A 127,683-nucleotide genomic window follows, 5' to 3' on the forward strand; every position below is an offset into this window, starting at 1 on the left:
GTGTCATACACTGTTAATCAGCCACAGTTCAGGAGATCCAAAGTGATGGTGGCTTTAATTAGATGGGTCCTTCTTTAATCTCCTACATGCACAGTGCTAATGGGAGTGTAAGAGGGAGGGTGTCTCTGGAACACCATCCCCTGCTCCTGCCTCACACCCAGCTGAAGTCTGCAGGTTGCCATTAATATTCATACCCACGATGGCTCCGCTGTCACCACCCCTTGTACCTCCTGCACCAGCAGCAAGAGCTCATCAGAACCATTCTGAACATGTAAAACCAAGGCTACTGGAGTAAAGACCTTGAGCTGAACATGCTGGAGCAGAAGCAGTGTGGTTGGAATGCAGCTGGGTGAGAGGAGGAGTGCTCCTGTGCAAGGAAATGAGTGCTGAAAGGGAATGAGGCATCGAGAATATGCAATGGGCCATCCTCTAATGTTCTCAACATAAAAAGGACATGGAACTGTTGGAATAGGCCCAGAAGAGGCCACGAGAATGATCAGGGGACTGGAGCACCTCCCGTATGAACATAGGCTGAGAAAGTTGGGGCTGTTCAGCCTGGAGAAGAGAAGGCTGTGTGGGGACCCCATAGAAGTCTTCCAGTACCTGATGGGGGGCTATAAGGATGCTGGGGAGGGACTCTTCATTAGAGACTGGAGTGATAGGACAAGGGGTAATGGGTTAAAACTGAAACAGGGGAAGTTTGGACTGGATATAAGGAGGAAATTCTTTCCTGTTAGGGTGGTGAGGCACTGGAATGGGTTGCCCAGGGAGGTTGTGAATGCTCCATCCCTGGCAGTGTTCAAGGCCAGTTGGACAGAGCCTTGGGTGCCATGGTTTAGAGTGAGGTGTCCCTGCCCATGGCAGGGGGCTTGGAACTTGATGATCTTTAGGTCCTTTCCAACCCTAACTGTTCTTTGATTCTATCTCCATTGCAGGGGGAAGGAGGAGGAGTGCTGCCTTGGTCCTTGTCCAACTGGGGATGAGGGGACTGGGGCTGTCTCACACAGATCCGCATGAGGGTGGTCATATAGAGCAAGACCGTGCAAGTGGAGGCAGCCAGGGAAGCACCATATGTTACATTACTATCTCCTTCCCCATGTAAGAACCCAGCACAAGGGTTTTAAAAGCCTGCCATGCTGGCTTCTTAAGGAGAATCCCAGCCTGGTTTGGGCTGGAAGGGCCCCTAAAGCTCCTCCAGCCCCAACCCCTGCCACAGGCAGGGACCCCTTCCACTGGAGCAGCTTGCTCCAAGCCCCTGTGTCCAACCTGGCCTTGAGCATTGCCAGGGATGGGGCAGCCACAGCTTCTCTGGGCACCCTGCGCCAGTGCCTCACTGTGCTTTAAGCAGACACAAGCCGTTCATTCCCTGCCCTAGTGCCAGGAGCACACTTGGGCCCAGCGCATGCTGACAGGGAGCAGCGCAAGAACCCCAGTGCGGTCCTGGGAAGGGGGGCTCTTCAGTAAATAGCAGCATCAGTAACTCAGAGCCTGCCCATGGATGATTTATCAGCTACCTCGCACCAGAGGTCACATCGGGTGACGATGGAAGTCATCGTCTGTGCTGAGATGAATGGCTCGAGGAATTAGCCGGGAAGCAAATAACATCATAGTGAAGATTCCTCAGGCCTGTGCTGCAAAACCCCTCCCTGCCAGTGGCAATTGCACACAAGCCACATGCTCACACCCCGGGTGCGTGACCCTCGGCCTGGGACACACTCGTGTTGCACAAAGGTTTTCCTTTCCCTCCTTGACACATAAATGCCAGCACAGAGATTTCCTACCATCGCTACCTTTGTGCCAGTGTCTTTCCCCACTCCCAGGGCTGCTGAGCTGAATCTTGACCCCAGAAACATCTTAAAACACTGAAAAAATAAACTCCTTATTGCAAAAGCAGCTGAAAATTGATGTACCTGAGCCAATGAAAGAACTCAAATCAGAATCCTCTCTCCCTTTTCTCCATTCCCCATATGTGCATGCCTCTATATACACATTTCCTTAGAGAACTTCGAACAATTCTCCTTCAGCTGATCTTTCAAGTCATTTCTCAGCACCTTTTAAAATGGAAAGCCATTGAACGCCTCCTCCTGCAAACACCAAGAGCCAGTTCCCGTGCCAGCCATTTCCAACCATTTATCCACTCAGCAGTTCCCGGCTGGAGGAGTCACTGGAGCTGCACACGCAACATCAGGCACCTGTGATTTCAAATTGAGAAAGCTTAACAGAGGGCTTGGGATGGGGGGGCTGATGGGGTGTCATCTCCTGTCTCCTCCTGCAGCCTTCCCACTCCCAAACCTCCCAGTCAAGCAACCTGCACATTTCAGCACATCACATCCACGGCTCTGACGCCCCTGGCCTGTCGTTGTCCTGATTTAATCCCTTTGGAGAGAGACGGGAATTGCCTTTTCAGCCCCAGATTTACAGACCCTCTGCTCAGTGCTCTGCTGTACAGCACCGCAGCCCCAATCCCCTGCGGGTGGCTCCCAAGCCTGCCCAGGTTCCCAGCAAGTCCTGGCTGTGTGATAGGTCTATAATATATACTATATAATATAAAGCAGATTACAGGGAACCCAAACTGTCCCCCTGAGCCTATCCTAAGCTCTTCACACAGGAATGAGATGAGCAGTGTCGGCTGCTTGCCTTAGGGACTCTGCACTGCCTGGCAGATCACTCGTGAAGCCTTGGACAGATCCCTTTAGGGTCCTCCTGCAGCACCCTCAATCCTGTTCAGTCCCTGCTGGACTTGCTGAAAAGCTCCTCCTGCAGCAGCAGCACAGCAATGCATGCAGCACAGCGATGCATGCAGCACAGCAATGCATGCAGCACAGCCCATGCGCCCATCCCAGCCGCAGCCTCTGCTCAGCCAGCACCTGCTGTGACAGGGGACTCCTACACGGGTGTTTGTTTCATCCTTATCAAAGGAGGGATAACAAAGCGGGTTTGTTTGCTCCTGCAGCAGCCCCACCGGCGCTGTGTGCAGACCTGCGGCACAAGGAGCCACCCCCTCTGCCATGAGCTCCCCATGGACACAGTGAATAAAACAACACACCCAAAGGGAATGAGGGAGCTGCTGCCAGTGATCCCACTGCACTGGCGAGCAGGGCTTGGATGGATTGAACCGCTCTGCCTGCTTCAGATGACACTGCACTGGGGCAGTGTATTCAAACCCAACAAGCACAGATCAGGAAGTACTGCTGCTGCCCAGATGCAATTAGGAGACATTCTTTCTGCATGAGCCACAGCTGTAAGTTCCTTCATTAAGCCAGGCAGGTTCTGGGAACGTTCAGGCCATGTTTTCATCTCCCATGGCAAGGGTTTGTGTTTAAGAGCAGTTTTCTTCCCTATTTCCCAGGCTTCCGAAGGCCCTGGCACAGCCACAGCACAGGCACAGTCATGGGCTTGCAGACCTGAGCAGCACCCCCAGGCAGGCTCCCCACACAATGAGATCTGGTCTGGAACAGACTCCCGGAGCAGAGGCTTGACTCTGGTGAGCATGCCTGGGCCTGGGCACATCAGCTTTGAGCTCAGGTTCTCTGTTGGATCCCACCTCGGAGCTCTGGGACAGGGATGGAGCAGAAGGGACACATTGAGGGGGAGGCAGTGGTGTCCCAAGAAGAGGCAGCACCCCCACAGCTGCATTTAGATCAGCCAAAGCTGGCTGATTGCTGTTGAGATCCTTCATGCATCCTTACTTTGGCCAGGAAGCAGAGACCTTTCCCTCTTTAAAGAGCGGCCCTTCAAACCTGCACCCGTTCCAGCATCACCCAGTCCCACATCCCTGAGGAGCACTGCAGGAGCATGCCAAGGAGACAGGGGCTCAGCCGGAGGGACCAGCCTGGCAGTAAGGTGACAGCTGTGGTGAGTAATGGCTCCATTGCTGATCCGTTATTGGAAGTAATGGGATAATAATGGAACAGCAGCTGCCGTGATACTGAGGGTGCGAAGTGCCTAAAAACTCTCTGGTATAAATACCACAGAGCCCTGCAGGTGGAGGCTGAGAGGATACGAGGAGGCGAGAGCCTTCCTGTGATGGTTCACAGCTTTCCTCATAGGAAAACTTTCCTCAATGAAGGAAGCTCCAGCCAAGGAGACGGGCTTGGGAAATTCAGCATGTGGCCAGTTCCCAGAGGGGACATCTCGGGGTGAAAAGTGCTTTGAGCAAGAAAACATTGAAGATGAATGTCCAGAAACATGGTGCCATGGGGAGGGCCTGAAAGGACTGATTGTTCCCAACAGAGGGGAGATGGATGGGAAACGTCTGGAGAAGAGCCTGTGAATGCACACGTCGCATGGCAGAGACAGACGAGGACTTTACATCCTCTGACACAAGGCAAACAAAATGCTCATTGCCTTTATAGCTGGCCAGCCCTGCTCCCTCCAACACTGCTTCATCCCCAGCCCTGCTCCCTCCAACACTGCTTCATCCCCAGCCCTGCTCCCTCCAACACTGCTTCATCCCCAGCCCTGCTCCCTCCAACACTGCTTCATCCCCAGCCCTGCTCCCTCCAACACTGCTTCATCCCCAGCCCTCCTGCCCCATAAACAGCATCTCGGGGCTTGTCACTCCTTATGCCTTGGCACTTGCTCTGAAGCTTGTGCTGTGGCTGCTCTCCTTAGAGATGCTTGTGTTCATCCAGAGATAAACAAGTAAGACACCATCAGAAACTGCCATGGAACTGGCCTGGAACTGGCACTCAGGTAGGTGTCATCTCCTAACTGCAGTACCCCTGGTAGATTCTCTTTGCCTTGTGTGCCTGATAGGAACTGAAGAGACTACAAAACGCTGTTCAGCAGCATTTGTTAGATCCCTCAAAACACGTCTGCTTGACACCAAAACCACGTCATGGGGCAAGACTTAAACAATCCAGCATCCTGAAATAAAGGCAGCAGGTCCCTAGAGGCCACCTTATTTCAGGAAAACACTGGGTACCAGCTCTCTGATGGGATCACTTAAAAAGAAATAGGATGGGGGATAAACGTGGAGTTGCACTATCACCTGAAATGAAATGCAAAGGAAATCGTACCCGTTGCCATGCAGATACAGACAATAGCAAAGCCAACAACAGTAAGAGTCAGGAGCTGTCAAGAAGTACTGCTCATTTCAATGTCAATGCCACTTTGAGGCAAGAGATGGAAAAGAACAGAAATAAAGGTCTGAAAAGCAAAGAAAAATCAGCATCACCAAAGCAAGGCCAAATCCAGAGTCGCTCAGTGCAAACACCCAACCCAGGGACCTGTGAGATGCATTGTCTGGAACAGCCCAGGCTTTGCCCCCTCTCTTGTCCAAGCTGATGCCTGCTGTGTTTTGGTGGTTGGAAGCTCCCCCATCCGTGGTGTTCCCAGCTCTCTCCACCGATGCTGACATCTCCCCTGGACACGCTTCCTCCCTGGTGGTTTTCCAGCTTCTTGAGCAGTCAGAGCCTGTCTGGGCCAGGTGCATTTTCTAGAACAGGGAGTTATGGGCTCTTCCCACCCAGCCCATGTCAGCACAAGCCAGGACAGATGGATGGATGGATGGACGACACAAGCTGATCAGGCCAAGGAGAGTGAGAAGAAACTCATCCCCATGGCCTGAGAGGGCACCCAGAGGTGCACGTGCCACCCTACAAGGGAGACCCTGCTCCAGCAACTCCTGCCCTTATGAAATCCCAGTCCCGGTCAGCCCCAGCTGCAGCCAGCCCAGCTTCTCTTTAGCCTCATTTTCTGCCTGACTGGTAAAGTCCCATCCACGCAGTATTTTGCAGTGATTTTCTCTCTGAAACGATTTCCCTCTGACACCGAGGTACATGATTTCCAGATCCATTTTCCTCCCACGAGCCTTTCTCCTGGCATTTCTTTCTCTTTCTGGTTACCATGCAATTTGTGCTCATGGAAAGAAACAAAACCTCTTTAAGCACCATGCCTTTTCCCAGACAGGATCTCATTTATGAGCACTGTTGACTCCAGCCTCTCCCTCCTGCCCCGGGGCTGCAGCCGTGGTGAGGTGGGTGGAGGAATGCAAGTGGGTTGATCTGGGGTGATGGATGGGGCAGATCCACATCCCACAGAGGGGGCTTTTATACCAGGGCTCAGGATAAGGCCATTAAGGTGCCCCCACCCTCTGCTGCAGACCGGCTGTGAGACAGCAGAGCCCTGCTGGCTCTTCTGGGCCATCTGAGCCTCACTTTCCCCTTTCAGCATTGTCAATGCTCATGTGCACCACGAAAAGCGAGTCTGGTCCTTTTATTGCTTCGTAAAGAGTTCCCAGAGACTTTACCCTTCCCATGGAAAACTGCCCTTTGCTTTGCAGCCTGCTCAGCCCCCATCAGAGAGCAGCAACCCCTGGCTGTGGGTCTCCAGTGATGCATGGTGCCCTCGATGTGAAGTGATGGTGCTGAGACAGGCTGGAGGCAGCTCCTGCTCTCCCAGCAGGGAAAAGCAAAGCCAGGAAGGCCTTTCCATGGGAAGAGCTTTCCTTGGGCTCTGCTCCTCATCCCTACGAGGCACTTGATGCACCAGGACTGGAAGGGGGCCAAGTAGCAGCTCACTCTTCCCATGCTCTGCTGAACCATGCTCACTGCCCACACAGCCTCAGGGAGGGAACAACGGGGCAACCCAAGCACAAGGATATCCTTTCACCATGGAAATCGTCCTACAGGAGACTGACCCATCTCTCTGCCATACTCTGCATTCTTCCTTCCTTCCCTGCTCCAGCCTCCATGAGCCCCATGTACCACTCTTTCCATGCGGAAACAAGCTTTAGGCCCAGGTAGCAGTTCTGCAGCAAACCTAGCCTGAAAACACAGCAGGAGCCTTAAAACCACCCCAAATGCACCCAGGGACCCCCCCATGCTGCCCACCCCACTGCCCGTGCCCCATGTGTTCCAGCAGCACGCACCCTGCCCCTGGAGCACAAACTCTTCCATGGGGCTCCCAACGCCTTTGCACTTTCTGCATGGGTGCTCCCAGGAAACTCGTGCCTGTGGCAACAAGCTGGGGAGGTCAGGATCCGAGGGACCAGTTCTCTCCTTCCAAAGGGCCCCCAAAGGGCCAGAGCTTCACAGCCCACAGCAGGGCCTCCAGGCAGCTCCTCAGACCAGGAACTCTTCCAGAAGAGGACACAAAGGGACCCCAGCACCAGATCCAGCCCAGAGGTGCTGGCTCCTCTATGGGACTGCCAGGGAGCTGCTTGTGCTGCTCTGCACTGCTGGGTAAGGCTCCACCAGCTTCACTTCACCTGACCTGTGCCAGGCAGCCAAAGGGAAGCTCCATTCCTTGAGGCAGGACTGGAATTCCTGATGTTTCAGGCTCCAGCGCTCCTTTAAGCACCACTGCCAGGGGTTTCTTACTCTCCTGCCTCTCCTCCCAGCTGAAGAGGCTCTTTACGATCCTGCCTCTATGGACAAACAGTAAATCTCAGCAAGATCTCCTCAGTTACCTCTCTCCTCCTTGCATTCAGTACAGACTTCACTGCTCCAGCCTCCAGCCCTGCACAGCTCTGCAGAGCATCATCACCTGCACATTGAGGATGCAGGTCCTGCCAGTGCTTTGGTGATTCTCTGCACCATATCCAAAACAGTCACCTCCTGCCAGAGCAGCTCCAGAGCATGGGTATCCCGGATTCCAGGTCAGCTGCAGTTAAACACCATGTTTCACCCCCTACCAGGCCCCCAGCTCCTTCTCTTCATCCTGCTCCAGGCTCAGAATGAGTTCTGGATCCTCCTTGTTGTTTTACCTCTTCCCATCAGTGAGGGTTGCTCCAGGCCCCACGCAGCTGCAACCCCTGAAATAACAGTTATTTACCTTCCTGGGTTTATATTGCTCTCACAGTCACTAACTGCAGCTTCCCAGACCCTCACCAAACCCCTGCTTAAAAGCAGCACAGGAGCAGCCAGCCCATCCACCAGCAGGCTCAGGAGGGACTGAGGGCTGCTGCCTGCCAGGGAAGATGCGAGCAGCAGCCCACTTCATCCACCCATCACCCAGACACATCCCCACCAGCACTGGGACACCCTGACCAGGCAGGCAGGTAAAATGAAGCTGGAAAGCTCCAGCTGAGCAGCTTCCTGCACCCTCCAGATCACAACTCACACCCACTGTTGGTCACTGCAGACCCATGCAGAGCAAGCCCTGCCCTGCTGAGCACAGCACAGCTCCCATGCAGCCACTGAGAATCTCAAGTGCATCAGGTCGCCTCAGCTACCTGTGCCTTGCATCCTGTGCCTGGTCAGTGAGAGCTCACACAGGGTCCCAGCCAAACCCTTCTTTAGAGCAGTGCTGCTGCTGCTGACAGCGCCTCTGATCTCCAGGTCCCTGCTAAGCAGAGGCACTTCCCCTCTCATGCAGTTAATGAGCAGCACAAGCTCGTGCTGTTTGGGTTTTTTCCCCACTATCATGTATAATAAATGTGGTTTTGATTAATTTTTTACACGTTGCTCAATGCATCAAACAGGGATGTGAGATTCCAGCGGCAGCACTGCGCTCTCCCTCCCTGGGAAATGCTCATTTCCCAAACTGTCTCTGAAGCAAGTGTCACTTCCCCAGGAAGGGGAGACGGTTGTGACAGCTTCCTGGGGGATGCTGAGGCAACATCTGCTCTACGGCTCTCAATCAAATGCCTCCATTTTCACAGCTCCAGTGCAAACATGTTTATGGTAAATACCCGTCTCGGATGGAGCGAAAGCAACCTTTCCCATCTGTGCAAACATACATTTGCTCCTGGCAGAAACTGAGAACCTTCCTCATTCTTAGCACTGTGTAACAAAGTAAACCGAACATTCTGTTCAAATCACCTTTGCTCACACTCAAGTCGCATTAAAGCACATCTCAGCCCCAACCAGGTGCCTGTCTTCTAGGGAATGAGGTCTCTTTCCTAAAGGCCACATGTGCTCAGCAGTATCCCTGGAGTACTTACATCCGCAGCGTCCAGGGTGAGGAGTGGGGACCTCTCTGTCCCTGCCACATCCTGCTGCCTGTGCTGGAGCTTGGGAAGATCCAACACGTTCCAGACCTGGAGGCACCCCAGGGCAGGAGGTCCTGTGCTACTGCTGCTGCTGCCGGGCTCTGGGCTTGCCTGCATGGCCTCATCAGCCTCCTGCTCAACCGCGGGGCTCCTCTGTGCCATGAGCGCCCCATGGAAGGGATCAGTCCCAGCAGGGTCCTGTTGTCCACAAGCAGCACAGGAAGAATTTAAGCCCACAGGCACCGGTGAGTCCATGGCAGAGCCCCAGACTAACTCTCACTGCCTTTGACCAGCGCCAACCCAACAGGACACCAGCCACAGCATCCAGCCTTGCTGCCAAGGCAGTGTTTGCACCTATTCCCAATTCCCATCAAATTTCAAGCTACAGAGGTACACAGAGCTCCTCGATGCTGGAGCAGGGCAGTTAAAAGGGAGTGAGGGAAAGACCAGTGAGGAGCATCAGGAAGAAATGCAGCATTGCTTTAGATGCTCTCAGCTGGTTCCTGAGGCACCCAGAGCCTTTGCTCAGGGTTCCCCTTGTGCAGCACAGGACTCCCCTTGCTTGATTGGCCGAGGGGCTTTTAGTTGCTGGCAAACAGCTTGTGGGTGCAGGAGCCAAGTATTGGGGCTCTCCAGGAAGCCCCCATAGGGCTGGCTGAGCATTTGGACACCTGTGAGCATTCTAAGCCCCTGCAACCACACAGAGAGGGCTTAAGAGCCTCCAGGTCTCGCTGAGGAAGTACCTGGCAGCTGAGGACTGTGTGAAGTGCCCCATCAAAGGCACATCTCCTTTATGAAGCACGCCCAGCTTTGTGTGTGAGAGGGACAAAGAGACACAGATTTCCTGTCACTGCAAAGCCTTGTGATGAGCACGCCCCGTGTCATGGCTCTCACCACACTGCAGGGACACCCCAGCTCTGCCTGAGCTCCCCGACCCCACTGGGTTCATCCCCATTGCCTGGCCAGGGGTTTTCCCTCTCCCAGCTCTCCCAGCCTGTGGGATGTCTCCGGGCTGTAACAGTGCTTCCTGGGTTGGAGTCAGGGAACTGGGAGAAGCAATGCCATGGAGATTGCAGCTCACACCACATGGGGAGCAGGGGAGGGATCCCCACCAGTGAAGCACTTGGCTGTCTTTCACTTCATTGAGTGTTTTATTAGGGATCTCCGTAGTGGCTGTGGTTAATCTGGATAATGCCCCCAGCAACAAGCACCAGGGCAGTAAATTACAGAGCGTTAACCAGCCCCTGCCCCTGCCTGCTGCTACACAGCATTTCCATGAGCCTGTAGAGCCCTGGGACCCCCCTGCCCACTGTGTAACTGGTGACGAACCAGAGTGTGAGGGATCAGGGTAGCTTGGTCCATCGTGCAGCATCCAGCAGCGAGAATGGGGTTCTGGGGCTCGGGGTCCCCAGCTGCCTGCACGAACAGCAGAGCCCCCTCGGTAGAGTCACCCAGCTCTGTAAACACCTTGGGTTTTGTCCTGTTGCACCCCAAAAGTTATCTCCATCTACATCAGAGGAAAGCGCCTCAGTGTTGTGGGCCTGGGGTTGTATGCTCTGCTGGGAAGATGAGGAGCCTGTGTCCAGCTGAGGTGACCTGGTCCATTTATTGCTGTCTCACACAGGAGAATGTTATACTGCATTGAGGCAGGAGCAGCCATCAGCAGCCTCAGGTTTCGATGTGCCCATGGAGCCTGCCTGTGAGGACAGGCCCTTCGGAGAGCTTGGGAAATGAGTGGGAAGTGAAAAGAGCCCGCAGAGAGAGTGTGGCACGTGCACCCAGAGGCTCCGTCCTACCCAGTCTGACCTCACTGCCTGGAGCCATTCCCTGGCACTCAGCCTGTGCTGGGGTTTATAGGATCATATAATAGTTAGGGTTGGAAAGGACCTTAAGATCACCAAGTTCCAACCCCCTGCCATGGGCAGGGACACCTCACTCTAAACCATCTCACCCAAGGCCTCGTCCAACCTGGCCTTGAACACTGCCAGGGATGGAGCATTCACAACCTCCCTGGGCAACCCATTCCAGTGCCTCACCACCCTAACAGGAAAGAATATCCTCCTTATATCCAATCTAAACTTCCCCTGTTTAAGTTTTAACCCATTACCCCTTGTCCTGTCACTACAGTCCCTAATGAAGAGTCCATCCCCAGCATCCCTATAGGCCCCCTTCAGATACTGGAAGGCTGCTATGAGGTCTCCCTGCAGCCTTCTCTTCTCCAGGCTGAACAGCCCCAACTTTCTCAGCCTGTCTTCATACGGGAGGTGCTGCTGGTGTCATTTTGTACAGTGTCAAACCCTGTCTCCCAGAGCCCCTGAGGTCCCCAGCAATCCCCTCACACCTTTTGCCTCTCCCTGCCTGAGCTAACCTGGAAAACACCAATCCCAAAGCCCCAAGGCTTGGCCAGGTAGGCTGGCTTTGTGCAAGAGAGACAGGAGCTCCTGTCCCAGCCCAGGTGCCTTCAAAGCCAGGAGCACACGTTCCCCTCTGCTCCATCTGCATGTCCCACAATGCTCTATCCGGCTGCTTCTGGAGCTCAGTGCGTTGTGCTCAGCCCTGGACTGAACCATGGACACATGGAAGCTTTGCCTGTGTCTGGCTCAGCAGATGCTGCTTCCCCTGTCTGCCAGCGCTGGTGTTCTGCCAAAAGACAGGCTACTCTGAGCTGGAGGAACCAGCAGATGGGGAGCAGCTCCTGCTCACAGCTCCGGCTCCTCCACACAAGCACTTTGGGCTCCTGCAGAGCAGGGGTGCCCGGGAGCCTCTCTGGGGCTGTCACAGAGAGGACGGGGTGTCCAGGCTTGAGGTTGTGCAGGACCTGGAGGGTCCCATGGGGCAGCACTGGTGGGATGCTGGTGTGAGACAAGGATGAGCTGCCCCCTCTGTGCTGGGCATGAATGGATCAGACCCGTGCAAGGGGCATCACGGGTGCAGGAAAGTCTCTGGAGCACTCACTCCAGTATCTCAGAGGCCTTTCCCAGGCCCCTGAGGCAGCTGTGAGAGATCAGGAAGGGGACCAATCCCACCGCCTTACACTGCCTTCTTGTGCATCCCTTAGGTTGCTGCCAGGGACCAGTTCAGCAGCACATTGCAGAGGTGAGCTGGGGCAGCACCAAAGAAGCCTTGGGGGTGGATTTCCTCTCCAGAGAGTGGCTAGGACAGGAATGCTGCCTGCTTAGCAACCAGCTTGAGGGTGAAACCTAGCCCTGGTCCCCAGGTCCCCACCCCTCACCTTACCTGGGTAACAGGGAGGCAGCAGGGATGAGGATGATGGTGCTAAGGACTCTGCTCCTTCTCCCTGCAGCATCAGCTCACAGTGGAGGGGGATCTGTGTCATTGCCAGCCTTTGCTCCCTGAGTTATTCCTGCTTCTGAAGCAGAGGTTCCTGGCTTCCTGCAGCGTGAGGAGGGGAGTGCTGGGTGTGCAGGGGAGTGCTGGCAGTGGGAGCTGTGGTGCACGAGGTGCAGCAGCAGCACTGTAGGTGTGGGCTGTGGGTGCGGGTTGGGGACTCCAACACCCTTGTCTGCCCATGTTCATCCTTACTCCTCCCCAGAGCCCTGCTCTTTGCCAGGAGCTTTCCCCCTTAGTGCCTTCTTTCTGTTGGCAGGATGAAGGCTCTCTCTCAACAACAGCACATGATGTGGTCCTGGTGTGCTCCGCAGTGCCTCGTGGTCCAGCCGGTCCTGCCATCAGCTATCGGTACCTTTCCTTCCAGATACCTTCTCTAGTGCTGCTCCTGGTGCTTCTATACACCCACATTTCCATTGCCACTTTGTAATGTTCTCAATGGCTCTGCTGCAAATCCCTTCTGTGCTCCCTTCCCTCTTCCAAGCTTCGCTTTTCTCCTAACAATGTGTGTCTTTACACTGAAGGTTAGAGATGTGCTTTTGGCTGCAGGAGATTGCACTGTCCCATCTCCCCTCCACAGGACCTATTCCCAACATGCTGTTCCTCCCACACGTAGTATGCAATTTCTTTATTTAAGAAAACAAGGGTAAATGTTTGCTGGTAAACATTCCGGGGAAGCATGCCAGTGAGCATTCCCTCCCCTTCCTTACGGGAATGTAACCACCAGCGTGCTGCCAACCACCAGGATTGTCATGTTTTTCTCCTCATGCATTAAACTGTCTCACTGATTACCCAGCCTCTCGCAGCAGCCAAAGCCCAGGCAGCGCTGCCATATGCTGGCACACGGTGGGGCTTCGGGATCTGTGAAGTATCTAATGCTAATCAGACGTAGAGAATATTGCTCCCTGTCTGCATCAGCAACCGTGCGCCACTGCCTCCGAGGGACAGATCCGGAGCGGCCTCTCCGTCCATCTGTTCCCAGTGGGGTCTCCACCAGCATGGCCCTGCCTGTGCTGCCGGGCACTGCCTCGTGTAGGGCAGGAGCCACCACAGTCACCAAGAGCAGAAATACCAGGTGAGCTGATGGGAGCGACAGAAACACACTGCTTCCCAGCCTTCCCAGCACAGGGGGATGAGGGGACAGGGACATCTCCAGGGACCCAGAGACCCCTTCCTGCAGGCTTAACTCACAGACCAAGCTTGTCTCCAGCATAACGCACAGATTCCTGCTGATCCCGCCAAGAGGCTTGTGTCACAGCCCCTCCCAGAGTAACTCCTCAGAGTAAGCTCAAAATGTGCCTCGAAATACATTTAGAACATTACAAAGTGGTTAAAACAGGGTCAAAAACAACTTTAGTGCTATGAGAAACCATTTCTTTTTTCGGAGTCTCAGTCTGCCAAGAAGCAGCTTTCTGAAGCCTCTTCTGGCCTTTTGTTTCCTTCAAGATAGAGAAATGGTGCTGTTGCTCCTGGATATGACACATCATCTGCTTCCAAAGGGATGTGACAAGGGGCCCTCTGGAGATGCCTTGAGGAGGTACCAAGCAGCTCCAAGCATCGTCCTGCGCGATGGCCTCAGGTGGCCCTGCATAGAGCAGAGTGCCAGCCCCATCCCACATGAGACAGGCAAAGGGGGTGCAGCCCTTCATCATCCCAGGCCTCAGGAGCCAGCTTCTAATGAAGACAGTGTCATTAGGAGACTGCATCATCACTGCCCTATGGGAGTCCTCACCTTGGCTGCAAGAAGCTGTGGAAATAGGCTTAAGTCGTCCCCCTGGACTCGGTCCCCTGTGGCCGGTCACACACCGCAAGCTCAGAGCTGGGGGATGTTGTCCCAGACTTTAAGCTCACTGAACATGAATGTCCCCCTTGGACACAGGGTGGTGACCTGCCCTGGACACCAGCGTGGGCTGGTGGGTGCCACAGGCACAAGGGGCTGCTGGGGATGGAGCGCACCTGCTGAAATCCAGCTTGGCACCTTCCTGCTCTGTGGCTGCCATTTCTGGGTCCCAGAGGTCAGCACAGCTGCAGCCACAGGGTTTAAAAATATGTGTGCACTGGTGCACTTGTGTCATGGTTTAACCCACAGCCAGACAGCTCGTTCACTCACTCCCCCCCTTTTTGCCCTCCCCCTACTCCTGGAGGGACAGAGAGGAGAATCAAAAGAATGCAACTCCCACGGGTTGAGATAAGAACAGTTTAGTAACTAAGGTATAACACAAATCACTGCTGCTGCCACCAATAATAGTAATGATAAAGGAAATAACAAGGGAAGAGAATACAACACCCCATCACCAGGCGACATCCAGGGCATGACGTGCTGTGGTATGGAATACCTCTTGGGTCAGTTTGGGTCAGGTGTCCTGTCTCTGCTTCCTCGCAGCTTCCCTCCTCCCTGGCAGAGCAGGAGGCTCACAAAGTCCTTGGGCACACCAAAACATCTTTGTTATCAGCTCTGTTCCCAGCCCGAAAGTCAAAACACAGCCCTGCACCAGCTAACAAGAAAGAGAAAAATGACTGCTACTGCTGAAGCCAGGACAACTTGTCACCTCTAGCAGGGACTCCTGCTGTGCTGATGTCTCTAAGGGCAGCAAGAAGTCAGGCAAGCTCCAGGTCCAGCAGCAGGAGAGGGGAACCCTGTAATACCTGAAGTAGGCTTTAAGTGTAAGAAACAGGGTCCCTGTCACCCACCGCAGCCTGCACCACCCCAGAGCCTCAGGTGCTCCCCATGCTTCTCCCTCCCATGCACCCCTGGAGGAGCAGCGAGCCCCCAGCAATGCTCCAAGTGCTGCTGCACACCCAGGACCTGGCACAACCGCCTGCAGCACTTGGACACTCGGCTCCAGGGGCTCTGTGAGTCTCTCAGCTGGAGGAAGATGAGGGAAGATGCTGCACTCCTCACCCATGGTGCCCTCAACTGCGTCACCAAGCGTCTCCCGTTGTAACCCCCACTTGCTGCTCACCCAGCAGCATGCCTGGAGATCACATCCCACTCCAGCAACCTGATGCAGGAGCCCATAGCAGTGAATGTGACATTTAGCACACAGTGTGGCTCACACACCCTGGGATTCAGCTCCTGGTGGGTGTTATTTGTGAATAAACACCTTAAAGTGTGCTCTCTTTCATTACATTCCTAAAGAACAGAAGTTCATCAATCACTTCCCTTCCATTACAGCTACAAAGAGCATCATAAACAGATCATCAACACACATAAAAATGGCAGGCAATTGATTTTAGTATTTGCATAATAGTAAAACGACTTTATCACCAGCCCAGCCTTCAGGAGGGGACATCAACAACATTAATTCAATAACACCTTCCAGATCAGTTGTTGTTGGTGGGTAAGTGACGTTCTTCAGAAGCTTGAGGCTAAACTGAGAGGCAACCACTGCTGCCAAAAACAGCTCATAGACAGAGGTGCTTCATGTGGCCTTGGTTGGCGGGGCCATCACTGCTCTGGGGTGATGCTGGTGGGTTCCCTGCAGCAGGGAGTGGGTCTGGCACCCTGGAGATGCTACCCCAGGAAATCCCCTCCTGCACTCTGGACCAGAGGCACAGGGTGCCCAGAGAAGCTGTGTCTGCCCCATCCCTGGCAGTGCTCAAGGCCAGGTTGGACACAGGGGCTTGGAGCAAGCTGCTCTAGTGGAAGGGGTCCCTGCCCGTGGTGGGAGGTTGGAACTTGATGAGCTTTAAGGTCACTTCCAATCGAAACTGTTCTATGATTCTGTGACTTCAAATCCCCCTGGGTAAACTGCCCAAACCCACGGCTGGTGGAGGAGAACGGAGCTCATTTTGATGACCTGGAATCTCCTTCTCTTGGGGAGATGGGACCCACCAGGACCATGCACAGAGGCACTGGAGCACCCGGAGCCGCTGGGCAGGGAGCTGTCTGCTCTGTGCTGGGGGACGGGAAGCACCAGCTCTGGTCCTGCCCAGCATGGGGACGGGGCTGCCTCTGTCGGCGCGGCTGGGGGATGCTCACCGCTGGAGCTACCCCTTCCTGAAGGGAAAATTGCGCCTATTTGGTTAATTGAGTGGACACCAGTGAAAAACCAGACCAAGTCCCCCCACACAGAACCCTTTCAGAGTGGGATAGCGAGCAGCAGTCCATTGTGCGTGGCAATTAACTCTGCAGATAAGGTGCTAGGGCAGGCACCGAGGGCAGGAGGAGACTCTACACCAGCATGAAGACACGGATAATTACTTCCCCGGCACTGGGGAGGCACACAGACTAATGAGGAGAGGGACAAAGGGCCTTTTATTTGCTTTTTGGCTTTGTGTTAACGGTGGTGAGTGGTTTCTCTGTGCCTCTTGCTGCTTGCTGAGCCTCTCCAGGCTTCCTTGCGGAGGAGTGTGTGTCCCCACACGCCCCGGCTGGAGCCGGAGCTGGGACACACTGCAGCTCACCGGTGCCACCAGGTACCACCTAACCAAGGGCATCCGGGGCAGGACACTCACGACCTCCTGCCTCACTGGTGGGCTGGATGCCTACCTCTAGGGGAGCCTGGTGGTCCTGCTGCTCTCCAGGATGCTGCTGCACCGCTGGGGGTTGCTGGCATCGCAGCACGATGCTGTTCTCTGGTTTGTTCTTTGTAACACCGTCTCCCCACGGCTGCTGTGGGGCATGGAGCTGAAGTGCTGTTACTCTGGGTCCATGTGTTGCTGTGGGTCTTGCTCCACAGCAGCTCCCACAGCACAGACCTGCAGGGCTGCACCCCGTTCTCTGCTCATGGTGACTCTGGCTGCTGACCAATACCCACAGGTATGCAGTGGTTTGTTCCACCCCACACATGGCTTTGCTTTTGATCACCTCCAGACCTGCAGAGAACCATGGTGAACATGGGCTTGCATCCATAAGCATTCTCCTGCTCCTCCTGCAGCTTCGCAGATGTCTGCTCCATCCTCCTCCTCCTCCCAGCACCATCCCATCAGCATCCCTAGCCCCTCTCTTGCTTGGTCAGCTCATTAGCATCCCATCAGCATCCCTAGCCCCATCAGCCCCGTGTCACTTCAGCCACCTCACACCAGGGTCAAGCCCCTCAGCAGCATGCAGAGGAGCAAACCCAAACTCTTCATGTGTCCCCATCCAGGCAGGAATCCTGCCTGGTGCATGGAGTGCTACAGAGGATCGATTAATGAATTACGAGCCTGCTCCCATGCTCGAGCCGAGGGATGCGAGCTCTCTCCATCTCCTGCCACAGCTCCAGATGTGTGCACACACCTTGGTCTGTGTTCACCTCCTGAATGAACGTTGTGCTCGCTCCCTCCTGAGCTAATGCAAATAAATGAGAGGAGCAATGGTGTGTGGGTGAGAGGCAAAGGGAATGATCCAAGAGCAGCTAAGAGGCAGGAGAACAGAAAGCCGTACTTGTGGAGGCCTGAGCTGGCATAAATCACTCTGTGAGTGAGTGACCTGTCATGAATGCTGACAGAAGCTCAGTCCCAAAGCAGTTATCCCCTGCTCACGTATCAATTACAATTGCTAATTTTGAAACCAAAGCCAGCTAATGCCAACTGGGGACCAAGGATCAAACCATCAGGAGTTAAACCATCATACGGGTTTTCTAGCTGTTTTCACCAGGATTCTTTAGTCTGAAATGGCCAGAAAATGCTGGGCCATAAAAGACACAAAACTGCTGTGAGATGAAAGAGGAAATCACAGACATCAGCTTTCATCTCAGGTGGTTCTGCTTGCAAAAGGAAGTAGGAGGTGTTTCCTCCCTCCCCTCCACCCCCCCTGCACCACCGGTGACTGGGTTACACTGGTGGGCTGCTGCCTCCCACTGCCACCCCAGGGGAGGTGAAGCAGCAGGGAGTGGAAGGCACGAGGTGCGGTGAGGGGCTCCAGCCATGGGACCCTGCCCGTCTGGGGGAGCCATGGCCCGGCCGGGCTCAGAAGCTCACGCTTCCCAAGCTCCAGAGGGGCCTCCCGTGGGCCAGGGGCTGGTGGGAGCCTGCACAGGGAAAGCCAAGCACCAGCCCCGCTCTGCCCAGAGTGCAGCACCTCCTCCCTTCCATGCACACAAACAGCCCCACAGGGTCGGAGTAGGTGTAAGGCCGGTGTCCAGGCTGTTGTCACTGCACCGCTGGGAATGAGGATGGCTGTGAGCTCAGGGCAGGACACCCCACTGCTGTCTGTAAGTGCTTCCTGGCTCCTGAGCTGTGGCACGGTCTCACTGCAGAGCCACCAGCCCAGCTCTGGGGGGATTCCTAAGTGGGATGTGATGACAGAGGGACTGTGAGACCCCTTGATTTATTGATTTCCCAACAAAGAGGAGTCGCAGCTCCAGCTGTTCCAGGCCACAGCTTCCTTCCCTTGCCAGCCTCCACTGCTCGCTTCCCACAGGAGCTGCTGCCAACAGCCCTGGGCTCAGTGGGAGCATCTCCTGCCCATCCTCACCTGCTGTCTGCCAGGTCCACTCCCCACTGTCCTGTGCTGACTCGTCACCCCCCGCGTGATGAGCCTTGAGTGGAGAGGGGGCAGCAGGAAGATGCTGGGATGCAGCACAGTTGTGAGTGGCCTGGGTGTCAAGTGCCTGCAGCCTGCTGCGGCTGGGGGTGCTGTGTCTGTCTACAGCAGTGCTGTATGTGAACAGCCAGAGGTCTCAGGTGGATTTGTCTGGATGTTTCCTATTTAAAGAGCTCCTCCAAAATGAGCTTTTAAACTCAGAAGTTTCACCTGAAGAGAAACTGGAAGGAGCTGCTTTGGAAGCATGGGAGCCTCAGGAGCAGCCAAGAGCATTGGAACGAAAACGAGACGGGATCACAAATAAACCTGCCCCTGCCCCATGTCCTCCCGGTGGGTCCCTTCCTCTGGCCCCTGCTCTGTCACCTTCAGGAGACACAGCAGCTCTCCCTAGCCCCTGACAGACACCCTCACTGCTGGAGGGGACCCTGGGCTGGGTCTCCCATGAGGCCAGCATCCCAGGGATGCTCTGGCTCAGGCTCTGTCTCCTCCTGGGATTGTGGCAGGACGAGGCGAGTGCTGCAGCTGGGGAACAGGCAGGAACAGTGGGATAAAGGGGGATAGAGCCCAGAGCACGCCAAGCTCAGCCATCAGCAGCTCTGGGTTGTGAAACATGATGAGAAGCACTTTGGGCCACATCCCTTCCCGAGGAGGGATGCTCGGCATTTCTAGTGTGATTGCACAGTGACACCCAGAGGACAGGCCCCGAAAACTGTCACCATCACGCCCAGTCACTGCACCAGCACAGGGTGATGGGGACACTGGTCCACAGGAGCTCTGTAGGTACAGCTGTGATGCTGGACACATCTCACATGAGAATAAACGATTCCTTTCTGTTGTGGAAATGTGTTTTCCTGTTGGAAAGCAGCGCTATTTATTCCAGGAGAGGCTGTCACCCCAGGCATTGAACTACAGCCAGGCAAAAACACACTGGTAATTTAGTATGCCTCTGAAATATACATTGCCCATAAACCAGCCCATATTTAATTAAACATATTGCTGCAGTGTTGCTCCTGCTCAGCCATTTACAGTCCCACTGACATATGAGAGGCTCAGCTTAGGAGAGAACCAACACCACTGAATGTAGACATGAAGCCAGGCTCTGGCAGAGGGGGCCCTGCTCTGTCCCTGCCCCTGCTGGCTGGGAGCTGTTGGGAGGTGCCACCAGCTCTTGCACAAGCAGCAGAGCAGCCTTCACCCCAACGAACCCTCCTTGGCAGGCGGGACACAGCGCCATGAGCATGCACACAGGCTCCTGTGAGCATCTGCAGGCTCAGCACCAGGAGCTGGCGTTAGCAGGGGAATATCCCCAGCCCCCTGCTCAGGAGAACCAGTTACATGGCAATAGGGATTCCATAATGTGTGATGATGGGATAAAGAGGGGAGATGTTAGTTAATTGTTGATCTGCTATCCAAAATAGACACCCTTTAGTGCAGCTCCTGCTCCAGTGGGCAGAGCATCCTGGACCTGGACCTGAACTGTGGCTGGGGGCTGGAGGAGCTTGCATGTGTTCCTGGAAAATGGCTTTCAGTTCGAGTAAAACTAGAGCAAGGGAGCACAGCTGGGATGACATGGATTCCATAAAGGAAAATGCGTCAGTGTCTCCAAAGCATCCAACACTGCTCCTGCTTCCAACAGAAGGCTTCGCTTATTGGCTTGGCCGAAGGTCTGAGCAAGGTGTTGCACCAAAGGCAGGCAGGAGGCCAGGAGAGCACTGCTGTGGAAAAACCAACTCAGAGAGGGGGACTCGCTCCTCAGCTCCTCATGATCACCACCAGAACAGACCCCACTGCTGCCTCTGTTAGTGCTTTCCGCAGCGATTCTGGAAGGAGGAGCTGGAAAGCAGAGCCCCGTGCGCGGGTGGCACGAGGGGAAGGTGGCTGAATCCAGAGAACCCCACCCCTGAGCACCCCAGAGGAGCCAGCACCAGGAACCGGGTGAGGAGTTGGTGGCTGAGTCTTTCCTTCAGCAAACAACAACTGCAGCACAAGTTTCCAGAGCCCGCAGGGTCCCTGCCAGGGGAGAGGTGAGCTCATTTAGAGAGAAAAGGAGCCTCTGTAATGATTAGGCCATGTGAGCTCACAACAGGGAATGCTGCATCCTGTTTTGGCAATGAGTGGCATCAGTGAGGAGACCTGGATGTAGGAGTCACTCCTGGAGTGTATGTTCTGCCAGGGAATGTTCAGTGGGAGAACAGGGACAGGGAGGAGGTGGCAGCTCTGGGAGAGGAGATTTCACACTCGTCAGATGAGGTTCTGGACATGTGGCATTTAATGAAGGGGACTGCATGGAAGAGAAGGCAGGCCTCAGGTGCTGTTTGCTGCCCTCAGTGTCCTGGGCTATGGGACCGTGTCCAACCAGCCTCATGGCCCCTGGGAGCTCCTTGATGGCATTAGAAGGGCAGATGGGTGAATGGGGAGTCTGCAGGAATGGACTGGTTTTGGAGCAGGAGTGGGAAAGGTACTTCCTGCAGGGACCATACCGATGGTTTGGGAGCCGCAGCCCCCCAGGCTCCAAGGCAGCGTGACCTGAGGCCACGGTGGGCGGCTCGGCCACGCAGCCCAGGCTGGAGTGGGGTGTTCATGCCCAAGCTCCAGCTCATGGAGCAGCCGTGATCCCATGTGGAGCTGCGGCACCACCACACAGGCCTGGGACCGGTGCTGGGGGGACAGGAATGGCTCCGGGGACCCTGAGCTGCGCCGGGTGGGGGCTTTGTCTGCCGAGCCCAGCAGAAGGGCTCCAAGCGCTGCTTGAGCTGATGCTCTCAGCGGCTGCTGCTCCCAGAGCTGCTCCGAAGCATCTGCAGCACAATCCTTGGCAGAGAGCACCCTCCAGTGGGACTGCGGGGACGGGGAGTCCCACGCCTGCAGCTCCTGGGGCACGGGAGGGAACCGGGAGTCCGGGCAGCGTTAACAGAGCCCTTGGTGGGGGTCCGGGAGTCCCAGGGCCTGGCCCATCCCGTCTGAGGCAGTCCTACACAAAGCACAGGCTCGGCTGTTGGACGCTGGACCCCGCTGGCGTTGGTCCCAGCCGGTGTCACGGCTCCAGCTTCACAGGCTTCCAAGATCACATCTGGGGAAGGCAGTTCTGTAAGGGGATGATGATCCTCACTCACAGCCCCACATGTTGAGAGAAGACGAGGCAAAAGCATTCACTGTCTTGTGTGCACCAGTGGCTCAGCCTCACGGACTCCTGCTGGGGTCTGAAGGCATGGGCATGATGGAGCACCCCGATTTGCTCACCCTCAGAGTCTGCAGCAAGCCCCCCACGGCTGGGTGGCAGCAGAGCAGCTTGCAGGAGTCCTTGCAGAGTGAATCCCAGCGCACAAGGCACCAGGCAGCCCACGTTCCATCCTCCTCGACGTGCCTCCCACTCCCTCCCACCGCCCTCGGCTGGAAGCAAAGCCCAGGCCAAGCCAGTGAGGGTTTCCCAGCTCACTTGCTGCAGTGAGAGCCCTGGGACAAGCAGGCAGGAAGCTCAGACCCTGCTGCTGACCCCTCCATCACCCTGGCACCTCTGCCTCTCACCAGCAAGTGAGGTTCACCCAAAGCCCTGCACCTGACAAAGCCCACCCGAGCCATCACCTCCAGCCCATTCCATATCCTTCCCCTGAGGAAGGGCTCTGCTGTGGGGTGGAGCAGAGCAGAAAAAGCATCTCCTGCAGCATCTGGTTGCAATCAGTGTTTTTGGAGCTGGCTACGTTCCTTTCCGGCCAGTAGCCAACTGGGCTGTTTCCCACAGGATCCCAAGACCATTGCTCCATGTGCCGAGGTTTCGCACGTCCGCTGCAGCAAGCTGCATCCCTGGAGCAGCGCCGGGCTCCAGCTCTGCCCATGCCGAGGTTCTGGCCCCTCCAGAGCACCGAGGCCCTGGGAAATAAACCGGGCACAGGCACTGCTGCTTCCTCCCCTGGGGCTTGTCCGGCAGCTCCAGAGCTATTGCAGGGCTGAGGCTGCCCTCCCACCCTGGCAAGCCCCGCTCCCGCTATAATGGCCATCATATTAATGTGGTGACCTCATTATGCAGCTTGCTTTGCTTTTAAAGGGTCGTTTTAGCTTTCTCATGCTAAATATTTGACAGCGACTTCAGGAAAGTACACCCTGTTCAGAAAAAAGCCAGTGGGAGTTCCTAAGCAACCCAAGCTTGTGGTTTATGAAGGCTCCTACTGCACTATGTGATGGTTTAATGAATGAATCCCTTGGGTTCCGGAGCCAGGATACCTGAGGGTCTCTGTGTCCACTCAGTGGTGTCCAGACCTCTCCAAGTGCAGGGAAAGGCTTGGAAATGAGGCCAATGGCACACAGAAAGCAAAAGGATGAGCCCTTGACCCTCGCCAGGCTCAAAACTGTTCTGCTGAGGCAGCCCCAAGGCCGGGAGCAGCCAAAGCACCCACCAAGCACCTCAGCCCTGCACCACGAGGCAGAGCGAGAGGAACCTGCCTCGGAGCCAGAAGGAAAGTGGATAGATCCCTGTTTCAGGATGGCTCTTGTGGCAGAGCAAGAGCTGCTGGGAAGGACAGTTCACACCCGGCTCTGAGCCCTGCTCCGTGAGCAGCTCTGGAAATGAGCAGGTCTCTGTTGGGAAAGCCACAGACCCAGGTGCATTGTCTGTGTGTGTTCCCTCCCTTGGCAGGAGGAGAGCTCGGTGCCGGGAAGGGTGAGATGGGAATGGGAAGCGAGTGGAGCGGAGTCGAGATGTGTGGAACTGGAACCCTTCACACTGGGAGAGCTCCTGTTGGGCTGGGTGGGCTCTTATCTGCCTAATGGGAAAGGGAAGGGAAGGGAAGGGAAGGGAAGGGAAGGGAAGGGAAGGGAAGGGAAGGGAAGGGAAGGGAAGGGAAGGGAAGGGAAGGGAAGGGAAGGGAAGGGAAGGGAAGGGAAGGGAAGGGAAGGGAAGGGAAGGGAAGGGAAGGGAAGGGAAGAAAAAAGACAGTGTGTTCTTCACATGGTGGTAGCGCAAGTGGAGCATCAATAGCACAGGGGTCCAGCAAGTTTCACCATGCAGGGAGAAACGGCATCCAGCTTGGGAAATTCCCGTCAGGAATTCCATTCCTCTCTGCCCCCAGCAGCTGGGGCTGCTGGAGATGGGGTGCTAGGATAGCTCGATCTGGGGGTTCACCCCCCACGTCTGCTCCTCTCTTGACGCTTGCTGCTTCACGCTGCCTAGGATGCTTGTCCCTTGCACCAGGGACCTCAGCGCTCTGCTCCTCAAAGCACAACGAAGTGTATGCTTTGGGGAAGGGGGACGGAGGAGAGCAGCTGCGGGGAGCACGAACACCCGCGGGAGAGGAATGCCGAAGGAATGCGCGATGAACGTTCTCTCCCTGCTGCACCTACAGGCTCTGCCCGCCCGTTGGGAACCGCAGCCCCGGAGCCCCCCCTGCACCCCCGAACGCGGAGCCCGGTTCTGGGGGCGCCCGGCTTTGCCAGCCCCGGTGGTGGGCAGGCAGCGGGGGGAGCCGCACAGTCCGGACGGGCCCCGGGTAGTACCGAGCAGTGCCGGTACCTGGGGTCCCGTCCAGGGGCGGTCCCGCTGCTCCCGCAGCGCAGCCGGGTCCGATCTGTCCCTCCTGGTGTCGCCGACCAGAGCATCCTCGAGCAGGGCCGCCCCTCCCTCCCCTTCCTCCTCCTTCCTCCTCCTCCTCCTCCTCCTCCCACCGGCCGGCCCCGAGACCCGGCGTTGCTGCCGGCCCAGAGCCCTTGTAGCTGCGGGGCCGGCCGGGGGGAGCCGCGCCGGTCCCGGCGATGCCGTTCTACAAGCGGAGCGTGTCGGCGCGGAGCGGGCGGGCGGCGGTGCCGCTGTCCGACCTGCGGGACGTGTGCAGCCTGGCAGCGCTCACCCTGCTCCGGCAGCTCGCCGAGCTCTGCGGCCACTCGCTCGCCCTCCTTGGAGACATCGAGGGCCACGTCCTGGCCCTGGGCCACCGCGCCGGGCGGCTGCACCGCCGCGCTGCCCGCCTGCAGGCGCTCCTGCGGGGCCGGCCGCTGCGCGGGGCCCCAGGTAAGGACACCCCGGCCCGGGGTGGGAAGCGCCTGTCCCGGGGATGCCTGGTTTCGGGGGACTCCGTGAGGGCTGTCCCCACCGCAGGGAGTCCCGTCCCACCGGGGGGATGCGTGGGTGGGTGTACCCGGCCAGGGATGGGTCACCCGCCTCGGGGAGGTCCCATCCCCACACCGCGATGCAGTGGGGCTTCTGCCACTGTGATCCCCACTTATGTCCCGTGTCCCCTGTCCAGGATGGGTGAACCGTGGCGGCTCCTGCTGCCGAGGCTCCTGCTCAGGGGTCTGGAGCAGGGGGCTCGGGGGAATGGAGGTCTGGGGGAGCAGGGAGCGGGCAGCTGAGGAGCCACCAGGAAGCCCTTTGGGAAGCGGCTTGTATCCTGCTGCTGCGGGGTGAGGCCGGGACAACTCGGCAGCAGGCTGGCCCTCACTCTGCCGCACGCAGCGGGCATTCTCCAGGCTGCCGGCCAAGCACACGCATCACGCTGCGGCCCCGGTTACCAGGGGTGATGGTGGGAAAGCAGGGACAGGGGCTACTCTCGCCTCTGCACCCCTGGCCTTGCCTCGGATGCTTCAGACCCCGCGGCTGGGGACCGAGGTGGCCATCCCCTTGCTGTGCTGTGGCTGTCACTGGGGTTTGTGTGGCCGGGGAACGTGATGAGCAGCAGCACAGGCGCCGTCAGCTCGTCCTGGCAGCCCTCGGGGTTTGTTTTCGCCTTGGCCGCTTGCATTTCCCATCTGGAGCGTTTGGGTTTGGCGCAGGCTCCCGGGCCGGGTCAGGAGCGGGCAGCTCTTCCAGAGGAGCTTAAAATAAGCTCGCTTTGGAGTTGTTTATCAAAGTTTGCTTTGCCGGGACAGGGAGCGGTGCTCTCGGAGCTGCTTTCCCTGGGATTGCAGCGTGTTTCTCAGGCCCTTGGCAAACCGTGCTCCTCCTGTGCTCCCTGCAACTGCTGCTTTGCTGTGTAGAGCCGTGGGAAACGACTGCCAGCCCCTCGCAACCCCTCGCAACATGATTCACAGTGCAGGGAGCAGGCAGAGGGCTCAGCGCGGCCTCTGCAAGGCACTAATCCTGTGAGGGCTGAGCACTGCGAGGAGGAGAGGCTCTCACTGCCCTGTGCATCAGTCACCGGGGAAATGAGGGTGCAGGGAGGTACCACTGACCAGTGCATGGCACCAGCACAGCGCCAAGCCCGGATTGGACGTCACTGTACGTGTTGGACCGGTGTCCCCTGGAGGAGGAGCTGGCCATGAGGGTGACCAGATGGTCCCTCACTGCTGTGTCTGGCCAGCAGGTTGGGAATGCCTGTGGTGGCTGCAGGAGCCTTGTGTGCTGCCGTGGGGGGTGGGACAGTGTGGGGGCAGCTGGGGGCACATTGTGGGGAGTGGCTGCTGCTGTGGCCGGTCAGGTTTGAAGCCCCCCATTGTGTTCTGCACACCTGAGGTTTCTCATGGAGCAACACCCTGGCTGGTTGTGTGCAATGCAGCAGGCAAAGAGCCCTCCCGCCCTGCAGCTCCCCATCGGGGCACCATAGACATGCATGTGTGCCATGTGCAGCTCAGAGGGGCTTGAGTTTCTCCCGCACCCCAAGGGGAGCAGAGCTCTCCCACCTTCCTGCCTGCCCCCCCTCCATGCGCTGCTGCTGCTCCCATGGGGTGAGGATGTGGGACCTCGGCTTTACTGAACCCTTTGCTTAGAGAAAAGCACAATTCTGAGTGTGGTTTCAGTCCCTGTTTGTTTTTCTAAGAGCTCATGGGGAAGGGTTCACGTCTCCGGAGGACGGGAGCCCCTTGCAGGCCCCGGGGAAGAGCAGAGTCAGCCCAAGGCTATTCAAGAGCTGCTGCCCTGTGCAGAGTCCCCCGACTGAGGAGCAAACGCTTAACAGCACCCTGCGCAGGGCTTGGGGGTTTTGGTTCTCCTCGTTTCCATCTCCTGAAGAGGATCCAATTGCAAAAATCAGGCTCATCCTTTAAAACTGGAATAAAACCCCAGCGCTTTTTCCCTGGGAGCTGCAGGCGAAAATCACCTGGGACCAGATGTGCCCTTCATGCGGCCGGTGGGCTGTGGGGGAAGCGTCAGACTGACAAGCTCTAAGGACTGCTATGGATTGGCCTTGCAATCCATCCCACAGTGGAGTGGGATCCAACGCCAGCCCAGCACAGCGGTGACTTGGATGGTCCTCATGGCACTTCAGCTCCTGGCATTGGGCATCCTCGATTTGGTGAGGAGCTTTTGCCTGGCTTTAGTTCCTCCTGGGCAGGTTTAAAGGGATCCAAAAGCTGTGGGTCTCCTCCCTGGCAAGGGAAGCCCCATGGGCTGCAAAGCAGGATGTGTCCATCCAACTGCCTGGGGGCTGTGTGCTGGTGGGAGCAGCCTTGTCTTGTCAGGAGGGAGATACACTGGTGCAGCAGCATTGCTGCCAGATGATGGGATCGCACTGGAAAGGCTGGGGGAGCACTCAGTCCAAGGAGGCCGTGTGACTGTTCCCAGTGCAAGGAGGAAGCCAGGGGCTGCTGGATTCCTCTGCTCAGCGGCAGTGGTGTGAGAGCAGGGGGCGGGGAGCATCCCACCTGCTCCTGCTCTGTGTGTGGGATGAGGATGCCAGGGCCACGCACGGGGGTCCTGCTACAGTGAGGGCAGAGTGGGGCCAGCTCCCCATCTGCCCCCCATCCCTCTCCCCATCCTGATTCCCTTGGTATGGCCACATCTCAGAGAGATGGCACTGACCCTGTCTCTCCCACCACCACCTGGCACTGGAGGCGGCCCAGTAAAGCTCCTGGCACTCTGGCTCTCCTGCCGATTCCCAGCTGGTGGCTGTCCTGCCATGGGCAGGGCTGTGGCTCCATGGGCACCAGCTGGCGGCACGAACACTGCTCCCAGCTCAGCCTTCAACCCTCGGGACCCAGCAGCTCTAGAAATAAAGCTCAGCAAAGAAGAGGCTGGGGCCTGGTGCCTAGAGCTATTTAAACGGTGTCCCTGAAGAGCAGACAGGATGGTTCTCTGGAAGAAGCCCTGGGCGGTGCTGCCAGGAGGAGCTGTTCACTGCTCTTGCAGATATGCAGTGCTCATCATCCTCTGACCTCCCAGTCCATGGCCAGAAGCAAGGCACGGAGATGGGCAGAGCCATGAGCCCCCCCATGCTGTCCCCCCACGCTCCTTACCAGGGGGTAAGAGCTAGCACAGGCGTTCTCCAGGATCCTGTCACCGGTTTGAGAACAAGAGAAAGCAGCAAAGGTGGAAGGAAAGAAGACCCAACCCTCGCTGACCTAGGTCTTGCCAGGCTTGGGCAGCCTCCCACATAGCTTCTCTGCCCGTCTCTGTAACCTGGCAGTGTTCCAATGGCAGAGAGAAGAGCACAGGTCTCAGAGGCTGCCCCAGCGATGGACCAAAGCCAGCATGGGTGGGTGGATGGATGGATGGATGGATGGATGGATGGATGGATGGATGGATAATGGACGGTTGGATGGCTGCAGCTGCTGAAGGAAGAGAACCGCACCCTCCCTCTTAACAGGAACCACCTGCAGGAGTGGCTGGGTGAAGAGGTGGATCAGTGAGTGCCTCATGGCTCCCACCACAACAGCTTTGGCTGAGAGCTGTCCTCTAAAATACATCCTACAGGTCCAGGAAAGCCCTGTCCCTGCCCCTCAGCAGGGCCCCATACTGCTGAGGGTGCCGGCTTGGCTGTGCCACTCTCTGTGACTGCAGTTCCCCCCCCAGCACAAACTGCCCATGGTGCATGGTCCCCCCCAGCACACCCTGCCCATGGTGCATGGTCCCCACAATACCTGGACCCACTTGGGGGGATGCGCTCAGGATATCTGGGAGCTGAGGCTGAGAGCGGCACCACCAGCTGGCTGCTGCCACCTCTCTCCCTCCCTGCTGGGTTTTTGCTGGGGCTGGAACCCCTGCTCGGATGGACCTAAGTCCTGCTAATGACAGAAGGTGTTGTCACCCTTAAGCATTTTGGCAGGGTTTACATGAGAGCTGATCTGGCCACATTCTTGCCCCCAGAGCCAGGCTGTAGCCATTGGGGCAGCAGGTCCCTGGGGGCAATGGGTCCTCAGGACCCCCAAGGCTGTGCAGGGCTGCACGGGGACAGTAAAAGCTTTTGGGCGGGGGGGGATTTGGCTGGTGGAAACTGCTGCTGGGCTCACATCTCTGCTCACCCACCGGACAGTGGCAATGGGAGGTGAGGGCAGGGCGACAGGACACCTTTCTACCCCACACATCACCCCACTCCCGCAGGGGTTATCCTGCCCCGTGGAAGGGCTGTGGCCAAGGCAAGCCCCGGGGCAGAGCCAGGAGCAGTGGGCAGGCAGCGATGGACGGGCTGTGGGGCCGTGTGACCCCCCCGGACACACCAGGGGGCTGCCCGAGGCTGGAGTTGGGAGCAAAGCCCCTCACCCGGCTGCCTGAGTCCTGTTTGTTACAGCAGAAGGGAGGCTGGCACAGCTCAGCAGCGAGAGGCATCGAGGAGACCCGGGGGTCCCGCCGGTCGCGTCCCTCACCGCAGGTCCCGGCGGGATGCCCGCTGGTCTCTCTCGTCTCCATGGCTCCGGCCTCGGCAGCAGGGACGTGTCGCTATATCTTTAAGAAGGGCCTGGGCTGGGGTGGGAGAAGCGTTTCCATCCAGCCCTCTCCCAGCAAACCTGGATCGAGTTAGCGCTTGAGAGCGAGAGAGCGCGGAGTTGGCGCCTTGGCCGTTCCCCGCTCCGGGCCGGGGCAGCCACCCCGGGTGCGGGTGCGGGTGCGGGGCAGCCTCCGGCCCCCGTGGGCACTGTGCCAGCAAGGAGAGGAAGCGGAGGAGGCAGAGCAGGGTACGTACAAGTGTTCTCCTCCTCCCCGGCTGGACTCGGGGCAGCGGCAGCCCCGCAGGACGAGGGCAGGGAGCGCGGTGGGGACGGGCGGCCGGCCCCAGAGCCGGGCGCTCGCAGTGGGCAGCCCGTGGCCGGGGCTGGCAGAGCCGCCCGCTCGGCTCCTGCTGGCTCCTTCCTGCGGGCACTGCGCCCTGGGATGGCAGGAGGGGGCCATGGCCTAGTGGAGGAGCCCCGTGGGGATACAGCGCCCCCCGCTCCCTGGGCAGTGCCCGTGTCTGCATGTGTCCTTCCTCTTCCTCCCCACCCGCTCGGGCTGGGGCAGGAGCACCCCAGGGACCCGCGGGGTGAGGGCAGAGGTGCTGGGGGGCACGGTAGGCACGCAGCGGGAAATGCTGGTGCCACGTCCTGCACCCCACATCCCCTGTGATGGGCACACACCAGTGGAGCCGTCCCACATGTGTGATGATCCGGCTGTGTGCCAATTCTCTGGCACAGCCGTTGTGGGGTGTGTTTGGCTTCCTCAAATCAGAGGAAGCTCTGGGTGCTGGGGGCGCAGGTTCTTGGGGTGATGAGGGCTGGGGTCCCTGCAGCCCCTTGGCCCAACTTCTGCATGGGCAGCTGCATTTTTGCAGCTCCCCCTGTGCTGGTGGCACGGTGGCCATCAGAGCACCCTATTGCTGAGCCCTGTGTGTTTTCCCTCCCCTGAGCAGCCCGGGGGCCCAGAGCAGCGGTCCCGAGCCTGGGGGGGAGCATTTCCATGGCACGGCCGTGAGCAGCCGGGCACTGGAGCACCAGTCTCTGGAGCGTGCAGGGTCAGAGCACTGGAGCAGCCCCACACAGCACTTACCCCACACCCTCACCCCATGCTGGGCTGCTCGACGGGCGTCAGCGCCTTGCTGGGGGCGTGGTGGATCCCCAGCGATGGGCACACCGTGAGCACGGCGACCACCGCCGGCAACAGCCGTCTCAGGGAGGACGGGGGAGTCCCGGTGCAGCTCCCGGGCCAGGGAGCAAGGAAATGCGTTGCTGCACTGGAGGAATCCCGGGAATGCAGAACCCGGAGGGGACACGAGGTGGCACGGCGGCTCCAGCCCCGCTTTGCGGCCGCTGCAGGCAGGTTCTGGGTGCCCGGAGGCAGGAGGTCACCGGCAGCGGTGCTGGTGCCCCATCCAGCACCATTCTCCAGGATGAATATTCACAGCCCCCAGCAGCCCCGGGCTGCGCTCCCCGGCCCCACTCCCAGCCTTGGCCGCTGTCCTCCAATGAGCTCATCTGCTTTGCTGCTTATTATATACCATCAGCTCGTCCACTTCCCGGGTGTTGGGGCTCCTCCAGAGAAGCTGCTGCTCTCTGCCGGGAGAAGGGGTGTTTTGGGAACAGGGCTGGCTTCTCCCCACTCCATGCCTGCACACGGGGCGCACCAGGGTGGGTTCCACATTTGCCCCCTTTCCCCCTCGCAGGCCCCACTACAGTGACCTGGGCTGCGGGTGGGAAGGTCGGTCCTGCAGCTGCTTTGCAGCTCGCTTCGGCTGTGAGAAGCATGCAGGAGAGCTGTATGTGCCCGTGGGGCTTGGAGAAGGACCCACCAGAGACAAGGAGTAGCTCAGGGTGATGGGTAGCTCCCTCAGCTCCCCAGGACTGGCTGTGGGATCATGGACCCGCCACCCCCAGCGGGGCTGTCAGCAGTGGTGCTCCTGCAGCCCCATGCAGCACTGTGGGCCTTGGCTTGGCTGCAAGCTTGGAGGAATGGGAGCAAACATGTTCTCTGCAATGTCCCCCAGGCCCTGCGCCCACCCAAGGAGCACCCAGGGCCAGGGTGAGTGGGGACAGACCCGTGCAGGGGCAGGGCAGGGGCTGTGGTGCTGCTGGGGCCCCCGCACCGCTGCAGCTCTCACCCCCACCCGCTCCCGCAGCAGTCACACACCCCGCTCCTTGCGCCGAGTACTGATCCAATTTATGGCTGTTTCCATAACAACCTCCCAGCGCTTTCTGGTCCTTTCTGTCGCTATGTGGATGCTGAGCCTCGGTGGGGAGCGATGCTCCGGCCTGGGATGGGGTGGGTTGTGCTGAGCCATCACCAAGGATCTCTGCTCCTGGGTGCCCAGGGCTGCTCGCTTGCTCGCTGCAGGCCGGGGCACACAGAGCAGGTTCTCCCCACCCTGGAGGTGATTTTTTCCCTGTCAGAGGGATTTGGTGAGGTTTGGGCTGGCAGAGACCAAGGGCAATGGTTGATCAAGGGGTGCAGCCCTCTCTCTCATGGAGGGGTCCTCAGAGGAGCTCAGATGCTAAGTGCCAGGGATGGGGCCCCTGAGGGTGCTGGCAGCCAGAGACCCCCATTTCTCCTGCCAGAGACCCCATCACCCACAGGGCTGGCTGTTGCAGTGTTCCATGGCTCTCACACAGGCTTTCCCAGTGGGGCACGAGCCCCAGAGCTCACCCCACACCCTCCTGTCTCCCACCGCACGGCTCAAGGTGCTCTTGGAGCTGCCACACTCCCTGCGCTCCTGCCTCCATCCCTCCCCTGCTCGGCCTCCCACGGCACAGGGACAGCCCTGTGCCCTCCGCCTCCCTCAGCCCCATCACCCTGGCGGCTTTGCAACCCCAGGACCCCCAGCCCCATATCCCCCAGGGCCTGCCCAGCCTCGGGTCCCCCGCCAGCCCCGTTCCCCCCGGGGGTTCGCAGCCCGGTACCCTCCACCCACCACCCGCCCCGTTCCCCCTGCGTTCCCCAGGCCTCAGCACGCCCAGCCCCGCGCCGCCCCCGGAGCCCGCCCGGCCGCGCTGCCCCCGGCCGCCCCCCGCAGCAGCCGCCATTGGGCGCCCGTTCGGCGGCCCCGGCGCGGCGGCGGGCGGGCTCCGAGGGGGCGGGCAGGCCGGCGGCCGGTGCGGAGCGGAGCGGAGCCGAGCGGTGCGGAGCGGTGCGGGCGGGGGTGCCCTGCGCGGGGCGATGCGGCTCGGCGGGGCTCGGCCCGGCCCGGCTCGGCGGCTCCTCCCCGCGCGGCGCGGCGGGCCCGGCGGCGGGGGAGGCCGGGAGCCGGCGGGGAGCGGCCCGGGGGCGGCGGCGCGGTGACCGCCTGGGCCGGGCAAGCCGCGGCGGAGGATGGGCAACGCGCAGCGGAAGGCGCCGCGCAGCCAGCGGCGGGGCAGGATGCGCTCGGCAACAGGTACCGGGGACGGGACGGGGCGGGACCGGACCCGCGCCCCGCGCTGCTCCCCGGCCCCGCGGGCGGGCTCGGGGCCGCTGCGGCAGCAGGGGAGGGGGTGCTCGGCCTCTGCCGCGGGACCTCCCGCCCAGTCCCCGACCCCTCGGGGTCGCTTGGAGGACACCGGGAGAGGTCACCTCCAACGGAGCTTGGCCTCTCCGGCAGCCACGGCTGCGGAGGGACGCGGCGGGACCCTGCACGGGCCTGCGGGGTGTGGAGCAGGTGGTGACCCACAGCCCAAGGTGCGGGGAGCCAGCCCTGAGCAGCGGGGAGCCATCTCCAATGATGGGGAGCAGTTCCCAAGCAGTGGGGAGCCAGTTTAATCCATGGGGAGCCAGCTCCAGCTATGGGGAGCCAGCCCTGAGCAGTGGGCAGCCAGCTGTAAGCATCGGGGTGCCAGCTGCAGCTGTGGGGAGCCAGCCCTAGGCAGCATGGAGCCAGCCCCAAGGTGCGGGGAGCCAGCCAGGGCAGTGGGGAGGCAACTTCATCCGTGGGTAGCCAGCCCACAGTAGAGGGGAGCCAGCTCTGAGCAGTGGGGGGCCAGCTCCAGTGATGGGGAGCAATCTCCAGGCAGCGGGGAGCTAGCTCGTGCTGCAGGGAACCAGCTCCAGTGGTGGAGAGCCAGTGCAGGCAGTGGGGGACCAGCCCCCGGGCAGCAGGAGCCAGCCCCCGGGCAATCGGAAGCCTTTGTGGTTGCCAGCCCTCGGGCTGGGTCTTGCCTGGGCAGGGAGCTCGCTCCCGCAGAGCTCCCTGCACCCCAGCTCCCTTCCCACCGGTGATGAGGGCAGTGGGGGCCTGAGGGGCTTCGTGCCCACACACACTTGGTGGTGTGAGGAGGGCAGAAAGCCCTGTGATGTGTGGGGACAGCAGGGGACTCGCCTGGGGCCATGAGCTGGAGCCGAGGGCTGGTGCCCTCTGGAAGTGCTGGGTCGGACAAGCAGGACCTGTCCTGTCACTGCGCTGTCCCCACCTGGCTGGCCCAGGCGGTTCAGCAGCCCTGGCCAGACACCCAGTGCTCCAGCTCCCGTCCTGACCCAGCTCAGCTCCCGGGAATGCCAGAGGAGCAGGAGGCTGGAGCTGGCCATGGCTCACGGCCATGGCTCCTGCTGCCCTGTGCTCCAGAGCCAGGACGTGGCAGGGGGGAGCTGCGTGCGGCCCTGAGAGAGACCTGGGGAGCATTGCTCAGAAGCTGCCAGAGAATGGGAACTACTTGTCACAGCCCCAGTGACTGTCACAGCTTAATAATTAGCGGGCAGAGGGGGTGGAGGTACAGCCTGTCTCTGTCTCATTCTGCAGGCGCTGCTGTTGCGATTGTTGCAGAGGGCTGGAGAGGGGCACCAGACCCCCAGGTTGTCTGGGGGATGAGGAGGGATGCTGACCTGGTGGGTGTTCAGGGATGAAGGATGCTGGTACCCAGCACATCACCCCTGTCTCACGGGGGACTGGAGGCTGGGCAGTGGCTGGATGCAGGACTCAGGCTGTGGATGCTGGCCTGCTCCTGGCCTACCTCTCCCACCCTTGTCATGGCTTGGATCTGCTAATCGCACCTCTGCATTGTTAAAGGGACTCATGGGAGCTGTAAGTCGCCTTCCCAGCACCTGCAGGAAGGGCTTTCAGGGGCTGCAAGGCCAGGCTTTGTGCTGGAGCCAGTTCATCTCTGTCTTTGGGTGCAGGGTGCATCTGTCCACCAGCATGGACATCTCCAGGGACCTTCCTCCCGGTGCCTGGCCCCCCTGGGAGAGACAGAGCTGCTGGGAGCAGAGAGGAACAGGATTTTGCACTGGACAGCCCGAACGTACCTCGGGCATGAAGCTGGGGCGGATACTTGGGTGCTCCCAGGCAGTTTGGGCTTGGGGCTACAGGGACCTCGATGGCTTGGGCATTCCTGAACGGCTACGCACAGGATCCCTCATGGAGAGGCAGCGGCAGCAGCAGTTCAAGGCTGGAGCTTGTCTGCCGAGGAGGGAGCTGACATTGATAAGAAGCAGCCCTGTGGTGGGTCTGGTGGCTGATAGGACGAGGAGGGCTAGGACCTGCGGTACCAGGAGGTACCTTGGATCATCACAGGCAGGATCACTCTGCCTGTGCCCAGGGCAGTGCGCAGAGGGGTCTTTACACTGGTCAGTAGAATCCAGCCTTCCTCATGGCCCAATGGGCTGGGAAAGGCTGCGTGATGCTGGGCCAGAACCTTAGCTCTGCCTGCTTAGCTGGTACGTGTCAGCCCCATGCAAGTGCTGCCTGGGTTGCCAGGGGGAAAATGAGCTCTGCTGGTATCCGTCATCCTTCACCCATCCGTCACTGGGGTCTGCAGCATGCTGGGTGCCTGGCACGGGAGACACCAGCTGCCTGGGCCGCCCATTCTGGAGCAAGCCATGGCTCAGGACTGAGCCCTGGCTCCCAGGGACCTCCATCCTCCGGGAAAAGCTAGCTCAGCTTCATAGAGCCCTGGGTGCTGGGAGGGTGGTCACCGAGGAGTCTTCTCTCAAGGCCTGTGAGTGAGCTGGAGCAAGAGGAAGCTCTGGGGGCTCTGGCAGCCTCTAGGGCAAAGGCAGGAGGATTCCGCAGGGTGCCCGCTTTCCTTAGCTGATGAGTGCTAGCGGCAGCAGCAGGCTCCAGGCGCTGGTTTCCAGGAGGATGCCGATGGCTGCTCTGGCTGTGCTGCGGGGGATTTCAGCTCCGTGACTGTTCAGCCAAGGGGAGCCCCCAGGACCCTGTCCCCTCTCCTAGCACTGCATGCACAGGGAGCAGGATGAGCCCTGCCCCAGCCGTGGAGCTGGTGGCCTTTGGTGGGCCCCTGCCATCAGGACGGGCAGACAGCCAGCCATGGGACAGGCTGCACAAACCCACGGCCCCTCCGCCAGCAATCCCGCAGCCATGGCAGGGAAGGAAGAGGGGCCGGGGCTGGGACAATGGGCTGGGCGCTGACTCAAACAGCCAGTTCCTGGTTGCTTCCTCTCCTGGGCTGGGCTGGAGCGGGAGCGGGCGGGAAGGAGGACGAAGCCCACAGCTCTCGGCCGGGTTTGGAAGCAGGAGCTGCTGGGGCAGGAGTGAGCCCCTTCCCACTGCACCCGCGGCCATGGCCAAGGTGGAATGGCTCCTGGCACCCTGGCACCGGGGAGGTAATGCAAGCAGCGTGGGCAGGGCGGGCAGCGGGACACCATCCTCCAGGAGCAGGCAGTGGGGGTCTGCAGGGCAGGACCCGGGTTGGGGTGGGCTGTCAGGCAGAGGCCAGAGGCCATGCAATAGCCAGAGTCAGTGCTGCCTGTCAGCGCAGGTCCTGTCCCACCTTTCCCAGTCTGGCCTCGACCGTGGGATGTCCCCTTCCCTCTTCAGCCCTTGCGCCATTGCCCAGCCCAGTGGGGTGTCCTTGCTTTGACAAAGCAAGAGAAGCACAGACACCCCCTGACCACTCGTCCCACTATGGGAACAGATCCTGCCCATCCATTCCCGTGGTGCTGAGCCCTCCCAGCAGCTCTTCCTTGCTGGTGGCGGCAGGACTGGGGACTGTGGGGCCGTGGGTTGACACGAGCGTTGCAGCCAGCCGGGGCTCCAGCCGGGGCTGATTCCATGTCTCGGCCCCCTTTGTCCCAGGGCCTGGCTGCGTTCCCCTCTCAGGCAGCTTCCTCGCATTGTCCTGGCCCTGCAGAGTGTAAAACCAGCCGGGCACGGGGGAAACGGCGCTTTCCTGGAAGCACCCCTGCCCGGAGAGGGGCTGCAGCCTCCCGGCACGGGCTGCCTGTGCCTGCGAATGCCGTGATCCCTGCCCGGGCACCCTGAGACTCCTGGCCAGGCTGGGCACAGCGCCACGGGACAGCCAGCAGGCAGCAGCCTGAGCTGCACTGGGTCCAGGGTGCCCATGGCCACAGTGCGGGGCAATGCGGTGCCAGGGTGTTGGGGCTGGCAGATTGCCGGGCGGTGTTTGCTGAGGCCCTTGGGAAAGGCTCGTGCCTGGTTTTGGACTGGCAAGCGCGTGAGAGAGAGGGTTGGAGTACAGGACGAAGCCAGGCTGACAGGAGCCACGGTGGGGCTGAGAGCTGGGCTCGGGGGGTCTGACCCTGCTGCCCATGCCTGGGGGGTCGCTACAGGGACCTGGGTCCCACCAGCAGGCTCCTGGGTGACAAAGGTGGGGTGATGGGAGCACCTGAGGAGCCTAGAGCAGCTCTGGGGCTGCAGCTTCATCCCCGTGCATGGTGGCTCTTGTCCTCTTGGCAGACAGCCATGTGAGTTCATCCTGGCTGCCGTGGTACCCGGCCAAGCCCTGGTGCCAGCATGGCCGCGGGCACTTCCCATCCCCGCAGCACAGGCAGATGATGCTTGGGGCTCCTCCTGTGCCGCTTGCTGGCCAAGTCCTCCCCCTGCCACACGCAGCTCCCTGGCTGCCAGAGCTCCCTGACAGGGTCCCAGCTCATGTCCCCTCTGCCCCTGCCCTACGCAAGGCATGAGGGGAAGGTGATGGATCACTTGGGGTCTGGCTGGAGAAAGAAGGTTTTCACCTGTTTTACAGGATCTCGCCACAGTGCCAGGCAGGCCGAGTGCCTCAGTGCACTGTTGACTCTGGGCCCTACTGATGGGCACTGATGTTATTGACTGGTTTGCTGCCAGAGGTTTTAGTAGAAGCCTCTCATGTAATCCAGCCTTCTCCCCACCAGCTGAGTGACCTTCACAGCTGCTGAACTCACCACCCCTGCCAGCAACTGCTCCAGTGCCCCTATCTCCTGTCAGTGCAAGAATCAGCTGATTGCACGTGAAACAGGGACAGTGAGAGGAACCAGGAGCCTTGGGCAGATGTGGTGTACCCAGGTGGTGATATTCTTCAGCAGAGCTGCTGGGCACCTGCACAGGAGCACCCAACCGTGCTCTGCAAGGTGACACCAGGGTCCTCCCCTAAAAATCCTCCAGTCCCTCTGATCTCAACCATCAGCAGGCCAGAGGGGTCTGGGGATGGCCCTGCCTTGCTGCAGGCTTGAGGAGCGCCTGTGGGATGTGTAATGGTGGGGTGATGTGCCACAAGGGTATGGATTTGAGCCTGGTGCAGTGCATCAGCCACTCCACAAGGGCTTCTCTCGGGAATGGTGAGTGCTTGAAGGAAGGGGCAGGTCTGCACCATGAGCAACGCCCCGGCGCGGCCCTGGGCGCATGGGTGCTCAGTGGGGTGTCGCTCTGGGATGTTCTGGCCTGGGTGAGCATCTGTCTGGCTGTGCACATGGACGTAGCTCTGTGTCCCGGTGGGGTGGCAGGATCGGTGGGTCCGAGTGCGGTGGGGGCTGATGTGGGGACAGGAGGCACTTCCTCAGCGGCTGCCAGCTCCCGCGGTTTGCTTTCGTCCCTTCCTGTCCGCTCATCTCAGCGCAGCGTGCACCCTGGCTCCGTACCATGGGGATGGCAGCGGGCCGCACGCACGGCACCGAGCAGTCGCGGTGCTGGTGGCAGGCCGGGCGCTCGCTCGAAGCCGCAGGGCTCGGGTGGCTGCCGCGGCCGGGCTCGGTCTCCAGGCTCACCGTCCTCCTCCTCCGCTGTGCTGGGACCGCGCTGGCTCGCCGCTGTGCCGATATCCGTTGCCATGGCTGCTCTGCTGATGGTGCATCGCCTGCTGCCGCCGTTACATCATTCCTGTGATAACTCCGCAGCGGCAGCCCGCGGCCCCGCGGCTCCGTGCGCAGCGCCGGCCCCCCCCGGCAGCTTGCGGCGAGCCTGACACCGGGAAGTTTGGCGGGGACTTCGAGCAAGAGGCGTTGTCTCACGGGAGCTTCGGGCCGAGCTGAAACGAGTCCCGATGGCGCTGTCGAATATCTCCCTGTGGATTCGGGATGCCCGGGCAGTAGGTAAACAGGGATGCTGGCATGCAGCAGGGGCAACTCGGGGAGATGCTAGCAGAGGGCATGCGTTCTGTGCCCTGTGTCTGGGGTCCCGCAAGACACTGTTCTCCCAGGAGATGGTGAAGCTCAGCTCTCCACAGAGCAAACTCCGCTTGGCTTCAGGCCCAGTCCTCATCCACCTGCAGTGCCCATGGCGTCCCGTGGCTGAATACTCGCTCGCTCTCTGTAAGACTTGAAGCCGTTACAGAAGGAGCAGCACCCGCTGCCGGTGGTGCTGGCACTTGCCCTTCCCCTGAGCAGCCCAGTGGGACCATCCCAGTAGGACCTGCCATGATCCTGCCCCTGCTTCCAGTTCTGCGAGGGGACAGACCCCTGGGAGCACCTGTGCCTCCATCGCCTGTCGTTAGCACCTCTGCCCGGAGCAGTGAGGGGCAGCTTCCTCACAGCCGTGCCTCAGTTTCCCCCAGCAGAGGGGCTGGCCATGCTCCGGGCGAGAGTACTGGGAGTGCAGGGGATGGAGCCAGCACTCCGGCTCTGCTCTCCCCAGGCGCCCTTTGCCTCCAACAGGCATTTGCATGTGGTGGGGGCCCCTCAGAGGCATTTTAATGTTGAGCCTGTCACCGATAAGCTTGGCAGGAGGGTCACTGCCGAGGGCAACAGATCCTGCTCCGGCTGCACCGGCCCCACTGGCTCTGTGTCCTCTTGCTGAGTGCTCCAGGCTGCTCCATCAGCCGTGGGCTGGCTGCCAGCTCTCCACCACATGCCATGCAGGGCCATGAGTGCTGCTGGGGCTGCGCCAAAACCCCTCTGAGCGACACCAAACCGTCGGGGTGCCGCACACACCTCTGCATGCAAGGGGATGAAAGCATGGTGCACCCCTGAGGAACGAGTTTGGGGTGCCTGGGCTGCGGAGGGATGCTTGGTTCATCCTTCCTTTACCACCCCTTTTCCTCTGCTGCTGCTTCTGCTGGGAGGATCATAGAATTAGGGACCGGTTTGGGTTGGAAGACACCTTACAGCTCACCCAGTTTCAAATCCCGGCCATGAGCAGGGACACCTTCCACTACAGCAGCTTGTTCCTAGCTGAAACCAGCCCTGCCAGCCCTCAGTGGTACCTGTGCCTCAGGATGGCACTGGCTTACTTATGTCCCCAAAGGGTTCTTGCACGCAGAGGGGGTGCAGGCCCCCGGCACCCTTCCTTCCCTCGCTGTGTGTGGCCATGCTGCCTTGCTTCCCCCCTGCAACCACAGGGCAGGGCAGGGCAGGCCCTGGGCTTCCGCTTCGCCCCAGGGCGGCCCCGGTTTCAGTGCTGTGGTTTGTGCACGTGGTGGGTGCCACGGAATGGGAGCCGCAGTTGCCCCAGCACAGGCCGAGCTGGCGGAGGTAAGATCCTTGTGCTATGGCTCTGGTGTGGAAGGGGGGGCAGGGGGTTGTGACCTGGGGGTATCCCGGAGTCCCAGGGGATGCTGCGTAGCTTCTGCGGGTGCTGGGGGACATGTGGGCACCTGCTATGGCTGAAGGACAGGTCTGTACAAGGGGGTGCAGTGAGCTGGGGTGCGGGACCCGTCCTTCGGGCGTGCTTGCAAATGGATGGGGCACCAGTGGGTCCCTCCCTTTGGCAAAGAGAGCGGCTTGTGGGGCTGGGGTCTACAGAGGTGATCGTGTGGTCCCTGAACCCTGTGGCCAGTCAGGGGGCTGGGGAGATGCCCTGATGTTGGCTTCTGTCGCCAAGGATGACTGGGCACAGTGGTGCTGCTAGCCCTCTGGCAGGCACCAGGCTGGGAGGTGAGAGCAGGAAAAGCCTCCTCCCTGCTTGAGGAAAGGGGCTGGCTCACCCATGGCAGGGAAAGCTGAATCCTGGAGCACAGCGCTGCCCGTGGGCTTGCAGCGGGCGAAGCTCAGGCTGTTCACACACACACACACACACGCCCCGACACCTCTTGGTTGGTATGGAAACGAGTCAAATTATTGAGGGGAGGAAGAAAGAAGGAAAAGAAAGGGAAAGGATGAAGCCTCATGTTAAAGCAACGTCGTTATGGTAACACACATTATAAAAGTAACTAGGCTGGGGACGTGGCACCTCGCCTCTGGGTGCTGGGCGGTATGAAGTGTCTGCTGCTCCATCCATGCCTGAGGAAGGGTGGGCAGCACAGGCAGGACCCATGGTTGGGACCAACAGGCAAGGTGGCACCTGCTGGCAGCAGGAGTGATGCTTGGGGTGCAGTGCCTGGTGACCAGCCACTGCAGGAGCAGGGACACAGCTTGTGCCAGGGGTGCTGGCCCCATTCGGGAGCTGTCGTCCTTTTCCCAGGCCAATGGGATTGCTGTGCTGCCTTGCCTGGATCTGGCATGAAGCAGAGTGCTTCAAGCTGCGGTTTGGCTCGCTGGGGACAGGCATCCTGCGGCCCTGTGGCAGAGGGGATGTGTTTGTCATGCTGGCAGGGAGTGCCTGGACCAGCGGGAAGGGGACAGGCATGCGGGCATCCCAGGGTGCGGGTTGTCAGGGAGTCTCAGGTGGATGAGGAGGAGCTGGCTGCTGCGGGGGAATGTCCCGGCCACCGCAGGGGGAAAAGGGACATCAGACCCGGGTCCTGGTGGAGGCACCCAGCCCAGTGCCATGAGCTGGTGCCAGCAGCAGCCCACACAGAGGCAGTTGCAGAACGATCCTGGGGGTGAGGCCCTGGTGATCCCCAAGCTGTTCAAAGCTCACAAACCGCTCCCCCAGCTCCAGCAGGAAACCACACTGGGTGGGAATCCCACATCCGCTCAGAGCAATGGTGCCGGTGCTCCAGGTGCCGTGGCAGAGCCTGTGTGCCAGAGCACTGCTCCACCAGGGTGGGTGTTTCTGAGGGTCTGGACAAGCTCCCTGCCCATCCCTGCGGAGGTTTCAGCTCCAGGAGGCTGCTGACCCCACAAGGAGCTGTGTACCCGGTGTGGTAAGAGGCACCGAGGCCCCTTCGCTCCCTCCATCCTGGTTGCAAATTCTGCCCCTCTGGTTGCTTCACCACGCGTGGTGCTTCCTGTGCCTGGAGCAGCGGGGCAGCCACCAGGCCGCAGCACTCGCTTCCTTCCCCAATTACACCCCGCTCCCTTGCTGCTGGGCTCTGGCAGCCTGCGGGCATGGTGCCCAGCCCTGGTGTGGTGGCAGTGGCAGTGCTGGGGCTGGTCCCACGCAGCAGCAGCCTGCTGGGGTGGTTTGGCTGGGGTGCGACACTGCCACATCCCAGCCCCATGCTCCCGGAGGGTGCTATGGTGGGGTGAGCGCTGTGCAGGGTGCGGGGTTGCAAAGAAGCCACCCTCCCACCTCCCGCTCACGCTGCTCCCTCCCGCTCGCAGCCACCTCTAACGTGGACGTGGAGACCAAGCAAGCCGCGCACACCAAGCTGCCATGGCAGCAGCCCGTGAACGTGTTCCTGGCAGCCGGGCGCCCGCCGGGCATGGAGCAGCTGCACCAGGAGGCACAGCTCAACCTGCAGAGCATGATGCAAGGTACCGGGGCTGGGGTGGCAGGGCTGGGAGCTGCCCCAGGCATGTGACCAGCATCCCAGCTGCTCCTCGGGAGCCCCATGCTGCAGTAGTTGGGTCCGGGGGGGGGGATCCCAGCCTCAGCAGCCCCTCTCAGATCTCTGCTCCAAGTCACTGCAGCAAGAGGCAGAGCAGCCAGGGCCAGGAGCCTGGTTCCACCAGGAGCTGGCGGATGCAGCTCAGGCATCAATGAGATCAGCAGCCCGGCCTCCCCCCAGCCTGTAATCACATCAGCTCGGCCCCAGCAGAGCCAGTTCCCACCAAGCCACAGCCAGCAGCAGTAATTAGCTCAACACTTGTAGGATGGGGAGACACTGAGCTCCCTTCTGGCTGCTCCCCCAAGCTCTCTCTGTCCCCAGGCAGGAGCAGGGGAAGCTGCCTCCAGCCCCAGCATTCTTCCTGGGGGTGATAGAAAGAATCACACAATGAATCGCAGCCCAGTTTTGGTTGGAAGGGACCTTAAAGCTCATCCAGCTCCAACCCCTGCCACGGGCAGGGACCCCTTCCACTGGAGCAGCTTGCTCCAAGCCCCTGTGTCCAACCTGGCCTTGAGCACTGCCAGGGATGGGGCAGCCACAGCTTCTCTGGGCACCCTGTGCCAGCGCCTCAGCACCCTCACAGGGAAGAGCTTCTGCCTAAGAGCTCGCTCAGTCTCCCCTCGGGCAGGTTCAAGCCATTCCCCTTGGCCTGTCCCTACAGGCCCTTGTCCCAAGCCCCTCTCCAGGTTCCCTGCAGCCCCTTTAGGCACTGGAGCTGCTCTAAGGTCTCCCCTTCAGGAGCCTTCTCTTCTCCAGGCTGACCCAGCCCAATTCACTTTCCCACCTCCCTAGCTACCTGTGTGGAGCAGGGACATGGAGCCAGCCCAGGGACAGAGGGCTGGGATGGACTCACATACCTCTGTGTTCCCCTTCCCTGGGAGCAAAGCTCTGCCTGCAGCCGGAGCAGGGTCCCAGGCACTGATTCCCTTGCAGAGGAGTATGAGGAGCAGTACAGCGAGAGCAGGGTCACCGGGCAGACCTTCCGCAGCGCCGGGCACTCATCCCCTGACGCTCCCCCAGAGCCATCGCCCCGACCACCCCCTGCCAAGCGCCTTGAATTCGTGCTTATGGTGAGTGCGGGGATGCTGGGCTGGGCGCCACGGCCCTGGTGTCACCGCAGAGGGGCTGGTGTGGCAGGGCTGGGGGCACCTGTGTCCCACCCCTGTCCCTTTGACGTGTGCCATGCCTTTATCCCGCAGCCCCCGAGCCGGCGAGTGACCGACGAGGAGAGCACCAGCACGAGCGCGCTGGGTGCGCGGCCACCCGACACCTGCCTGAGCCTCCCCACCAGCCCGGACAAGCAGCCCCCCTGGCCCAGGGCTTTCCCCCTGCCCACCCTGGAGGAGAAGCAGCAGCCCCCATCCTGCTCCGTCCAAACCAACATCGTCCCCATCAATGTCTCGGGTAGGGCAAGCCAGCACCCGGGGGGGAACGTGGGCAGAGCCTGGGGTGAAGTGCAGGGGTGGGGAAGGAACGGGGCAGGAGACAGCAGCACCACACTGACATCCATCATTGCCATCTCTGCTGCCATTCACAGCTCTATGTGCCTGACCCACTGGCCCCTTTTTCCCACCGCACTGCCCAGCCACCAGTTGTGGGGTAACCTTGTCCTCACTGCCCTCCACACAGCCAGCCTGTCTCAGCTGTCTGTCCACCCATCCATCCATCCATCATCCCAGCAGCATGGTCCTGCCTTAACCTTGCAGACGTGAGTGCCAGTGCCTGAGCAAATGCACCTTCTGAAGGCCAGAGATGGCTTTCTGCACTTTCCCTCCACAATGAAGAGATGTGCTGGGACCACCAGGTCTCTCTCCCTGCCTTGCTGTTCCTCACATCCATGTCCCCAGCACCACTGGCCCTGTTAATGCAGCAGCCCAGCAGTGCAGGGTCCTATCCAGCACAGCCCAGAGCCCGTAGCACAGAGCAGGGCCAGTCTCCACCACTTTCCCTGCATCCCACATCCATCCGCAGCACCTCTCCTGCCGCTGGCTGTGCCTCCATGTCCTGTGCTCCATGGTCACCCATGGTCACCACCCTCGTCCATCCCACGCTGCTGCCCGCAGTCCCATCCCAGGCTGGGGACACACAGGGGCACAGTGCACCGCCGTGGACAGCCTGTTTGTTTTGGCTACAGGGCAGCACTTTGCTAGGCACACGAGTGCTCGTCACTCCCTGTTTAACACAGAGACCGCGATGAACCCCAAGTCCACCCTGCGGCGTAGACGGACCATTATCGGATTCCCTAACCTGTCCCTGCGAGACCAAGGTGACGGAGCTGCTGTGATGGGGGCAGAGCTGCCGTGACGGGGGCAGAGCTGCCATGACTGGGGGCAGAGCTGCCCTGGGAACAAGCAGCCAGCCCTCAGGAATGCCTCGGCCACCGTGCTGGCTCTGCTCCCTCCTGGGACACTGAGGTGCTGCACACCAGTGACGCTGCGCTGGCTCTGGGGCTGGCGTGGCACTGGGAATGCCCCCTTCACCCCAAGACAGTGTCCTGCACACTTACAGGGTGGGAAGGCCCCCGAGCTTCTCCTGGTGCCCGGAGTCACCTTGGCCTTGGCTCCGGCAGGGCAGAGCAGGAGGCCATGAGCACACACCCTGAGCAGGTGCCTGGCTCCTGGCCATGCCGACGGTGGTCACACAACTCAGGGTGCTGCAGCACTGCTGGCATGGCCATGGAGCAGTGTTGGACCCCATGGGGACAGCAGCCAGCCCAGCCTGGGGGCATTGTTGTGGAAGGTGTAGAGAAACCAGAGCCAGCCATCATCACAGGGTAGGAGGAGGGTTTTCCCCATGGCAGTGATCAAACAAGGCTGTCACAGCCCCTCCCTTGGAGACCTTGAGTGTCCTGCTCCAAGCAGGGTACCTGCATCCTTCCCCATCCAGGCTCTTCTGAGAGGAGAGCCTGGGCTCTGTGAGCCACCGTGTCCCTCCCCAACCTGGGCAGCAATTCCTTGCTGTGCTCTTCTTGGTCCCAGTCTGTGTCCCCACCGTGGGGCAGCACTTTGGTCACCGTGGGGCCAATGTCCCGATGGACAGAGAAGACTCCTGCCACAGCTGCTAAGGTGTCCCTAGCGCATCCCAGCCATCAGACCCCAGGCTGGAGGGCTAACACCAGCCAGGGGCTGTCCACAGTTGGGTTATGGCCATGTCAACACAGGGGTAAGGGGGTGTCAGCCTGGCCCCTCCAGTCCCCCTGGGCGCACTTCAAGCCTGTGCAGAGGTGCAGCCCCAGAGGCTGGCCGTGGGGTGGGACGAGCCCTGGTCGCTGGCACACAGCGCTGACCCAGCCGTGTCTCTCCCTGCAGGCAGCACCAACGGCCCCACGTCCGTGGCTCCCGCACCCATCGCCGAGTCCGTCTCCTGCAGCTTTGTGCCCGAGGCAGCGGGGCCGGCCCCACAGGACACCAGCCCCCGCCAGCCCCGCGCTGCCCTGCTGAGGAAGACCTTCAGTGACCTGGGGGCACGCTGCTGCCCCATGGACCCCGTGGCCACCCCCTGCGCTGGCGCCTGCAACGGCCCGCACGGACCCCCCTTCCCGCTGCCCTGGAGCTACACGGGCCCCCCCAGTCCCACCCGGGGCCAGGGCACCGGTGCAGCCTGCACCTCGCCGGATGGCTCCAGCCCTTTGCCCGGCCCCGGCTCGCCCGCTGCAGCCGTTGCCGCTGCCACCGCCGCCTTCTTCATCGCCGCAGAGGAGCACACGGGCAGCAACGGGCACGGCTCCTTCTCCGCTGCAGTGCCCGAGTCCCCCTGCGGGTTGGGGCAGGGGTACGAGGGCCGAGGCTCCAGGGGGAACCTGCTGCCGGGAGGTCAAGCGGAGGCCGAGCCCACGGCAGGGCTGGCACGGCTGGAGGTGGAGCGTGCCGGGTGCCGGTTCCGCGAGCGCTCGCTGTCGGTGCCCACCGACTCGGGCTCACTGTGCTCTGTGGACATCGCGTACACTGAGGCACGGCGGGGCAGCGCCAACTACACCCTGGGCTACCCCAGCGCCAGCTCCGAGGGCAGCACCAGCACGGACAACGTCTCGCTGGGGCTGGGGCTGGAGCAGGAGGGGCAGCGGCGCCGGCGCTCCAAGAGCATCTCCCTCAAGAAGGCCAAGAAGAAGCCCTCGCCGCCAACACGCAGCGTGTCGCTCATCAAGGAGGGACCGGATGACGTGGAGCCCAGCCTGCTGCTGCCCAAGGACCAGCGGCCCAAGAGCCTGTGCATCCCCCCAGAGCTGCAGGGACACCGGCTAGTGCACGCCGACCCACGGGGGAGCGCGGGCAGGGAGCCCGAGGGCACAGCTGCCCCCCTCCAGTGGCATCCCACAGACTGGAAGGCTGGTGCGGACCCCCCTTACCGCTCCCTGTCCAGCTCCAGCACTGCCACGGGGACCACGGCCGTCGAGTGCGCCAAGGCACAGGGCAGCTCTGAGTCGCTCATGTCTCCCTCTGTCTCCCGGGCTACAACACCCTCCCAGCTCTCTGCCGAGGTGGACACCAAGACCTCCTCCCCCAGCAGGCCCCCAGGGCTGATGTCCCCATCCAGTGGGTACTCCAGCCAGTCCGAGACCCCAACCCCAACCGTGCCCACCTCCGCCGTCCTCGGGCACTCCCCGCGCCAGGTCCGGGTGAGGCCACTGGTGCCCGAGAGGAAGTCCTCGCTGCCCCCCACATCCCCCATGGAGAGGAGCCCCAAGGCCCGGCTATCCTTCGACCTGCCGCTCACACCCCCAGCCCACCTCGACCTCTCGGGGCTCAAGATCTCCCTGAAGGGGAAGAAGAAGGTCAGCCGGCACCACTCTGACTCCACCACCTTTGCCACCAAGCTGGCCCAGAAGAGCAGCCCCATCGCCCCCATCATGCCGGTGGTGACGCAGTCTGACCTGCGCTCAGTGCGCCTGCGCTCCATCAGCCGTTCTGAGCCCGAGGACAACACCGATGGCCCCGAGCCCACAGAGGAGCCGCTGCGCCTGCCCTGCCCGGTGCCTGACAGGAAGGTGAAGCCGCCAGTGGCAGAGAAGCCACCGCTGGCCAAGCGGCCCCCCAGCATCCTGCCCAAGCCCCCAGCACTGCGGGAGGAGGGCCCCCTGTCCCCCACATCCCCGCTGGGCACTGCAGCCACCGCCACCACCAAGGGGATGCCGCAGGACGGCTTCATGGCTCTGCGGAAGGGGGAGCTGAGGAGGGGCCCAGGGGAGCCCCCCACGGCCCCAGTGCCGGTGACGCGACAGAGGCGGCTCTCGCACGACAGCCTGGAGGATGAGCCGTGGCCGCCACGGAGGAAGGCTAAGGTGCCGCCTCCGGTACCCAAGAAGCCCAGCGTTCTGTACCTGCCACTTGTGCCGGCCCTGGTGCCGGGAGCCAGTACGGGTGACCCAGCACCCACCCCCAGCCCCATCATCACGCTGGATGCTGACCCCACATCCTGCGACCCTGATGCTGAGGACCTGCTGTCCCCAGGGACTCTGGGCACTGCAGCAGCCAGTGATGCCCCCCCAGAGCAAGGTGAGGGTCTCCCCACTCCTGCACTGGTTTCACTCCAGGGCAGGGCAGAGCAGGGCAGGGGCCCCAGTGCCGCACAGGGTGGTTCACCACAGTCTCCTCCCGCCACAGACAGCTCGGCAGACCCTGGCACAGAGGAGAAGAGCTTTGCCAGTGACAAGACGGCTGAGTCCATCGCCGAGGAGGATGACGACGTGTTCGTAACGTCCCGTACCACGGAGGATCTCTTCACTGTGATCCACAGGTATGTGGCTCCTTCTGTGCCACTGCCACACATCAGGTGTTCACACTTGAGGCTTCCTGCCTTGGGCCCTGCAGAGTTCAGCACCCTGAGTCTGCAGCCAGGCCAGGACCACCGGCTCCCAAGGGGGTTGGGGGGGTTTACTGCTCCATCAGCCTTGGGGTGATTCAAGCCTTGCTGCCAGGGGAGTGTTTGCCAGCACCTTGGGGCATCCCCTGTCATGCATGTGTTGTCTTCCTGCCCCAGTGGAGCCGGCACAGCAACAGGGGAGACTGAGCTGAGCTCTTAGGCAGAAGCTCTTCCCTGTGAGGGTGCTGAGGCGCTGGCACAGGGAGCCCAGAGAAGCTGTGGCTGCCTCATCCCTGGCAGTGCTCAAGGGCAGGTTGGACACAGGGGCCTGGAGCAAGCTGCTTTAGTGGGAGGTGTCCCTGCCCGTGGCAGGGGGCTGGGATAAGCTTTAGGGTCCCTTCAACCCAAACCAGTCTCATCCCATACAGACACTGGCAGCAGCTGTCATTTGGGGCTGCTCCCACCACATGTCTCTTTGGTGCCCAGGTCGAAGAGGAAGGTCCTGGGGCGGAAGGAGCCTGGTGACACCTTTGCCAGCCGGCCCAACTCCCACTTGCCCGTCACAACTTCGGGCTCCCCGACCAGCGAGTCCCCAGCAGCAGTTGCAGTGGCAGCACCAGGCAGCACCGGGAAGTCTTCCAGCAGGAACGAAGACTTTAAAGCCCTGCTCCAGAAGAAGAGCAGCAAAACCAGTGCCGGCACTCGGCCATCTGCTGCTGAACTGCTCAAGACCACAAACCCGCTGGCTCGGAGGGTCATGACGGAGTTTGCCCCCGAGCTGGACAGTGCCAGCAGCCCCAGGAGCCAGCCCTAACCATGCATGGTCCCTTCTGGCCATGGAGGGCTGGAGATGGCTGCAGAAGGAGCATTGCTGCGGATGCGGCAGCCTGGCTGCCCACTGAGCCCCGGCTCCCACCAAGGGCTTTCTTCTGCCTTTGTTTCTTCCTTGGAGAGCTGCATTTGGAGCCCAAGTGTCTCTGATGGAGCAGGGCCAAATCCAGGCGGGAAGAAGCGGCCCCACGGCTGGGACCATCCTGGCTGCTTGAGAGGCAGAGTGGGATGGCAGCCTTGCAGCGAAGCTAGCTTGAAACTGTGTGGTCACTTCGGCATGTGGTACTTTAAATGGCTTTTCTAATGCACAGTGGTGATGATGTTTTATTCTCTTTCATTTGACATTGTACCTTGAGTTTCCCAGGCAAAGATCTCAGGTTTGAGTTCGGCTGGATACACGGAGATGTACTTTGGGAAGATGCGAGGGGGCTGGCTGGAACCAAGGTTGCTTTTGACGAGCCGCTAGAGGTTCCCCCTCCTCATCCCAAGCACCCTCCCTGCCACATGGGGACACAGCACCCAGTGCCCGCAGCCAGCGTGACGACCTCAAGCCAACCCCAGCCCTTGAAAGCCCCCAAAATGCTGCATTTCAGAGCTCCTCGGCTCTCAGTCCGAAAGCAAACCCCAGGGTCGTCTCCACCGCCAGTGCCGGGAATCTCGTCCCGTCTGGTGTGCCACATGTGGAGGGAGCTCCACTGGCCCCCCTGTGCCCCGCAGCCCCCCGGCACCAGCCCTGCCATCGGGTGCCTCACGCATCGCACTGGAGCACAAGCACCTCCTGCAAACATCGGCCACGTCACCGCTGGAGCACAGAGGCTGCCACCGAGCCGTTGGCCAAACCCATCTAGACGCCACCTCCGGTGACTCCTGGGGTCCCTCTGGGGTTACCCCCAGCAGCAGTGTCCCACGGGTAACCCTGAGGAGGTGGCACATCCGTGGCGGTGCTGGCGGACACGGTGCCAACACAGCTGAAGGGCGGTCTGCACATCCCCGGCTGGGAGCCAGCCCTTTTCCTGGGGCACAGCGGCAGGCGCGGGGTGGGATTCATCCCCCTGGACCCCTGGCTTGGCTCCGGGTGGGAGCAGAGGCCGCGGTAACGGGTCAGGATCAGCTGCAAGGCCGGGGCAGGGCACCGGAGGAGGGGGAGCTGTGGGGAAGCACCAGCCCCAGCTCCGAGCGTGTTTAGAACAATTTTTGCTTTATTCCCCAATGTGTTCACGCCAGCCACAGCGTGGCCTGATGCTCCCAGAGGAGCAGGGGGCACCGGAGTGAGGGGCCAGGACCAGGCCCTGGGGGGTCTCTGTCCCCCTGCGAACAGAGCCCCATGTTCACTCGCATCCACGCACCCAGGCTCCACGACCCTCCCAGTTGATTCCCCTTCCCCTCGGTCCCATGACTTGCACATGGCTCTCTGCCCGTGCCGCGGCTGCAGATTTAAGCCTGTAATTCTGATCCAGGCTGAGAAACTCAGGAAAAAATAGAAAACCCCAAGGAAAAGAAGCGCTATGAGATGTCCCTGCTCTAGCCCCTGCCCGGCCCCGCTCCCGGCCCTCTGCTGCCCAGCCTGGCACAGGGTCTGTTGTGCTAGGAGGGGGGCATGGGAACGGGGAGGGAAGCTCTGGGACGGGTCCATTTTGCACATGACTGCTCAGGAAACTGGTGGTGGCGGTGGCCAGGGACGGCGGCGAAGCGGGGCTGGGGACACGGGGGCTGCCCCTGCAGAAACCAAACCCAGCATCGGCGGGTTGGCTGCTGTCAGATGAGAGATGTCTGGAGAAGGTTGGCTCCGGGCCGCGGGATGGAGATCCCCGGTTCTGGAATGGGCTCTTCCCGGTGGAGCGGTCCCTGGCCATTCACCCCCTCGTCCCTCTGCGGGTGCAGAGGTGCTGGGGAGCGCGCGGGCAGCGGTGCCGGTCCCCCCGCGGGCCCGTGCTCCCGGTGTGTACTGTTCAACCTGCCAGCTCCAGCTCGGTAAACGGCTCCTGCTGACGCCTGCCTCTGCGTGCTTCTTGTGCCTGCCGCGGGGAACGCGCACCCACCCTGGCACCGCCGGGTTGGCTCGATGGGACCCCGGGGGAGCGCGGGGCCTCTCACCGCGTCTGCCGTGTGCCCGAGTGCCCCAATGGCTTTGCGTGAGCGCAGGGACACTGCGGGGAGCGGGGAGATCCAGGGGTGGGTGCTGGGGTCAGCCCAGGGTGGGAGCTGGGATGGATGTGCGGAGCTGGGGATGGTGCGGGGAGCTGGGATGGACAGAGGTCCTGGGGGAAGGCAGCATCCCAGCATTACCCAGGTTGGAAAAGCCCTTTAAGCTCCTCCAGTCCAACCGTTCCCAGCCCTGCCAAAGCCACCACTAACCCATGGCACTGAGGCCTCGTCTCCACGGGGTGCGAACACTCGCAGGGACGGTGCCTGCAGCCCTGCCCTGGGCAGCCTGTTCCAATGCCTGCGCACCCTCTGGGGCAGGAATTGTTCCTCGGCTCCATCTGAACCTCCCCTGGTGCAGCTTGAGGCCGGTTCCTCTTGTCCCATCCCTTGTTCCTTGGGAGCAGAGCCCACCCCGCTCCCAGCTGTGTCCAGCCCCGGTGCCGCTCTGCCGCAGGACTCACCGCCGCGGACCACGCGGCCCCTGCACCCCCTCCAGCGCCGCCGGTACCCGCCCTGCCGCGGGGTCCTGCGGGCGCGGGGCAGCCCCGAAGCGGCCGGTCCCGGCGCGCCGCGGGCAGCCCGGGGGCCTCGCAGGGCCGGGTGGCGGCAGCATGGCGCCCAAGGGAAAGGGCGGTGGCAAGGCTGCCAAGGGTGAGCGGCGGGGGCCGGCGAGGTGGGACCGGGGCGGCCCCGGTGGGGCCCGGGGTGGCGGGGGGCCGGGGGCCGCGGGCACCGAGCTGGTCTCAGGGAGCTGCGTTCACAGGCGGCGACAGCGGCAGCAGCGATGCCAAAGCCCAGGGCCCGAAGGGAGGCGGCAACGCCGTGAAGGTAAGAGCGGGGTGCGGCGGGGTCCCCCGGGGGGGCTTCCCCCTCCCGGCCCGGTTCTGACGGCCGCGCTTGGCACCCTCGCCCCGCAGGTCCGGCATATCCTGTGTGAGAAGCACGGCAGAGCCATGGAGGCCATGGAGAAGCTCAAGTCTGGGCAGCGCTTCAGCGAGGTGGCCTCGCAGTACAGCGAGGACAAAGCTCGGCAAGGGGTACGGGGAGCACAGGGGGTGGCTGCGGCCCGCGGGGGCCGGGTCTGCTCTGCTCGCCGGTGGCTGCGTGCCCCGAGAATACGCTGCTGGGGCTCAGGAGGCCGGTTCAGCAGCTGCGGGCACGGTCGTGAGCAAACACTGGTGGGGGCAGCGTTAATTCAGGGGTAAATGGTTGTTTGCAGCAGGTCTGAGGCACAGGAGCCCCCGGGCAGCAGGACTTTAGATGTGCTGGTTGAGAAGCAGCTCGGGCTGAGGAGCTCTTCCCAGCCCTGTACTGCCTCACAGCGTGTGTGCTGGGACTGATGCTGCCAGAACTGGTTTTGGGACAGGTTTCCACCACCCCCCTGCCTGCTGGCCGGGCTGCTGCTGCGGCAGCGACATCCTCAAAGCTTAACCCTCACGGTTCCTTTTTGTAGGGAGACCTGGGCTGGATGACCAGAGGCTCCATGGTGGGACCATTCCAGGAGGCAGCGTTCGCTCTGCCTGTGAGCAGCATGGACAAGCCGGTGTATACAGACCCCCCGGTCAAAACAAAGTTTGGGTACCACATTATCATGGTGGAAGGCAGAAAATAAAATGTGAATGACCATGAGTGTATTGGCTGCTTGAATCCCAAGAGCTTTCCAGACACCGCAGCCCTGGAGCAAGCCAGTGGTTACCAGCAGCTTGTTTGGAGGCAGCACCCATCCCGCTGCCATGGCAGGACACAGGTTATAGGTGGCAGAAAGCAGGGCTATGCCTAGAGAGGCAGGGCATTCCTTGGAAAAGGTGAAGCAAGAGCTCTGTGCTCTGCTTTTCCTGGCTGGCCAGCCTCTTGCTGTTGCCATTGTGGAGACAGTGACACTTGGAGGAGGTACTCAGGCTTACAGTGATTGCCCTGCAGAGGTGCAGATCCAGTGCCCTGGCTGAGCAGCAGTGGTGAGGAGGAATCCTCCCAAGTTCAGTTTCCTATACCTAAAGCTACATCTTTGCCTGCTCAAAGCTGCAGTGGAAGACACTGCATACCTCATGCTTGTGTGAGAAAAGCCACTAAATGCTTGTTGCTTCCTGCACTCCCCTCCTGCTAACTATGCAGTGCACGTGTCAGGCCTCACAGGCTGCACCTCATCCTTCTGGTGAAACTATGTGAGGGACAGTGTGATGTGCTTGGTGGCGGGTGACAAGAAGCTCCCCATGACCCGGCCATATGCACTGTGGCCCAGAACCCCACCATGTGCTAGGCTGCACCCCCAGAGCATGAGCAGCAGGTCAAGGGAGGGGATACTCCCCCTCTGCTGTGCTCTGGGTAGCACCCCCCCTGCAGTCATGTTTCAGCTCTGGGGCAACAGCACCAGAGGGATGTGGAGCTGTTGGAGCGAGTCCAGGGGATGCCACAGAGATGCTGCGAGGGCTGGAGCAGCTCTGCTCTGGAGCCAGGCTGAGAGAGCTGGGCTGGGGCAGCCTGGAGAAGAGAAGGCTCCTGAAGGGGAGACGTTAGAGCAGCTCCAGTGCCTAAAGGGGCTGCAGGGAACCTGGAGAGGGGCCTGGGACAAGGGCCTGTAGGGACAGGGCAAGGGGAATGGCTTGAACCTGCCCGAGGGGAGACTGAGATGAGCTCTTAGGCAGAAGCTCTTCCCTGTGAGGGTGCTGAGGCGCTGGCACAGGGTGCCCAGAGAAGCTGTGGCTGCCCCATCCCTGGCAGTGCTCAAGGCCAGGTTGGACACAGGGGCTTGGAGCAAGCTGCTCCAGTGGAAGGGGTCCCTGCCTGTGGCAGGGGTTGGAACTGGAGAAGCTTTAAGGTCTCTTCGACACAAACCAAGCTGGGATTCTGTGATTGATGTGAATGGAGGCAGCCCTGCAGGTCTCTTGGATCTTGGCAATCCATACCCCAGTTCAGGGAGCCCCTTCCTGAAGCAGAGCTCCAGCAGTGGACTCTGGCTTTGGTTGCCTGTGAGCATCGTGCAGTGTCTGAATGCTTGGAGATTGGGAGAAAACACCAAAGACCAAAAGGCCTTTCCCAAGATCATATACAAAGATGAGGCTAGACCAAAACCAGGGCAGGTCTTTTTCCTCCCTCCATTTTGGGGTGTTTTGTTAAGGGACTGGAAAGCTGAGAGAGCTCACAAAAAACTGCACTGCTCTGGTTCATGAGTGTTGTGTTAAGAAAGGCAGCCAGGCCTTTCCCCAGCACCAGAGCAGATGTGGCCTCATTGAAGGGATGCTCTATTAATAAACTGCTTGTTTCCAGGCTACCAGAGTTTTGTTCTACCTCTTTACAGAAGCGCACTGGCATATCTCCTGTACCAGCCACATGGTGGTTTGTGTCTGCCATCTCTCCTAGCATAAAGGAGTCACATTCAGACCAGTTTCCTCTCTCAGACCTGAGCAAGGTGTGAAGGTATCCCCTGCTCTTTAGGGCAGCAGCCAGACCTGCTAGGCACAAAATGTGCACGTGGCATGAGGAAGCACTGAAGTTCAGTGCTGTATTGTCCCAAGGGAAGACTGACACAGCGGTGAGCTGGGTTTCCCTCAGCGTGGCAGCAGAGGGGCAGGGGAGGGAAGCTGAGCACTCTGAAAACAACTGCAAGGTTCTTCTGATGCTAAGCTCTCTTGTTTCCAAGCTATGAACCACATCATTGTGGCTACTGTGCCAGAGAGAGGGTTTATCTGCCACAGCTGAGGTGTTATGTGGGAAAAGGGTTAGAGGACAAGCAGCCTGAACTTTTAACACCAGTTCTCCCCCCTCCTGCTGCCTTTGTGCAGAACAGGCTTTGCCTGCGCTGCTCAGAGGTAAATGGAGATGGGAGAAAACAAGCTCGGACTGGAGCCAGTTCTGAGGCTCCCCCAGCAGCACCAGGAGGTGAGAGGTGCTCAGCACCTTGCAGCAGTTCAGCTCCAACTGCTGGTCCATTCCCTCCACAGCCCCTGCCTCCACCTCTCTCAACAGCAACCACAGCCTGGCAGGGGTTGGAGCAGGAGGGTTTCTACACCCTCAGCACCCTCTGGGGGGAGGCAGGGACAGGATGTGCAGGAGCCTGCAGCCAGGGCTGGGAGCTGGAGATAAGGTTAGCCATAAAGAACATGAGTTTTTATTAAATAACCAGACAGCAGCCTGACAGATGAACCATTTTCATCTCTGTGAAGCGAGGCCCCAGGTAAACCCCTTCCCCAGCACCTGACAAGTGGGTTTTGGGCTTTTCCTCATGCAGGAGAAGGTGCTGACATTGTTCAGCCACCACAAAAGAAGTGCATTTGGCAGCATTCAGTCTCAGAGTGTAGTTCAGACACGCATTTAACAAGACAATGTTAAGGCTGTACTTACCAAAGATAACAGCTGCTTCATTTCTGGGCTAGCTGTCTGTACAGGTTTAAAGTCATGAGCATAATTTCAGGATCACCACTTTTGATGTCAAGAGCTTGCAGGAAACAGTTCAATGCCTCCTGTAGCTTTCCATCATCCTGAAGTTTTTTCCCACTGTCTACCAAGGTCTTGTAATCTCCTGCAGCAGGAGAAGAGCTCTGAGCCACCTCTGTTTCAGGGACGCTTTCCTGGGTGCAGTACTCTATCTGCTCCCCTGACAGAAGCTCAACATCACCAGTGGATTCCTCCTGAGAGGACTCAGTGGCATCCACTTCCGACTGCTCAGAGGACATGCTGTCCAGGCAGGAAGACTTCTCAGCTGTACCAAGCGTTTCTCCAGCGGGTTCTTCTTCAGGCTCCACAGATTCCCCACTGCACTCTTCAGCTTCTTCTTCCACGAGGTCATCCTGCTGCTCATGGCTGTCCTCTTCCTCAGTGGTTCCCATGAGTTCTCCAATATCCTCCACCTCATCTACCACCTTGTTGATCAGAGACCGCCTGGAAGCAATAGACCAGTTGCCGCTGTTGCTCAGCTGGGGAGAAAAAACAGCTTGTGCTAGACCTTTGTCACATTTCGGAGTGGATGTGCCAATTCCCTCCAGGAATGGGTGCAGGGGGCTGTTCAAGGAAGAAGGCCTTTTGTCAGATTGGTTTTCCTGCAAAAGCATAACAGAATGCTCTTCATCCTCACTGTCTGAAACAAGTCTTTTTAAGCTTTTTTTTCTACCAAAAGCAAAGTCATCGCTGCTTTCCTCTGATGCTTCACTCCCTTGCAGGGAGGTATTTGGCACTTCTTCAGCTGCAGGACAGGGTTCTCTACAGTTACTGTTCTCACTGGGCCAAGCTTTTGCTGGAGATTTTGTGGTGGGAGACTTACAAAAGCTTCCTGCTTCTTGTGGGAAGCCCTCCCCTCCTGCACGTCCCGCTGATCCTTCCCTAGTTGAGGCATCTTGGCATCCATCGTCAGACTCTTCCAAGACCAGATTGAAGTCAACTTGATCCTGGAGAGAAGACACAGACATCTCCTCCAAGTTGGCTTCCAGCACAGGAGACTTCTCAGATCCAGCATGGATCTCTGGTGTAACATGGGCTAAATCTGGTGCTGCAGCAGCCCAAGAGAGCTCAGGAGCATCATCCTTCTCTGCCCCTGAGGCAGCACATGGATCAGGTACCTCACCTGGCACTTCTGTCTCTCTTAACCTCTCGGGATCGTTAGAGGAATGATGAGGACACGCAGACAGGTCCTTCCCTGCCTCAGCCAAGCTGTCTGCATGTATATGGGAACACTGCTCCTGCTCAAGTCTCTGACTGTCCCTATCAAGTCCATGTGATGATGGCACCATGCTCAAGTTAAGGTTTTGTTCAGATTCTTCTGCATTGGATTGTTTCACTGTCTTGCTGGTATTAAGCAGCTCTGTATCCATACTGGACACATCTTGTGCTGGTTTCTCTTCATCCAAGTCCTCAATAGTCAGATTAGTTATTTTGGAGCTGACATTAAGAGCCTGGACTTCCATGTCTTCTGTAAGATCAATAGCTTTGTAATGTTTGTGCTTGTCAGCTACCGGTGGTGAAACAGCGTGATCTATGTTGTTCATCCTTGGAGACAACTCCTTTGGCTTGGAAACTAACTCTGGAGGCCTTTTCCACATCTGTTCATAATCATTTCTGATACCCTCCAGCCTCTGGTCTCTAAGTTGAGACTCCAACTGAACCAGCTCATGGGCTTTCTGTACCCTCTGCTGAATGTACTGGTGGGCTTCTTCACTCTCAACCTGCTCCTCATGAGCAGTTTCCGATGTGTATATCAAGTCGTGGTCAGAAATGCCAAACATGTCCAGGGAGTGTAGGTAAGCAATGTGCTCGTCCAGCTGCAGGTCAGTCTGTCTTTGGGTGGCATGCAAGGACTGCAGCTGGATCTGGGTTGCGGATGTTCGAGTATCTTCTAACGTGAAAAGCTCCCTTAGCTCCTGTTTGGAGAAATACCGGAACGGGTTCTTCTTGTCACCAGTGGTCTGTCTTATTAATGAGTCCTTGAATATCTGTCTCCTGTATATCTTCTCCTCCACCGTGCCGCAGGTTATCAGCCTGTAAATGACCACATTCTCTTTCTGCCCAATCCTGTAAGCTCTGTCTACAGCCTGTGCATCTGTGGCTGGGTTCCAGCTAGGATCAAAGATCACCACTCTGCTGGCTGCTGTCAAGGTTATGCCAACGCCACCAACCTGTGTGGTGAGCAGGAACACGGAGTATTCCCTGTTCCTCTGGAAGGTGGAGATGCGCTTCTCCCTCTCTAGCAGGTGGGTCACAGTGCCGTCGATGCGCATGATCCGGAACTGCCGACAGGACAGGACGTGCTCGATGATATCCAGCATCTTCCTAGACTGCGAGAACACCAGTGTCTGGTGCCCCTCTTCCCGCAGTCTTTCCAGCAGTCTCACAAGGAATAGCATTTTTCCGGACTCCTGAATCAGGGTCTCTTCGGAGAGGTGGTCTATCTTACTGGTGCCTGCAAGCATGCCGGCTTCGCTCCCAGGCTCCTGCTCTTCCAGGCCCAGCTGGACACATGCCCTTTCAGGAAGAAGCCTGGGATGGTCACACAGCTTCTTCAGGACAGTCAGCTCAGCCAGAGGCGATCGCGTTGTCGTCAGCACTTCTTTTACATGATCCAGAGAGAGAAAGTTCCTGTAGATTTCTTCCTGCACTGCTGCCAAGTACACCCACACCACAAAGTCATTCTTCCTGGTGAGAGATGGCATGGTGGGGGCACTGTTCTCACTTGGACCCTTGGGAAGAGGAGCATCTGGCCTGTTGGTGCAGCTGTTTTTGATATCTTCTTTGGTTCTCCTGAGGAAATAGGGCTTTATAATTGTCATCAGGTTCTCAGACATCTTTAGCCCCAGCGCTTTCTCACCTAGAGTCGCGTCCTTCTCCCTCGCCCTGGTAATGGGATTCTCGTACTCCATTTTGAAAGTCTTGGCCGTCCCCAGGAGGGAGCCTTGGCATGCAAAGTCAAACAGGGACCACATTTCCTGCAGGTTGTTCTGCAAGGGGGTGCCAGTGAGCAGGATGCGATGCCTGGCAGGGATTGCATACACACACTTGGTTGTCTTGTTAGAGGGGCACTTGATCTTGTGCGCTTCGTCCAGAATGATGTAGTCCCAGATGAACTCCTGCTCGTGCCTGCGGGCCAGCTGCTTCCAGTTGTTGATGAGCATCTGGTAGCTTGTGATGACAATGCCGTTCCTGCTCTGGACCCTCTCCAGGTTTCTGGCACGCTCTGTCTTGCTGGTGCCGTGGAACTCCTTGACACGCAGGCCGGGTGTCCAGCGGGCGAATTCTGCCAGCCAGCTGCTCACCAGCGTGGTGGGCATGATGAGCAGCACGTGCCGCGTCAGCTCGGCGTCAAACATGCCCGACAGGAAGGCAATCACCTGGATGGTCTTGCCCAGGCCCATGTCATCTGCCAAGATGCAGCCAGGCCGGCCCTCCCTATGCAGGCGGTACAGGAAGGCAACGCCTTCCCGCTGGTGCTGGAAGAGCTTCTCGTGCATCTCCCCGTAGATCAGCAAGCCGCTGCCGCACACGTTCACGAAGCCTTCATCCTCCTCTGGCTCCTCCTCACCGCGCTGCACCACCTCGGCCAGCACCTCCTCCACACGCTGGATGCGTCCCTGCAGCTTCTCGCTGGGGCGGATGGCGGCCGCCAGCCGGAACAGCCGCAGTGCTTCCACCAGCTGCCCATCGCCCGCCGCCGCCTTCGCGCCGGTCACCAACCTGCCCGGGACAGACACACCGTGAGCACCAGCCCCGGGCCGCTGCCTGCGCCTGCGCCAGCCCCGCCACGGGCTCACCGACCCGCCCCGCAGCTCACCCTGGTACCGCTGCTCCCCGTTCCTGCCTCTCACCCCCGGTACTGCCCCGCCTCGCCACTGCCCGGTACCACTCTTACTGGCCCCGCCGCTCACCCCCAGTAGCGCTGTTGCGCCCGGTACCACCACCCACCCCCGGTACCGCCGTTCCTGGGCCCGCCGGCCCCAGCCTCTCACCCCCGGTACCGCTCTTCCTCCTCCGCAGACAGATGCTGGGCCGCCATTGCGTGCGCTCCCTGACTGCCGCCCCCCGCTTCAAACGCCAACCTCTCCCGTGCTGCACTGCGCGCCCCACGTGACATGCAAATGAGTGGCCAGCAAAGCCAATCAGCGCCCTTGGGGCGGGGACTCGGGGCGGGGAGACAGCGCGGGCGGGGCCGTGGTGCTCCCGGGGCCCTTTTACCGGAACCGGCACCTGCGCCGCGCCCGCCCCGCCCCGCCTCTACCCCGCAGCCAGGCCCGCTTTGCCCCGCCCCCTCCGCAGGCAGAGCAGTCCTCCCACCGGCAGGGGGCAGCGCGGTGCGCGGAGGGCGCCTCTCTGCGCGCCGCCAGTGACCAGCGCGGAGTCGCCGGGAGACCGAGGCGCCGCCATGGAGCCGCGCTCTGCGGCCTGGGGCCTGCCCGTGTCCGGCGGGGGCTGCCCGGGGTCGGGCAGCTGCACGAGGGGCCGGGGGGCAGCGGCGCAGAGCGTGGCCGGCGCGGAGCTGCGTGCCGGGCGGCGGGAGCCCTGCGTGCTCAGCCTGGCTCGGCGGGGCGGCCGCTACGGGTGAGTGCGGGCCGCGGCGGGGCGCGGGCATTTGGCCCGGCGGACGGGTTGCGGGGCCCGGTCGCGCTGGGAGCCGGGCCGGTGACGGGGATCTTGGGCCGTGGGGGCGCCTCGTCCCTGAACTGTTTCTCGTGCACTGCCGCCGAGCCCGCTCCGGGCTGGGCGCGGGGACCCTCGAGGGGGACCGGGAAACCACGGAGCTGCTGCGGCAGAAAGGGCGTTGGGCACCTGCCCCCGATGCGGCCGCATCTGCCCCGAGTGCCCTATCCAGCCTTTCCCTCCTCCCCGGCGCCCTCAGCCCGTGCGGCTCTGGGGCTGTTTGCCCCTTTCCGTGCTCCTCTCCCGTAGTACAGCGATAGAGATCTGTAAGTGCGGGTCTCTCGCCTCTGCCTCCGTACGCAAGCAGGGAGCTGCTCGTCTGCTCTTACAAGCCTTTCTCCTATCTCCAGGATACTTATCCAGTCCCAGGAGAAGGACAGCTCCGATCCGGATTACATCCCCATCAACAGCCGCTTCAGATGTGTGCAAGGTACTGCTGCCAGAGCCAGCACTGCCGCGTCTCAGCGGTTCTTGCCCTGCCCATGAGCGCCCGCACGGGCCTGATGCTCTTTCCCCCTGAAACTAAAACTTACCACCCATGGAATGCTGTTTCCTCCTTGCTGCTTGGGTCAGCTTCCCCTGCCGGCACTCAGCTTGGGGGGGACGTGGTGGCTCATCAGTGGGGGGCTTGATGTCAGGTAGAGCCTGAAATCTGGTGCCTGCTGGTGTCTGTCTTCATGCTTCTCGAGAGCACGAGTTGGGAGCTTTACTCTGGTTCCTGCATGTTTAGATCAAAACTTCTGTGGGGGCTGGTGAGCTGTCAGCTTCCAGCCACGGAATAGAACAGAACTCCAGGCTTTGCCCTGGGAGAACTGAAACAGCAGCACCCATCCCTGGGGCAGTTACTTGTTCAGGAATGAAAGCATGTTTCCCTGGGCTAGCTGAAAGCCTCTGTGCAACCCAGCGTGATTCTGCCCATCCCTTCAGTGTGTAGGGCAAGCTCTCAAGTTCATTGTCAGGTTGGTCTTTCCCCAGAGTGATGCTGGACAAACCGTCTGGATGTGGGAACCTCCCCTGTGACTCTGGGGTGGTGGGAAGTGAATGTCCAGACAGGACTGTGCCTTCTGCTAGAGCACATGAGTAGTGCAGATGCAGGTCGCAGCTCCTCTGTGGCTGGCAGCAGGCAGTGTGCTTTCTGAGTGCTCAGTTACTGCAGCATCCCGTGTGACCTCTCCTGATCCCATGTTTCTCTTTCCAGAGGCAGAAGAAACGCTGCTGATTGATATAGCTGCAAACAGTAAGTTTCTTAAGTGCAGCTGTGAGGCTATGGCTGCTTTTGGGGATCAGGCTGGGCACTGCCACACACTCTTTTTACCTTCAGAACCTCCCTCTGTGCTTTGTGCTCGCCTTTGGTGAAGCAGGGATTGTGTTTCCCCGATGATGTGCTCTGGCTCTTTGACAGTTGGGTCTCATGACAGATGTGGTTTTAAATGCCCAGATTAAAGTGTTGGCAGTTGGTCAAAGTTTAACTTCTTCAGTCCTTTCTCCAGGCCCTGCACTGCTCTCCGAACCACCCAAAGCTCCTTTCATCCCTTTGGCCTGTTCTTGAGCCAGGGCTACTGTGGGCTGTGTCAGTGCTGACAGCGCTCTGGGTGGTCACCAGTGCGGCTTTCCCCTTCAGAAGTTTCTTTCACACTTTTAGAGCTCACAGTAGGGAGGAGTATTCCTAAAGCCAGGAGAACATAACTGATGATAGCCCAAGCTGGGGAGGGGGATCTCAGCAGCACAGGGCTGTTAGCTTAAATGCAGATTTCCATTGGAAGCGATAGCTTGAAGCTGGCTTTCGTGGATGAGCTCAGAGGACACACAGAAATCTGCCACTCCTGGGGTGCAGCATCTGCAGCCAGCAGGGCTGAGAGTGTCTGTGTGTGCCTGCAGCAGGCTGCAAGGTCCGGATCCAAGGTGATGAGGCAGCAGAGCGGCTCTTTGAAATCCCAGATGAGGAGCATTGCTTGGGGTTCCTGGCGGAGGTGCAGAGCATCCAGGAAGGTAACAGAGGTGCAGGGTGTTTGGGGTGGCCCCACTGCCACCACTTCCTCACTGGCCTGATAATTATTTTTTCCAGCCCACCTTAAAGCTTCTCCTATGGAGCCAAAGGACTCATCCAGCTGGCATCAGGTGGAGAAGAAACCCCCGGGCCTCTCACAGGCCTCTTCTTCAGGTACTGAACTCACTGTCACCTCTCATAAAACCACAGACGGGGTTGGGTTGAAAGGGACCTTAATGCTTCTCCAGCTCCAACCTCTGCCACGAGCAGGGACACCTCCCACTGGAGCAGCTTGCTCCAAGCCCCTGTGTCCAACCTGGCCTTGAGCACTGCCAGGGATGGGGCAGCCACAGCTTCTCTGGGCACCCTGTGCCAGCGCCTCAGCACCCTCACAGGGAAGAGCTTCTGCCTAAGAGCTCATCCCCATCTCCCCTCGGGCAGGTTAAAGCCATTCCACTGCTATTATCACTTGTGGTTTCACTTTCTGTGATCCTTCCTTCTTGATCTGAGCAGTTTTAAGTGGTTTGTCAGGCATTGTGCTGATTTTTTCATGACAGGGGCTCTCGGGTTTGAGGATGACTTCACTGCTCTGAGCCTAGAAGAGAAAAGAAATGGGCAAAACCACCAAGCAGGCTCTCGCCGGGAGCCCCCCCCACCTCCCGTGCCTCAGAACAGGCAGTAAGTAGCATGGGCAATCTGTTCCCTTTTTCCCTTCTCTGCCTAGACAGCAGAACTGGTTCTGAAGCTGCTCTTGCTTCCTTCCTAGATTCCACCGAGAGAGAGAAGGTTCATCCAGAGACCAGCCAAAAGTGACCAACACAATGCGCAAGATGTTCCTGCCCAACAGCCAGTCAGGGCAGCGAGAGGGGCTCATCAAGCACCTGCTTGCCAAGAGGGAGAAGGCGTACGTCAACCTTCACAACTTCAGGTGAGAGCTGTCCTGAGCAGTGAGCGCAGGGCCACGGCACTGTCACCTCTGCTGGGAGCTTGCATCCAGCCCCGGTTTGAAACCTCACAGCTACTGGTGTGTGGCAGCTCTGGTGGCCAGGCAGGGGCAGCGAGTGCCTGTGCTGCAGCTTCACGTTGTATGTCTGATCTCTCAACACCTCGCTTGGGTGAAGGGAGGATAAAGGTGCTGTCCCACCACACTGTCCTAGTACTGCCCCACATGACACGGTGTTAAAAAAAGCCAGATGTTCACTGGCCATGGTGAGACATCCTTAGCTCTGTAGCATGATGAGCGTCACTGAAAACCAAGCCTGGAAGAGCTTCAGTTGCCCCTTAGCTGGGACAGCTCGTAGATGTCTGCTCCCAGCCTGGGCTGGGAGCCCTGAGCCCGTTTGGGAGGCTTCTGTGCTCTGAGCCCATTGGAGAGACTGTGCTGACACTGGCACTGTCTCTGTGTTTTCTAACGGTTCAGCTGCTTTTGTGTTGCAGATTTTTTGTGGGAACGTGGAATGTGAATGGGCAATCTCCAGACAGTGGCCTGGAGCCCTGGCTGGTGTGTGACATGGAGCCTCCAGACGTCTACTGCATCGGGTGAGCAGCAGCCACCTTGTATGTACACATAGTGCTGGGCTTCTTGCTGCTCCTGCTTGGATCCTGCTGGGCTGTATTTGGTGTAAGCTCTTTAGACGTTCCACAAAGCTGAGCTATGTCTCAGAGGAGCTGTCTGAGGCGTAGGAGCCAGCTGGATGAAGCAGAGTACTGGGTTAAAGGCTGGCATGACATAATAGAACATCCCTTAGGGCATGCGCAGAGCTCTCTGGTTGTCCTCTACCCAGAGTAATGCTGGTCAGAGACAGTTGCTGGCATGTGTTGTGTGGGGTCTTGGAGGCACTGTGGGGAAATTCTGCTGTTTCACTTAGCAAGTGGGAGTAAGGAGCCTCTCTTTCAAACTGGAGGCTTCACATTGGCCTCCCTGAGGGTGGGCTCTCAGTGAGCTGGGACGTGCTCAGTGAACCTGGTTTTGTAGATTCCAGGAGTTGGACCTCAGCACGGAGGCTTTTTTCTACTTTGATTCTGTGAAGGAGCAGGAGTGGCTGGCTGCTGTGGAGAAGGCCCTGCACCCCCACGCCAAGTACAAGAAAGTGAGTTGTTTTCAGTGCTGGGGTCTGGCACTATGGGAAGAGAAACAGGCTACCACTTCACAAGCACAGTGACTGGAGGAACCAAGGATGTGTGCTGGGAATGTGTGTGCTGTTAACACGCCAAATGAAATCTAGAGAGTCTGTTGCTGCCCCAGAGATGTAAGGGGATACTGTGCTTTGATGCAGAAGTTTATAAAGATGGGGATCAAAACAAGGTGATGAATACAAGGTGGGTGTCAGGGAGGTGGTGTGTTCAGCAGGATCCCAGCAGGCTCTCTCTCTGTGTTACCCTCCCATCCTTACTGTGGAAGCAAGGCATGTCTTGAGCTGGTAAATTCAGTTAATAAATTATCCCATGAGGAGAAGTCTTCCCGAGGCTTCTGCCTTGGGTCAGAACTCAGCCGTGGCAGCAGGATGTTCTGCCTGGTTCAGAGCAAGCCCCTGGTTTTATCTCTGCTGTAGCAAACATTTCTACCAGCCAGGAGTACATGACTCAGTTTCCCCACCCTCCTCAGCCCCCCGTGCCTCTCCCACCCCTGTCCTGCTCGCTTTGGGTTTTGCTCAGTCACTCTTCCAGCTGACCTTGGATTTCGGCTTCACCCCTTGCTGCATAGGCTTAATCCCAACACATCTGAACGGTTTTATGCCTCTAAAGGGGGTGTATGCACTGTCCTCGAGGAGATTAGGCCTTGTCTCTGGCTTTCCAAGTTATGGCCCTACTGTTTTGAAGGTACCAGGAGGTCCTGGGCTGGAGAGTGCATTGGCACGGGTGAAAGATCAGTGCAGACTTGAGCTCCCTGCTGGGACTGTACACATCAGGGCTGTGTTAATGCCTCTGGGCTGAGCTCTGCAGTAGAGAACTTCATAGCTCCAGGAAAAGGCTCTTTGCGTTAGAGAACAAGGGCTTTCTGACAAGCAGAGAGTTTGTGTAGCTGGGGGGGGGCTGCCTTTTGATACCCCACGTGTCAGGTGTGTTTGCCTCAGGAAACAAAAGCTCTTCTGTCCATTCCTCACTGCCTCCACGGTAGTTCTGGGTAAGCAAAGGTGAGCACTGAGTCCCAGCTGGACCCGTGGCCAGCAGCTCTCTGCTGAAGCACTGGAGGTATCTTCCTCTGGTAGTTTTGGTGACTTGAGCAGAGCCAAAGGCTGAGACCTCCCCAGCAGCTCTGCTACGTATTTGTTGTGTTCCTCTTACCTCATGAGATGAGTCTTGTTTGTAGGGAAGCACCAGAGTGGGGACTGCAGTGAGCTCAACACAGCTGATGGCTACTGGGTGTGACAGATTGTCCTCCAGAACCTTGCTTTGGGACAGGAGGTCCTGTGGGTGGTGTTGCAAGCAGGGATTGCCTACAAAACATGACAAGGAAGAGAGAGAGAAGAAGAGCCAGAGAATAAGAACAGCAGGGAGATCCGAGGTGCTGCATCTCAGTGGCAGGCTGGGAACTGAAGATCCAGGATCCCTTTTACTGTTGCAGGTGCAAATGGTCCGTCTGGTTGGGATGATGCTGCTCATATTTGCAAAGAAGGATCAGCTGAGCAATATCAGAGAGATTGTGACGGAGTCTGTGGGCACGGGAGTCATGGGGAAGATGGTGAGTCACCAGCACCAGCCCCTGCAAGAACAGGACGACTGGGTCTGTCCCCATCTGAGCCATCCCATTTCCTCCCCGAGGCCTCACCTTCTCTCACTGCTGCTCCCTGCTCCCCCCAGGGCAACAAGGGCGGTGTGGCCGTGAGGTTTGTGTTCCACAACACCACTTTCTGCATCGTCAACTCCCACCTCGCCGCGCATGTGGAGGACTTCGAGCGGCGGAATCAGGACTACAAGGACATCTGTGCTCGGATGAGTTTTGTAACCCCAGATGAGAGCCTACCTCACGTCAACATCATGAAACACGAGTGAGTTTGCTCGGCTGATTTCCCTTTAGGTGTTGAATAATCCAAATCAGACTCAGCCACGTGTGTGACAAAGCACATAAGTGAAGTTTTCATAAACCTGATGCAAATGATTAATACTTCTGTAGTTAACATTTAAACCATTTAAAAACTGGAAATAAAATGCAGACTGGATTATAGTACAGAAAAAACTCCAAATACTAGATTATCCTTGATTTCTGCTAATGGAAATGTTGAGGTTTGGCTATAAACAGGAAGAGCTTTGATGCCAGAGAGGGGTTTAGATTTTAATCTTTAAATGAAACCTTTATGGGGTAAAGAGCGAGTAGCACAAGTGTTTCTTAGGTGCTGGTGATGGGAAGGATGAAGGCCTGTTAGAAGGCCCAGAGAGGAGCAGGGTCAGAGCAGGCACTGATGAGGTGCAGCTGAGACATAAACTTGTCAGGAACCCAGCTGTGCTTTGGCAGCTCTACCTCAGCCCGTCTGTGCTAGGCAGGGGATGTAGCATTGGCCTGGGCTGCCCGAGAGGAAGGCAGTGGAAAAGGAAGTGGCAAAGCTGTGGTGTTAGAGCAGCCCAACAGCCCAGCCCTGCGTAACGAGCCCTGTCACTGCCCTCTTCTGTGCACCAGCAGAGCCTCACCACCCCCTGGATTTTGTGTAGCCCGAGAGGTTATGAAGGTGCTGAGATGCAGCTTTCCCTTCGTTAGAGTTGGTGGTGGTGTGGGGATGTTCTCAAACTGAGGCAAGCTCCAGTATCTCCCACTAAATCAAGTCTTCTGTCCTATGAGGGATTCCAAAGGGGATGGGGTTAGTGCTGTAGTGCCAGAAATCCTGCTGGCAGACTCAATCTTTCATGTCTCCTTTCGTCTTCCATGTTTCTCAACCTCAACCACCAGCCACCCACCATCTGTTCTCCTACACCCTTCTCCCCTGCATGGCCTGTGGTAATAACTACTGGCTCTTCTGCATGTTTGCCTCTGGTTTCAGTGTTGTCATCTGGCTGGGAGACTTGAACTACAGGCTTTGTCTCCCTGATGCCAGTGAAGTGAAAAGTCTCATCAGTAAGAACGAGCTTCAGAAGCTGCTGACATATGACCAGGTCAGTGAACTCTGCTTACATTTGCTGTGTACTCTTGAGGGCATCTTGGTTTGGCATACGCCTGGGCTTGGGAGGAGCTGGCAAATAAGCATCTGTATATGCAGATGTAGACCCTTGACAGAGCTGGGGGTGTCCTGGTGACATCAACCCTGCAAACGAAAGCAGATTGTACCTTATATTGGCGTTCACTGTGTGACTCTGGCAATTCCTGTATCTTTGCATCTCAGTGGCAGAGTTCTTCCTCTCTTACGTACAAACTGCAGACTAGAACATCAGAACTGGTAACAGCAACTACAGCTGCTGCAGTCAGTGTTCTGGAGGAGGTGTTGATTTGGAGACCAGCACCTGTAGCCAGGGCAAGGCCCTGTCTCAGCCAGGCTGACCCCAGTTCTTTGCTGAAGCTTTCCCCACTCAGCATTTCCTTGAAGCTCGCTGAAAATTGGGATAGCACAAGATGTGCCTATAAGATGAAGGGCTGTACCTGTGAAACGTGAACAGACATGGTGTGCCACCATCTCGATGACACACAACAGTGAATCTGGTTGGCTCTGCTCTGAAGCTCATTTCTGTCCTGTGGGGCTTCGTGCAGCAAATAGCTTGGATTTTTTATGAGGAAAACAACTGAGGAACAGGAAGGTGGTGCCAGGTTGTCAGCCCAGCACCCTGCGGGAGGCTGCTGCTGAAGTGATCGGCACTGAAGTATTTGTGATGGTGATGCTTAAGCCTGAAAACTAATGAAGGTGTTTAGCATGAGTGAAGCAACTAATATTTCCATTTAGTGCTGTTTTCTGCCTGCGTGTTTCAGTGGGCAGCACTGTGCCAGAGGGCGCTCAGTCTGGTTAGGAAACATTCCATTCCTGCTGAGGTTTTACCTTTTTTGAAGGTTTGAGGTCTGGGAGGTGGTTTGGGGGTGTCTGGTGAACCCCATAGCCCCAGGCTCCAATTACTCTGCCTGTAGATCTACTCTCTGACACTGCTCTATGTGTTGGGGGAGTGTTTGGGTGGGTTTGGTGTGTTTTACAGTGTTCTTTCTCTGCTTCAGCTGAATATTCAGCGCATGCAGAAGAAGGCGTTTGCCGATTTCACCGAGGGAGAGATTAAATTCATCCCCACATACAAATATGACTCTAAAACAGACCGCTGGGACTCCAGGTAAATCACCTGCCTGTGCATACCTTTACCTGTTACACAAAAAGCAGTTCCTCATAAAACTTGACTTCCTCCTTCCTGGAGCTGGCAGTCCCCCCAGTGCTGTGCTGGTGGCTGGAGTACAAACAGCTTTACATTCCTTTGTTGTCCCTGTTGTCTGGAATAGGCAGAGCCTGTGTCCGTTGACCAGGGACTTGCCTTAAACCTCAGCTGCTGCTGATTCCAAGGGGTGAAGCGTGCACTCAGAGATGGCCCTGCACTGGTGGGGGGTTCTGCTGCCAGAGACAGACAAAGGATGAGAAAGGAATTAGAGAGGTTAAGGAAGCGCTCTCTGGGTCGGCCTGTTCCCTGACCTGCACAGTGATTCCTGCTTGGTGCCTCCCATTGGTATTCCTGTGTCTGCTGCAGAAGTTTGCTCCAAATGGAGAAACTCCCAAGGAGGACTTACAAACCATTCAGAGACTGGGTTTTGCTCTGCCTGTGTTTATGAATTAGCACAGTAGTTAATCTGCAGAAAGATAGCCCAGAATTCAGAGTTCATAACCGAGTAGTAATAGCTGAGTAGACTTTTCATAGTGGAAACAATAGCAATGGGTCAGACTGTAGTGGGCAGAAAGATACGGCAGCAAAAGAAACCAGGGCAGCCCGGGTCATAGTACACATGGCTTCAGTCTGTGAAAGCAGCCGTGGCTGACGTTGGTTTATTGCCTGATGCTGGAAAGGATGGGGAATTTCAGCCTACTGCACAGGGAAGGGGGAAGAGAGCAGAAGAAATAGCACGGTGTTCGAGTGGAGGGGAGCAATGGGAGTTCAGCCCCTCTGCAGTCAGTCCATGGGGGTGGCTGAGCTGCTGGGCTGAGAGGAGGAGCAGCTCGAGGCTTCATTGGGATTGCTGGATGTCCCTGGCAGCCTGTTTCCCTTCACAGTGGGAAGTGTCGTGTGCCTGCATGGTGCGACCGGATCCTGTGGAGAGGGGGGAGCATCACCCAGCTCCGCTATGGCAGCCACATGGAGCTGAAGACCAGCGACCACAAGCCCGTCAGCGCGCTCTTCCGCATCGGGGTAACGACTCTCATGTGCTGGGGTGGGGCTGTGAAGCCAAGGTACCTCTGCTAGTGCTGTTGCAGTGGGACAGAGTAGTAAAGCCAAAGTGTGTCCATGGAGGAAGCGTGCTGCAGAGTGCTGGCTCCTGCAGCAAACAGCACAGTGCTGTGGCCAGGACAGCGTCGCCCCATGGTAACAGGGGAAATCTGGGGTTTACCCCAACTGGTGTGGTCGTGCAGTCACTGCAAGTGACTGCTTCAGTGGTGCTGCTTGGCTTCCAGGGTATAACCCAGGATAGCTACTGCTGCTAGTGGGTGAGCTGCTGGTTTCTTTCTTCCACAAATAGACACAGCAGAAACCTGCAATAGGTGTCCCTGCTGTTGCAGTGTTGCCTCTGGTGTGTTAAGAGAAGTGTGTCACTGGTTCACATCTGGATTTCTTAGTGCTGAACAGCTGGCAGCAGGTTTGGGTTCCCCAGCTTGCCAAGTGGAGACGGTCCATGTCCATATTTGCTACCTACTACTCCTTAGGTAGCTCAGGCCTCCTTAAAGGAGAGCTTTTCTCCTCTTCCTCTAGAGAATCGTGTAATGCTGTGGGGTGCCAGTGCTGACCCCAGAGACCACCCCCAGGAATCTCCCAGCAGTGTGGTCAGTGGCCAGGAAGACCCAGGTAACATCAGCGGGGGTAAAACACAAGTGAAGATGCACACACAGCTTGGAGGTGCCTCCACATACGTGGATTCTCTCAGGTTCCCAGCTGCACGTAGCAAGTGCTTAGAGAAATAGTTCACTCCCGCAGCTGGCTCATGATCAAAGAGTCCCAGTGAAGGGGGTCAGGAAGATTGCTGAGTGTTTCCTGGTCTCCCACAGGTAAAGGTTGTGGATGAGCAGAAGTATCGCAAGTTGTTTGAAGACATTGTTCGCTTAATGGACAGAATGGAGAACGACTTCCTGCCTTCGCTGGAGCTAAGCAGGAGAGAAGTGAGGATGAAACCTGCCACTTCCCACCTTGTCACTGCCCTACACAGCAGCCATGGAAGTGCTAGAGCTACTTTTAAAGACTTTGATTCCATAAACTGGATTATGGGAAATTGGACTTTACCCATTATCTTATGCTCAGGAGTTGGATTAGAAGGGACATCTTGGCTTGGCTTCTTGGCAGGTCTTCTGCTGGGAGTTCTGCGTTGTGTGGGCACTTCCTGTCACGGGCTGCTGCTGCAGAGTCTGGGGGCCTACCTGTGTGTCCCCTCCTGGCTGCTAACCTGCTCTGTGTTTTCTCTTTGCCCTGCAGTTTGAGTTTCAGAACGTGAAGTTCCGTCAGCTGCAGAAGCAGAAGTTCCAGATCACCAACAATGGGCAGGTCACCTGCCACTTCTCCTTCATCCCCAAGCTGAACGACAACCACTACTGTAAGCCATGGCTGCGAGCCGAGCCCTGTGAGGGTTACCTGGAGCCAGGTGAGCTTCACCGTGGTTTCTCCATGTGTGCTGGTGTAGATTCCCCCCCCACCTCCATCCCGTCCATCCTGTCATTCCCATGTCTCACCTTTCTTGCCATTGCTTCTGTCTGTTTGTCTTCTCGGTTCTGTGGCCTTGGTCCCTGCTGCTGTATGTTTGTCCTTGTCGCCCCTTTTAGAGAGTGACTGTGAGTTCTTGAGAGCTCCTGTCTGTTGCAGATGAGAGCACAGACATCTCCCTGGACGTGTACGTCAGCAAGGACTCGGTGACCCTCCTGAACTCCGGTGAGGATAAAATTGAGGATATTCTTGTCCTTCACTTGGACCGGGGGAAGGATTATTTCCTCACCATCAGTGGGACCTACCTGCCCAGCTGCTTCGGCACCTCCCTGGAGGCCTTATGCCGAATGAGACGACCGATCCGAGAAGTTCCAGTCACCAAACTCATTGACCTGGTGAGTAGCTGCATTCTGGAGCAGCTCCCTAACAGGGAGAGAGCAATTTCCCCTCTCTTTACTCCTAAAAGCAGGAGTGATGCCCTCAGTGTGGGTCAGCTGCGCTGGCTCCTAGCTGAGGCACTTTTTCTGGAGCTCCTTTCTGTGCTCCTTTCCTATGCTCCTTTGTTCTTTCCCTCCACCACAACCAATGGCTTTGAACAGCAAGTGCTTTATCCCAGTTTCTGAGTAGGTTCTAAATGTTGTTTGGAGGAACAAAAAGGGATCCCAGCACCTTGTGCTTTGTGGTACTGTCAGCCTCAGCCGGGTGGCACTGCTGTGTCACAAGAGGTATGCCTGAAATGCTCTCCTCTGAGGTGCCCAGGCTGCTGCTGCAGTGACAGGGCTCCAGGGTCCTTTTCCTTCTGCTGGTTGTGGCACTTGCACTGTTCAAGGGGAGGAACAAGCAAAAGCAGGACCAAGAGAAGGACTCTGATGCTGGTCAGTGTGCTGATGGGTGCAGCTCAGCCCGTGGCCAGTCTCGCAGCCTCTCTGGCCAGTTCCTCTCCCTCTGACCACTGTGACCCAGCTCTCCAGCAGCTACACCAGGCTCTTGCTGCCTTCTGCCATTCCCACCTCTGGCTGTGTCTGCTTTTCTCCCAGGCCCAGCATACAGAAAGGGTGGTTTTATACCAGAGTTCTGGTTCTGCCATCACAAGATCAGGTGAAGCAGAGCCCAGGAGGTGAGATGCAGGGTTTGCCTCCTCCATTCACACAGCTCATCCTGGCTGCAGGCTCCTCATGCTCTTCAAGATTCAGCTGAAAATCAGTCTTGTTCTAAAAGTGTCTTAACTTGTTCTGGAGCATCTCATCGGTCCTGGGGCTGTTCCACCTGCCTTTTCCTGCTCAGTGTTCAGCACTCATTTCTCGCTTGATGGACAGGAACTCAGGCCCACTCTTATTTTCTGCCCTCACAGACACACATTGTTGCTTTTCTAAGGGTACTTTTGAGGCTTATTCTGCTTCCTTTACCACCTTCTGTTGTTCAGTGAAATGTACAGAAGTACAGGAAGCAAACCAGATACAGGAAGTAAACCAGTGAGAGAAAAGCACCCTGTCACCATATCTGCAGCATAGTCTCTGCTTTTGGGGAGGTCAGTGTGACTTCAAGACCTTGATCATAACAAGCTAAGCAAACTCACGGAGCACCATGTAACCGCTCAAAGCAAAATGCAGTCACTTGGATTATAAAGCTGCTGTCATGTTAGAGCTATTTTTAGGTCTTTTGGTTTTGATCATATCTGTGCGGTGGGAAATGCCATGGGGCCGGAGGAGCCCTTCCCACAGGCAGAGCAGTGCCTGTGCTACCCAGATGTGTTCTGGTCCTTGTGTGATTTCACTGAGAGTTAGGCTGTGCATGAGGCAGGCACTGTGTGTGTGTGTCTGTGTGTAGAACCATTTCCCCTCCTGCATGTAGGTAGTGTTAGGGCTCATCATTCACTGCAGTGGGTGCGTTTCTCAGCCTGGCTGGGCGCTGTGTGTTGCCTTCAGCAGAGGGAGACTTGGAGAACCCAGACAAGGTCTGAGAGGTGGTTCGATGCAGGGTAGCAGACAGCAGGTGGAAGCTTGCTTGGAAATGGCTCCTGGTTCTCTTGGGAGAAGCTGCTGATGCTCGAGCATCCCACCTTTGGGATTGCAGTGTTAGAGTCTCACCGTGGTTTTGTCTTGGGATCCTACTGTGGGCTTTACAAAGCCTCTTGAAGGATCTTTGCCAGGAGCGGGTTATTCTCACAGAGCCAGTGGTGCTGAAGAGCACAGAAGAGAGGTGACGAGCAGGGCAGTCAGTCAGGTAGGTGGGGGTGGGACTGTTGAGGTGACTCAGAAGGGAGCAGGCTCCTGTGCAGCCTGGCTGGCTTATTCCCAAACTTGGGACCGGGCGAGGAGCCTGCATCAGCTTGTGTTCTGAGCAAGCTGTGCCCTGCAAGAGACTGGGCTGTTGTGGCTGAGCAAGCCTCCAAAGGCAGCAGCACTGCAAGACACCGGGCAGCATCAGGATGTGTGGTTGTGTCAAGCATAGCCCTTGAATGCGTTCTGATTACTCCCACCCTGAAATGTTGATCCATCGAGCTCAGCTTGGGCAACGTGCTTCAGTTTCCTCCTGTGGGCTCCACCCAACAGCTTCTCCCCTCTGCCCCACCAGCCTGCAGCGTGCTGGTGGATGCTGGATGTCAGGGTTGCCCGAGGGATGGGACATGCAGCCTGGAGGGGCTTTGCTGAGCTCCGTGCGGCATGCTAATGCTATTAGGTAGAGGCAGCATGGGGTTTTGAGCACAAACACTCATTTCCCTGGCAATGCACAAAGCTGCTTAGGGGGCCTGACAGCTCCACAGCTGCCACAAGCTGAGGAGCACAGACTGAATGTTTTAGATGTGGCCTGGTCAGGGGGGAAGGTGGCTGGAATGATGCGGGAATGTTGATTTCTGCCTGGGAAGCTTTGGGAAGTTCATCCTGGCAGACACCTCTCAGCCTGGGCTGTTCTGTATGTGAGCAGCGCTGCTGGCAGGCCCCTGTGAGGAGTTGGTACAAATCCTGGCGAGGCTGGGCATCATGTGAGCAGGATTTGTGCTCGTTGGCAGGCAGATCTCTCGCAGCAGATTTAAGTTCGGCCATGTCAGCAGAACGCATGAGGACCCAGCTTTCACTGGTGATGCAAACTGGCTTTCTGCTTACTTGGAGCGTGGTTCTCCCCCCTAACCATACTTTTTCCTCTTCTCTCTTTCCCACTGCTTTCAGGGAGAAGACAGCTTCTTAGAAAAGGTAACACAACTCCTTGCTGGGGTCCTGCTTCTCATGACCTGTCTGTAGCGAGTGGGTATCCCCATTGCCTGCTGCAGAGGGAAGGGAACGGGGTGCAGAGGCAGCGTTTGTCCCAGCAAAACCCCTTAGCAACACTGTGGGCTGCATGAGAGCTGCATCCCACACATCCCATCCACTGCCAGAGCACAGAGTGACCCTGCAGCCAGGATGGGGTGAGCCCAATTTGCTGATCAGAGCTCAGCAGCTGTCTCTGGTGACAGACACAGAGCTCCCCTTATTCCAGCAGTGAAACCATTGGCACCCTGTAGCATACGTGAGTTGCCTCTAACCGTGCCCATCAGGTGGGGTTCACCTCGGCACCCTGTGCAAAGGGGGCTGAATTAACGCTGACATACTCTGCTCCTCCCATCTTGCTGCATCCTTGTGGAGGCTGAGGAAGGGCCTTGCACGGGGACAGATGTTCCTCTGCTGCCTCACAGCCCAAGGGAAGGGTCCCTGCTTTGCTTTGCACTCGTGCTCTGCACTGGAGGCTGAGCGGGTCAGATCTGCCACTGAGGAGCAGGTGGGAGGTGCTGGGATGTGTGACAGGTACATTCCTGCTCCCTTGCACCTGTCCACACCTTTGGTGGCTCGTTGGAGCTGGCTCTGTGCTGGTGTCCTGGGCTGGGTGGCTTTTCCATCCCCACGCTGCCAGAGCAGTGGCAGGATAAAACAGGAGAGAGAATGGATGAACCCTCTCAAGAGGGGATTGAAGGCAGGTGGTGAACCAGATGAAGCTCCCAGGCTGGTCCTGGCAGAGGGGAGGGAGGAGCCTGGTTCCTGCCTCTGGGCAGAGCCTTTGCAACCAGGTCTCCTCCTCCCTTTCTCTTTTCTTTCGCCTTCCGTTGCCCGCACACGGCAGGAGAGGGCGCTCGGTGCCCGGCCAAGGCACACGGGAAGCCGAAGGCTCCTGCTCTTCCTCCTCATCTTAAGGAGCTCTGAGCCATCTCCTCTTCCTCTGCTCTAAGCCACCGGGGTCTGTGCCTTGGGGGTGTCTGCAGCTATCCAGTGATGCCAAGGGCAGCCTCTGGCACTGTGCCCCTGTGCTGCAGTGGTGCTGGCCTGGGGTTTGCTGCTGAGGAGCCCTTGACTCGCAGGGAGGCTGCACAGCTCTCACTGCTTCCCCCTCGAAGGAAGGGAAGCTGTAACGCTCTTGCCTGACACGCTGCTTCCCAGCCTCCACTGTGTGCTTGGGTGAGGGGGCAGCATGTCCTAGTGCCTGCTGGCAGTGTGCAGGGCAGAGCTGGGCTCTGTCTGTGGCCACCACCGGGGCCAAGGCACTAGCTGTGAGTGACTGTGAGGGGGAGCCACCACTGTCCCCAGGTTGGAGATGCCTGCCCTAGTGGAAGGTGTCCCTGCCCATGGAAGGGGGCTGGGACTGAATGAGCTTTAAGGTCCCTTCCAATAGAAACCAGGCTGGGATTCTGTGATTGTCACGGAAGCTGTCTGCTGGAAGAAAGCGCTTTGCATCTGGCTTGTGATGCTCCTCTGCTGGTGTCCTTGGGTTGTGTCCCCTGGTTCTACTCCTGTTCCTGCTGGTCTCTTCTGGGGGTCTGCTGAATGGGCTGCAGGGGAGCAGTGCATGGCTCTGGCCTGGGAGCACACAGGAACAGGAGGACCGTAAAATGAGAGTAAAATCAAGCAATCACTGGTCCCCATAAAGATTGTACTGCTGGAGGCTCCTGAGCACTTGAGCTTGAGCTCATCAGCTGCTTTGCATGAGTAAGTGGGAAAACGTGATGTGGTGTTGGGACAGTCTGTGTGCAGCAGATGCTCCCCTAGGGAAAATGGGGAAAGGAACCTGAGAAGACAAGGGACCTGGGGAGCGATGGCTCTGCGCTGAAGGAGCAAGTGAGGCTGGACGGGTGCTGGGTCCTGCTGCTTCTGCTCTCTGGGCTTTCTCCACCCAGGCCCTTCTGAGGGGACTGCCGTTTCCCCGACACCTCTGTGTGCTTTTGGCCGCAGGAGAAGTCTGTGCTGCAGATGGGCTCCCTGGAGAGCGAGGAGGACGGGGGGACACCGCTGCAGGTGCCAAAGGAGGTGTGGCTGCTGGTGGACCACTTGTTCAAGCACGCCTGCCACCAGGTGAGGACAGAGCCCCGTGTGCTGGGTGCCACATTCATCACTGGGCCCTGCAGCTGAGGCTGCTTTGGGGGGCGCAGCCTCCACCCCACTGTCACTGTGAGGAAGGTGATGTTGTCCATCCCTATGCTGCTTTCGGCAGGAGGACCTGTTCCAGACTCCAGGCATGCAGGAAGAGTTGGAGCAGATCATTGACTGCCTGGACACCAGTATCCCTGAGACAATCCGTATCCTTGCTGTGCCTGACTTCTGCAGGATCCTGCTGGATCACAGCCCTTGGGAGAGCTCATCTGTGGCCTTTAGCTGCAGAGTCCCCTTTATTCCCTCTGAGATAACCTCTCCTGAAGCTGAACGTGTGCTGGCTAACACAGCCACAGGGCCCCAGCTCTGGAAGCTTCTGCAAGACTGTGTCAAGGGCTGGAGCTGAGGAGCGGCTGATGGAGCAGAGGATCTATGTGGAGCTGGGAGGGGAGAGGGGCAAATGCAACAGAGGGGGAGTGGATGAGCATTTTCCATGGGTGGGGGCTAACAGAAGGAGGAGGGTGGCTTTGGGGTGGGGGTGCAGCAAGATGGGCACCATGCAGGGAGGCTGCAGGGGTGGGCAGAGGGAGGTTCCATCTCCTCACATGGCCCTTGATTCCTGTGAGCTCAGCGGGCAGCAACCACTCGGTAGCTGAGGCTCTCCTCATCTTCCTGGAGGCGCTGCCCGAGCCGGTGATCTGCTACGAGCTGTACCAGCGGTGCCTGGACTGGTCACACAGCAGCCGCCTCTGCCGGCAGGTACAGAGCTGCCCCTGGGTCCTGCTGCTGCCCCTTGGGCTGGGTGGGACATCCCAGGGGCTCTGGCGGAGCTTTCCTGCCCCAGGTCAGCACTGCAGCATCTCCAGCGGGCCTGGGGGCTCCCAAGGACACCCCATGTGTGGCCTGTGTCACCCTGAGCGTGCGGGAAGAGCAGCCCCAGGGAGTGAAGAGCCTCCACCCCACTGCTCAGAGCTGCAGTTCCTCTGCTTCCCTGAAGGACCGGGGTTGGCTCTTAAAGTGGGAAGCGAGGCCCAGCATGTCCTTGGGCTGAGGAAGAAGGTCTGGGACATGTTTTCGGTGTTTGCATCAGGAAACCTCTTGTCTCTGTGCTGCTGCTGCACAGCTACAGGGGTGAGAGCTGGGACTTGACAGGAACTGAATGGGAAGCAGGCCCTGGGCAGTGGGAATTGCCTGGGGCCACTGTTATCCTGGAGGCAGTGTTACTGGGAGCCAAAGCCCCCTGAGTGTCACCTTGGTGCTCACTTTCTAGGCCTGTGGCTCATGCAGTGGCCACACGATGGCCTCAAGACAGTGCAAAAGGGAAGCTCTGCCTGTGGAGCCTAGGCCCAGCTGTGGTGCTGGAGCTCAGGGGCTTCCCTTCTCTCTTCTCTGCAGGTGATTTTTCAGCTGCCCCGTTGCCACCGCAGTGTGTTCCGGTACCTGATGTCGTTCCTCCGTGAGCTGCTCCGATACTCCGAGGACAACAAAGTCAGCGTCACCATGATCGGTCGGTGACACTTCCCTGCTTCCCCTGTCCCCGCCAGGCTCTCGTGCCCAGTCCCTCACGCTTGTCCTTGCTTTGCAGCCGCCCTGTTCTCCAGCCTCCTCCTGCGCCCACCGCCCAACCTGGTGACCAAGCAGTCGCAGCAGGACCGCCAGCGCGCCATCAACTTCCTCTACAGCTTCTTGCTGGCTGGGGATGAGGAGTGAGCCCCCCCTGTGCTGCCTCCCCGGAGGCTCCCAGCTCCTCCAAGTGCCGTGTTTACAGTCGGAAGGACATGGTCCCCCCTCCTTCCCACCGCTGTACCCTGCACTGCAGTGGACCTGCACACTCACTTCACTGCCAGCCATGCCAAGAGCCTCCTGCTCTCTCCTAGGCTGGATTTGGTGGAGCCCAAGCACGGTGCCAGCGGCCTACAGCAGTGTCAGTCATGCTTCTCTCTCCTTTTCACCCCCTCTCTCTTGAGCTGCTGTGGGGCAGGCACAGACTGTGAGCGCTGCTGGAGGGGCTGTGGCATTCACCCTGCGTGCCGTGGCCCTGCGGGTGCCTGTGCTGGTGTGCACTGACTGTACTGCAAGAGCCCTGGGCGGGTGTTGGGTATGTTTCACCCTCTGCCCCACAGCAGAGCCAGCCAGCCCTGATGCCCCATCACTGTGCCATGGAAGCTGGACTGCAGCTTTCCAGAAGATTCTCTGGAGATTCAGGCTCTCCGGATCAGTGGGGTGTTGTTATCCCCTCATCCCCCTCCTGGGGCACAGGGCTCAGCACACAGCTCTCCCTACTGCATTCCCAGCCTTCTGTACTGTAGCCTTGTCTTGCTCTCCGTTGTCCCTTCCCTTTGCCTCACCTTCCCCTGGGACACATGTGATGGGGCAGGCAGGGAGCAGCACCTTGTTCATCAGGGCTGCCCCTGTGTGTGGCGTGGGGCAGGACCCAGCTCCTGACCCAGCCAGCCCCACTTGCAGCGCCATGAGGGTACAACAGGCTGGGTGACAGGGGCCCTTGGATGCTGCCCTGCCCTAGAGCGTGCAAGTAGGAGAAGGGGAGATGAGGCAGAAACGCACCCTGAGTCCCAGAGGAGCAGCTCTAGTGCTGGGGATACCCCTGGGGGCTGGTGGCCGATGGGTACAGGAGGGGGCACAAGTCCCATGGAAACACTAAGCAGTGTCCTGCCACCTCGGGCCAGCAGCTGCAGGAGGCCACTGCTTGAGCGGAGCTGCGGTGCCAGTGCCCAGCCCATGGTGCCCTGTGGCTCCGTGGTCCCCGCTGAATGAGTTGCTGGGGGCTCCCAACCCCACCTCTTTAAACTTTTTAAATGATGTAATTTATTGGGGAATGGTTGGTTCTGAATAAACCTCCATTGTGCCAGGTTCCTGGAGCTGTGCTGGTGTCGCCGTGTCACTGCATTGCACAGCCTGAGTGGCTGCTGCAGCATCCCCTGATGCAGAGCTGCGGCTCAGCTCCACCATCCTCCCTGCCCAGGGCTCTGTCTGTGGGGCTGAAGCCTCCCAAAGGCAGCTGAGCCTGTCCTGGGCCCCTCCCAGCATCGTGCTGGGCAGAGCTGGGGGCTGCAATGGAGGTTATTGTTCTCCTGGTTCCTGCTCTTGCCCCTGGGCAGGCCGGTGCCAGTTCCCCATTTGGCAGAGGCATCCTGGGGATGGTGGAATCAGCACGGAGTGAGCAGGTACAGGGGATGCTGATGGCGCAGGGCTGTTGCAGGCCACAGCAGTGATGTCCGGGTTCTTGGGCCCCGCTGGAACAGTGGTGGAGGAATCCAGCACGTCCTGCCACAGGAAACAGTGGCCGGTGTCATCTCCGTGTGCTTCCTGAGGGCTCCTTGAGAGCAGGGCTGTGGCTGGGCAGCTGCTGCAGCCGCGGCACAGAGGGACCGGCGCAAGGTGCCGTATTGTTCCAGCAGCCACCGCATTCCTGCCACTGCCGGCGGAAATGCCAGAGCAAGCACGAAGCTCCTGGGATGGGGCTGGAGCCTCGGCCTGTGCATCCTCTGGGCCCAGCCCAAGGAGTGGGGCTGCTTGGGGGCTGTTGGTGGATGCTCCCTGCCCTGCGTGTAGGCTGGGGGCTCAGCCCACCACAGCCATCAGTGGGACTGAGGCTGCTGCTGCTGTCTGGTGGTGGGAGTTGGGGAGCTGGAAGCAGTAGTGCTGGCTATGAGTGCCCAAGATCCATGGTGCTGGCAGAGGGTCCCATGTCCTCCTGCATGGGCATCACTATGGTGAGCCCTGTCCAGCCCCTGTCCCTAGGCCCTGGAGGGCTCCAGTGGTTGCTTAGCCGCTCCCCATCCCCTCTCCCAGTGCTCCCAGCATCCTTGTTTCCCCTCTCAGTGGGCCAAGACCCAGGAGAGCACCAGTCTGCATCGTATCAGGAGCAGCACTGCCATCCAGAGCTGCAGCCTGGCAGCAGCCTGAGCACAGTCACCATCATCTGGCCATGGCTCCGGAGCCCTTGTGAGCCTCTGGCTTCACCCATGCAGAGAGCCACGCTCTGGAGAGCCACATCTGCTGGAGGTGCAGCTCCAGCAGTGCCCGTCCCTGTCTGCCCCTGCTGATGCCCTGGAACTGCCCGGTGCCGGGCTCCAGCACGGTGCGTGCCTGCTGTTGTGGCACAGGGGCAGCGTGAGGAGCACTGCCGCCCGCACCTGCCCGCGGGCAGCCGGCCAGGCCAGGAAGAGCCAGAGATTCCTTCGGTCTCCCGGCCCAGGAGCCTTTTCCTCCAGCCCTGCCTGGCCGCAGCCCAACCGGGGCGTCCTCTCCTTCCCGGCGGGCAGGGGGGCCGGGGTCAGGGCTCAGCTGTGCAGCCCCTGGCTGCAGCCCAAGCCCCGCGCTCGGTGCCGATGCAGCCGTGGGGCACTGGTGCCGCCCCTGGCACGGCCGCAGGGCTCTGCTCGGGGGGAGCCGGGGCCCCCCCCACCGCCTGCACCCAGAGCCCCCACCCCACGGGCTGCGCGGGCAGGGTGCTGGCTGCCTGCAGCGGGCTCAGACGTGAGTGATGGAGCGGGGAAAGACCTCCCAGTTCAAGCCAGTAGCGGCACAGCAGCGTGGCCATGGAGGAATGGAACCCCCAGCACCAACCAGTGCGGCCACGGAGGGAGCTGGGGTCACCTGGGGGGGGGGGGCTGTGGCCACAGCGCTGGTGCGTGGGGATGCGACCGCGGGCCCCGGGAGCCTCCTGGGGCTGGAAGCCGGGGTGCGAGTGCCGGGAGCGGAGCCGGAGCGTGGCGAGAGCGCGCTGGCGCGTGGCCGGGCCCACATCCCCCGCTCCCAGAGGATGAGCTCATGGAGGCAGCTTGGCCCGGCCCCGCTTCCCCCGGGCTCTGCTCCCACCCCGCAGCTGCAGCCTTCCCGCTCCGCAGTGGCCCCCGTTAACCCCTTATCCCCCTCCCCGCCATCGCTGCCACCCCTGCCCGTGCCCCCGACCGGCGATGTGGCTCATGGGCGGCCTCCTGCGAACAATAGGGTGTTTGGGAGCCCCGCACGGGCACTGCCGCGCCTGCGGGTCCCGCTGGGACTGTGGGAGGTCCTGTCCTGGGAGTACCGTTCCCCTGCATGGGGATGGGGAGAGCTGGGGTGAGGACACCAGGGTGGGGACAGCAGGAACAAGGAGATCTGGGAGCAGGATGCCAGGGGAAAGAATGCGGGGGGCACCAGGGACAGCAGAGACCTCAGGGAGGGGGATGCCAGGGAAAGGGGCGCAGGAACACCAGGAGGGATCTGCCGCTGCTGCAGTGTATGGGGAGCTGGGCACGGCTGCCCAGGGCCGCGGGGAGCGGATGGTGCACAGGGGAATCCAGCAGGCGCGGCAGCTCCAGGTGCAGCCGGGTCAAACAGAGCCAGGCCGGGGGTCCCGCAGCGCTGGGGCTGCTCCATCCCAGAGAGAGCTCCAGCCTCCAGAACACAGCCCCGGCCGGTCCCACCGGCATCATCCCCCTCCAGCCCATCCCCTGGGGACATGGTGCTGCACCCATGGGGGGGGTGGATGCCGGTCACCACGGCAACGGCAGCGTCTCAACACCGCGCACCCGCAGCTCCCTGCAGGAACTGCCCTACCAGAGCTATTATCGTGGCTCAGGAGCGGGCACCATCAGTGAGGGACAGTATGGGCCATGTTCTCTCTTCTGGGCATGAAGGTGCCAGCACGGCTGTCATCAGCAGAGCCTCTCCTATCACCCCACTCCCCACTTTTAGAGCTGTTTCTGCACAGTTTATGCTCAATGTGGAGGGGAATTCGGGTGAGCAGAAAAATAAACCCCAGGAGGTGATAAAGGCGGGGAGTTTAGGGCAGCATTTGCAGCCAGGGTCTTTGCTCCACAGCCAGAGCGTTCCCCAGCCCCTCTGCAGAGGCTGCCCTGGCTGGGACCAGCATCCCTGTGCCCTTCCACCGTCCCCTTCTATATTACCAGCCCCTCTGCAGAGGGGGCTCTGACCCCCTGTGTCTTTTCCCTCCTCCCCACTCTTTGCTGGGCATCTTCTCCACCAGCCCTGGGCTGGGGAAGGGGCTGCCCTCACCCCAGCTGCCACCAGGCAGCTCCAGGGGGAAACAGGATCCTGGGAGCCCCTGGGAGGCTCCAGGGCAGTGCAGGCACCCCCTGCCCACACCTCAGAACCAAGGGTTTCCTGTCATCAGAACTCTTTATTACAAACATGTATTTACACAGAATAAATCTTTACAGACATGAGACATGGTCAACAGGGCCCAGCTCACAGCAAGGGCCCCTCCTTTGGCATATGTCAGTGCTTGACACAGAGACCCCAGTGCTCCCCATTCTCCTGCTGTCCCATGTCATGGCATGGGCAGAGGGGCTCAGAGCCTCCCTGTGCTCGGGGCAGGCGCCCCATGCCTTGGGGTTCCCTGGGGTTGGGGGGCTGGCAGTGGGAAGGGCAGAGCAGCTCACGCAGGGTGCAGGGTTAGCACCAGGGGAATAAATAAGACCTCCCCACCCAGGGCAAGCTGGAGCAGCTCCTCCGCCTGAAAGTGCTTTGGTCAAAGCCCACCATCGCGGCAGCACCAGCAGCACCACAAGCCAGACACGGTGCTGGGCCTCCAGGTGCAGCCATGGGGACGAGGTGACTCCAGCCAAGGGCTCACGGGTGGGAGTCCGTGCTCAGGGCTGGGGCACGAGCAGCACAGGCTGTGGCACTGTACGGGTGGTGGGAGCCGCATCCAGGGCAGGCTGGGGACACCTCTGCAACGAGAGCAAAGTCAGGATCTGTGAGGTCCCTCCCAGCAGCATCACATGTGTGTGCATGGTCCCCCTTGTCCCCACTGCTCCTCACCTGCCTCAGAAGGGCATCGGGCCCTTGTGTGAGAGCCGGGGTCGGGGTCTCCGGTACCTGCGCCAGCCACCGGGCCGGTGCCCAGCCCCGAGCCGGGCACCCCGTGGCCGCACCAGTGTCCGGATGAGGCCATGGTTCACATCCTGCCCGCCTGGTACAGCGCCCAGTGGCCCTGGGGATGGCGGGAAGAGCGTTAGCCTGGTCCCTCGCCCCTGCACGTGGGGTGGGGATGTGGGAGCCATGGGCTTTGCCAGCACCACCCGTTTCCTGAATTGCCCCCAGCAGGAGCCATTGGCCGGCCGAGTGCTTCCTGCGCTGAGCTGGGCCAGGCCACCTGCACCCAGCGGGGCCACCTCTCTCGGCCGTGGCCACTGTGAGGGCACGGACCAGCCTCAGGCTCTGTCCCCAGAGCTCCCCAGAGCCACCCCCTGTGCCCCCGTGCCCCATCGGTGGGCAGCACCCGCTGAGTCCCGGGCACTGCCTCCTCCCCACATCCCGGTCCCGGGTGCCAGGCTGAGATGCTGCAGTGCCAGGGCCAGTTCCAGTCCCAGCAGCACCAGCTCCAGTCCATGTCCCGGTCCCGGTGTGGCCGCAATCTGCTGAGCAGAGGCCGTGCCGGGACCCGCCGCGGGCAGCGCAGCCGGGTAGGGTCCAGCCGCCAGAACCGACTTTGCCCGCGGCCATCCCCGTGGCGTCGGGCGGGTCGGTGGCTGCTCCCCGGCCCTTGGCTGCTGCTGTTTCTGCTGCCGGACGGACGGACGGGCACGGGGAGCTATTGGCATCACGAAAAGCGCTTTGTCCTGCCCAGCCCGGCACTGGCAGGGGCTGCCGGACCTCGAGCCCCGCTCCTCGCCCCGTTGCCAGCTCGGGCACCGGGCGGCGCCGCACCGGGGAAGGGGATGGATCGGGAGTCCTGCACTCACCCGCGGCGGCCAGGGCGAGCCAGAGGAGCAGCAGCAGCGCCAGGAACCAACGCGGCGCGGCCATGCCGGGGGCTGCGAGCGGCGGCGGCGGCCCCGCCGCGGCGGAGCTGCATTTGTAGGCTGTGAGAGCCCGGCCCGGCCCCGTATCCCGCCCGGTCATGTGGCCCCCGGGCCCCCGGGATGGGAACCGCCCCCCGGCCCGCCCCTGCCCGCCCCTCTCCCGGGCACCCCCGGCCGGGACCCACCGCACTCCCTCCCGTGGAACCCCCACTCACAGCCCCCAGGGCAATGGGACCCCCCCAGCCTGGCCATGACCCTCCTTCAGTTCCACCTTTTTGCCCTGGCACCCAGGGGCTGCAGGAGCCTGCCTTGGCACCCCCCATGCCTACCCTACCCTGCAGTCCCCCACCAGATGGGTTCTCCTGCAACCCTGTGCCGCTCCCCCGGTCACCCCAGCCATTGCCGGGGGGCGATGGGAGGGCACAGAACCCCTCTGCCAGGGCTCTCATAGGCAGCACCACGCACAGAGGTGGGGGAGCTGCAGGCTGCGAGCTGCGAGTGCAGCCTCTGGCACCATGCTGGTGTTGTGGTGGGTGAGGCCATAGGAACCCGCACTGCAGCAGGACATTACCCTTCAGCCTCCCCAGACCTCGCGGGGCAGGGTTGGGGATGCTCGACCCTCTTTGTGACTTCTCCTCCCCTTACCCTGGCAGCCAGGACCCCAAGTGCCATCCCCTGGGGATTTGGGGCTGAGAGGTGGCCGCAGGGAGGGGGCAGTCGGGGCACAACATGAAACCTGTACCAAGGCCTGACATGGTGATGTGGTGACAGTCACAGCACAACCCGGGTACTGGTGGGGCTCTGCAAGGCCAGCCACCAGACAGTGGCTCCTCTGGGTCCACTGGGGTCCCCTGGGGAGGTGCTTAATTGGGGATTGTTGGTACAGGGATGTGCTGGGTCCATGTGAAAGGGTTTGCTTGATGGAAGGGACAGGGTGGCTTCCCTGAGGAGCTGCTGGAAGCTTCCCCCATGGAGGGAGCCAATGCAGCCAGATCCAAGACGGACCCACGGCTGGCCATGGAGCAGCAGATCTCCACCTGCAGCTGTGGTGCAGACAGTGGGGTGGCAGGATATGCCCCTGCAGCCTGGGAAGGTCCATGTAGAACAGATCTCCACCTGCAGCCCGGAGCCCTCTGCTCCTGAAGGATGCACTCATGGAAGAGTGTGAGGAGGAAGGAGCAGCAGAGACAATGCATGATGAACTGACTACAGCACCCATTCCCCATCCCCCTGCACAGCTGTAGGGAGGAGGTAGAGAAAACTGCGATGAAGCTGGGCCTGGGAAGGAGGGAGGGGTTAGGGGAAGGTGCTTTGAGATTTAGTTTTTATTTCTCATTATCCTACTGTGATTCGGTTGGTGATAAATTGAATTCATTTCCCCAGGTCAGCCTGGTTTGCCCATGGCATTGGTGAATCATAGAATCATAGAATGGTTTGCGTTGGAAAGGACCTTAAGATCATCAGGTTCCAACCCCCTGCCATGGTGGAATGACCTCTCCCTGTCCTCATCTGGGGTGATTGTGCTGGACTGTAGGATGGGCTGGGGGGGGGCTGTAAGAGGAGCTACAGGGGCAGGTGTGGGGACCATGCTGAGACCCTGCACGTCTCTGCAGGGAGGAGGACATCCTCTGTGCCTGTCCCAGTCCTGCTTGGCACCACCACCACCACCACTGCAGCTCGGCCAAGGCGCTGGAGCATCCTAGGGTCCCCACCAGCACCCCAGAGGCGCTGGAGCGTTGTAGGATCCCCACCAGCACCCCAGAGGCGCTGGAGCGTTGTAGGGTCCCCACCAGCACCCCAGAGGCGGGTGCTTCCTCAGCAGGGGCCCATCTCATGGGGTCCGGGACCCCCACCCCTTCAGGGCAGCTGGGTGCGGAGGGGACCCTCTGGCCACACCCCATCCCCAGGACAGGCAGGGGCAGGATCATCACCGCATCCCGGTGCTGGTGCCACCGCTGCTTCCGCATTCCTGCACCGGCACCCTCCTCCTCCTCCTCCTCCTCCTCCGCCGGCCGCGTCCTGTTTGCCGGGCGCGTCACCCCGGCCTGAGTCACCCTGCGGCCGTGCAGGTGACGGAAGGCCAACAATAGCCCACAAAGGGAGGATGTCCCCCAAAGCCTTCCTCCCGCTCGTCTTCGAGGAAACCTCCCGCGGGAGGGAAGGGCCCCACCGGACGCACGGCATTGATGAGATGAGCCTCGTCCTGTTGACGCTGCCCTGCCTGGGGCAGCCCTGGGGGGCCGGGGTGGCCTGTGACACCCCCGGGAGATAAGGGGAGAGGAGGAGGAGGAGGAAGAAAAGGAGTAAGAGGAGGAAGAAGAAGGATGTGCAGCTGCAGGACTCACACTGACGCTGTAACCATGGGGATGGACACACCAGCCTCAGCCCCATCCCTTGAATGTGAGCTTAATACCATCCAGCAGCTGGGAATAAAGGAGTGTGGGGACACCCCTGTTCCCATGCGGAGCCATGGCCCAGTGCAGCAGGCAGGGCAGCAGAGCCAGGAAGGACCATGCGTGGACACATCATTAGCACATCACACTAATTAGCAGGATGCAGCAAAGCACTGCCTGACCATCACCACAGCAACTGCATCACAGAGGCAGTTTGGTGTCACCCTGCATGTTTCCATCCGGGCCGATGGAAAAGGGGATCCCCTTGACCCCTCCTGGGGTCCTCTAAGCAGGGATGGGAGAATGATGCCAGGCTCAGGTGGATGGAGACCATCTGTGACATGAGCATGCTAAGCCTCAGCAGGAACAGGATGGCAGCGGGATCACCAGGATTTGCTGTCACCGGAGCTGTGATGGGACCGGGTGGGTGGGCACAGGACAGGGAGAAGGGAGAGGGGAAAGGACAGGACAGAGCGATAGGACAGGAGAGGGCAGAGGGGTCTGTGAGCTCCAGAGCGCAGTCCTGGTGCCACCTCGTGGTGAGTGGGATCCCGGTGACAGTGGCTGTGCTGACACCGGTCACCGCAGTCACCGCATGGAGCAGAGCCCCCGCCATGGCGCAGCGTTCAGCAATGGCTGTGGGGTTCCGCCTGCATTCCCCAGTCTCTGCCAGCTCCAGCCTTGGGCTGCCATTGGGCACTGGGCTGGGCACCACCATAGCATGACCAGAGGATGCTCTGCACCCCTCAGTGAGCTGGTGGAGGAGAACCATGGAGGATGCTCTGCACTGCTCCATGCTGTAGAATCATAGAACCACAGACTGGTTTGGGTTGGAAGGGACCTTAATTCTCATGCAGTTCCAACCCCGTGCTACAGGCAGGGACACCTTGCACTAGAGCAGGAGGAGATAAGGAGGAAGGCAAGCTTGGGGACACACCTGCCCCTTACCCAGGGACCTCCATCAGCTCTCAGCGGCTCCAGAGGACAGAGGTTTCAGAGGACACGGGAGAAGAGTTCCCCACAGGCAGCTGAGCTGGCTCGGCCCCACCTCTGCTCCAGGAGGATCTTTGGACTTTGTGCTGATTTTGCTGTTTGCTTTTATTTAGCAGCAGAATTCACTGTCAGTGCCCAGGACAACAACCCCCATTTCCCAGGCCTCTCCCTCCCATCCAGCATCCTTCACCCCGGGGGCAAAGGCGCAGGAGGAGGGACCCGTCACCCGGGGCACTGCACTGGGGAATCGTGCCCTTCCCGCAGCCATGCGCCCCCCGCAGTGGATCCCAGCCTGGCTGCTCCTGCTCCACGGTACCACGGGGGGCTGGGAGCTGGGGGGGGGCTCACCTGGGGCTGATGCATCTTAGGAACCAGTCCGTGAAGGGAGTCGGGTGCTCTGCAGCAGTTGCAGCCGCAGCTGGGAGAGGGAAGGGTGGGTTTGTCCTTAGGGAGCCTTTGAACAGGGGCTGCAGAGAGAGGCTAAACCTGCCTGACCCCAGGGGCGAGCCCTGCGCAGGTGACAGGTAAAGAGCGGCTCCCAGGGGATGGAGACCAGGTGCCCAATGCCACACGGTGCTAAGGGTGACCCACTAACCCGTGACACTGGCCTGGGACAAAGAACAAGGTCCCTGCCCGCCGCTGCAGCGGTGCCAGAGACGGAGAGCGCAGGGCAAGGGGGTGCTGCTGATGGCACCGAGCACCCAGCAGCACCGGGGAGAGGCCAGGTCCTGGTGGGACATGGCCAGGGCTGCCGGGCAGCTCCTCCAGCAACCCCAGCACCAGGACCCTCAGGGCTGGCTCCTGCCAACCCCCTCCCCAGCTCCTGGGCACAACAGGCACTGGGCACTTCTCTTGAGGATCCCATCACCCCCAGCCCATCCCCAGGCTCTGCCTGCTCCAGGAGCAGCTACTTGCCCTTGAGCTGGATGACAGCACTGGTTTCACCCACCACCCCCGGGGCTGGAGCTGCTGGTTTCTGTGGATGCCAGCTGGGTCCTCAGACTGGGGATGAGGGTGACGGCTGCCGCACGGGTGTCCCCATGTCCCAGGCTGTGCCACGGCCCTGCTGCCAAAGGCTGCCGACTCCAGGACCGACATCCGTGACTGCTCCACGGACCCTCCGGTGAGCCCAGCCTGCCCTGTCCCTGGGACACCCAGCACGGGGCACCCCGGCCCCACTGCCACAGCTCATGTCCCTTGTGCCACCAGTACCTGCCCCCGACGGCCACTGACACCACGGCGAGGGTGGCGGCTCTGCGGGGCGCCATGCGGGCCCTGGGCGTGCAGGCTTACGTGGTGCCCGCCACGGATGCGCACATGGTAAGGCAGGAACAGGCTGGGACATGGGCACCGGCCCCACCACTGCTGCTGGGGTCAGCGGCCGCTTCTCACGGCTCTGCTCCTGTCTCAGAGCGAGTACATCTCGGCGAGGGACGCCCGGCTGGGCTGGCTGACCGGCTTCACCGGCTCTGCAGGTGAGAGCAGCCCCATCACCACGGCTGCTCCTCATCCATGGGGATCCCTGGGAAGCCATGGAGCTGCTGTGAGGGCTGGAGCAGCTCTGCTCTGGAGCCAGGCTGAGAGAGCTGGGCTGGGGCAGCCTGGAGAAGAGAAGGCTCCTGAAGGGGAGACCTTAGAGCAGCTCCAGTGCCTAAAGGGGCTGCAGGGAACCTGGAGAGGGGCTTGGGACAAGGGCCTGTAGGGACAGGCCATGGGGAATGGCTTGAACCTGCCCGAGGGGAGACTGAGCTGAGCTCTTAGGCAGAAGCTCTTCCCTGTGAGGGTGCTGAGGCGCTGGCACAGGGTGCCCAGAGAAGCTGTGGCTGCCCCATCCCTGGCAGTGCTCAAGGCCAGGTTGGACACAGGGGCTTGGAGCAAGCTGCTCCAGTGGAAGGGGTCCCTGCCCATGGCAGGGGTTGGAGCTGGAGGAGCTTTAAGGTCTCTTCCAGCACAACCCCGTCTGTGGTTCTGTGACGATCCTGCTCCACACCAGAGGTTGGGCTGGGGATCCTTGGGGGTCCCAACATCTGCCTGTAGAAGGGTGCAGGTGACGCCTGAGCCCTGCTCCTGTTGCAGGCACTGGCGTGGTGACACAGGACAAGGCTGCGCTGTGGACCGACAGCCGGTACTGGACGCAGGCAGAACGGCAGCTGGACTGCAACTGGGAGCTGCAGAGGACAAGTCAGTGGGGGCAGGCTGGGGCTGCTGCTCCCCCGAACCCCAGGAGCCCCCAGCCTCATCTGGTGTTACCCGCCTCCCTCCTGCAGCCTGGATTGAGTCCATTGGGATGTGGATCCTGGAAGCGGTTCCTGTTGGGGGGAACATCAGCCTGGACCCCTTCCTCTTCTCCATCGGTAGGGATAGGGTGACCCTGTCCCCATTCGGCAGCTCTCAGGTGTGGATCTGAGCCCACCATGGGCTGCTCCCCCCTCAGACACCTGGAACAGCTACAGACAAGCCCTGCAAGGCTCCGGCAGGGTCCTGCTCCCCATCGACACCAACCTGGTGGACCAAGTGTGGGGTGACCAGAGACCCGCAGCAGCCTCCAGCGAGATCTACAGCCTCCCGGAGGAGTTCACTGGTACAAGCTCCCAGCACCCGTGCTGCTGGGCTCTGCTGGGCTGTGCAGGGCTGTGCTGGGCTCTGCTGGGCTGTGCTGGGCTCTGCTGGGCTGTGCTGGGCTGTGCTGGGCCGCCGGTAACCCTGTGCTGAGACGCTCCCTCCCGTCCCAGGGAGCAGCTGGCAGGAGAAGGTGGCCCGGATCCGGCAGGAGATGGAGCAGCACATGCGGCACCCCACAGCCGTGCTGCTGTCGGGGCTGGAAGAGACGGCCTGTGAGTAGCTCAGTGCCATGGGGGGTGCCGTGGTGGGTGCTGTGGTGGGTGCCATGGTGGGTGCTGTGGTGGGTGCCATGGTGGGTGATGTGGTTGGTGCTGTGATGGGTGCTGTGGTGGGTGCCGTGGTGGGTGCTGCGGTTTGTGCCATGGGGGGTGCCATCAGGGGTGCTGTGGTGGGTGCCGTGGTGGGTGCCATGGTGGGTGCTGTGGTGGGTGCCATGGTGGGTGCTCTGTGGGTGCTGTGGTGGGTGCTGTGTGGGTGCTGTGTTGGGTGCCATGGTGGGTGCTGTGGTGGGTGCTATGGTGGGTGCTGTGTGGGTGCTGTGGTGGGTGCTGTGGTGGGTGCCATGGTGGGTGATGTGGTTGGTGCTGTGATGGGTGCTGTGGTGGGTGCCGTGGTGGGTGCCGTGGTGGGTGCCATGGTGGGTGATGTGGTTGGTGCTGTGATGGGTGCTGTGGTGGGTGCCGTGGTGGGTGCCATGGTGGGTGCCGTGGTTGGTGATGTGGTTGGTGCTGTGATGGGTGCTGTGATGGGTGCTGTGGTGGGTGCCGTGGTTGGTGATGTGGTGGGTGCTGTGGTGGGTGCTGTGGTGGGTGCTGTGGTGGGTGCCGTGGTTGGTGATGTGGTGGGTGCTGTGGTGGGTGCCGTGGTTGGTGATGTGGTGGGTGCTGTGGTGGGTGCCGTGGTGGGTGCTGTGGTGGGTGCCGTGGTTGGTGATGTGGTGGGTGCTGTGGTGGGTGCCGTGGTGGGTGCCGTGGTGGGTGCTGTGGTGGGTGCTGTGGTGGGTGCCATGGTGGGTGCCGTGGTGGGTGCCGTGGTGGGTGCTGTGGTGGGTGCTGTGGTGGGTGCCATGGTGGGTGCCGTGGTTGGTGATGTGGTTGGTGCTGTGATGGGTGCTGTGATGGGTGCTGTGGTGGGTGCTGTGGTGGGTGCCGTGGTTGGTGATGTGGTTGGTGCTGTGATGGGTGCTGTGGTGGGTGCCGTGGTGGGTGCTGTGGTGGGTGCTGTGGTTGGTGCTGTGATGGGTGCTGTGGTGGGTGCCGTGGTTGGTGATGTGGTTGGTGCTGTGATGGGTGCTGTGGTGGGTGCCGTGGTGGGTGCTGTGGTGGGTGCTGTGGTTGGTGCTGTGATGGGTGCTGTGGTGGGTGCCGTGGTTGGTGATGTGGTTGGTGCTGTGATGGGTGCTGTGGTGGGTGCTGTGGTTGGTGATGTGGTGGGTGCTGTGGTTGGTGATGTGGTGGGTGCTGTGGTGGGTGCTGTGGTTGGTGATGTGGTGGGTGCTGTGGTGGGTGCTGTGGTTGGTGATGTGGTGGGTGCCATGGTGGGTGCCGTGGTTGGCACTGTGGTGGGTGCCATGGTTGGTGATGTGGTGGGTGCCGTGGTGGGTGCTGTGGTGGGTGCTGTGGTGGGTGCTGTGGTGGGTGCCGTGGTGGGTGCCGTGGTTGGTGCCATGGTGGGTGCCGTGGTGGGTGCCGTGGTGGGTGCCGTGGTGGGTGCTGTGGTGGTTGCTGTGGTGGGTGCCATGGTGGGTGCCGTGGTTGGTGCTGTGATGGGTGCTGTGATGGGTGCTGTGGTGGGTGCTGTGGTGGGTGCCGTGGTTGGTGATGTGGTTGGTGCTGTGATGGGTGCTGTGATGGGTGCTGTGGTGGGTGCCGTGGTTGGTGCTGTGATGGGTGCTGTGATGGGTGCTGTGGTGGGTGCTGTGGTGGGTGCCGTGGTTGGTGATGTGGTTGGTGCTGTGATGGGTGCTGTGGTGGGTGCCGTGGTGGGTGCTGTGGTGGGTGCTGTGGTTGGTGCTGTGATGGGTGCTGTGGTGGGTGCCGTGGTTGGTGATGTGGTTGGTGCTGTGATGGGTGCTGTGGTGGGTGCTGTGGTTGGTGATGTGGTGGGTGCTGTGGTTGGTGATGTGGTGGGTGCTGTGGTGGGTGCTGTGGTTGGTGATGTGGTGGGTGCCATGGTGGGTGCCGTGGTTGGCACTGTGGTGGGTGCCATGGTTGGTGATGTGGTGGGTGCCATGGTGGGTGCCGTGGTTGGCACTGTGGTGGGTGCCGTGGTGGGTGCCGTGGTTGGTGCCGTGGTGGGTGCCATGGTGGGTGCCGTGGGGGGTGCGGTGGGGGGTGCCTTGGGGGGTGCCGTGGTGGGTGCTGTGGTGGGTGCCGTGGTGGGTGCCATGGTTGGTGCTGTGGTGGGTGCCATGGTGGGTGCCGTGGTGGGTGCCGTGGTGGGTGCTGTGGTGGGTGCCGTGGTGGGTGCTGTGGTGGGTGCTGTGGTGGGTGCCGTGGTGGGTGCTGTGGTGGGTGCTGTGTGGGTGCTGTGGTGGGTGCTGTGGTGGGTGCCGTGGTGGGTGCTATGGTGGGTGCTGTGTGGGTGCTGTGGTGGGTGCTGTGGTGGGTGCCGTGGTTGGTGATGTGGTGGGTGCTGTGTGGGTGCTGTGGTGGGTGCTGTGGGCTCTGAGCCCTGGGGGTGGGAGGGAAGCCAGCAGGTGGGGACTTGGAGGTCTCCTTCTCATCAGGGCTCTTCAACCTCCGTGGCAATGACATCCCCTACAACCCGGTCTTCTACTCCTACACCCTGCTGACCAACACGAGCATAAGGTGGGCAGCATCTCCCTGCAGGCACAGGACATGGGCAGGGCTCAGCACCCACCCCCTTCCCTTGCAGCACCCATGGGACCCTCCCGTCGGACCAGCTCCGCTTCCCCCAGAGCCCACCACACCCTGCAGCCCCCAGCCCCACCGACCGTCCCCTCCCAGCCCCCTCTGGGGTGCAGCACCCCCCTTTCCCAGCCCTATGAGCCCCCCAGCGTGTCCCACGCGGCCAGTTCTGGGGGGACCAGGGGGTCCCCTCTGCTCTCCCCGCATCCACCCCTCACCAGGCTCTTCGTTGGGGAGCGGCGGCTGGCGCCGGCTGCGCGGAGCTCCCTGCGGGCCGCCTGCCCGGGGCCGCTCTGCGTGGAGCTGCACGAGTACGAGGAGGCACCGGCTCACCTCCGCCAGTACGTGCAGGGCAACGTCACCGTGTGGCTGGGCACCGAGTACACCACGTACGGCCTCTACAGCCTCATCCCTCAGGTGGGGCAGGGCCGGGTGCCCGCCGTGAGTCCGGCCGGGGGTGATGGGGGTGCTCCCGTGCCCACCGAGCCATGGGGATGCAACCGCGGCCGTCCCTGGGGTACGGGGGTGCTACCCCAGCCCGCTCTTGCAGGAGAAGCTGCTGGAGGACAGCTACTCCCCCGTCATGCTGGCCAAGGCTGTGAAAAACACCAGGGAGCAAGACCTGCTCCGAGCCGCCCATGTAAGGGCCGTCCCCTTCCCGCAGCCCCGAGAGGGGGGGCAAGCGGGTGCCAATGTCCCCTCACTGATGCCCAGGTCCGGGACGCGGTGGCTGTGATCCAGTACCTGCTCTGGCTGGAGAAGACGGTCCCACGGGGGGAGGTGGATGAGTTCTCAGGGGCTCAGCGCATGGACGCGCTCCGCCAGTCAGTGCTGCGGCCACAGCCCCCCCTGCCCGCTGTGGGGCACCCGGGGACCTGCAGCACCCCCCTCCCTGCCACCTTCCAGAGCACAGGAGCACAGCTGTGGGCCCAGCTTCCAGTCCATCTCCGCCAGCGGGCTCAATGCCGCCCTGGCACACTACAGGTACCAGGGCTGGCAGCAGCAGCTTGGTGGGGGCAGCTGGAACAGAGAGCTCTGACCCCCTTCCCCTCACAGCCCCTCCAACAGGAGCAGCCGGCAGCTCTCTGTGGATGAGATGTACCTCGCGGACACAGGAGGGCAATACCTGTACGTGCTCCAGCTCTGCATCCCCATCCCTCCCCATGCCCCCAGCGCAGGGTGGTGCCAGGGGGCCCAAAGCCAGCGCAGGGACTGCATCACCCCCATCACATCTCTGTCCTTGCAGGGACGGGACGACAGACATCACACGGACGGTGCACTGGGGGACACCGACCCCATTCCAGAAGGTACCAGAGAGGAGCCCCCCCCGGTGCCCAGCACCGATGTCCCAGCCAGGGCTGGATGTGCCGGCAGGGAGGGTCTGGGCACTCTGATGCTCAGCCCCTGCTGTACCCCCCTCAGGAAGCCTACACCCGGGTGCTGATGGGCAACATCGACCTGTCCCGCCTCGTCTTCCCACCCAACACAGCCGGTAGGTGCTGAGCCAGAAGCTGGGCAGCCCGGCCATGCCCAGGCCCTCTGGACATGAGGATGATGAGGATGGGGGGTCCCTATCAGTACACAGCCCCATTGCACATTGTCATTCCAGGTAGAGTCATAGAGTCCTTCGCCCGCCGGCCACTGTGGGATGTGGGGCTCAACTATGGCCATGGGACTGGCCATGGCATCGGCAACTTCCTCTCGGTCCACGAATGTAGGTACTGGAGCGTCAGCACCAGTGCTGGGGACACGGGGGGGGAACAGGAATTAGGACAGGGGCTTATGTGGGGCTGCTCTAAGCCTCAGGCATCCTTGCCAGGGTGGCCCCATTGTCCTTGTGGTGGCAGCCACATTGTCCTCACCAGTGTGACACCTTGGTCTTTGCCAGGGTGTCCCCGCAGCACACCCCGTCCCCAGGCGCTGTAACCACCCCATGTCTCCTGCAGGGCCTGTGGGCTTCCAGTCCAACAACGTGCCCCTGACGGCCGGAATGTTCACCTCCATCGGTACGTGCCCCATGGCCAAGGGTGCTTTGGGCTCTGCACAGGTGTCCGTGCTCAGACCCGCTCAGGGCTGGGCTGAGGGAGCTGCCAGGGCTCAGCTCTCACCAGGCCCCCTTCCGGCCCCCAGAGCCTGGGTACTACCAGGACGGGGAGTTCGGGATCCGCATTGAGGACGTCGCCCTTGTGGTGGAGGCGCAGACCGAGGTGCCGCAGTGGGGCCGGCCTGGGGGTGGCACAGTGCTGGGGGCACCAAGGCAGGGCTGGGGGCTCTCAATGCCACCTCTCTGCACAGCACCAGAGTGGGGAGAAGCCCTTCCTGACCTTCGAGGTGGTGTCCCTGGTGCCCTACGACCGCAACCTGATCGACATCAGCCTCCTGTCTCCAGAGCAGGTACCGGGTGTCTGTGGCAGGAGGGCAGAGCAGGAACATGGGGCTGAGCTACGGTGCGGGTAAAGGGGACTGCAGGATGGATGTAGTGGGAAATGGGGAGATTGGGGTGGGTAAATGGGGCTGTGGCAGGGATGGGTGCATGGATGGAGAGGGGAAATGGGGTTTGCAGGTGGGGCTGGTGCTGCAGATGGGATGTGGGGTATCCAGACGCACTGTGAGGGGCAGTTGGCCGGGGCAGCCCCCGCAGCCCCCGTGGTGCCTGGCTGCAGGTCCGTTACCTGAACACCTACTACGAGAGCATCCGGGCGCGCGTGGGGCAGGAGCTGCAGCGGCAGCAGCTGCAGGAGGAGTACGACTGGCTGCAGAGGAGCACCGAGCCCTTCCCGCTGGGGAGCGCTGCGGCAGCCACCGCCACCAGCACCACGGGCACGCTGGCCCTCACCATGCTCCTGTCTGCTCTGCTGCCAGGGCTGCAGGCCTGAGGCCGCTCTGACGGCCCCGCACCAGCCCCCTCCTGCAGCAGCTCACTTCCCTTTCTCCTGTTGTTTTCTCTTGCGCGGTGGTGATTAAACACGAGTGATGGCGGGTGGTGCCTGCGCTCTGGTCCATGCTGACAGCCTGTGTGCCCACTGTCATGAGGCTGGGGCAAGCCCCACTCCTGTGATCCTGCCATGCTGGCTGCCCCCCCCCTGCCATGGGGCAGCCACGTCAGCAGGGAGGGAGGATCAGGGCAGGTTCTGACTCCTGGGACAGGAGATGGAGGGAGTGGAGCAAGAAGGTGCTGAGGGAGCCATCCCCACTGCCCTGCAGGTGCCAGCAGCACGCTGCTGATGTGCCCATTCCATCTGGGAGGACCTGAGGATGCAGGGAACAGCCCGGACCAAGTGCCACACGTCAGGCTTGGCCATGGTGTGACCCAAGTGGGCACGGTGAAGAGGTTTGGGGACCTTCACCATTTGCATGTGGGGCACAGAGCCCACCAGCAGCACCGCCGGGGGTGGGAGGGCACAGGCCTTGCCCCACGCTGGGGCCCCGGGCAGGGCAGCCGCTCCGTGCAGGGTTTCCTTCCTCCTGCACACCCTGCCCACGCACCCACTGTGCAGCGAGCACCCCTCATGTGATCGGCAGCTTCCTGTGGGCCTCCGGGCTCCGGTGCCGCTTCTCCAGGTTGTGCTGTGCCAGGCAGGCGCTGCCCGAGCGCTGTGCCCGTGCCCCCGGGACAGCACCATGCTGCGCCGCAAGCCCTCCAATGCCAGTGACAAGGAGCCAGGACACAGGAAGGTGAGTGCCAGCAGCATGGCTGCCCTTGGCACCCGCAGGTTCCTGCATGCCCTGCGCCAGCAGAGCCTGGGCTGCCCATGAGATGCTGGGCAGGGAGTGCTGGTGCCGTGGGGCTGGGACAGCTGTGGGGCAGAGCCAGACCTCAGTGACGGCCACCGTGGCCTCGCCTGTACGCAGTCCTGGACTTGACCAGTGCTCTGCTCCTGCTTTGCAGCATGGTGGGATGCACGGTCGGGATGCACAGACCCTTGGTGTTGGTATGGGAGCAGTGGGGGGTGCCGATGGGACCCATAGGGTGCTGCTGGGGGGCAGAGCTCCCCATCCCTGCAGCATGGGCAGCATTTCCTGTGGGGATGGCTGACGCGCCGGCCCCCAAGGTGTCTGCAGTGAAGGCAGCACGGTGCTGCACCTGGTCATGTGCATTGGCCACTGCCACCGGCAGCACTGCACCAAGCACCAGGACCACTAGCAGCACCGGCACCAGCACCGCGGCCCCTCAGATCCCCAGTCGTGTGTCACCCTGCACCACTCCACCTGGAGCCATCGGTGGGGGCCATGGCCAGCCCCTCGGGTCTGGCACCAGCCGGTGCTTCAGCTCTCACCAGGCTGTGCTGGGCTGCTGTTGGCAATAGCAAGTTCCAGAGGAGAGTGGGGGAGAGCAGCTGGTGCTGTGGTCCTCCCCATGGGATGCTGCTGGTCCCACTCCATGGTGCTCCTCCATGCTGGGAAGCTCCCTGGGGATATCTATGTGAAGGTCCCATCCGGGTGCTGGGGTGGCCCCGCGGGCATCCCCTGCCCTTGCCCAGGCGCAGCCACTGCTCTCACTTCCCCCTCGCTGCCGTGTCCCAGCTCCATGGCCCCGCTGCCGGGCTCCCCACAGCTGCTCCCGCTCCCCAGCTCCAGGCCCAGGGCTGGGGGGAACACGGGGCACGGAGCTGTGTTATCTGAAGGGAGAGACCCAAGGGGCTCGGTTTGCCTCCCCCGCGGAGGGGAGCGGGGCAAACCAGCACCATCTCCTGCGCATGATGCACGGGCTGGGCTGGCTCTGCAGCCGCGGCGGGGATGGAGCCGGGTCTCGCTCACCCGAGCCAGCCCTCTGGAAGAAAACGACAGAAAGTAGTAACAAAGGATGCTCGGCGGGGCCGGTAAAAGGGGGAGGAGGAGGAGGAGGAGGAGGGGCTGTGCCTGGACAGGGACTGAGCGGGGCCTCCGGCGCAGGCAGAGCGACCCAGAAAGGAAATTGCTGCGCTTGCGGTCGAGCCGACAGCAGCTCTGCGGTGAGAGCTCCGAGCGGAGCCGAGCCCAGCTCGCTCCCGCGGGCCGGCAGCCGGTGCTGGGCCCCAGGGGATGAGGGGACCCGGCCCCGGCACTGCTCCCGGCGCAAGGAACCCTTTCCCACATGGGGCAGGCACATGGAGGGGAGCAGAGCCAAGGCAGGGCGGAAGAGGCAGTGAGGGAGGGTTACACCAGGGCTGAGATCTAAACCCCGCTTTGGCAGCTGCGGCACAAAGGCAGGACTGAGGTTGCTGGCGATGCTGGCGGGGAGTGGGATGATGCTCGCAGGCAGAACACGTGGGCAGCTTTGGGGGATGAAGCTGGAGATGAGGGCATGGGCACAGCAGCACCGATGTCCTCAGGAGCTGAGAGGAGCCTTTAGCTGTGCCAAGCAGCCACACGCACACCATGAGCAGTGCTGGCTGCTGCATCCCGCATCCCGGGGCTCAAAACTGCCAGCAGCTCTTGGGGCACAGCAGGAAGGGAGATGTTGTGGCAGCCAAACCCCTTCAAGCACCAGCAGTGCCCTGGGCACGGCCGGGGCCTGGCTGCAGAGGGGAGGGTGGGAGCTGGTCAAGGGGATCCCTCACTCCTCCCGTCCCCATCCTCCCCTAGCTCTCCCTCCAGCGCTCCAGCAGCTTCAAGGACTTTGCCAAGGCCAAAGTCAGCTCTCCTGTGCTGAGCGAGAACGAGTTCAACCTGGAGGAGAAGGTGAGTCCCTTGCCACGTTCCATTCCCGCCAGGCACAGCCCTGCTCACAGCATCCTACCCCAAAATCCAGGTCCTGCCAGTGACCCCCATGCCATGCAGCAGCCCCAGGGCTTCCAGCACTGGCAGGATTTGGGGTGTTTCAGCCCTCTGTGACCCATCTGAGTTTCACCTGGGGCAGGGACGGGGGCAAGGGCTCTGCCTTCACTCTCCATCCGCCTGCCAGATCCCCAGGGATGAGTCCAGCAGTGCCAGCGCCAATGATGCTGCACGGAGCAGCGGGATGAAGCTGAGCAAGAAGTGGCGAGCCGTCATCTCCCGCACCATGAACCGCAAGATGGGCAGGATGGCCGCGAAGGCACTGGCTGAGGGGAAGGTGAGCGGGGCCCCGGGCGGGGGTGCAGCTCCTCCTGCCTTGACCTGAGCCTGGTCCCCCCCAGCAGGGAGATGTGGAGGAGGAGGAGGAGGGGCCCCTGTGCCCCCTGTCCCCAGCCAGCAGCACAGAGGAGCCAAGCCATGACAAGGTGCCGGTGCCATTCCTGGAGACGGAGGAGGATGAGCAGCCGCCCCTCAGCAGTGAGCCTGGCTCTAGTGCAGCACCGGCTGGGCACAGCCTTGGCCCCCGCCACTCCACGGGCAGCGAGGGGTCCGGCCCCAGGAGCCGGCAGCAGGACAGCCCTGGCACAGCCTACACCGGCCCCTTCTGCGGCCGGGCCCGCGTCCACACTGACTTCACACCCAGCCCCTACGACAGGGACTCACTCAAGTTGCGGGTGAGCGGCCCCAGGGTGGGAGCTGGAGGGCAGGGGTAGGGACCCCCTGAGGGAGGATGCGCTCCAGCCATCTGCAACCTGCGCCCACCCTCATGCCCACTTCCCCCTGCACAGAAAGGGGACATCATCGGCATCATCGAGAAGCCGCCCGTGGGCACCTGGACCGGGCTGCTCAACAACAGGGTGGGCTCCTTCAAGTTCATCTATGTGGATGTCATCCCCGAGGAGGCAGCTCCCGCCCGCAAGAGCCGGAGCCCTGGCCAGAGCAAGCGGCTCAAGCCCAAGACGCTACCTGAGCTGCTGGAGCGCATCAACCTGCAGGTAAGGGACAGGGGCCGCAGGGCTGCAGCAGGATCATGCTCCCCTCTGCTCCTGAGAAGCCCTTCACTGTCCCCACATCCCCGCGGGTCCCTGACCCTGTGTCCAAGCACCACTGGGGCACACACACAGGGATGCTCTGGCTGGTGCTCGGGCAAGTGCCGCAGTGGTCCTGTGCCAAGCAGGAGTCGTGTGGGCAGCATCAAGGGCCAGGCAGAGCGAGCCGTGAGCCAGAGTGAGCTGGGAGCTGTGCCCCACTCAGCCCATGCTGTGCTGCCACAGGAGCACACCTCCACCCTGCTGCTGAACGGGTACCAGACCCTGGAGGACTTCAAGGAGCTGCGGGAGACCCACCTCAACGAGCTGAACATCACGGACCCCCAGCACCGCGCCAAGCTGCTCACGGCTGCAGACCTCCTCCTGGATTACGACAGTAAGAGCCGAGGGAAGGGGCAGAAGGCACCCCAGTGCCAGGCAGCCCCAGCAGCACCGGCCCTGCCCTAACACTGTCCCATCTCCCAGCAGGCAGTGAGCCAGAGGAAGGCAACAGCTCCGAGGCCCGGCCGTCACCCTCGGAGCCCAAAGAGGACATTCCCCGGGACTCGGGCTGCTTCGAGGGATCCGAGGCCCTGGACGGGAGCCGGGATGAGGCCGAGCTGGGGGGTCCCGAGGGGCAGCTGCAGGCTCTGTCCCTGGCAGAGTCCCCCTGAGCCCACAGCACAGCCCCGGCTGCTCAGGGGGAAGCAATGGGACCCCATGGCAGGGCTGCAGGCAGCTCAGCCCTTGGCCCCAAGGCTGCCCCATTCGCTGCCCCCAGGACATTCTGCCCCGGCGTGTTGGCTCACAGCTCCTGGAGCCGGATGAGCCTGCAGGAGCCGGTGAGGGCAGGGGAGTCCCAGGGCAGCAACCCCAGCACTGAGCAGCCACATGTGAGGGCACGAGGGTCCCACTGAGCCCGGCTCTGTGCCGGCAGCTCCATGCCCTCCTCGCAGAGCCAGGGCAGGGTTTGCTGGGAGGTCTGGGCTGCACGGAGAGATTCAGCAGAGCTGAAAGCAGCCTGGCAAGGGCACTGCACCCCCTCCATCGGCTCCAGGGGAGCCCTGACTGCAGCTTGCAACCCCAGCCCTCCAAGCAGGCCCAGGGGAGACACAGGAGGGAGCTGGGGGGACCATGAGCACCCTGGAGAGCCCCTTCCAGAGTGCCAGATCCCTCCAAGCAGCCCCGGGCAGGGGCACGGGACCTGCAGCCCAGTCAGGGCCCCCATGCGCAGGCAGGGGCAGGTAAGGGCAGCAGGAGCAGGAAGGGGCTGGCATCCATAAGGGAGCGTGGGGCAGCCTGCAGCACTCACCAGGCTGTGCTCAGCTCAGGGGCCGACCCCAGGCCTCTCAGCCCAGCTCTTGCTGCTGCACATGAGAAACTCCAGCTCCAGCACTTCATTCCAATAAAAGCATGCAAGTCCCTTTTACTCCAGCCTTCAGCTTAATAGCGGGCAGGAAGGCTGGGGCTGGGGAATGGGGCAGCGTCCGCAGGTAACATAGAGCTGGCGAGGGTGCTCCCTGGGCTGTGTCACCTGTGCACTGAGCCCCCTCACCTGCCATGGGGGACAGCAGGATGCAAACAAGGCAACATGGATAAAACACCCTGGAAGTGCAAGATGTAGAGGCTGGAAAGGGAAGGGGGAAGCAGCGGGCTCGGGGAGGCACAAAGAGGCAGAGGCTGCAGCTTGGCCAGTTTTCAAACCAGTTAGTTTTTCTTCATTGTTTTCAAATTAAAAAAAGAAGAAACCAAACCAGAGCAAGCCCAGCCCTCACCCAGCCCCGTGCCCTTCCCAGCTGGAGCGGGTACAACCCCGGGTGCAGGCAGTGCCAGCACCCAGCCTTTCAACCCCAACCCTGCACCTCTCCACAGCGAGCTCGGGGCTGGGGCGGCAGCAGGGGAGAGGAGGGGGCAGCTCCCGTGGCTGGGGTGCGCGGGGGGCAGCAGCTGCGAGCGGGGAGCCAGCAACAGGGAGCTGCTGAATGCACCACCAGAGCCCCCGGAGCAGCTCTGCCCTCGGCAGGGGGAGGAGGCCCTGGTGTGAAGGGAGAGCGGGCAGCGCTGATCACTCCATCCACACCACTTCATCCGCTGCCAGGCACGGCCAGGCCAGCACCGCGAGGGGTGCCAGTCACACAGCTCACTCCGGAGGGACCCGGCTCCCCTCATCCCCTGCTGCCACTGCTGAAAGCAGGTCAGAATAGAGGGCAGGGAAGGAGGAGCAGCAGCTTCATGCTGCCAGGGAGGAACACCCCAGGGGCTCAGCACATGCCCGCAGGAGGCAGACATGCCCAGAGCTGCCAGGGCACCAAGGGCACTCCCTCCATCACCATGGACCCCACAGCCCTGAGGCGCTTCCCAGCCCGGCTGCCCAGCACAGAACAGGATTGTCGGGGGGGAAGAGGAGCCCTGGCAGGGCTCCTGCTGCTGCCCAGCCCCGGCCTCTGCTCCCTCCAACACTAGCTGAGGATGGCTGAGGAACACAGGGCAAGGCGGTAGGGACACAGGGACACGACATGACACAGAATCAGGGCTGAGGTTCTGCAGAGCAGCAGCTACAGCCTGGCCTGCAAGGGGAGGGCACTCTGCACCCAGCAGCAATGGCAGCCCTGGCACCAGGCAGGGAGCCAGCAGCCAGGCAGAGCCTCCTGCAGCAGGTGTTACCAACCGCTCTGCGGCCAGACACATGCAGGAAGATGGGGCTGCCACACTCATCCTGTGAGCCTCTGGCTGGGGGTGATCCCCAGGGAAGGACAGGAAGGGGGCCCCTGCCCACTACCACTGCGCTCACACCAGCTTAAGTCACACGGAAAGGAGCATGGGAAGGAAGCTACTTCAAAATCACTGCCAGCAGAACACCTTCCCAGTTACCTTGGCCCTTTTGGCACCAAACTGTCTCCTGACAACCCTTGTCACGTTAACCAACAAAACAATGCCACAGAATAGAGGAAGAAGGGAGGAGGGGAGAGAGGATGCTACTGCCATGACTTGCTTTCCCCTTCCCACCAGGATTCCTCAGCAGTAGGGAGCAGGCCGACCCTAACGTCGCTTCCGAGCTGCTTGACCACGAGCCATCTCGTCAGGTGGAGGGACAGCCAGTATTTAGCCTCAGGACAACCTGCAGAGCAAGAGGTCCTGCCCCGGCCTGCAGCTGCCTGGCCCCGTGGGGACGGCGACTCCCACTCTGGATACTCTGCCACCGCGCGAGGCCAGAGCCACGAATAAAGACTACAGCAAAGCGGCCATGAGGAATTGTTTGCCTGGCATCCAGCCCATCTCCTCCTCTCCTCCATCACCTCCAGCTTCGATTAGACAAAACAAGAAAGTTCTCCCCTTCAAGCAGATGCTAGTGCTCTGCTTGCCCAGCGTCCTGGGGTGGGACTGGGAGCTCCCCAGAAGTCAGCTGCTTCTCCTCTGGCATCTCGGCACGGCTCAGGGGTGGCGCAGGGACCTGCAGAGAGAAGACAGCAGTGACTTGCATGAACACACCCCCATGCAGAGCATCTGTCTGAGCACCCAGACACGGCTCTGCTGCTTCTGCTGCACCAGGCAGAGGTCTCAGCTGTGCCTGGGGAAAGGAGAAAACAGGGATCACCAAACAGGCAAAACAGCAGCTTCACGGAGATCTGGGGCACTAGAATGCTCTACCAGAAGTGGTCCAGACTGCTTCTACCAGAGAAACAGCAGCTCATGCCCATGCAGGAGTAGGCCCAGTCATTTCCCATTGTGTTAATGGAATAATAAAGAGTGGGAAGGGACTCTGGAGGTCTCCTGTCCAGCCCTACCCTTAAAGCAGGGCTAATGCCAAAGAGCAGGCTGCTCAAGGCCACAGCCTGTGGGGCAACGGCTTTCTCCAAGGATGGAGATCCCAGGCCTGTCAGATCCCTTCCTGGGGACAGCCCTTCAGCTTCCACCGAGTACCAAAACAAGATGCCTGCAGCCTCCCAGCCCTGCTCAACCCCTCCCAGCCTCCATGGGTACCAGCTCCCGGATGCTCTCATGGCAGGATTGACGTCTCCAAAACCGCAGCCTGTGATTTCCTTTGAGTACATCAAGAGCGGCTGCTTTCCCACCCAGAGCACAACAGCTTTCCGTGGGCAGCCTCCCCACAATGCCCCAAGTGTTGCTTTGCTCCTGCCGAGTCACACCACCAGCTTCTCCCTGCTGGCCCGCACCAGCAGCAGCAGTGGCCCACTCACCCTGCGCACAGAGGCCTCGCTCCCAGCATTGGCGTGCGGAAGGCTCCCATCCTCCCGCGGCACCCCGCTCCCCTCCATCTGTTCCCCGGTGCCTGGAGCAGCGCTGGGCCCCCGTGGGCACGACTCCACCTGTGCCGTGCTCTCCTCCTGCTGCAGGATGCCCCGTCTGTCCAGGACGCTGCAAGGACACAACCACCCCATCAGACCCGCGCCTGCCCTGGAGCAGGCTTCTCCTGCAGGAAAAGTGCTGGTGGAAAACAGACGTCAGGGGAAGGGACCCTCTCCAAAACAGTCTGTGCACAGAGTAGGCTTGGGCTATGCTCCTCCCGTGAAAACCAAGCCTCCTGGAGAGCAGCCCAGCTCTGAGTGTGGGACCACCAAAATGAGTGTCCTGGAAAGAGCCTTCACATCACATGCTGCCCCAGCAAAGGGCAGCCACTCCTCCACGGGCTTCCCAAGCACATGGTGATGGGAAGCACATCACAAGCTTGAATCATGGAAGATATGCAAGGAAGGTAACACAAGACCTTCCTCCCCAGAGCATCCAGCTATGTCCCAGCAGATCTCTAGAAGCTCACAACACACAGTGCTGGCAGAAGAGCCAAGTCTTGTACCTAAGCAAAGAGAGCTCCTCACAGTCCCACGCTGGGCTCTGGGGGTAAAAATGGCAGGGCTGCCCTTTGAGAGCTTACCTGGGGGGCAGGGGCCCACAGAGCACCTCACAGCAGTTCTTCACTATGTTGCCGTGGCTGTAGGGATTCTGCACACGGTTCTTCCCAGTCCAGGACCCCTTGATCTGCAATAGTCAGGGCACAAGCTCAGGTTTGCTCCACCAGCACCAGCCCCCAGCCAGGGAGCCCAGCCTCAGGTTGCGGGGCACGTCAGCAAAGGGGGCACAGGCATGACACGCCAAGGAAGTGATGAGAGACAGAGGGCTCAGAGGAACAGACAGACTCTACTTACGTCTTCATTGGTTGTCTGATTCAGTGCCACCAGGAAGGTGTGGAATCCAGTTAACCCCACCACCGACCACAGGGTGAAGAAACAGATGAGCACCTCCAGTACAGTGAAGACAGTTAAGGACTGGGAACAGCCTGGGAACAGTCGCAGCCCCAGCCCCAGCCCAGCTGTGTCGCTACCCACGATGCACACAACCCTAACTCTCCTTTTCTTCTCCTAGATATGGTTTTCTGTTTTACACTCCTCCCAAGAGCCACAAAATCGCTCCTCACCTTGTACTCATGGGGGAAAATGCCCTGAAAGACTCCTTAGAGAAGCCTGGGCATTGAGGCTCCAGGTCCTCCATAACACAGGTCCCACTAACCCCAGCTCTGGGGGAACCAACCCTCCATGCTCTGGAAGGATATGTCCCTGGGGTTTCCTTCAACGTGTTCAGAAACCCAATCTTCAGAGATTCTGGCAACACAAAGACAGATGTTGTCTCAGGAACATCACACTGAGTCCGGTTCCCTTTCCCACTCCACCACTCCAGGATTCCCACCACCCCGCATCTCCCCCCTCCCTGAACCACCCACCTCTCCGCAGCCAGACTCACTCAGTGCTACGTAGACTATATTAAAGGTGAAGATGTAGATGGTGAGGAGTGAGAGCGAGAGGATGAAGAGGTAGAAGTAGCGGTAGTTCCTCTTCCCCACGCAGTTGCCCACCCAGGGGCAGTGATGGTCGAAGCGCTCTGTGAAAGCCAAGACGGGATCAGCAGGGCCCTGCCTGACCCCAGCCACACTGTCCCAGACTCAAATACATCCAAGGATAACAGGGCTCCCTGGGCATAGAGGGCAGCCCTGCTAACGCAGGGCCTGTACCATGGCCTCCTTCCAGCAGGGGAAGGTAAGAAAGGGCAGAATTGCTTACTAATGAGTGGGTTTGCATAGAACAGTTGAGTTTAAGAGCCTGGCCCTATATGCGCCTTCTCTCCCAGAGACCTGAGGTGTAACAGTTTTTACCAAGGCAGCACACATGTTAGGTGAAGGCCTGGGGCTTCAGAAGTTCTTGTCTAACCCGTAAGCCACTTTACTTCAATAATTAGAAACAGGTTGAAGGAGCTGCATAAACTCTCACAGGGCTGGGATCCTGCAGAGGAGGAAAGGGATGCAACAAGGGATTTCTTCCTCAAGAAGGGATGCTGAACACCAGCCTATCACGGTAGCAAAGAGCTGAGAGAGCATCTGCTCTGCAGCTAGGGGAACAAAGCCCAAGGGCACTCCATGTAATGGTGGAATCTCCTTGCTGATGCGAGGAGCTGCCTTCACACAAGACACAGCTCTGCTAGAACCCTCCAGCCCAGCAAGGCCAGAGAAACTCAGCAGTGGACTGCACCTGCAAGCTGCTCAATCTGGCTTATGTTAGACCAGGTATTGCCAAAGCAGTACCGGCAAAGATGAACCATCTGGCTTCAGGCTCTGAACGCATCTCGAGCCCCTTGTGCCGCAGATGAGGCAGCCTGTCCCGCTCTGTCCACACTCCACCACCCTGGAGTTGCTCAGCAGGAGCAGAGGTGGGTGCAGATGTTCCCCTCCCTCCTCTACAGGCTGTCCCTGTCCCCTCTCAGGCCTGCACTCACCCACACAGTTGTCACAGATGCTGCAGTGCGAGGCCCGGGGCGGACGGAAGATCTTGCACGTGTAGCAGTACTTCAGCTTCACAATCTGGTTGTTGATCTGGAAGTTCTTGATGCGCGGGGGTGGGCGCTGGCCCTGTGGCACCGTCCCGTTGGTGGCCTCTGAGAGAGGATGGAGCAGAGATCAGACCTGCTGCCACGACACGACAGGCCAAGGACAACAGCTCGCCTCCTGCTTCTCCTACCAGTGGGATCAGAGCCTGCTCGTTCCGGAGCCAGTGGCTGCAGCCCTGCTCACACAGCCCAGAGCCAAACTGGCAGCCTGGAGGCAGGAAAAGTGATGCCAAAGCCTCCACGGGCATATTTAGGGGGGCTGGAAGTGTGCTGCCTGCATCAACCAAACCTCCTCTCTACCTGAAGGACCAAGGGGCCCACACTGAGCTCCTGCACCCCTTCCCAAGCAAACTGAGCTCATGTATAGGAAACAGCAGTAAAGATGTCCCCGGAGAGGGAAGCGGGTACATTGCACCATCCTTTGAGCCTCAGCCAAGCAGACCCAGCCCCAGGCACACCCCAGCCGGGCAGAAGGGCTCTGCAGAGGGCAGCCGCACTCACCGATCTCCATCTCGATGAAGGCTGCCTCATCCGGCAGCGCCCTGGGGATCACGCCAGGGTCGCTGAAGCTGGTTCGCAGGAGCGTGGCCATGGCGAAGAGGAAGAGAACTGCTGCAAACACGGGGATGGCTGGGGACAGCTGCACTGCCAGGTACCGGCACCTGCGGGGACACGCGGCGGTGGGAGCCGCACCGTGAGCAGCTCTGCCTGGGCCAGGCCTGCGGCTGGCACCGAGTTCGAGCCCAGGCTTTCCCACGTGATGTTAGCAAGGGGAAGCTGTCCAGCACTTCCTTCTGGTCCCACCACCACAGGGAATCACCCCTGGAGTGGCTCCAACAGCCAGCCGCAATCTAAGTGCCACCATGCCTTTAGCCAGCCAGGCCCACAACTCTTCCCAGCGTTTTGGTTTGTTCCCAGCTCCCGTTTTGCTCAATCATGGATGATGGCAGGAACACAACCACCAGCAAGAGGGATCTTGCCTGGAGGACACTAGCTGAGGGATGGACCCTTCCTGCCCCCTGGAGAAGCACCCAAGGCCTGGTTTGAGAGCCCCACCACTGGAGAAAGCAAAAGGCACGGAAGCACACTGGAAGAGTAGGGATCTCTGGCTGTCCTCTACATGGGCACAGACTCTAGTACCACAGAGATTACTTGCTGGGGATTAACCACGTCCTGTGCTTCCCAGGAAGAGATTTCCCTGGAAGTGCAACATTCCCCTGCAACATGAGGCCTGCCTTCCTCCGACTTCCCTGAGGCAAAGGACTTGACAGCTCCACATAAAGCAGGCAGGCTCCCTCCCTAGGGCAGCCCCAGCTCAGGCAAGGACACACAGCCTAAGGTTTACCAGCACAGAGAGGTCCTGTGAGGAGTTCCCAGTGCTAATCCCACTGATGGGCAGTGCAAAGGGAGCAGACCTGTCTCCCTGTGGCCCCTGTCCCTTCTGCACACTACAGGCACATGTCCTGGGCACTGTAGCACAGGCCGTGCTGAAGCCATGGTTCACAGGGATGAAAGGAAACATGTTTTTGCCCCTATTCCTTCAGAAAACCCCATTTATGTGGGGGTGAAGTTCCTACAGAGCTTTCTTATGGAAAGCCTGCCCAAACCTCAGCACAGAGCACAGCCTCCCCTCTCCCTGCACTGTGCTTTCTCAGGCTCCTCATGGAGCTCGGCACCCAGGCTTTCTAGTAAGCCCTGGCACCACAGGCTTGGATCCAACACAGGCTCCTGGTCTCCAAGAAAGCAGGAGTCAGACTCCTGTGGTGAAAGGCTGGGGATTATCCCCCGCAGCGGGTCTGTCATCCTGAGCAAGGCAATCCCCAACATCCACAGCATTAACCGCTGAGCTCTGCGTAGCCTTCCCCCCCGCAGCTGCTCCAAACACAACTCGTTCTCTGGCTCCCCTGGCTCCTTTGGAAGCCCACCACATGCTGCAGGGAGCCACCCAGGCTCTCATTTACCATTCCTTGGCTGCAGCAACCATGCCCCAGCATGAGGAGGGGCAGAGGGGGCTGTGCACTGGAGCCACAGGATGCTCTGGCCACAGCCGCAGCCACATGTGGGGCCTGGCCCCTAAACCAGCAGGGTTAACTTCAGGCACCACAACCTCTGCGGCTACTGGCAGCAACACAGTCCCCAGGGGTGTCCCCGTGCGCAGTCCTGCCTTCAGGTGTGTGGGCAGCAGGAGGCCTGAGGCAGCCTGAGATTGCTTTCCCTCTGCAAAGGCAAAGTCTAGGAAGAGCTGGGAGTCAGAAACCCTGGATCCCATCTGGGGAAGGAATATGGGATTATTCCTCTGGACAGGCTCTGCCCCAAAGGGCTGCAGCCCGACCATTGTCCAGCTGACATGAAAGCTTTTGTCGCTGTCCTCACAACTTGAACAACGTGTTAGAGTCTTAAAACCTGGTTCTGTGAGCTGTGAGAGCTGCACCAGAGCTCCCAGCCCTGGCTGCGCACCGACACCTTTTAAGTTTCCTCAGTGAACTGTCAGCAAGGAGATTTATTACCTGCAGCACGTGCTACGCAGAGGCACTGGCGATACATGGGATCAGCCCCTGCAGCAACCCCGCTCAGCCTGGGTGTGAGCAGCAGCGTGGGGCATGAGTCACTCCCACTGACTGGAAACCTGCCCTTCGGGAATGCAGCAGGTCCTGCTGCCCCTGAGGAGCAGCAACAGCGGCCTCAGGATTGATGTTACCACATAGCAGAGCGTGAGGTGGCAGGGGGAAGCATTCAGATGAGATGAGTGCACAACTGTGCTCCCCGCTGTGGCTCCGGAAGCAGCACCAGCCAGCCAGGAGAGCAGGAAGGTGATAGGGAAAAGATCCCCCGAAACTCACACAGGAGGTAATGATGGCAGCTCCTTCAGCTGCCATTCACTGAGGAGCATGAGATGTTTGCACAAGGAACCCACTCTTGTCCTGTTGCCAGGATGCCCTGTCCAGGCACTGTGCTGGATGCTCAGCCCATCACTCAGCAGTGCCATGGCACCGCAGAGCTGAGCAGGGCCCTCCTGCTTCCCTGGCGAGTAGGGCTGGTAGCACTGCTGCATCCTCTGCACAGGAACACAGCCTGGAGGTGAGGGTGAGACACTCACCGCACCAACACTGCACCTCGAGCCCCAGCCCCAGCCTCCCATCCTTCCCTGTGCCAACAGAGCCTTGCTTTTAGGAAGGTGCTGTTCAGGGGACGTGCCTGGTCTGTCTGCCACAGCAAAGAAAGCCAAGCGCTGTCCTGAACAGCTGAGCAACAGGTAAGGCCACCACGTGAGGCTGTCACTTGGCACTCACTGGTGCTGGGAGATCGTCACCCTGTGTCTCATCTACAGCACGATTACACTCAGCAATTCATTCCCAGTGCTGACAGCCATGTTAGAGATCCCTTGTTTGGGAAAGCTGAGGGCCAACACAGGCATACTGTTGCATGTAAGGCTCTTGCTGCTGCTCCGCTCCCAGTGCGGTGCCTGTGCTCCTGAGCATTCTGTCATCTCGGAGCAGACAATAACAGCACTATCACACTGCCCATTACAGGGGCCTGGGGGTGAGAAAGGCTTAAACAGAGAGAGCATTAGAATGAGAGAGGGGAGCAGCAGCAGCAGCTGGGGGGTGCCACAAGTGCAAGGACTGTGTGACTGAGCTCTTTGCCATCACTCAGGAAGCTCTGTTGTAACTGGCCCATTAAGCAAAGCTCTGGAGGAAGGGGAAGCAAACAGAGCAGCCCCGGTGGACACGGACATCAGCCATGGGCACAGGACAGCACATTTCAGGCCAGGTCCTCCCGGGGCTCAGCACAAGCTCTCCTGTATTCATCCACATCTCACTTGCAATCACCTATTGGGACTTCCTGAACCACCACATTGTGCACTCATCCCGAACACCAGTGAAGTACAGGAGTATCTGTAGCAAACGTTTGACCCTCACCAGAGCACTCGCAGTCATCTGCACCTCCCAGGCCTGGGATGGTTTCCAGGAGCTGATGTACTTGCAGTAAGCCTGGAAACCATTGCTCCAAAAGCCAGGGAAGTGCTGCACTGCAATGCTGGAGCCCAGGGACCTGCCCCGAGCAGCACAGGAGCTGGCTACAGCAACACTCTTGGCTGGAACAGCAACACAGAAAACCCTCACCTCAGACCCTCTTCAAGGGCAGTTCCACCGGGAGTATGTGCCACCAACACAGCAACCACCTTGAGGCAGGAGATGGAAAAGTTCTGCTAATGCCACTGCTCTTTTTCTGGCTGCAGGTGAGGGAACACCCCAAGATCACACTGGCAATGAGAGGTGGTGCTCCAGAGGACGTGTACACCACAGGGAGAGGTAAGTTGACTCCTGGAAAGGAGCCCATGTATGAGAAACAGGGCATGCCATTCTAAACACACCTCAAGCAGAACCATGCCTTCAGGAGCAAAGCAAGCTGAACTCTGAGGTTCACCTCTACCAAGAGGCTACAACTGCCAAAAAGCACAGACTGACTTGGGTGCAAGCTTTGACAGGGCTTGACATTGACCTAAGCAGAGGTAAAAGCCATTTTGAAAGCATCTTTATCAGTGTAAAATCTGGGGTCTTTGGGGTTTGGAGGGAGAAACCCAAGAATTAAGTCACATAAAGGGTCAGCACAGGTTATTTCAACTCATCAGAAACCAATGAAATTCTAATCTGTACATAGCTAGGAAAGTAGAAAACAATAACATGATACAGAGGCCGTCACTGGAGAGTGAGGAGCCCCTTCCCCTCCCTGCAGGACCCCGGCGCTGCCAACACCGGGGCGTTTACCAGCAGCAGGAGCTGCGGTTCTGCAGCCGCTGCCGCGCTGAGCAACAACTTCAGAAGGGCCCTTCCAGCCACGCTGGCAAACTGCAGAGAGGAGATCCCAGCAGCCAGAGAGAGGCTGCACATCCCATCATGCCAGTTCCCAAAGGGGCTTCACCAGCGCTTTACCTGGGCTTCTCCTCGTGCTCCAACACCACAAGCAGAGTTAGACAACTACGCGCCCTGTTGCAAAGGCTGATGTGCCCATTAAGAGTCTGAAAGAGTGCCAAGAGGATATTAAACGAGTTTTATGTGACACGTTACGGATATGGAGCAGACCCAATTAAACACAGGGCTCGGACACTGCAGGGACCAGCCTCAGCCCTGGAGCAGGAGGAGCTGCTTTCTGCCAAGGTGCTGGTGAGAGGTGCCCTTGGGCAGAGGACTCCAGTCGCTGCAGAGCCCTTCCCGGGAGCCAGCACAGCTCCACAGCCCTCTGCTTTATCTGGGAGAGAGGGAGGAGCTGGAGCTCCAGGTACAGCACTGATAGTGCAGGCAGCCCTCTGGGTCTTTTTGCTCCCAGCTGGAAACTTTCCCCATTCCAGCGCACAGCTCTGGAGTCTAGGGGATAAAAACACACAAACTCCTGCCCACGGGGCTGAGGTGGCTTCAGACCGCTTTATTGGAGAGGAACCGATGTGCAGGGGACTCAAAACACAAACACCATGAGCACAGCTCAAACGGAGCGGCTGCCGCGGGCTCGGCTTATCTGGTGACGTGTGGTGCTGGTCCCCGCCGGCTCTCCTGCACCAGGCACCGCACTCTGTACCTGTCACCACACACTGCACCGCGCACCAGAGCCAGCCCGGCAGCCTGGAGGGCACTGCTCTCAGCCAGAGGCACTTGCTGGCTTCAGGCATCCCCGGCCCTGCTCACACAAGGTGTGACTGCGCAAAGTGATTCAGCTGAATGAAACGGGAGCCCACAGCACAGGCTCCCTGCAGCCAGCACACAGGACAGCAGCGAGTCTGCTGCTCTCCACAGAGCCCAGCAGCTCCAACCGTTCCTCTGCAGCACAGACTTTAAGGAGAAAAGCATGACATTCCATGCAAGCTCCAAAGGACCTGCCAAAAGCTGAAATGAATGGACAACACAGAAGGTCAAGGCCAAGCACTCCAATGCACACAGAAGGGCAGCTGCTCATCACCTCAGCTGGGTCTGTGAAACAGAGCAGGGTATCTGGCTGGCAACGGAATGGTTCATTCCTATCCCAAATTCAGAAATCCCAAACAAACAGTTTCAAAACAAACATGCCTCTTTCAGACAGAAAACATTAACATGTTGAGCGATGAGAGAATCAAATGGATATTCTGGATTCTCCCAAACTTTTCCTAATTGAAAGCCACTAAGCCAATTTAACCACAGTTCAGAGGGAATTCTGCTCCCAGCAAAACTGCCGCCAGGCTGGTGACCCCACAGAGACCGTCCCCCGGCTCGACCCAGAGGCATATCCCGGGGTCTCACTGGAAGCAGGGACATGAGTGACCCCTCCATGGGCCTCTGCCTGCAGAGCAGCACGGGAAGAGGCTTCCCAAGGAATTCCCAGTCATGTACCTGCAGTACCCCCAGCACCGCTGCCTCTGCCAGCACAGCCTGGGACTGTAAAAGCAGCAGGGAGTGGGCTGTGGCTTCTCTTTTCTGCTCAGGACAGGCTCCACAGGGAGCAAGAGCAATTATCCCTCATGGTAAGTGTTTCTGGAGCAGAGACACGTTTTTCTAGAGCAGTGACACTACCAGCCCTCCCTGAAGGCACCAAGTCTGAGCCCCATTTCTGAGATGGGGAAAAAGCAAACAACAAAACAAGCAGCAGTGTCATCTCATACCTTTGGCTTCAGACTGAGTCAGGGATAATTTGAGCTTCCTGTGCTCGAGAACCACAACACCTCATGTTACACCTGTGCAGCACCTGCCTTCACTGCTGCACCACCACCAAGCAGAGAAATCAGCTCTGTTGCTGACCTGGGCATGGTGTTTGCTGCTGCACTGCTGCCACTGGGACATGGTAAACCTCAACAGACTGTTCCAGAAAGCTCTTTCCAAGGATGGTGGCAATATCCACTAAGGAGAGGAGTGAGGGACAGCAAGGCCAGGCCACAGGGAGCTGGGACAAGGTCCCTATTCTGGGGAAGATGCCCAGGAAGCCAGTGCCTGGGCCCAGAGTTTTAGGTATGTGGAGCAATAGCCAGGACTTAATCAGTGGGAGCAGTTTCTTCCGCTTGCTTGTCGTGGCTTAAGTGGCTTTTGTGTTACCCAACACCAGCCAAGACCTTTGCCTCCCTAAGAACAACATAAACATGCTGATGGAGACAGAGAAAGGAACATTTCACAGTTGTGTGGCTGATCCAAGCTCACCCTCAACCCAGGCAAACAGAGCAGTCCTGCTCCCCACCATCACCCCACCGCCAGAGCTCAGGCAAATGCAAGTGAGCTTTTCTTCCCTTTCTGCTTGTTGTTTTGTCAGGATTAGTCTGAGGCCAGGTCAGTCCCAGCTGAGCTCACAGGGCTGTGGTGAGACGGGGCCAGTCCCTGCTCTTTGGCAGGACACACAACTTGCTGCAGGCCTTTAGGCTGCTGTGCTGATCTAAGAGGGTGGCCGGATTACCCCTAGGGCTTCAGCTCACGGAGGGTCTGCTGTAGCACAGCACCACAACACAATACAGACAGCTGAAGGGTGAAGCTGATCTGTGCTAGGGACCAGTGCCACCAGGCTCATGCACTTTTGGTTAGCTCTCCAGCCAGGTCACTCCCCTCACTGGGCTAAGCAGGGCTGTACCCAGGCCCAGGGTGCATGGGAGCAGGCTCACGCTGGCCTCTGGTGCTGCAGCTGCAATGCCCTTGCACCCAGGCAAGGCGCACGCACCCCACTCCCCATCCCCACTGGCGGTGCTCCGGACACGGGATGGCAAGTCCCAAAGCACAGGGAAGCACAAGCAGGGGGGTGAAGGGCCAGTGTCGTGCTGCAGAGCGAGTTCTGCCAGGGCCCAGCATCCCCAGAGCTCCAGGTCACTGTGTGAGAGGCAGATCCAGCCTGGGAGAGCCGCACCGCGCCGGGCTCCGCGCCGCCTCGCTCTACCCCCACGCCCCCCCGCTCCCGAGGCCACCGGCGGCCACCGAACCCACCCTGACCCAGGGAGCCACCGGGCGGCTGCGGGGAACTCACTCAAAGGCGAAGAAGAGGGCGCAGGTGCCGAGAATGAGGAAGAGCGTCAGGTAGAAAATGCCCTTCTGCCGGGCCATCATGATGCGGCCGTCGCAGCAGAAGGTGTTCCTGCCCGGCAGCTTCTCCCATTTCCGAACCACCTTCTTCCTCGCCACCATCACCGACATGGCGGGGCCGTCACTGGGGCGGCGGCGGCCGCCACAACTCCGGGTCCGAGCGCTGCTGCTCCGCCGCCCGCGCCCCCGGCATCATCGGGGGCCCCGCGGGGCTGCGCTGGGCGCTGCGGGGAGAGGAGAGCGCCTCAGCACCGGGGCGGCAGCGGGGGGCGGCGGCCGTCGCTATGGAAACCCCCGCGCCCCGGGAGGGGCGTCGTCATGGAAACCCACCGGGAAGGGAGGGGGAGCGGTCAGGGCGCGGCCGTGGAAGGCCTCGGCCCCGACAGAAGCGCCCCGTAGGGGGGAACGGCGGGGCGGCCCCGCACCGGCCGCACCGGGAGGGGAGGGGAGGGGACGGGACGGGGCTGGGCTAGGCTGGGCAAGCAGCGCCCAACCCGCGGCGACGCCGGAGTCCGGGCTTGTGGGGGAATAGGAAGGGAAGGAAGGGGAAGATAGGGCCCCGCCACCGCTCACCCTGTGCCGGTGCGGGCAGCGCCGCGCGGGCCGGGCCGGGCCGTTCGCTCCCTCAGCGCCGCGGGAGGGGCCGCCACGCCTCGCGCCGCTGCGGGGGCGGGGCCGCGCCGCCCATTGGCCTGTCCGCGCCATCCTTCCCGCCCCTTCACTCCCATTGGCTGAGCCAAACGTCACTCCGCGGCCGCTCCCCTCCGCCCCGCCCCGGTGCGGACAAGGGGAGGCGGGGCCGGGGGCAGGGCCGGGCACGTGGCCGGGGGCGGGGCCTGCGGTAGCGGGCGCGGCGGGGCGGCACAGACGGGGCGGGCGTGTCACGTCGTGTCATGTCGTGCCCCGTCCCTCCCGCGTGTCGCTGCCGCGGCCCCACTTTTCCGCCGTGCTGCCTGGGGGTTTGCCGGTGAGAGCAGGGAGCGGTGTCCCGAAGTGGGGGGCATGGTCCTCCCGCGGCTGTTGCCATGAGGACAGGGCCGGGCCGTCTCGGTGCTGAGCCCGAGCCCGGGCCCGACCCCTGAAAACCCCGAGAACCGCGGAGCCGGCCAGTCACGCCCACCCTCGGCCCCGCTGTCACGGTAACCGTGACGTCAGAGCCGCCCGGCGGGCGGAAGCGCGGCGGGTTGCGGCAGGCCGGGCGGAAGTGGTGCGCTTTCCGGCAGGTCGTGCTGGGAGTAGTACCACGCGGAGCCGTGCTTTGCGGCTAGCGTAGTGTAGCGTGGCGTGCGGTGAGATGTCGGAGGAGTGGCTCGGGACGGAGGCGGCCGGGAGCGAGAACGAAGATGAAGATGAGGATGAGGTGAGGGCAGGGCAGGGAGAAGCCCGGGTGAGGCGAGGCCTCGGGGATGGGTCCCCTCGCTGCGGCAGAGGGCGCAGGCCGGGGCTCGGCCCTCGGCCGGGGGCTGGCGGGACACCAGCGAGCGGGCGCCGCTCCCGGCAGCGCCTGCTGGGCCTCCAGATGGAGCTGGGCCGGGGTCTGTAACTGTGTCTGCCTCGTGGCAGCGGCAGGAGGACGGCGAGCGGCGGCACCGGCAGCTCCTGGAGGCGGTCAGCTCCTTGTCCGGACGGAAACGGTGAGTGGTGGAGTCCGGGGCGCTGCTGTGGCTTGGCCCTGGGGGTCTGGCAGCAGCCACGTTCCCTCGCCGTGGGCCCTGTGAGGCTGCGCAGGGAAGCTCTGGAGAAGAGGCTCAGCTCCTGTGGGAGGGAGAAGCACTCGGGGGGTCGTGGGGAGCCCTTTGGTTGATTTGTGCTCCCGTGTCACAGGCGGAGGCTGGCAGAGCGCACGGAGGCCAGTGTGCAGGTGTCCGAGTTCAATGTCAGCACCAAAGGTGAGACCCGTGGGGGCTGAGGTTGGCTGCAGCCACCCTGATTTTCTGGCTGAATGCAGCTGCAGCCCCTCGGGTCAGCAGTGCTGTACCTGAGCTGACGTGTGGGACCTCATGCAGGGGCTGGGGAGAAGCTGGTTCTGTCAGAGCTCCTGCAGCCCATCCGCCCCAAATCCGCCCTGAGCAGCGTGAAGAATGAGCTGACCCGAGTGAAGCAGAAGGCAGCAGTGGAGCTGCCGCTCAGTAAGGAGGAGGCCAAGCGGGTGAGTGGGCCCTTGGGTTCCCTCTGCTACTCTCTGATGCCACCAGGCTCTTGTTTTTCGCCTCAGCCCTCCTTTGCTCACCTGCTTCCCTTCCCGCCCATCTGCAGGTCGTGAGGGAAGCTGCCTACCTCACAACTTCCAAAGATGTGGGCAAGTGGCAGCAGATTGTGCTGCAGAACCGGCGCGCCGAGCAGCTGGTGTTCCCACTCAAGCAGGACATTGCCGCAGTCGTGCCCCTGGAGCAGGCGACTTCAGCCTGGAAGGTGAGTGCTGCTGTGTGTCATGCAGCTCCTGGCTGTGTGAGGAGGAGTGAGGCAGGCATGGGGAAGGCCCAGTGTGTCACTGAGGCTCTGGGCAGGCGTGGGCTGAGGTGGGAAAGATTCACATGGAAGTATTCCACCTTCCTCATGCACAGCTGAGCCTCTGGGAGGGGTTGGCTAAGGCACAAGCAAAAGGTTTTGGGTGTGCTCTGTCCCCTCTCAGCCTTTCAGCTTGAGTCACGCTTGCTGAGTGCAGGTTTTTGGTCCCTGTGCTGAACCATGTGTCTGCTTGTAGCCCTTGGCCTCGTGTGCTGAGGTAGACGGGGTCCAGTTTGGCAAACCCTGGACCTCATTACTGTAAATTCTGTAAAATTATAAAACGATGATGTTTTTGATTTGGAGCACTAATTCCCATGAGGGTTGTGCTGCTGGCAGGTGAGTCACTGCCCTCCCCGAGAGCTCTCCCAGCTGTACAGATGCTCTGGTGAGAGGCAGCCGCTGCCGAGTTCCAGCCAACTCGCCTCAACCTACCCAAAGGTCCCTTTCTGTTTTGGCAGGACATGATGTTGTGTGGCCAGGGAAACTGCTCTGTGCTTCATGCCTAGAGCTACCCGGCCAGTGCTGCCTGCCTGTTGTGAGCCTCCTCCTCTCCCTGGGAGGAGTTCTGCCCTCCCCGGGGCAAGCCAGGGGCTGCTGCCTTTGACCCTGCTCGGGGCCCTGACCTCAGCCCCAGGAGGAGGGGCCACACTTCTCTGGGCCCTCCTATGGACCTGCTCAGGGACACCAGGACAGGCACATCCAGAGGAGCATTGCCTCTCGTGATTCTTCTCATCACCATCATCTTGCTGGGTCTGCTCTGTTCCAACAGGCCCGAACTCCCCTGGAGCAGGAGATCTTTGGGCTGCTCCACAGGACGAAGCAGCCCATCACAGATCCGCTCCTGACGCCAGAGGAGGCAGCCTCGTTGCAGGCAATGACCTTGGAGGAGGTGGGTTCCCCCCCTGCTGTGCCCTGGCTCTTGAGGCCTCTTCCCTGATGCCTGCCCTCACCCTGTGCTCTCTGGCAGGCCCGGCAGCGGCGGGCAGAGCTGCAGAAGGCTCGGGCCGTGCAGTCCTACTACGAAGCCAAGGCTCGTCGGGAGAAGAAGATCAAGAGCAAGAAGTAAGATCCCTTGGAGAGGGCTGAGTCTGCCCGGTGTGGGGGTATGGCCAAAACACGGGGTCCCCAGGGCCTCCCTGGCACCTGAGGCCTCACTGCCTCTGTGCTCAGGTACCATCGCATGCTGAAGAAAAGCAAGAGGCGCAAGGCCTTAAAGGAGTTTGAGCTGCTGCAGAAGTCAGACCCTGAGGCTGCTTTGGCAAGGCTGCAGGAGCTGGAGCGGCTCAGGATGCAGGTGCTGCTTTTGTGCTTGTTCCCCACCGCATGGGACCTCCCCGCTCATGAGGGTGCTTGTTCTGATGCTTCTCTCTTGTTTGTCCCCCCAGGAGCGAATGAGCCTTAAGCACCAGAACAAGGGAAAGTGGGCCCGCTCCAGGGCCATTATAGCCAAGTATGACCTAGAGGTGAGATCACAGAACCACAGAAGGGTTTGGGTTGGAAGGGACCTTAAAGCTCATCCAGTTCCAACCCCCTGCCAGACACGTTCCACTAGAGTTCCAAGCCCCATCCCACCTGGCCTTGAGCACTGCCAGGGATGGGGCAGGCACAGCTTCTCTGGGCACCCTGTGCCAGTGCCTCAGCACCCTCATCATACAATTTGTTTCTACTTTCTTCTTTGTATCTAACCTAAATCTGGCCTCTTCTAATTTAAAGCAGTTGCCCCTTGTCCTGTCCCTGTAGATCTTGGTATAAAGCCTCTTCCTTATAAACCACCATTACACATTGAAAGGCCACAGCAACGTTTCCAGTGTTGGTTTGGGGAAGGGGGAGGCAGCTGAGGTGGGGCGGGTGTGTTGTTTGTGCCCTGCCTCAGAAACCTCTCAATCCCCTCCCAGGCTCGCAAGGCCATGCAGGAGCAGCTGGCCAAGAACAAGGAGCTGATGCAGAAGGTGCGTGTGGAGCTGCCTGAGGAGAAGCCAGATGACGTGCCTGAGGAGGACCCCACGTTGGTGACCGTTCCCACCATCCCCACTGGTGCCAGCAGAGCAAATCCCTGGCTGTTGGGCAAACCCAGCAGCCCAGCCAAGGAGCCAGAGGCACAGGAGGGTCAGGGGGACGTATTAGAGCCTGGTGCTGCGGAGAGCAAGGAGGAGATGGAGGAGGAGGAAGAGGAGATGTCAGAGGAAGAAGCTCTGCTACAGGACTTTGCGCAGAAGCGGCACAGGCGGCAGCAGCAGGCAGGGAGCCCTGCAGGACAAGGTGAGGAGCTTGCAGCCCCAGGCAGGGAGGGACTGGTGTGCTGCTTCAGGGCTGGGCAAGGGAAAGAGGGGTGCCAGGGCTGTTTTCTGCCTGGTTCATTCTCCTGTTTCCTCCTCGTGGGTGACTGTTTCTCACCTGTTGCCTCGATGTGCAGATGCTGATGTGACAGAGGCGGTTTCTGAACCTCCGGGGGACATTCCCATCCCCCTCATCTGCACAGAGGCAGAGGTGAGTGCAGGGATCGAGCTGCCCACTGATGCCCAGGAGGAAGTTCTGCTCTCGCAGCAGCTGGCTCGAGCACGAACAATGGAGGATGTTGAGGCTCTGGCCTCAGAGGAGCGTGTGGAGGAGCCGGCAGCTGGAGGAGGAGAGATGGGAGCGCAGCAGCCGGTGGTCGCAGGAGCAAAGGCGAGAGCGTGGCAGCAAGCGACTGCAGGAGCAGGGGCAGGAGTACAGCAGCCGGTGGCGGCAGCATCAGAGGCAAGAGAGCGGCAGCCAGTGGCCACAGGAGCAGGAGCACGAGCACGGCAGCCAGAGGCTGCGGGAGCAGAGATGGGAGCACAGCGGCAGCCGGAGGAGGGCAGAGCTGGGGCCAGGCCTGCCAGGAAGGCAGCATCCCAGAAGCAGCTGATCAGCCTGCAGGCAGTGCTGGAGGGGCGGGCACAGGAGGTTCAGTGCCCCAGCCTGCCCATGCTGCTGGAGGAGGAGGTGAGCGGGACACACCAGCCCCTTGTCCTGCAGCCAGGCTAGCTGCAGGGGCTGACCCTGCTCTCCACAGGAGGGAGGCATCGACCAGCGCGGGGTGATCACGGAGGCCTTTGCCGGGGATGACGTGGTCGCTGACTTCCGCCGGGAGAAGCTCAAGGCGGAGCAGGATGCGAAGCCACAGCCGGTGAACCTGGTGCTGCCTGGCTGGGGCGAGTGGGGGGGCTCGGGCCTGAAGCCCAGCACCAGGAAGATAAAGCGGTGAGTGTGTAGAGCTGCGGCAGTGTGCCCTGGCCCGGCCCTGGGGATTACCATGTGTGTGCCCCAGCCTGGCCCCAGGGCTGAGCATGTCTGTGCCCTGCAGATTCCTGCTCAAGCCGCCACCGGCGCCTCCCAGGAAGGACCAGCACTTGCCCCACGTCATCATAAGTGAAAAGCGCAACATCTATGCAGCAGCACATCAGGTGAGTGATGTGCAGCCTCTATGGGCACTCGGGACCCTTTCTGTGAGCCATTCCCAAAACAACCCCTGTTGCTGCCTGTGCTCCCTGCCCAGGCACTGAGCCTCCAGCTTTGGCAGCTCAGAAGCCAGCAGCATGATGGAGGGACGAGAAATCCCCAGGACTGCTCTTGGAATCTACTGGCATAAGGGATGGAACCAGGGGTCAGCGGGGCAAGGGATGGTGTGAGCGGGAGCCAGCAGCAGCATGTGGTGGGAGAGCACCCCCGGGGTGCTGGCAGGGGTGACCCCGCTGTGCCGCTCCTCACAGGTCAGTGAGCTGCCCTTCCCCTTCGAGAGGCACCAGCAGTTTGAGCAGAGCATCCGAACGCCCGTGGGAGCTACGTGGAACACGCAGCGCGCCTTCCAGAAGCTGACAGCGCCCCGTGTCATCACCCGCAGCGGCCACATCATCCAGCCCATCTCTGCTGAGGACGTTCCTGCTGCAGCCAGGCCCGCCGTGGACCTGGTGCCGGAGCTGAAGGTGCAGCCAGGCCGACGCCGTGGCAGGACAGGGCTGTAGCCGCATGCAGGCTGTGGAAGGGTCGGGTCCGCGCCTGTTCTGTTCCCTCCTGTATGGCATGTGCTCTTGAGGGGGCCTGGAGCTGCTGCCCTGGGCTGGGAGCAGAGGTGAGCTCAGTGCTGGGGCTCCCCTGCCCTGAGGCTTCTGTCTTCCATACCCCCATTTTTTATATATATATAAATATGACATTATATATATATATAACAGTATTTTTTTGATCTTGGTTAAAGGGGTTTTCTCCCAAGCCTGGCTGTGCTGAGCCCAGCCATGGGGCACCGCTCCTTGTGTCCACCAGAAGTTCACTGCCGCACTCCGGTGAATCCCATGAGCTGTAATACAGGGCTCTGAGGTGGTTTCACCTAGCCACCCTGCCCTCTTCCTTCTGCTGAGCCAGGCTTCCTGGCCCACTGCACCCTGTAAAGGGTGACTGCAAGGTGCTTGGCGTGTCCAGTGCTGGAGTCTCATGGTGGGACAGGGATCCCCTCAGTACTCTCCTCCCTCTTCTCATCTGTGCTGTGCTGATACAAGTCAGAGGAATGCTTCCCAGCCTGAGCAAGGAAGCTGAAGGGGCTGCTGTGCCCAGGAATTAGTGTTCCATGTCCTAGGGGTGCTGCCATACCCTGCACTGGCACTGCAGCCTTCCCTTGGGGTTCAGCCATGCGGGGTCTCGAGGCTGCTCCTTGTTCCCTGGGGCTGGGGCAGAGCTGCTGCACTCACCCTTCTCTCTGCAGCCAGGGCACCCAGGTGCCATCCAGTGGGAGTGGGGCACAGGCATCCACAGGGTGGAGGGTGTGTGCCCTGTAACTCCTGTATTGTAACCCCAAAACAAGTGCAGGGCTCCTGCTCCGGGTGCTGGCACCCTTCCTGGGGTGGTGGCTGCTGCGGTGTCACCTCTGCTGGAGCTGTGCCCTTGCCAGGGACTCGGCCTGGGTGTCACCAGCCCCAGAGGGTCCCTGGGGTGCCCAGATAGCGTAGGGCTGCGCTGGGGCTGCACAGTGTGAATGTAGGCTGGGCTGGAGAGAACAGAGAGGAAGCACAGAGCATTTCCATGTGACGCTGGAGAACCCTTCCGTATCACACGCGGGTAACGTTGCAGCCTGGTGCCTGGATTCCCTCTGCTCTGCACCAATAGCCATGGGAGCCCTTTGCCTATACCTCCACCTCCCTGCAGCTCCCTGTGGCCCTGGTTTGCCAGAGCCCTGTAGCACTGCTGTCCCTGTCCCTCTTTGTGAATGCCTCCCTCATCTGCCCAACCCGGGGCTCTCCCTTTCTGCTTCCCAGCCCTGGATTGTGCCTGCTGGGTATGATGGGCTGCCCAGCTCCCAGGCCTGGATGCCCAGCACTGGGCTGGATTTGGCTTGAACTGGGGCTTCCAGTGTCATAGCATCACAGAACCACGGACTGGAGTGGGAGGGAAGGAGCTTAAAGCTCCTCCAGTTCCAACCCCTGCCACAGGCAGGGACACCTTCCACTAGAGCAGCTTGCTCCAAGCCCTGTCCAACACTGGCCTTGAGCACTGCCAGGGAAAGCGCTGCTTCCTGAGATCTTCTCTCCATCCACCCAGAGATGCTTCAAAAGTAAGTGCAGAAAGCCCCAGTGTAGTTGCTGGGGGTGGGTTAGGGGGACATGGGTACAGCAGGGCACCCTCTGGGCAGAGGGGTTTAATGAAGAGGCAGTTCCAGGTCTGCGGATGGCTGCAGGAGGGAGGGTGCTGGGGATGCGGCCGGGCAGCCCCAGGGCTGCGGAGGCCCTCGCAGGCGTGGGACCGGGCTGGGAGCTCCGCGGGGCGCTGTCACGGGCCAGCCGCAGGCCCAATCCTCGTCCCTCTCGTGCCGTGCTCCAGCCTGGCCCCCTCCCTCCCGCACGCACCGGTGGGTACCGGGAGCTGCGATGCCGGGAGCAAACCCTCCCCTCCCCCCCCCGCTGCCGGTGTTCCCGGGGGGCGGGGGCGCGCGCTCCCTGCCCTACTTTCGGGGCTACGTCAAAGCCGGAGCGGGGCTAATCCCGGCGCGCCCGCACGCGCGGGAGCGGGAGCGAGGCCCGGCCTCTCCCCGCGCGCGGTGCCCCAGGGGTCCCCCCCGCACCGCCCCGGGGCAGGGTCCCCGCTGGGCAGAGCCGGGGCCCGCTTCCGCGGGAGCTCCGAACACCAGCGGGGCTGGCGGGAGCTGGATGGAAGCAGAGGGCACGTTTGGAATCAGCAAACGAGGGGCTCTAGCGGCTGGCTCTTCGTGGGGGCGCTGGGGTTCGGGGTTTTTAATGCGGGCTATAAATAACCTGTACAATATTTTGCCTGGGCCATTTCTGAGCGTGAAATCTCTTCCCGTGCAGCGGGACGGGCGTGCGAGCGCCAGGGCCATCACCGGGATAGGGGGTTCCTCCCCGCTTCCTCGCTGGGAGAAGGGGGTTCCGTGTCCCTGATCACTCCCATCCCCTGTAGCGTAGGGAATGATCCTCCCCAGAACGGGCCTGGCTGAGCCCCGGGGTGGGAGAGAAGAGAGGAGAGGAGGTGACACCCCTCTCGGAAAAAGCCCACAAGGGTGGAAGGAGGCTCTGCCTGGCACAGAACGAGAGTGGGGCAGGGCAGGCAGGACTGCGCTGGTGTTTTCGGCGTGGGACCGCCCCATTCCCGATTTCCCGGTGTCTCCTTCCCCCTGTGCCTGGACAAGGGTGGCCTGTGCTCCGACCCTGCTCCGCCGGACCCCCTTCAGCCTCCTCGGTGGGGCCGGCCATGGGTGTCCGGACACCCCCGACCGTCCTTGCGGTGGCACCCGGTGCCCGGGCAGCGCATCCCGGCGTCCGCTGCAGCCGCGTTTCCGTGGAGATGGCATCTCCCGAGCCCGCACCGCCGGAGCGGGAGGGTTTCCATGGAGATGCCGTATCCAGCACGACACAACCTGAGCGAGAGATTTCCGCCGAGATGCTGTAGCGGGACCTCGCACCCGCAGAGGTGCGGTGCTCGCGGTCGCACCGGCTGCCCACCCTTAGTGACGGGTGCTTGGAGCAGCCGCCAGCCCCGCTGTCACCCGCCCGGAGCGTGTCGCGCTGCAATGCCACATTCGGGGTCTCCTGGGGGTGGCGAGTCCCTGCTTGGGGAGGGGAAGTCCCTGTATCCCCGTGATGTCTTTGTCCCTGCTGCCACCCTGCAGTTCCCACAGCGATGTGCCGGGCACATCGGGGCCAGGGAGGGATGTCAGGGCCACCGGAGGTAGTGGAGGAGCAGGCGGGTGCCCAGAGCGAAGCCTCAAACACGAAACCCCCTCCTCAGTGCGGAGGTGGAGCCACTTTGGCCCCAGTGCGGGGTTCACAACATCAACCTTCAAGTTCCTTCAGGGAGCTGGGCACTGCCCTGGGCCCCAACCCCCTGGAAAACTGGGGAGCTGAACCCCAAACCAGCAACCCCAGAGCTGGGGGATGCCTGGCCAGGCTCTGGCAGAGCCACAGCCCGAAAAACCTCAGGCGAGGTGGGGCGGGAACTAAGGGTCCTAAACCGGCAGGTTTGAGGCCGAGCGGGGGGTGAGTGGAGGCTCTTCACACAGATGTCCTCACGGCAGGCAGTGGCACGGTGACGGGTGCCCTGGCCACTGCTATGGAAGCAGCTTTCATCTGAATGCAGCCACCGCAGAGGTCACAGTCGGTTGTTCTGCACACAGAGAAACCCCGAGCGCAGAGAGCCTGCAAGCACGAAGCAGGGCTGCGACACCCTGCCTGGGACACCCCCCCAGGGTCACCCTCGTTCCTGTGCTGGGCCCACAGGAGGTGTGGGGCTGACTCAGCTGCCCCGCCCCCCCTCCCTCCGCCCCACTCCCTGCCTGCATCCTGTCCTGGGTCCCTGTGAGGGCTCCTCTGCTCTGCTCATCTCTCCCTGCATCCCCGTGCAGCATGGCAGCCCTCACCCTCTGGTGCTGCAGCTGGGAGCTGGGGTGATGCCTGCGGCTAGGCACTGGAAGCTGTTCCAGCCCCAGGCTCCCAGCGATCCCTTAACCCTGTAGCACAGTCATCCCGGTGCAGCTTCTGCATCTGCAGGCACGGGCTGTTGGAGCAGCATGTTGTGCGCAAACACTGGCTCTCTTTGTCTCTGGTTACAATTAGGATCCTCAGTGCCTCTCAAAGCTGGACCTGGGGGCTTGGGGCTGGAGGATGGACAATAAAGAAGCTGGGGGCTGAAGCAGGAGCTGGGAGCAGGGGAAGGCCCAGAGCTGCCCACAGTGAACTGCCCTCCAGAGCCTCCAGCCATAGAATCCTTGGAGAGGTGGTGGAGCTGAGCCAGGGCTCCCCATGAACACCCTCCAGCCCCACGGGGCTCCTCACCTGTTTTCTGGGGCTCCCCAGGCACTCCCAGCTCTGCTCACCCACTGCATCCATCCCCTCTCCATCACTCTGCCCTGCCTGTTCCTGCTGGAGCTGCCAGCTCTTCCCTCAGCCCCCAGGCACAGCACAGTTCCTCCCAACCTCTCCCCAAATTCTCACCCAGCCCAGTGCTTCTCCCGAGGATGCAGAGGAGGAGGATGGCAGCAGAGGCAGCAGCGCATGGCCTTCTGCTTCCCCACTCACCACAGGTGATGCCTCAGTCCTCCACCCAACTGCAGCCGTCACAGAGGCTGGTCCCAAAGAACCCTCAGGAGCACACTTGGAGGAAGAGGGCACCCCCAGGCTCCCTGTGAAAGGTTCACGGTGAAGAAACCCAAAGCGTCAAGCCACCAGTCCCCTCCCAGTGCAGAAGAGGCATCACTTTGTCCCCAGGGCTAGGTTCAAGCATCAGCCTCCAAGCTCTTGATGAAGAGATTCAGTTTGTCACACAGGAGGTGGGACACGGTCACACCCCCCCCACAGGCCCTGCTGCAAGCCCCTTTGGAGCAGGGGGGAGAGCAGCTGCAGGGCTCATCCTGCTGCTCCTCCTCATCCCCCAGGCGTGAGCAGGCAGGAGGAGAAGGAGCTGCTCCAGTGAGGGGGTCACCTTCGGGATGCACCTTTAATGTGCAGCAGAGGGTTTGTCATTAGAGTGGGGAGGGCAGGTGGGAAGTGGGAAGACAAGGTCTGCAGGTGGAGCTGGTGCTCCTCATGGGGTTACTGCAAGGTGGCTGCCCACCATGAATGAAGCAGTGCACAGGCTCCTGCTTCAATGCAGAAGGAAAAGCCTCAGGAAACCCGGAGACTGAGTACCAGATGCTGTGGCAATGGACACCCCATCCATCCTAATGGGAAGCCCCTGGCCTCAGAGCTGGTTTCATGGGCACAACTCTATCCACCTCATGATGTTGAAGCTCTGGAGCAGGGAGGTCCAGCGCAGGACTGGCCAGGGACAAGGGGTTTGTGGGGTGAACACATCACACTATCACTCCTATCCTGGTGCCAGGAGCTACAACATCACTCCTGCCAGAGCGGGAGGAGGCTCCGAGCTGCCCCCTGAGCTCAGACACCCATTTTGATCTCCTGGGCTTCCAGCCCAGCTGGAGAGTGGCCCTGGGAGCAGCAGAGACCAAAAACGTCCTGAGCAGGGTGTGAGGTCCCCACACATGGCCTGGCAGTGAGCAGAGTGTGCAGTCTGCCAGCGCTGTTCCTGTGGCCAGTGCTTACCTGGGTTGTGCAAGTCAACGTGCTCCCATTCCTGGTGAGGGGAGGAGGCAGTGGTGCAGACCCTGCCCAAATCCAGAGGGAAGGGGTGAAAGAATTAAACTCCAAACCAAAATGTATTTTTGCAGTGCATATTAACATACAATTCATGTTGGCCTTCTTGCATGTGATCCCATGACTGGTGTCTGATGAACAACGCTCCCAAGGAAGGATGCTCCTCATTCTCCAGGCTTTCCCTGGAACACCAGCAGGAGAGACCACAGTTTTTCAGGACCATGCTCTAAAGCTCTGGGGTGTAAATTGTCCCAGCCTGAAGACGGTGAAGTGCTGGTAGGTTTTGACTAAAGGAGGAAGGAGCAGTGCTGGGAGACGTGGTGATGGGATGCAGACCCCACTCAGCTGGCACCACACATCCCTGCATGCAATTCCTGCGGGGATGGGGCGAGGGGAGCCGCAGGATGGGGCCATTGCTCAAACCACCTGGTTTTAGTTGCAGCAGGATGCAAGCAAGGCAGGTCCTTATCAACCCAGGGCTGGCTGTGGGCTGCACCAGCTTCCACTCGTCCTCCCAGGCTCCAAACACCTCTCGGAGCATCTTCCCTGCCCGCAGCACAGCTGGAGGCAGCAGGTAGGGGAAGGCAGGGACAAACAGGGGCGAGATGGAGTGATTCCCCTCTGCAGGAAGTGTGTCCTTGCTCCTGGCCTTCCTCTGCTCAGCCAGGGCTCTCTGCCTTGCCCTGGTGCTGTCACTCCTCACGTGTCACCCTGCCATCCCTCATATGTCACCCTGCCACACCTCACATGACACTGCTGCCCCCAGACCTCACCCCAACCCGGGCTGCTTGCCCTGCCCACTCAGCACTGTCCCTCCTGCAGACCCCAAACTGCATCCCCAAAGGGACAATGGGCCATGTCTTGCCCAAGGTGACTGAGGCCTTTCTGGCAAAGGAAAGGAGCTCAGTGCCTTTGCAAGGGGTTTTTCCCCTTGGAGAGAGGGAAAGCTGGTGCCGAGGCTGCAGAGGTTGCTGCCTGCAGTGGCAGGCGACACCAGGGTGTAGGTGCCACCCTACATGTGCCAACCAGGGGTACCCACCACAAAGTGTGCCCTGTGGAGTGA

The 127,683-nt window shown here is 60.4% G+C and overlaps 9 protein-coding genes across 21 annotated transcripts; 6 read left to right on the plus strand and 3 right to left on the minus strand.

Moving 5' to 3' along the window:
• Positions 1-24,465: 24,465 nt before the first annotated feature.
• On the plus strand, positions 24,466-49,087 carry NHSL2 (NHS like 2). Of its 7 annotated transcripts, none has more exons than XM_061368951.1 (8): positions 24,466-24,753; positions 41,923-42,075; positions 43,083-43,219; positions 43,349-43,553; positions 44,284-44,415; positions 45,458-47,641; positions 47,750-47,882; positions 48,435-49,087. In XM_061368951.1, exons 1-8 carry the CDS (start codon positions 24,498-24,500, stop codon positions 48,760-48,762), a joined length of 3,528 nt encoding a protein of 1,175 aa, XP_061224935.1. In that variant the 5' UTR covers positions 24,466-24,497; the 3' UTR covers positions 48,763-49,087. The 7 variants fall into 7 exon arrangements, with proteins under 7 accessions (XP_061224935.1, XP_061224940.1, XP_061224938.1 ...); XM_061368956.1 differs by lacking the exon at positions 24,466-24,753 and adding an exon at positions 25,909-26,044; XM_061368954.1 differs by lacking the exon at positions 24,466-24,753 and adding an exon at positions 32,589-32,731.
• A 1,734-nt stretch (positions 49,088-50,821) lies between these two features.
• On the plus strand, positions 50,822-52,553 carry PIN4 (peptidylprolyl cis/trans isomerase, NIMA-interacting 4). Of its 2 annotated transcripts, none has more exons than XM_061368993.1 (4): positions 50,822-50,911; positions 51,688-51,752; positions 51,842-51,961; positions 52,378-52,553. In XM_061368993.1, exons 1-4 carry the CDS (start codon positions 50,842-50,844, stop codon positions 52,534-52,536), a joined length of 414 nt encoding a protein of 137 aa, XP_061224977.1. In that variant the 5' UTR covers positions 50,822-50,841; the 3' UTR covers positions 52,537-52,553. The 2 variants fall into 2 exon arrangements, with proteins under 2 accessions (XP_061224977.1, XP_061224978.1); XM_061368994.1 differs by lacking the exon at positions 50,822-50,911 and adding an exon at positions 51,439-51,575.
• A 2,453-nt stretch (positions 52,554-55,006) lies between these two features.
• On the minus strand, positions 55,007-59,378 carry ERCC6L (ERCC excision repair 6 like, spindle assembly checkpoint helicase). The gene is made up of 2 exons (XM_061368945.1): positions 59,351-59,378; positions 55,007-59,078 (listed from the first exon to the last, which is right to left on the minus strand). Exon 2 carries the CDS (start codon positions 58,853-58,855, stop codon positions 55,280-55,282), a length of 3,576 nt encoding a protein of 1,191 aa, XP_061224929.1. The 5' UTR covers positions 58,856-59,078; positions 59,351-59,378; the 3' UTR covers positions 55,007-55,279.
• A 370-nt stretch (positions 59,379-59,748) lies between these two features.
• Positions 59,749-77,877, plus strand: OCRL (OCRL inositol polyphosphate-5-phosphatase). Of its 3 annotated transcripts, XM_061368957.1 has the most exons (23): positions 59,749-59,939; positions 60,389-60,468; positions 61,237-61,275; positions 61,917-62,027; positions 62,104-62,199; positions 62,583-62,703; positions 62,792-62,953; positions 63,463-63,564; positions 64,001-64,115; positions 65,591-65,707; positions 65,827-66,014; positions 66,999-67,110; positions 68,153-68,262; positions 69,186-69,321; positions 70,173-70,283; positions 70,594-70,759; positions 70,978-71,213; positions 73,986-74,009; positions 76,014-76,133; positions 76,273-76,357; positions 76,783-76,910; positions 77,547-77,658; positions 77,737-77,877. In XM_061368957.1, exons 1-23 carry the CDS (start codon positions 59,764-59,766, stop codon positions 77,859-77,861), a joined length of 2,772 nt encoding a protein of 923 aa, XP_061224941.1. In that variant the 5' UTR covers positions 59,749-59,763; the 3' UTR covers positions 77,862-77,877. The 3 variants fall into 3 exon arrangements, 2 of the variants coding, with proteins under 2 accessions (XP_061224941.1, XP_061224942.1); XR_009727775.1 differs by lacking the exon at positions 77,737-77,877 and having other exon boundaries at positions 76,273-76,368; positions 76,778-76,910; positions 77,547-77,656; XM_061368958.1 differs by lacking the exon at positions 73,986-74,009.
• Positions 77,878-82,926: 5,049 nt separating this feature from the next.
• APLN (apelin) lies at positions 82,927-84,004 on the minus strand. Its single transcript, XM_061368995.1, has 2 exons — positions 83,867-84,004; positions 82,927-83,115 (listed from the first exon to the last, which is right to left on the minus strand). The coding sequence occupies exons 1-2, from the start codon at positions 83,928-83,930 to the stop codon at positions 82,949-82,951; spliced, it is 231 nt and encodes a 76-aa protein (XP_061224979.1). The 5' UTR covers positions 83,931-84,004; the 3' UTR covers positions 82,927-82,948.
• A 3,496-nt stretch (positions 84,005-87,500) lies between these two features.
• On the plus strand, positions 87,501-95,797 carry XPNPEP2 (X-prolyl aminopeptidase 2). Its single transcript, XM_061368961.1, has 21 exons — positions 87,501-87,624; positions 88,362-88,435; positions 88,522-88,632; positions 88,724-88,787; positions 89,389-89,493; positions 89,580-89,666; positions 89,747-89,893; positions 90,045-90,146; positions 92,663-92,744; positions 93,026-93,221; positions 93,355-93,444; positions 93,519-93,628; positions 93,711-93,788; positions 93,861-93,932; positions 94,051-94,111; positions 94,227-94,296; positions 94,414-94,518; positions 94,751-94,810; positions 94,935-95,011; positions 95,100-95,198; positions 95,468-95,797. Exons 1-21 carry the CDS (start codon positions 87,579-87,581, stop codon positions 95,678-95,680), a joined length of 2,049 nt encoding a protein of 682 aa, XP_061224945.1. The 5' UTR covers positions 87,501-87,578; the 3' UTR covers positions 95,681-95,797.
• Positions 95,798-96,161: 364 nt separating this feature from the next.
• Positions 96,162-100,386, plus strand: SASH3 (SAM and SH3 domain containing 3). 3 transcript variants are annotated; one of them, XM_061368972.1, is made up of 7 exons: positions 96,162-96,479; positions 98,370-98,465; positions 98,689-98,838; positions 98,903-99,235; positions 99,350-99,556; positions 99,836-99,986; positions 100,079-100,386. In XM_061368972.1, the coding sequence occupies exons 1-7, from the start codon at positions 96,426-96,428 to the stop codon at positions 100,261-100,263; spliced, it is 1,176 nt and encodes a 391-aa protein (XP_061224956.1). In that variant the 5' UTR covers positions 96,162-96,425; the 3' UTR covers positions 100,264-100,386. The 3 variants fall into 3 exon arrangements, with proteins under 3 accessions (XP_061224956.1, XP_061224955.1, XP_061224954.1); XM_061368971.1 differs by having other exon boundaries at positions 96,164-96,479; positions 98,906-99,235; positions 100,076-100,386; XM_061368970.1 differs by having other exon boundaries at positions 96,166-96,479; positions 100,076-100,386.
• Positions 100,387-102,398: 2,012 nt separating this feature from the next.
• Positions 102,399-115,210, minus strand: ZDHHC9 (zinc finger DHHC-type palmitoyltransferase 9). Of its 2 annotated transcripts, none has more exons than XM_061368984.1 (10): positions 115,075-115,210; positions 114,446-114,725; positions 106,982-107,142; positions 106,370-106,528; positions 105,344-105,481; positions 105,151-105,204; positions 104,752-104,849; positions 104,481-104,584; positions 103,789-103,966; positions 102,399-103,040 (listed from the first exon to the last, which is right to left on the minus strand). In XM_061368984.1, exons 2-10 carry the CDS (start codon positions 114,610-114,612, stop codon positions 102,936-102,938), a joined length of 1,164 nt encoding a protein of 387 aa, XP_061224968.1. In that variant the 5' UTR covers positions 114,613-114,725; positions 115,075-115,210; the 3' UTR covers positions 102,399-102,935. The 2 variants fall into 2 exon arrangements, with proteins under 2 accessions (XP_061224968.1, XP_061224967.1); XM_061368983.1 differs by having other exon boundaries at positions 104,752-104,854; positions 105,156-105,204; positions 115,075-115,209.
• Positions 115,211-115,795: 585 nt separating this feature from the next.
• Positions 115,796-121,199, plus strand: UTP14A (UTP14A small subunit processome component). Its single transcript, XM_061368959.1, has 14 exons — positions 115,796-115,861; positions 116,065-116,135; positions 116,326-116,390; positions 116,508-116,650; positions 116,758-116,913; positions 117,779-117,898; positions 117,977-118,071; positions 118,180-118,303; positions 118,395-118,472; positions 118,905-119,268; positions 119,423-119,976; positions 120,047-120,234; positions 120,338-120,437; positions 120,744-121,199. Exons 1-14 carry the CDS (start codon positions 115,796-115,798, stop codon positions 120,993-120,995), a joined length of 2,376 nt encoding a protein of 791 aa, XP_061224943.1. The 3' UTR covers positions 120,996-121,199.
• The last annotated feature ends 6,484 nt before the right edge of the window (positions 121,200-127,683 follow it).

The sequence above is a fragment of the Neopsephotus bourkii genome, unplaced genomic scaffold (genome assembly GCF_033783945.1).
Source record: "Neopsephotus bourkii isolate Nb327-2 ecotype Australia unplaced genomic scaffold, CSIRO-AGI_Nbou_v1 NB_1468, whole genome shotgun sequence".
NCBI classification, from domain to species: Eukaryota; Metazoa; Chordata; class Aves; order Psittaciformes; family Psittacidae; genus Neopsephotus; species Neopsephotus bourkii.

Bases quoted from the DNA above. Each gene is read 5' to 3' on its own strand.
- NHSL2 (XM_061368950.1), top strand. From the start codon at position 39,630: ATGAGCAGGGACACCTTCCACTACAGCAGCTTGTTCCTAGCTGAAACC. The intron at 44,416-45,457 runs GTGACGGAGCTG...CTCTCCCTGCAG, and splicing joins CCTGTCCCTGCGAGACCAAG to GCAGCACCAACGGCCCCACG. The intron at 47,883-48,434 runs GTATGTGGCTCC...TTTGGTGCCCAG, and splicing joins CTCTTCACTGTGATCCACAG to GTCGAAGAGGAAGGTCCTGG.
- PIN4 (XM_061368993.1), top strand. From the start codon at position 50,842: ATGGGACCCCGGGGGAGCGCGGGGCCTCTCACCGCGTCTGCCGTGTGC. The intron at 50,912-51,687 runs GTGAGCGCAGGG...CTGCGTTCACAG, and splicing joins GAGTGCCCCAATGGCTTTGC to GCGGCGACAGCGGCAGCAGC. The intron at 51,753-51,841 runs GTAAGAGCGGGG...CTCGCCCCGCAG, and splicing joins GAGGCGGCAACGCCGTGAAG to GTCCGGCATATCCTGTGTGA.
- UTP14A (XM_061368959.1), top strand. From the start codon at position 115,796: ATGTCGGAGGAGTGGCTCGGGACGGAGGCGGCCGGGAGCGAGAACGAA. The intron at 115,862-116,064 runs GTGAGGGCAGGG...GCCTCGTGGCAG, and splicing joins AAGATGAAGATGAGGATGAG to CGGCAGGAGGACGGCGAGCG. The intron at 118,473-118,904 runs GTGAGATCACAG...ATCCCCTCCCAG, and splicing joins TAGCCAAGTATGACCTAGAG to GCTCGCAAGGCCATGCAGGA.
- SASH3 (XM_061368970.1), top strand. From the start codon at position 96,426: ATGCTGCGCCGCAAGCCCTCCAATGCCAGTGACAAGGAGCCAGGACAC. The intron at 99,236-99,349 runs GTGAGCGGCCCC...CCCCCTGCACAG, and splicing joins GGGACTCACTCAAGTTGCGG to AAAGGGGACATCATCGGCAT. The intron at 99,987-100,075 runs GTAAGAGCCGAG...CCCATCTCCCAG, and splicing joins CCTCCTCCTGGATTACGACA to CAGGCAGTGAGCCAGAGGAA.
- OCRL (XM_061368957.1), top strand. From the start codon at position 59,764: ATGGAGCCGCGCTCTGCGGCCTGGGGCCTGCCCGTGTCCGGCGGGGGC. The intron at 62,200-62,582 runs GTACTGAACTCA...TTTTCATGACAG, and splicing joins CTCACAGGCCTCTTCTTCAG to GGGCTCTCGGGTTTGAGGAT. The intron at 77,659-77,736 runs GTCGGTGACACT...CTTGCTTTGCAG, and splicing joins AGTCAGCGTCACCATGATCG to CCGCCCTGTTCTCCAGCCTC.
- ERCC6L (XM_061368945.1), bottom strand. From the start codon at position 58,855: ATGCACGAGAAGCTCTTCCAGCACCAGCGGGAAGGCGTTGCCTTCCTG.
- XPNPEP2 (XM_061368961.1), top strand. From the start codon at position 87,579: ATGCGCCCCCCGCAGTGGATCCCAGCCTGGCTGCTCCTGCTCCACG. The intron at 88,436-88,521 runs GTGAGCCCAGCC...TTGTGCCACCAG, and splicing joins ACTGCTCCACGGACCCTCCG to TACCTGCCCCCGACGGCCAC. The intron at 94,811-94,934 runs GTACGTGCCCCA...TCCGGCCCCCAG, and splicing joins CGGAATGTTCACCTCCATCG to AGCCTGGGTACTACCAGGAC.
- ZDHHC9 (XM_061368984.1), bottom strand. From the start codon at position 114,612: ATGTCGGTGATGGTGGCGAGGAAGAAGGTGGTTCGGAAATGGGAGAAG. The intron at 105,205-105,343 runs GTGAGTCTGGCT...TTGTGTTGCCAG, and splicing joins TATAGTCTACGTAGCACTGA to AATCTCTGAAGATTGGGTTT. The intron at 104,585-104,751 runs GTAAGTAGAGTC...TGACTATTGCAG, and splicing joins ATCAGACAACCAATGAAGAC to ATCAAGGGGTCCTGGACTGG.
- APLN (XM_061368995.1), bottom strand. From the start codon at position 83,930: ATGGCCGCGCCGCGTTGGTTCCTGGCGCTGCTGCTGCTCCTCTGGCTC. The intron at 83,116-83,866 runs GTGAGTGCAGGA...CGCCATCCCCAG, and splicing joins GCTCGCCCTGGCCGCCGCGG to GGCCACTGGGCGCTGTACCA.